The sequence below is a fragment of the Saccostrea echinata genome, unplaced genomic scaffold (assembly GCF_033153115.1).
Source record: "Saccostrea echinata isolate AGI-Se365-2 ecotype Australia unplaced genomic scaffold, CSIRO_AGI_Sech_v1 ptg000030l, whole genome shotgun sequence".
Taxonomy (NCBI): Eukaryota; Metazoa; Mollusca; class Bivalvia; order Ostreida; family Ostreidae; genus Saccostrea; species Saccostrea echinata.
This window is the reverse complement of record NW_026889779.1, coordinates 5253333-5397511: the sequence shown is the minus strand read 5'-3', so window position 1 is coordinate 5397511 and position 144179 is coordinate 5253333. Positions and strand designations below refer to the sequence as shown.

General features: G+C 32.9%; 5 protein-coding genes across 9 annotated transcripts; 3 read left to right on the top strand and 2 right to left on the bottom strand.

The window, feature by feature from the left end:
- The first annotated feature begins 16424 nt into the window (after positions 1-16424).
- LOC133196247 (bestrophin-2-like) lies at positions 16425-22245 on the top strand. Its single transcript, XM_061332159.1, has 12 exons — positions 16425-16648; positions 16882-17016; positions 18453-18619; positions 18784-18938; positions 19027-19104; positions 19202-19354; positions 19440-19520; positions 19668-19819; positions 19910-20044; positions 20128-20766; positions 21484-21747; positions 21902-22245. Exons 1-12 carry the CDS (start codon positions 16470-16472, stop codon positions 21966-21968), a joined length of 2205 nt encoding a protein of 734 aa, XP_061188143.1. The 5' UTR covers positions 16425-16469; the 3' UTR covers positions 21969-22245.
- A 6916-nt stretch (positions 22246-29161) lies between these two features.
- Positions 29162-47852, bottom strand: LOC133197147 (signal recognition particle receptor subunit alpha-like). Its single transcript, XM_061333014.1, has 14 exons — positions 47663-47852; positions 41966-42049; positions 39180-39379; positions 36727-36839; positions 36095-36248; positions 35797-35965; positions 35520-35629; positions 35297-35406; positions 34933-35019; positions 34507-34679; positions 31588-31801; positions 30804-30889; positions 30400-30576; positions 29162-29895 (listed from the first exon to the last, which is right to left on the bottom strand). The coding sequence occupies exons 1-14, from the start codon at positions 47777-47779 to the stop codon at positions 29767-29769; spliced, it is 1923 nt and encodes a 640-aa protein (XP_061188998.1). The 5' UTR covers positions 47780-47852; the 3' UTR covers positions 29162-29766.
- A 233-nt stretch (positions 47853-48085) lies between these two features.
- On the top strand, positions 48086-58236 carry LOC133197146 (upstream stimulatory factor 2-like). Of its 2 annotated transcripts, none has more exons than XM_061333013.1 (9): positions 48086-48246; positions 50100-50149; positions 51699-51794; positions 53538-53629; positions 53795-53969; positions 54256-54288; positions 54876-55013; positions 55849-55943; positions 56870-58236. In XM_061333013.1, exons 1-9 carry the CDS (start codon positions 48215-48217, stop codon positions 57086-57088), a joined length of 930 nt encoding a protein of 309 aa, XP_061188997.1. In that variant the 5' UTR covers positions 48086-48214; the 3' UTR covers positions 57089-58236. The 2 variants fall into 2 exon arrangements, with proteins under 2 accessions (XP_061188997.1, XP_061188996.1); XM_061333012.1 differs by having other exon boundaries at positions 55849-55952.
- Positions 58237-61908: 3672 nt separating this feature from the next.
- LOC133197145 (hypoxia up-regulated protein 1-like) lies at positions 61909-74763 on the bottom strand. Of its 2 annotated transcripts, XM_061333010.1 has the most exons (26): positions 74615-74763; positions 72772-72840; positions 72479-72546; positions 72319-72350; positions 71924-72002; positions 71607-71761; positions 71261-71337; positions 70908-71036; positions 70607-70711; positions 70423-70495; positions 69967-70153; positions 69512-69646; positions 69102-69184; positions 68876-69008; positions 68278-68462; positions 67954-68095; positions 67808-67859; positions 67626-67714; positions 67220-67303; positions 65988-66134; positions 65754-65851; positions 65412-65622; positions 64723-64944; positions 64230-64464; positions 63812-63949; positions 61909-63071 (listed from the first exon to the last, which is right to left on the bottom strand). In XM_061333010.1, exons 2-26 carry the CDS (start codon positions 72836-72838, stop codon positions 62980-62982), a joined length of 3018 nt encoding a protein of 1005 aa, XP_061188994.1. In that variant the 5' UTR covers positions 72839-72840; positions 74615-74763; the 3' UTR covers positions 61909-62979. The 2 variants fall into 2 exon arrangements, with proteins under 2 accessions (XP_061188994.1, XP_061188995.1); XM_061333011.1 differs by lacking the exon at positions 67220-67303.
- Positions 74764-78703: 3940 nt separating this feature from the next.
- LOC133197144 (titin homolog) lies at positions 78704-130499 on the top strand. Of its 3 annotated transcripts, XM_061333006.1 has the most exons (32): positions 78711-78928; positions 80317-80649; positions 80986-81148; positions 82534-82719; positions 82992-83179; positions 83568-83684; positions 93961-94087; positions 94814-95014; positions 97474-97578; positions 100737-100832; positions 102502-102633; positions 103739-103879; positions 105191-105301; positions 105529-105594; positions 107031-107165; positions 107840-108826; positions 109588-109712; positions 110167-110238; positions 111040-111142; positions 111977-112183; positions 112795-113093; positions 113242-113356; positions 115059-115133; positions 118036-118107; positions 120789-121024; positions 121855-122010; positions 124352-124366; positions 124596-124616; positions 126621-126829; positions 127363-127535; positions 127907-128057; positions 128962-130499. In XM_061333006.1, the coding sequence occupies exons 1-32, from the start codon at positions 78821-78823 to the stop codon at positions 129206-129208; spliced, it is 5472 nt and encodes a 1823-aa protein (XP_061188990.1). In that variant the 5' UTR covers positions 78711-78820; the 3' UTR covers positions 129209-130499. The 3 variants fall into 3 exon arrangements, with proteins under 3 accessions (XP_061188993.1, XP_061188990.1, XP_061188991.1); XM_061333007.1 differs by lacking the exons at positions 118036-118107; positions 124352-124366; positions 124596-124616 and adding an exon at positions 117664-117738; XM_061333009.1 differs by lacking the exons at positions 118036-118107; positions 124352-124366; positions 124596-124616; ... (2 more) ...; positions 127907-128057; positions 128962-130499 and adding exons at positions 117664-117738; positions 123474-123551 and having other exon boundaries at positions 78704-78928.
- The last annotated feature ends 13680 nt before the right edge of the window (positions 130500-144179 follow it).

The window sequence follows — 144179 nt, the reverse complement described above, 5'->3', positions numbered from 1 at the left end:
AAGTATCAATTTTAATCATGTTTTTACCTAAATCCATATGTGTTACAAAATCTGACGTCGTTTTAAAAGATTTACGTTATATATATAGATATATTTACGTAAAACATCGAATGCATTTTGCCTTGATGTTTCCTTTTTTTCAGCATTCTAAGCGATCTCAAAATGTTGGTATTTGACATATTGTGTGTCAAACTACCATAAATACAAAGTCAAAGTACTTGTGAAATATCCATTAAAGTTCAGTGTCAATATATATTCATGACCTTGGGGCACTGATTAGTACCTGTTAATCACTTCTAACACAAGCTATAAACAAATATGGCAAACAAAAAATTAGAAATCATTTGACTAGGTATTTTAACTCTCAATTCATAAACAACTTGATCAAAATCATTAATTTTATTTGTAAATTAGACACAGGAAGATTATTTTGATTCAGAAGTTTTAAAGAAAATGAATAAGAGGAAAAAGCATCCTCTTAACCATTAAAATATTTTGTCCAAAAAGTCAGGAGGGGGGGCTATTTTTCATTTATTAAACATCAGTGTAATTGAATGTAATTGAAAAGTGAATTACATGCCTTTTCTTGAAATTAATGAATTAAATTACAATTACATATAATTAAAAATTTGGCCGATTCCACATTACTTTCAATTACATCGAAATTTGTAAATAATTACGGTCAGATACCATTACAAATTACCATTACTCCATCCCTGATTCAAAATCTTATAGATGAGAAGATGAAAACGCTTGCTGTGTCCTTCAACTCGACATTTAGATACATCGACGACGTATTTTCAATTAATATTAGTTACTTCCATTCCTATGTTGATTCGATATATCCCAGTGAACTTGAAATAAAAGATACCACAGAGTCTGACACTTCTGTTTCATATTTGGATATTTTACTAGAAAAAAGACGTTAATGGTAACACAACAACTTTATGATAAATGTGATGACTTCAACTTTTCTATCGTCAACTTCCCTTAACTTCTTTAGCAATTTACCCTTTTCACCTGCATGTGGGGTTTATGTCTCCCAGTTGATTCGATATGCAAGAGCATGCTGTACGTACGATCAATTCTTAAATTGAGCTAATAACCAATAAGTTGATGAAACAAGAATATCAACAGTCTCCTTTAGAATCAACATTTTGCAAGTTCTATGGTCGATACAATGACCTTATCAGCAAATACAATTTATCATTAGGTCAAATGCTGACTGACGTTTTTCATACTAATTTTTAGGCTATTATTTACTCACTGAAATTTAGACAGGTTTTTTCCGTTTACCCGATCTGATAAGGATCACAGGGCGGATGTGACCGGTCGACAGGATGTTTATTCCTCCATAGCACCTGATCCCGCCTCTTTTTTGGAGGTCTGTGTTTGCTTTGCTCATGAGTTGTTTTGTTTAAATGGCCTATGAGCTTGAATACTGTTCGTTATCTCGATATTTGATTTAATGTGACATACCGGTATACAAGCAAGTAAATAGATCTACTTTCAGAGTTTCTGCGGATTACCAGACTATTTTTATCCTTGATTTACCCATTTTTTAATGTTTTAAAGTACGTCATTTCTGACATGCGATCTATCAAGGATTTTTGAGAAGTATAGATAAATACTCGTATAGCATGACTCAAAATCGCAAAGAAAACTGGGGGTCAGTGCATATCTAACGGAGAGACGGTACAATTAACTTGACCTTTTTGCATTTAAATTGTAACTTTTAGGCAAATCAGTTTAACCTTTAGCATATTTTACCTGATGTTATCATTGCAATGAAAATAATCTCATTTTATGTAGAATAGTTTGATTAATATTTACTATTGAAAAAAGAAAATGCGCGCGTAAAATATTGTGTGGCCTTTTTTTCCACCAAAAAGGTTTCATATTTGGGGTATTAAAAATCTAAATAGGCAATAAAATATTTCCTTTAGTGCTGATCGGTTGGAAGTATCGTGTGGTTTAAAATAATGAAAGCAAAAGTTGAGGCCAGTGATGTAATTTCTTTAAAAATTGGATAAAATAGGCGATTTTCAGGCAGAAAGCAGCGTAAATGTTATCTTGCCTTCTTCAATATACCGGGTATCTTCATTTCTTGTCAAAGTCTGTTGCGTGAATGTGTAAGATTTGTTCTAAAAATATTAATTGAAATCTATATTTAATATTCCTAGCATATAATAACGAAAAACATTCTCTGAGTAGAAATATGTTGGTCTAAAGTTCAATGATAACAAATTTAATAAATGTGTAGATTTGAAGAATTTTCTTCTAAATATCATTCCACCACAAGAAATAGTTCCTCATAAATCTTGTTTCTTTCTTATTTTTGAGCAGTTTTTAAATTGATTATTGTATAATTTTCATTTTTTGAATTCAAATATGTTATAAAAATTGAATTGTAATAAATATTTTGAAGTTAGAGGTTCTGACCAAACTTTTCTCAAATGCTGACGAGTGACATACCTTAAGTAACATATCTTCCTCCATCAGCTTATTTTGCTTTATTAAACTTTATTAAGTATTGAATTGTCATTCTATGGATCCTTTTCAGGGTTTTATATTCAGGTAATTTTTAAGGCCTTTGGGTCACTTATCTTCTTACTAAGGGACTTTTGTTAAAGCTAGTTTAATCTCAGAGAAGATTCTAATGCATTCACTTTGTTACTTTGTTGTATGAAAGATTTTTTTTTATTTTGCCTTTTTCTTTCAATATTTATATTGTTTTGTCCTATTTCATTATTTGCGTTCTAGTTCAAGGTAATGAAAATGGGCCTAATTCTTATTGCAACAAATAAAGTGAATTTGCATAATATAATTATAATTTTTACCTTTCAAAAAGACAGTTGCCTACATTTTTATTAATATTATTTTCAGATATCGTCCAGCATGAAAAGTCTTACTGCACATCGGAAATATTCGTTGGATATAAAAATTTTGAACAGTGTAAACAAGAATGTTTGTCGAGGGAGAACTGTAATGGCATAGTCTACTCGCGGAAGAGCGCCACCTGGTGTTACGTCTGTCCAACGAAAGAATTGAAAAATCACAAAGATGGAGATTACTGGAACTTGGAGAAATGTAAATAGTTGTCACGTGGTCAGTGTTCCACTATCGAAGAATGGATGATCTTCATAAATCAGTGATTAAACTTTAATGAATTATCTGGGAAGTTTTACAATTTTAAAACTGTACTATATACACATATGTTACAACGCACTTTGAAAAATTACGCACTTTGAAAAAAAATTTCAAAGTGCGTTAAATTTGGGACCAAGTTAACGCACTTTGAAAAAAAATATTTCTTTTCAAAGTGCGTTAATATCGACCATTTTAACGCACTTTGAAAAGAAATATGTAAAAGGCTTGGTCAATATTATTGCAAATTCAAGGTATGATAAGTAATTATTTGAACCTGGTTAAATATCTTTTCGGTGAAGACGTCACTTCAGTATCTGAGATATAGACGTTAAAAGATTTTTAGGGGATGTCTTGTTCCTAAAGGTTCTCGTAAATGTTATAAAAGGGAAATGGGTCTTTTATATATAATGGACAAATATGTGTAATGTTTACAGTTTACAGAAAGATTATCAGATAGGTGACAAATGGAATCTGACTAATGTTTAACAAAAAGATCAATAATTATTTGATTTTTATGGCAATTAACATTATAATGAACTTTCAATTTTAAAAGAACTAAAATTCAATTTACTAAGGAATTCACTATACTTTTTACTGTATTTAGAATTTTCTAATTTTTTTTCCGAATATAACCCTAAGGGGTACGAGAAAAGCGATAAAATGGGGTCCAGGTTTGTATGCTTAATGAAAATAATTTCACTGCACAATATGATGGTCTTTTTATAGTTACTGTTATTTGATATTTTTTGTTCCTTTTTTAATTTATTTTTTATTTGTGTTGGATTTTGTAAAAAAAAAAAAAATAAATAAAAAAAATAAAAAAAAAAAAAGCTACTTTGGTCAATGTATAGTCAATTGGCTATTGTTGCTTAGATGAGCGATGTGGCCCTTGAGCCTCTCAGGAAAGCTTACCTTAATTTTTTTATCTGTTTTACGTTAACTTAAATTTATTGAAAGAAAGTATATCAATGTCATACCAGTTATACATATACATATATTTGGGAAGGAAAGATAAAAAGTTGGACTGAGGGACCTTTTACGTGTCTTCTCCTCGTTCTCGATTAGAGTACCGGTAGATCAATTCACCAGTTTGTCGAAAGAAATAAAACAAAAAAATGTTGTCTATTATACTAAAGTTTAAGTCCAGAAATTTTGTTTTATACATATTTTTTTCAAAGTGCGTTAATTGTCTTCATGGTAAAAATGTTGATGTACACTCTTAACGCACTTTGAAAAAGTTTTTCAAAGTGTGTTAATTTTGTCCCAAATTTGACGGACTTTGAAAATTTTTTTCCAAGTGCGTTAATTTTGTCCCAGTTTTAACGCACTTTGAAAATTTTGTTCAAAGTGCGTTATTTTGTCAAAGTGCGTTGCCACACACATATCTTCGAAATATAACGATGTTGATAGTGTAAATAGTATCTCTTTATATATATTAACCCAAAATTATTGAAATAAAAGCTAGTTTATTATGTACCTTTCAAAAATAACACTAGTTCATAAAACAAACAAACGGACATGTTAATCTAGTCTCAAGAGCCTAAAATGTAGGACTTCAGTGAAAATTAATATACTTTTTAATAATACATGTACAATATTTTAACCTGTTTTTGATATTTTAATAGCCAATATCTGCTCCCAAAATCAAAATGTAATAAGGAAATCAAAGAGTGATTCTAAGCCAGAAAAATATATGCAGACTTCAAAACATTAAACATTTTTTCCTTGGTTGTAAAGTCATATGGTTCGATATGATGTCTGAAAATGACGTTAATTAAACGGTTTCAATTATTTCTAAAGAAAATTATGTCTTTTTCGTCGATTATTTGACTGAAAAATATCGAGCGCAGGTCTGCTCAGACTCCATCCTTTGATATAATGTATAGAATGATAATATCAAGTTAATATGTGAAAATAAATCCTGAGCAAGTTTGTGCTCTAAAAAACTAAAGTCAAATTTGAACAAAATTTGTAACATTTTCGCTTTTTTTTTTTTGTGACGTCACAGAGACAAAAATATCAATGTTTTTTCTCAATAAAAACGCATTTTGTAAATTCAGATAAGAAATATACAATTGTGCACATTTCAAAAAAAAAATCAAGGCAAGAGTAGGCCTTTACCGCATTAGTTCTTTGCAATTTTTAAAATAGATACTGAAAAAGAAAACCAGAATATGGATTTTGACTTTTGTCACTCGTAATATGAATTATTTCAAGGATTTTTTAGAAGTATATTTTAGATATCTATTCATATAACATGACTCAAAATCGCAGAGAAAAATTGTGGTCTGGGTGATGTTACTGAGCAACGGTACAACTGTAACCGAGCAGTAAGGATGATATGAAGAAATCTGATGTTGGTAGCCATTTTATTTAATGAAGTTTAAAAAGACATTGACCTATAACAAATATAAAGAATAAATTAGAGAAAAATACAAATTACACTATAGTTTCATAAACTTTGACAATAAGTTACCGTTTAATGCAGCATACAATATATTAGATAGAAAAAAAATGTTCTGTAGCAAAATGAACTTTGAACTTACAGACAAATATAAGAAATTACTCGGACAACTTTAACTGCAAAAAATACAATAACGTATAAACTTTGCAATTAAAATATAATGTCAAGCTCAAAACTTGTATAGTAAAGTAACAAATAAATAAACATGACAGTTACATACCACAAGATGCAGCTGATATACGCTGGATAGATATCTTCTTTATTAAATGTAATACTGCCCAATTTTGCTTAGTTTGAACGGTTACTTATACTCAAGGTAAATTAAAACTATTGGATAATGTCAAATGAACCAATGAAATTGAAGATAGAAATCGACTCAATCCGATGCGCAAAAGAATTATATTACAAAAAAATTTAAGATTACTTTAGAAGAAACGAAAAATAGAATGATCCCAAAACGAATAAATACATAAGAGATAAATATTAAATCTGTACTACCACACAACTAACTTGACCTTTCTGCACTTAAATTGTAACTTTTAGTCAAATCAATTTAACCTTTATAATAGTTTACCAAATGTAATCATTGCATTTAATATACTCTTATTTTATGTAAATTATTTTGATTAATATTTATTATTTCTAAAATCCTAAAAATTCCTGCGCGTAAAGTATTGTGTGACCTTTTTTCATAAAAAATATCATATTTGGTGTATTAAGAATATAGATACTAGACAATAAAGTAATTTCTTGTGTTAAGCTTTTTATGACTTTAACAGTGCTGATCGGTCGAATGTTAAATATTAATTGAAACTTATATTTAATATTCCCAGCAAATAATAACGGGAAAAAAATATCCGAGTAAAAAATATGTAGGGCTAAAGTTCCATGATATTACATCAAACAGATATGTAGATTTGAAGAATTTTCTTCTAAATATCCTTCCACCACAAGAAATAGACCCCATAAATCTCGTTTCTTTACAATTTGGTAAGGAGTTTTTAAATTAAATATTGTATAATCCAATGTGTCATAAAAATTGAATTGTAATTAAAAAAAACTGAAGTTAGGGGTTCTGACCAAACTTTTCTTAAAAGCTGACGAGTGACATACCTAAAGGGTAAATTTAAAAATAATGACCGACAAGTCAAATTTTCCAAAAAAAATTTCAACTTACCATATTTTTAGCTCACCTGAGCCGAAGGCTCAAGTGAGCTTTTCTGATCACATTTTGTCTGTAGTCCGTCTGTCCGTCTGTCCGTCTGTAAACTTTTCACATTTTCGACTTCTTCTCAAGAACCACTGGGCCAATTTCAACCAAACTTGCCACAAAGTATCCTTGGGTAAAGGGGATTCAAGTTTGTTCAAATGAAGGGCCACGCCCTCTTCCAAGGGGAGATAATTAAGAATTCGTGAAAAATTAATGGCATCATTAAAAAATCTTCTTCTCAAGAACCACTGTGCTTGAAAACATGAAACTTATGTGGAAGCATCCTCAGGTAGTGTAGATTCAAGTTTGTTCAAATCATGACCCCCGGGGCTAGGGTGGGGCCGCAATGGGCGATCAAAGTTTTACATAGGAATATATAGGAAAAATCTTTAAAAATCTTCTTCTCAAGAACAGCAAAGCCATAATTGGTCATATTTACATGGAAGCATCCTCAGGTAGTGTAGATTCAAATTTGTTCAAATCATGACCCCCGGGGGTCGGGTGGGACCACAATGGGCGATCAAAGTTTTACATAGGAATATATAGGAAAAATCTTTAAAAATCTTCTTCTCAAGAACAGCAAAGCCATAATTGGTCATATTTACATGGAAGCATCCTCAGGTAGTGTAGATTCAAATTTGTTCAAATCATGACCCCCGGGGGTCGGGTGGGACCACAATGGGCGATCAAAGTTTTACATAGGAATATATAGGAAAAATCTTTAAAAATCTTCTTCTCAAGAACAGCAAAGCCATGATTGGTCATATTTACATGGAAGCATCCTCAGATAGTGTACATTCAAATTTATTCAACTCATGACCCCCGGGGGTCGGGTGGGGCCACAATGGGCGATCAAAGTTTTACATAGGAACACATAGTAAAAATCTTCTTCTCAAGAACAGCAAAGCCATGATTGGTCATATTTTTATGGTAGCATCCTCAGATAGTGTACATTCAAATTTGTTCAAATCATGACCCCCGGGGGTTGGGTGGGGCCACAATGGGCGATCAAAGTTTTACATAGGAACACATAGTAAAAATCTTCTTCTCAAGAACAGCAAAGCCATGATTGGTCATATTTATATGGAAGCATTCTTAGATAGTGTACATTCAAGTTTGTTCAAACATGACCCCTGGGGATCGGGTGGGGCCACAATGGGTGATCAAAGTTTTACATAGGAATACATAGGTTAAATCTTTAAAAATCTTCTACTCAAGAACAGCAAAGCCATGATTGGTCATATTTAAATGGAAGCATCCTCAGATAATGTAGATTCAAATTTGTTCAATTCCTGACACCCCCCCCCCAACCACTTTTATATTTAAACTTTTCATCCTTTCAAGATTGAAGTGATTTCTGCTTTTTCCTAGCCATAGTGCTCAGGTGAGCGATGTGGCCCCTGGGCCTCTTGTTTAACTATAACATCATATATATACATTCTAGTTAAAATTTCCAAACTGACAATATTATGAGATTGAAAACATTGTAACATGGATTTTAGCAATATATTTGAGAGGAAATTTACAGTTTTAGTCTCTATCAAGATGGTTTAGTTACTATCTCTATCTTATGTCAGGCCAGAAATCATTTTTACTTACTTTGATATCCTTTCACACTGTGACAGAATATCATTTTGGTATCCTTTCACATAGTGAGAGAATATCATTTTTATTCAATAAATAAATCACAGTATTTCGCTATTGAAAATGTAATAAATAGTTATTAAATGTATGGGATGTTACAATGTTACAGACGTTAAGATCATCTCTGAGTAATCTGACATTGATGTAAGATTTGTCTGAGGAGATCCAGTAATTATAAGAAGTCGTTTTGTCGTTATGTTGTCTTTACACGTGACAATTTGACAGAGGTCAAAGAAGGGGCCATTTACGTCATCTATAATACACATTTAAGTGTAAAATTGTGTAGCTTCAAAAGGCCCCAGGCCACAAGGTAATAAAATTGCAAGAGGCGCTGAATTACATCAATATAAAATATGCAAGTGTTTAACTGTGCGAGTCTGAAATATGCTAATACATTTGTTTAATTAAAAAATTAAACTGATATATAATGATTACTGAATTGTACTTCTAATAGAATTATTTTTTTTAATTGTTGTTGCATCAATATTAAAATTTGATTGTTTTTATTTTGAAAAGCTTGAAGTTGATTTTTTTGTGATAATGACAAATGGGACAGAGTTACGGTGCATATTTTGAATATTTAACTTGCAAACACGTGATTCTTTTCCGTTTACCATTTAAGAGGTCAAATGAAATGATTATGTACTTATGTCCCGTGTTCATTCATGCTAAGGTAAATGAGGAAAATACAATTAGTGCAAAATTCGCAATATTTACCATACAGGTAAATGTTTTGTCCTTCTCAATTTTGGCACTGTGTCGTTCTCTCTGACAATGCACGTGGTTCTTGTCACTTAGTACTCACCTAATCAGTACTGAAAAACACGGTGGAGGAAAAAAGAAAAGTACATTAAGGTATGTAAGACTAATCATATTTTATAGGATATAATGCCTCTTTATGAAACGTTTTAAAAATAGATTCTGAATTGATTCTGGAAATTTCCTAACGTCCACAGTTTGAACTAGCTACTAGAAAACCAATGCTCACTTTTGCAAAATAACTCTCATTTTACACAGAGTTTATCGTTATCATGTGACTACATGTTGTTGACCTGTCCGATCTCTGCTATTACAAATTTTTCTGACTAAAGTACAGTCTTATTTTGGGGATTAAGATATGGCCTCTGTTACTATACCGTAAGTAGTGTAAACCGTATATAAATGAGCTTCTGTGAAGCATTATTCTTTTTCTCTTGGGGTACTTCGTTTTTTCCTTAAAATCATATGATACAAAAACAGCAGGATCTCTCTCTTCTTTTGCTACAAGATTGTTTACATGGTCAAGATATTCGAGAAACTGGGTCGAAGAAATGATGTCGGTTTCTGATGAGGTGTAGATGAATTGGCGACAATTAATGGCCATAACATAGATCTTTCTGTCAGTGTTTAATTACTACCTAAATATTAAATGGGTCAAGACAATAAAGCTACTGCAGGATATGTTCATTAATTACAGATCTTGTTTTGACGCCTTTCAACAATCAGGTTTCTTTTCATCTCTAAAAGTAGACGTTTGTGATTTTTGGAGAATTAAAAAATGGAATGTGCGTTGACAAATGGTAAGAAAAAAGGGGGAAATTATAATTTTTATGCTTGGTAAGATACTAGTATATGGCTTATATTAATTGCCTGAATTAAAATTTTGATTTAAATTTTATGCAGAGTTGTTGCTTAACAAGTTTATGTTGTTAGTATAACAAATTGTTAAGGTTTGCTTTTTAAGATTATTTTTAGAGAAAATTAAAAAAAAAAACTTTCTTTCGTATTTCGGTTTACGGAATTTGAAATATTTTCTCTATTGTACGTCATGCGAGATAAACTTGTGTCATATAAATCATTTGACCTGGGTCTCAAAATTTTACAATGAGTGAGGTAGGTCAGAGAGGTGCTAAGACATAAAGTTGGTGTTAATTTAATAATCGTTCTACGAAGACGGAGTAATTGATACCAGTTACTTGATGACAATTAGAACAAAAAATTGAGGTTAAAATTTATTGTTCTTCAATGGCATTCGTATTGTCACCTGTATTAATTTACAAATACCATTTATAATACAGATAAAAGGGCTATTGTGAAAAGAGAAATGTTCTGTGCCTGTGTGATAGTTATTAATAAACATGTAACAATGTTAAAATTAAATTCTAATAGGGCAAAGGGCATTTGGCGTTGAAGTACTTAAAAACCCACTACAGCACAGGTTAAGGACATTGATTTCAGAATAAATACATATGATGTGCATATCTATTTAAGAGGACACTCGGTCTACCCATCTTAAATTTGAAGTATATTGTGGATATTTTAGACCTTTTCTTAGTTGAGTTATAAATTTAAACCAGAAATATATATGACACACGATACTTCTGTTTTTTGCAACACAGAATTCTGTTTTTAAATTTTTTCAATTACGTATGTGAAATAAAAAAAATCTTTCTATATAATACATTTATAAAGCGAGTTGCTCATAAGTTTACCAAACATTCCCCAAATGTATAGGAAATCATCTCTCGGGATATTTTGCAATATAGCAAACGTTTCCACTTAAGGTCAAGATCTAGTAAATGAGTTTAGACTTTAATCGTGGTGCTAGATACATTATGACGTCGTAATAGATTTAAACTTAATTTTTCCCGTACTTTATGACTGTAATAGAATTATATAGAAAATGAAGCATTTTCATGAAATTCAATTTGAAATCATGATAAAAGTAACCCCGATACCTTTATCAAATTTAATATTATTATATAGCAGAGATCAAAAAGATATGAAATACCGTTTCCTGGGGGAATGTAGGCAGTCTGGATATATTTCCTTTCTCTGAGTTGGAAAAAACTCCGAAAGGAGATGGGCGAACATAGCGTGCAGAAAGCCTACAGCTTTAGATATATACAAATCATGTTCAATTTGTGAATTCAGTATTTAAAGTAATGTTCTCATTATTGAAATATATGAAATTTGATAAACAAAACTTTTCTGAGGAAAATTTTTTCGGCAAAATTTATTCTTTTATTAAAAAAATAATGTGGTATTTGTGGGGTTCGAACCCTAACAATAAAAATCTTGAGTATCATTTTCTTTCGAGACTAGCACGCTAATCACTAGACTACACAAGTCCTGAAGAATAGTGGCATTAAAATCATGTTTGTGATATGACCCTTGACTAAATGGACTTCAAGTATTTCTCGAAAAGATGCGAATGCCATGTCATAAAAGTATATTTTTAAGGTATAGTGGGTCTTTGCTCCATAATTTTGGAAACCAAGAAATGTATATTTTTATGCAAACTTCGAGGATTAACTTTCAAAAAAATGGAGCGAAGACCCACTCATGTCGAAAAATAGTATTATAGTATGAGAAGATGACTCTTTTTTGCCCTCTTTAGTGTGTTTACAATATTTCATAAGCAAATAATTTCAATCTTTGTGAGATTTTTGCAAATTGTAGAGATTTTACATAAAGTATATTTTAATTTTAGATGAAATATCGAGGAAATTTTTGATAGAATTCAGATTTTGTCACACTATAGGCTTTTCGCTCGTCATGTTCGCCCATCTTCTTTATCCTTGATTTCCTTCATTTTTCATCGAAAATGTCAGATAAAAAATGTTTTTTGTTAAGTTTACCAAAAAATTATGTCCCGATACACCTTATTTTATCAAGCTATATTTGTAAAGGATCATTTAAAGAACTTGTTTCTCAAATTTGAGAAATCTGTAGGCACTTTTCATTTACTAGATCTTGACCTTTTGTTAATAACAATATAAATGAACACGAAGTACAAGATTCCGCATCAACAAAATTTAAATTTAAATTTAAATTAAACTTAAATTATGAAATGATGGTTAAAAAGGTACATGTGTCTTGATGGACCAATGTCATAAAATGTATTTAAAGCTGCAAATTTTCTTCACAATTTATTGAACATTGAAATTATTGTTTTGGATTTGAGAAGAACTGGGAACAGATGTTTTTATTGTTAAAAATGCATGCTCATAAAAAATTAAGTGAAGATTATTTTATTGGACTTGAACGCGGTATTTTTAGATCATCAATATTATACCTTTATTGACTGGGTTCGAGGGCAACATGCGTTTTGTCGGAGAGCACAGTCAATAAATGTTTTGTTACACCTTTTATTTCTATTTATTTATTTATTCATTATTTTTTACATACTTGTATCTTAAGCTTGTGCTGGCTTCCATGATGAAAATTTCTTTCACCCGAACTGCCGTAAAATTCGATCAATTCTGTCACTGTCGAGCTTCAACGATGCAAAACAGATTTAGCTTATCCTGCCAACAGTGTGACGTAAGAGGTCCAATATCTCATTGACAGGCTCAATATCTCACTCTGCGGTCAAACATCGGTTTTGTATGTCTGCTCAGTAAAGCATTGGAAATGTTAGACTTTTTAAGTATAGATTTATATAGGAACCAATTTTAAAAGGTTATAGCAATTCTTATTGCTATACTTATAAAAATTGTTTCCGTTATAAATCTATATAAAAACGTCTAACATTACCACTGTTTTACTAAGCGATCAAAAAAACTTATGTTGGGCCGCAGAGTGAGATATTGAGCCTGTCAATGAGATATTGTACCGCTATGACGTTTTGTACTCTCTCTTAAGGTTGTAACAGCTATATCTTATCAATTATCTTAAACATGGAAACCTGTGTAAGACACGACAAAATAAAAAGTTAAATGTATTATATAACAAAACATTTATTGACTGTGTTCTCTGGTAAAATGCGTTTGTCCACCCTTTAAACCAAACAGTTTGCTTCTTGGGTCCGACAAAATCCGATGCATAGTATTTCACACATTGGTAAACACTTCCAACAATAAAATATATTTCCCATAGAATATACAAAAAAAACTGTTTACGGTTAGGTTTGAAGGATTACTATGCGAAAAAAATAATATGTACTAAACCTTGGTGAAGGTTCGCTATATATACTAGTAATAATATTTCCGGGGGATACTTTACTATGGGCGAAGGTTTAATATGATGAGACTGGTAGCCATTGTACGTTACTACATAGAACACATTCCTTATTTCCTTTGCGATGCCACAGTCAAATTTATGGCAATTCTTGTGTTTTTTTGTACTAGTTCGGACATCTGTTTGAATCTGATGTGCTTCATTTCACGTTTTGGAACAAACTACGTACTTATTGTGCAGGAATCCCCAAAAACCCACTTTTTTGGATATATTAACTTTTTCCACCCCTTTCCACCTTCAGGCTTCTTTGTCTGATAAAAGTCGTATACATATATTGGAATTTCTGTGATTACTTTTTCTGCGTGAGCAAACTCTATTTGATTAGTTTCTTTTCAAAAAATTTTAAGGGCTCTACCTGTTGTTTGTCCAAAATATCTTCAAATTGAGAACTTGGACGTGTCTCCAGCATTATCTTTCTATTTTGGTATTTATCTACATTTCGGCAAATTTAGCAGGTTATCCAAAAAGTTTCATTCATGAGTATCTCAAGTCACATATTTACCAATTTTAATGTATGCCATTTTTCTTGTTAAAACAGAAGAAATGACTTTCCTGTCCAATTCAGCAGTGAATTCTTCTCAGAAGGAACAAAGCAATCTTCTACCGTTTTATTACTTTCACTCATTTTCCTACTTTTCCTTTGCAGCTATCAAAACCTATGTGACACCCCAGGACATTTCCTATGATCCGGGGCTATTAAACTTAGTTGAGTTCATTTTTCATCCCAGTCCCAATTTTCTGCAAAACATTCCTTTAGTAAAAGTAAAACTGTGATTAAAAAAAAGTTTTGTGGCGCCAAAATCTTAACTTTGTATGAGATGCCATTTAGTCTAAGAGCAAGTACAGTTTCCCCGTTATGGTCCTTCATCCATTTTGATTTTTGTCTATTCTGTTCCTTTTTTTTTAATTTCCTCCTCCTTCTGAAGGACTCAGCTTTATGGATACTCCTGACTAGGTTGCCTGATCGTCTTCCAAGAATTCACACTGGTCTAGTTATAAACCCCTGACTGTTGCTTAAGATACATTTCGAATCCTGTTTGGCGGACTTTAAGACTTCTGGAACTCTTGAAGAGTCATTCAGATATGAACCTGTCTTCTAAACTGTCCAGTTTTACTGTCATTGAAAGGGTCTAGTAAAGTCAAGTACGATGTCTCTTAACGACTCTTACCTTCATGGTATTTCCGGAGTATTGTGTTTGAATCTAAATGTAAAGAAAAGAAAAAAATTCCTAAATATATTATTAAGATTCCAGATTTATATATTACATTTATTTTTAATTTTATTAACAAGAACTAATTATTATTCATTATTCTTCTTATAGAATAAGTCGATTAAATTACGGTGTAAAGGAGATGGGTGAACAAGGCGTGCAGAATGCCTACAGCCTCAAAAATATATAAATCATATTCATTTTATGAGTTTAGTATTTAGAGTAAAGTTCTTATTACTGAAATTTGCGAAATTATGATAAACAAAACTTTTATGAGGAAAAATTTCACGACAAAAATTATTCTGTTTAAAAAAAAATGTGGTATTCGAGGGGTTCGAACCCTAGCAATAAAAATCCTGAGTATTATTTTCCTTTAAGACTAGCGCGCTAACCACTATGCTACACAGCTCCTGATGAATAGTGTACATTGTATTTTTAAGGTATAGTGGGCCTTTGCTCCATGTTTTTGCTAACCAAAAAATGTATATGTTTAGGCAAACTTTGAGGATAAACTTTCAAAAAAATGGAGCGAAGACCCACTCATATCAAAAAATTGTATTATAATATGAGAAAATGGTCCTATTAGCCCTCTTGTATATGTTATTTCAATGGCAAATAATTTTAATCTTTGTGAGATTTTTGCAAAATTTGGAGATTTTGCATAAAGTATACTTTACTGTTAGATGAAATTCAAAGAAAATTTTGTTATAATTGAGATTTAATTTTTCACCTTCATCTTTGTAGCACTATATAGGCATTTCGATCGCCTTGTTCGTGCATCTTCTTTCTGATCAAACTAAGACCAGCTTAACATTAGCTTTATCCTCGTATTGTCCCAAATATTTCCTTTGTAAATAGTTTATGGAGCGTTAAGAAAGTTCCCTTAGCTACCGTAAATCGTCAGCCATATTGCGATGGCATAGAAATAAATCAAAGTACAGAATGTACTCCTGGGATTTGTACTTTTAAAACATAAGAGAAAAAACATTTATCAATTATCGAAATATCTCTAAAATTATTACGTTAACATTAGTTCAAAATGTACTGTAAGCTGTGTAACAGAAGTACTTTATTAGTACAGTACATCTATATTACCAAACAAGACTGTGTGTATTCCAGAGTTTCGGACAGGTTTTGCAGTTAGCCCCTCTAATCACCAATGAACCTCTCCATCTAGTACCCAGCATGGAATATTGATCACAGTCTTCTTTCTATGCTCAATAAAATGAAAGCTGAAGAAAGCTTTAGACTTCATTCATTAACAGTAATAATTTCTTTAACCTGTTTTCTACATATTGTCAAATAAAAACGAAAGATTATGTGGTGTTTTAATTTCTTCAGCGGTGCATAGACATGTTTATCATTATCAGGGTACATTTGTAATTAAAAGTAAATTGTTTAACACAGAAGTGGAGTAATATAACATATAAAAGACCAGTAGAGCAGTTATTTTTCGCATAATGCCCTAGAGAGTTGGAACATAAGTTCAACCCCTCAAAACATGTTGAAATGTTAAGCATTTTTCAAAATCTGGATTAACATTAAAGAGAAAAGCCAAGTCCACTGTAAAAGAGAGGAAACACGAAATCGTATGATTAGCATTTAATTTTGACACTTTTTTCATCTTTTCATCATATGCTGATATGCACAAAACTTAACTGTTGCAAGCTAAATTTCCTCTAAATATGTTCAACTTTCAGCTTTCTTCAACAACTCAGTGGAGGGAAACTGAAGAACACCAATTAAAAGTTTGTGGAAATTTCGTAGTCTGTCTATTGTTAAAGTAAAAATGACAATAACGTACCAATTCCGGGTTGCTAACACTACCCTGGGAGGCTTTGTGAAGCTCTTGGGAATGTGGAAGGGTAGTGTCTACAAGCTTGTGTATAAGGAAATGATTATCTTCTCTAGTCTATATGCAGCCATCAGCCTCACATACAGACTAGCTCTAAACGAGGAACAAAGAGTGTACGTATGTATAGAATTTCTACATACAATAAGACTCTTTATAAAAATAGCTTTCAGAGAACGATAGTATTAAATCTTTAATCAATATGTTCAGAATGTGAAATAGGTGTTTCTAAAATTTTAGAAGCTACAAAGTTCTCGAAATGGCTTGAAATGAACAGGATTTAACATTATCATTATAAAAAGAAATATATGGAATGGATAAAGAATATGATTATTTTATCCTCTTTCAGAATATTTGAGAGCATTGCTCGTCACTGTAACAACTTTACAAGTTTAATCCCAGTATCTTTTGTTCTTGGTTTCTACGTCACAATGGTGGTCGGAAGATGGTGGCAACAGTTCAGAAATGTACCGTGGCCTGACAGGTAAAACATTACTCTGTTTATATCCCTGGAACATAAAAATAGAATTCACATAACCTCAAAAATGCACCAGTACATTACTGCAAGAAAATTACTTTATATAGATGCAAATATGAATATGGCAATATAAAGCCAGTTGAAATAACAAAAGGTGAGTCTAGGATATTTTTCTTTGATTTGAAAAAGAGCCTTCAATAGAATAAAAACAGTTATATTCAAATATGACATTCGTTAAGTGAATTGCTGTTGGATATAACACAAGAAATTTATAGTTATTGTAAGGTGCGAATCTTCAAGATAAGAAAAATGCCACATACGACGAAATGCCATGAAATGCTAATTAAATAATAACAGGAAACCACAGACCCAGACAGAAATTAACATTTTATACATTCTCTCGTTCTACGTCACTGTTTTGAATTAATGCACTATCCTATATAACCTCTGTTGATTCATTACTTTTATTTATATGAATATTTTCAGCATCCATTTAGAGTATCCATGGATTCAAGATCTGAAAAGAAAAGTCTAAAATGAAATACCTGCAACACTGAATAAATTATATTTCGGAAAATAAAAAATGTGAGGTTAATTAACATTTAAAGAGTATTTCCAAATGTGGTTTTTGAAACTGTTTCATTTTTAATCCTCATTGATTCTTTCCTTCACGTCATTGTTCATCATTGCGTCCTTACAGAACACCCACTTCCTTCAGGCCATTGTTTCATTGGTTCTCTTAAAATGGTCCTGAAAACTGAACAGATCCTATTAAGTATCTTTTACGTACACACATATATAAATACCTTCCAATACTGATAAAAAAATGTCAAATACAGAGAAATCCATGTTATGCTTATTAAAAGATACCTAGAAAAACAAACCAAAGAGTACTAACATTTAAAGAAAATTCTAAAGTGCTTTCTTGAAAACGTTTTTAGTAATATCAAAGATTCTGTCGTTTCGGCACGTCACTGCACATCAATGCATTCTTCTTGCACACTTATTCTTATGATCATCAATTCATTGCTGTCTTATCTTTGGCCCTGAATTGATACCCATCTAAACTTTCAGACGTAAACAGGCAGCCGAAAGTGGGTAATAAACCCCATCTACGGCTTAATTGATACTTTCACGAGATGCCGCAACACAAAATTATGAAATCATGAGAAATTAAATTGTCAAATTATACAAACGAATTCATATATGTAGTGCTTATAAAATAATACGAAACAATTAAAGAATATTCTAAAAGAATCAGGCACTCTCTCATTTCGTATTAGTATTGCTTATTCCGTTCCTCAATCACAACCATTTTCTTATGACAAAGCATTGTAGCTTCTATTCTTTCTATGGTTCTGATTAAAGTGCAAATCTAAGCTACCTACCTTTAATTTGAATATACTTCAAATTGTCTTTTGTATTTGATTTGCTGACGGTAGAACTTTGTACCTGATGTGCTGCTATCTCCAGGGAAAGGACGACAAACCCCGGATAATCCGGAGAACTGTAGCCCGTTATATGATGTTTGGCCTCATCTTAATCTGTCGGTCTATCAGTGTAGCTGTAATGAAGAGATTCCCAACTCTAGACCACATTGTTGAGGCAGGTAATCCTTTACAAGTCAAGTTTTTTTTTTTATTCATTATCGGGAATGTCCATTACTAGTATATTTCGAATGATATAACTGACTGTCCTTTCTAAATCAAAAAGTTTTGTATTTAGGTTTTTCTGACACTTTTTTCTTTTGTTTACTTTTCATACTTTTTGCAGGTTTCATCACAAGTGAGGAAGCCATTCTGTATGAAAAAGTAGATTGTAAATATAACAAATTTTGGGTACCACTCATGTGGGCAAACGCAGTTTTATCACATGCACGGAAAGAGGATTACATCAAAACTGACTGGGGGCTCCGAATGGTGATTGAGGTAACAAATTAGTTGATGGTGATATTCCGTGCCTCTCTTGTTAAGTTCTTGAAATTTATAATAACTTGCTGTTAACTGTATATTTCAGTCAATCGCCGATTTCCGAGACCGATGTTCATTGTGTTTTGTGTACGACTGGATAACAATACCTTTAGTTTACACACAGGTATAATACCTCAGTCTATTTCAAATAATAATATACTAACAAAAACTGCAATTTTACCTTGTGCCACTTTCAGATCCTATGTTTTGAACTATCTTAGGTTGTGACTCTTGCAGTCCATTCGTTCTTTCTCACGTGCTTGATAGCGCGGCAGTTCCTGGATCCCACTAAGCGCTACCCTAACTATGAGTACGATATGTACGTACCCATATTCACACTCCTAGAATTCTTCTTCTACATGGGTTGGTTAAAGGTACCGTTGCTTTTCTTATATTGGAATTAAAATATCATTTTTGTATCTTAACTTGCTAATTTTTATTTTGTTCCTTTCCTTGAAGGTTGCCGAACAATTGATCAATCCTTTTGGTGAAGATGATGATGATTATGATATTAATTGGCTTTTAGATAGACATTGGGCGGTAAGCTAATACGACTTTGAGTGGAAAACTAATTCAATCATTCATAAGTCAATGCTTTCATCTTTTTAATAACTGAGAAATGCCCAACAAGTATTTTGTCCTTTTATCTATGTTGTTTGTGTTATAGACAAATCTTGTACATTGTAGGTAGCCGTCACTCTTGTTGACGAAATGTGTGGTGATTTCCCGCCATTAATTAAGGATGCCAATTTTGACGACGGTGTAACTGAATTACCATATACCAACGCATCACTAGCGTCCAAGAAGCCAATGTTCCTTGGTTCAACTTACAATTTAGCGTGAGTACTTTTTAAATAAACGTATAGTGTATTCTGTTGAAGACAGATTTGAATTTTTATGTAATTTATATTGCTGTTTTCTTCTTCAAGGTCTGTTCCTCTCCAAGATCAGCGCATTATCCACCCTGATGAAATGGTGGACTACAACGATAACCGCAATCGTCGGTCGTCTGTGTTCAGCCACAACTTTGCGGGATCCATGCTAAGCCTTATAAGTGGAAAACAGTAATTTCTTCTACAATGTATTAATTCAGTTCGTTTAATCGTTAGGTTCATACAAGTATATATAAGTATCTGTTTCATTTCAGTCCATCAAAGTACGGTGATCAGCTAAGCATCCCATCGCAGCGTTACTCTGTTCACCTAAATCCACACATGGATCATCTTCATTATCCTGGACAGGCAAAAAGGACCCATTCAGTGGTAGGAACCACAGAAAAACCAAAGAGAAAAATTTCATTCGAGGTATCAGAAGCTCGAAGAGGATCTGCCTGGTCGTCTGATACCCGACTGAATCAAGCAGATCCAGATTGGCAGGCGAGGTCACGTGCCAATACAACCGGCAATGAACCAGAAGACATTCCAGTTGACAAGAATCAAAGAAAAAGGAAAAGAAGTTTCCCATTAAGTTTTTTGTTCAAGTTGGCAGACTCTAGGAAGAATTCTTCAGGTTCCCTTGGTTCTTCAAAAACTGTGAGATCACGTGATGGTAATGAAGGGGATCCTGATACAACTCCAGAATATGTTCCTTTAAGAAGAGCTACAACTATTGGTCCGTTTGCAAAAAAGAACTCAATAGACAGAAGAATCAACGATAGGCGAAGGAAAAAGAGTGCTCCGTTGTCCTTAATGAAAAATCAGTATGAGCAAGATATTGCAGAAAATAACTCTACTGACTCGCTTCCTTCAAAGCTAGATAGCCCAGCTATCAGACACAAAGCTTCAAGGTACAGGAAAAGAAGGAGATGGATATAAAGCACAGTCATAAAATTAAATGTAGATCAAAAATCTTAAGTAATTATTTTAATTATACTTCAGTACAGAGACTGCTTGATGAAACTGACGTACATAACGTCTTATTAAACCGCTTTACATGTGGGTGTATATCGTGCAAGTATCAATGGCAGTGCCTTGTTTTTATGATAATTCTTTACAATACTTTAAATATATACTATTAATGCAAGACAATTATTCCTGTACTCTAAGAAATAGAAGCACTAACAAAATATCGACATACTCAACAGGACATGTGTTGTCACATATTTGTTGTTCAGAGTTCACCTCTAGCTATAAACGTAACAGGAATATTACTTAAATTACAGCTTTGCATTAATACACTTGTAGCGCTGGGACAAAGATGTCTATTGTATTCGCATTAAAAAAGGTGTTCCTGTATATTCGTTGGTTGTAACTCTGCATTTACTAACACGCTTTCACAGGTTGCGTAGGAAAATGTCCCTAGACAGCAAATTGTGAGTAGAATTAGAGGTTTATATTTTCATTTCCAGATGGAGTAATGGGTGCAAGGTGTCGGTGTGGTGGTGGTGGTCATGTTGTTGGGGTTAGGTTGCAGTTTTTAAGTTTAATTTTGTATGTTTGAAATTATTTCGGAGAAGACATATTGGAATTAATCTTGTTTAAAAGAAATCCCTGTTTTTTGGTAGATTCACCATAGAACAAGTACCAGACGATGTTCCTTTAGACGAGGAGTCAATTTCGGTTCATCAGAGAAATGCTCAGAAAATCAAAGACTCCATAAGTGGAAAAAATATTTCTCGTGCTCCGAATTTGTCTGCCATTGAAGAGGGCGGGACGATCACCAGCATCACACAGATTTTACCGGAAGATGACACAGTTCCAGCTCCGGATGTTATAGAGGAAGTACCAGAGGAGAACATGCCCTCAGAAGTTTTTGTTGAGGAAAACAGGTAAGATGGAAATATTTGAAAAAGAATACTTGAAATGTATTTTAAAATACATACGCAAAAATTTAGCTAAATATCTTTTCTTGAATATTTATTTATTAAATGTTATGCATATTTTATTATAATTTGTTGATAGGACTCAAAATCTTATTTGTAGGAAAAATGAAGAAACAAAACCACTTTTAGATAGACCTATACCAACCATTGTGATAGAGGAATGGTGATTAAAGAGCTGTAAATCTCTGTTCATTAACTAACAGTACCTATCTTTTCTTTTTGCTTTAATCATACGTTAGTAGAAGTATACAAGAGATAAAAGGGGGGCCATGCCTAAGACTGGTGTAATATCTGAGTTACAAAATCGAGATGAAATTTGTGGGCGGTATTACATCTTTTTGGATTGAAATTCATTTTTACGATTATTTCCCATTATCCAATGCTCTGATTACCAGATGAGTTATAAGCTATCTATCCATACAATGCAAGTAATACAGAATCAGGGATGGGGTTATCATAATAAGTAATCGTAATCAGCTGTAATCGATTACAGTTTGCTGTCTTATCATGAGTTATCAGTAATACTGTAATCATGGATTTCTTATGATTTCAAGTACTTGTAATTTAATTGATTACTCTGAAAAAAGGTCTTAAGCATGATTACTTTTTGATTATTTTTTGATTACAATGGTGAAAAAGAAGTGCATAAAATAATTATCTTTGATGATATTCATCAAATATTTTTTTAGTCTGCAAATTTGTGAAATTATAGACTATATGTAGATATATCTTCTACATTGTTTTTAGATTTTTTTTAAAGTCAGGTCCATTGACCTTGTGGTGAGTGAATCCCCTCCGTTACTAGCTATATTCAATGGTAATTTTCAAAATGCTTTAGCAGCTTAGCAATTCACATAGCGTGGCTAGATACATATACAATATGACTTGTATGCTACGCAACATTTTCTTTTCAAAGGGTTTTTTTCTTCCAAATCATGACTCCGGGGGTAAGGTGAGACCATAATGGGTGACCAAAGTTTTAAATAGGAATATAAAGGAAAAAATCTTGAAAAGTCTTCTTCTCAAGAACAACAAAGCTATTGTTATTGTCTTGTACACTGTAGTTTTTAGCAAAAATTGGACAATGAGATGGAGTGTTCGAGAAAGGGCTAGGAGACGGGGAGTTCAATATAACGTTGCAAACAACTTCCATGTAGTTTTATTGGAAACTTTTTTCACTGATAATTAGAAGATATAAGTATATGTAGTTCCATTTCTGTGGAATGTAAAATATTCATTTCAGAAGTTTATGTTTGGTCTGTTAAATATTAAAAGCGCAAAATAAAAACATGATTCAATTTTCTATTTCAAGCTCTTGTCTGAAAAAAACCCCAAACTTTTACCTCCAAATAAACTCCCTTTCAAAGAATCTTTTTTTTCATATTGGATTTTATCAAGTAATAAAGACAGAGTAAGCTTGTATCCTAATTCTTGATTATTAAAATATTACGAACCCTGGCTTATGTGAACCTGAAGTCTGTCGTGTGGCCTACCTGTTAAAATTGTGCACATCTCCAGTTGAAAAGAGAAATAAATAGTCCTCAACTATTTATCAGAGTCATGTATCTTTTATTAAGGTCGAGATCTAGTAAATGTCTACAGATTTCTCCAATAGGAGAAATGAATTCCTTTAATATTCCTTTAATATTGCAGAAAACCAGTGAAAAATTGTTCGTTTTGTTTCTATATCAAAGGAAATGTAGCCTGTAGGTTGCCTACAGTCTCTCAGAAAACATTTATATAATTCTTGACCTTTTCTTCAAAATAATAAAGACATAAACAGGTCACTAACACTTCGTGAGAATACACAGATTTATTTTGTTGCAAAGCTAGAGGTACTATGTGTAATGAGCTCTCATATAATGATACCCCCGCTCCAAGATGAATAAAATGGTCCATTCTTTACTATGGGAAAACCCAAAAATGTGTCCGATCAAAACGTTGAACAGGAGATGCACGATGACATTATGTAATAAAGATTCCTTAAAACGCTCTTTAATTTTTTTTTTATGGAGTGACACAGGAGTTGCAAATAAGAGATGGGTGTCCCCAAACGTAATGGACAGACGGACGGACACCCCTGTGACGCTTTTCAAGCGGGGGCATAATCAATCTATCTGAGCATTCTTTCGATATGTTGGTGATCTGCTAATGTCTATTTAAAAGTTCACAACTTTAGCTCCAATCCCTACTAAATACCTTTTTGGTGTCCACTCGTGGGAATCCTTCGCAATTTCAACCTTAAGGTGTTCGTTTCCAGTTTTCTTTTATACAGCCCGCTTGAAAAAACGATGGGGATGTCCATCCGTCTCTCCATCTGTCCTTCCTTCCGTCTATCTTTTATACTTGGGGGTAACCATCTCTTATTTGTAACTCCTATACCACTGAATAAAATTTAATGAGACGTTCAAAGAATCTTCATTACATAGTGCCATTGCATGGCCGTAGGAACCGGGGGGGGGGGGGGGGGTGTGCCCCCCAATAATTTTGCCGATATATAGATTACTATAATAAACATAGATATTATATGCTTGTGCCCTTTTTTTTTTCTTTTTTTTTTTTTTTTTTGCTTATCAGGAAATTTTTGGTAGTGCCCCCTCAACTGTCAACTGAAAAATGTATGGCTGTGCCGCCCCCCCCCCCCCAACTGAAATTGCTTCCTACGGGCCTGCATTGTGATCCTTTGTTTTACGTTTTGATTGGACACATTTTTTTGGTTTCCCATACCAAAACATACCATTCTTTCTAATGTTGGGGGTCCCCATCCCTTATCTGCAATTCCTCCTATACCACTAAATAAAATTTAATGATATTTTCACAAAATCTTTATAACATAGTGTCAAAGTGCAGCTTCTATTTACATTTTGACAAGCCATATATATTTGGGCTTTCTCTCATCAAAACATGGACACGGCCATTTTTCCTATAATATTGAAGGTACCCTTCTCATTTCCGCAACTCCTTTCATACCACTAAATAAATTTAATGAGACATTCATAGAATCTTTATTACATAGTGCAAATGTGACCTACTATTTTACTTTCTGACGAATACATTTGTGGAGTTTCCAATAGCAAATCATGAACACTGCCATTCTTTCTATAAAATTGGGGATATACCCATCTCTTATCCACAACTTCTCCTATATCACTCAATAAAAAAGTTAAGAGACTCTCACAGATTTTTTTTATTTCATGGTGTCATTTTGCACCTCCTATTTAACATTTTGATCGGACAGATATTTGGGCTTTCTCAGAGCAAAACATTGACTTTGCCATTATACTGATGTGGGAGCGGGGTGTCATTTTGTGAGCTCAGGGTTCACAGTACCCCTAGTCTTTATATTGTACGTAGGGTGATCAAAAAGTTCGCGAACTAATTGAATTAATTCCATAAAAGAAATAAAATTAGGTTTCAGTGTTCATTATTAAAGTAGGCCTAGTCCTCTTCCATTTTAATGCACATCTGCTACCGTTTTGCCCATGCGCGAATCAAGTGATCCAGTCGGTCACGTGACATGCTCAGTTAGCGTTCTGTTCACAGAAGCTGAAAGGTTTTTCCGAGTCTTATATTTCTTACCATGCAAGTTGTTTTTTTATAACAAAAACAGTCCATTTGTCAAAAATGGCCAACTCTCGGCAATAGGATTGGTGGATAAGGATATCCTTCCCCAGAATGAGCATGGTCACCATTACAACCCAAGTCCTCTGTCTTGGGAGCGTCGTTTATCCAATGTGGAAAAAGTATTTGTGACTTCTTTTTTCATATCTCCTATGTTTAAAGTCTAAATTAAATAATATTTTAGGGATTTGATACTTATGTTATTGTTCAGATATTCAACTATTTTTCTAATTGTAATTTGTCGATCTTTCAAAACAAATTGCTCAACTAAGGACACATCTTTTTACCAGCTTGCTGTATATTTATCCCATAAAGTATGGGCGCCTTCTTTAAACACGTCCGATGTTTAAAGTCTAAATTATACAATATTTTCATGCCCCCCCCCCTCCCCCGACAATTTTGCCAATATATAGAATACTATAGAAAACTTAGTTATTATATGCTTGTGCCCCCTCAGTAAAAACGGTTGATGACATACATAACACCTAACGTTATATGTGTGCCAAATTTCATTTTGATCTGAATTTGTGGTTTTGTAAATATAGAGATAGTTCGCGAACTTTTTCATTACCCCTCGTATTTGTACAATTTTGGAAGAGAAACCCTTGTTTATTATTAGGTACATACATTTACTTTGTCTGCTAACACGCATATAGGGGAAGATAAGATATTCAAAGAATTAATATATTTTCACAATATAATCAATAGAGCTCCACCCTTACAACAGATCCCCTGGCCCTGGGGCTATGTTTCACAATTTTGGAAGAGCCACCCTAGCTTTTCATAACAATTACTTAGTTTATCTGCTAAATACCCAAGAGCAGAGAATTTCAAAGAATTAATGCATTGTCACTATATAATCATTAGAGCACTGCCCCTAACCAGGGTTCGACACTAATTTTTTTACCTTGGTGGACCGCAGGTCAAAAATTATTGGTGGACCTTCTCAAATTCTGGTGGACCTTCATAAATGTTTGAATTCATTACACAAGGCTTGAAACTAACTTATGTACCCAGTCCAGTCAGACTAATATAGTATAAGTTTAACCATGCAGTCAAACTGAAACAAATCAATTAGTCAGGAGTTTTTCAACAATATTCTTTAATATATTTTCAATATTTAAAAAAAAAGAACACAATCTATATCTTCAAACAATTTGTTATTTTAATATCATTTATTTACAATGGTAAAAACCAGCATTTATTTTGCTTCCAATGGTAGATAAAATTTAAAATCCCAATAATTAAGTTGTACATATAAACAAGTGAATTTTTCATGTATCTATGGCTAGAACAATTTTTCACTACGATGCAAAACAACAAAAGTATATGTATTTATTTATTATTTTTTAAATTATTATTTATTCAAATAAACTGCAATCATTTGATTCTTTTCTGTGATTTAATGTATAGCAGAAAAAAAGAAACTGCAGATAACGTGTTCATAAAATATAAATTTTGCCTGTTTGAAGATCTAAACAATGCATAAATGCAGCTAATTATCTCCAAACCTGGCCATCAGTGTGCGTTCAGGCGTGAAGTGATTTCCAATTCAATTCAATCCTTTATTCACTCAAAACCAGATCACTGGTACAAGAGGTACGTACATATATACAAACAAAAATTACAGTCAAGGGTAAAAAAATAGACAAGGATATAAAGAAAAGAATGGGGTAAACATATAATCTGTTATATATATGGAGGATTCAAGAAGGACAGACAGTTTTGAAAATTTCCTGTAACCCAGTGTAAATTTTCACACCTTTCTGTGCATTAAATAAACAAAGGACAGATTGACTAATTTGGCAAGAATTTTACATGCTTCTTTTTTCAAAGTCCGTGTTGAATGTTCTTGCGTTTCAATGTTATTGTTATTGTAGTCATCAATATTACATGTAAGATATATTTAGATAATACAAATTTTACCATTTATTTATTGCAAAATACAAGTATGGATGAATTAATTGTTTGATTTACGGATGCTGATTTTTGAAAAAAAGGAATTTTACTGTGTATTTTTCAATACGGTGTTTAAATTTTAAGTGGACCGACGGTCCACCTAGTCCAGAACATTTGGTGGACCTTCCAATTTTTTGGTGGACTCGGGCCGCCAGTCCACCGTTAGTGTTGAACCCTGCTAACACCAAAATCCCTGACCCAGGGGCCATGAATTTCAAAATTTTGAAAGAGGTAACCTTGTTCATTTTAACCTCGCACTTTGTTTACATGCTTAATTCCAAGGAGCAAAGATTTTGAAACAATTCATACACTTTCACTATATAAGCAATACACCCCCACTAACACCAAAGCCCCTTGCCCAGGGCCATGAAATTCACAGTTTTAAAAGAGGTACCCTTGCTCATCATAACCATGCACTTAGTATATTTGCTGTATACACAGCGGTAGAGAAGATTTTCAAAGAAATAATGCAATTTCACTATACAAAACAGGGTCTTGTTCTAACACCAAAATCCTTTACCCCGGGGCCATGGATTTCACAATTTTGGAAGAGGTACCCTTGCTCATCATTACTCTGCAATTAGTTTGTCTGCTTAGTCCCAGGGGCAGAGAGGAAGATTTTTTTTAAAAAAAATATGCATTTCACTATATGATCAATAAATCCCCACCCTGACCCAGGGGCCATATTTAGCAATTTTGGAGGAGACACCCTTTCTCATCATAATCAAGCACTTAAGTTTATCTGCTCAATACCCAGAAGCAGAGATTTTCAAAGATTTCATGCATTTTCACTATATAATTCACAATTTTAGAAAAGTGACCTTTGTTTATTATTACTATGCACTTAGCTTGTTTTCTTAATATCCAAGAGCAGAGAAGAAGATTTTCAAAGAATTCATGCATTTTCACTAAATAATAAATAGAGCCCCACCCTAACACCAGAACCCCTGTCCCTGGGGCCATGAGTTTCACAATTTTGAAAGAGCCATTCTTGTTTATCATAAACATGCACTTACTTTGTTTGCTAAATATACAAAGGGAAAGATTTTTGAAGAATTTATGCATTTTACTATATAAGCAACAAAGCCACACCCTTACACCAGAACCCTTGGCCCGGGTTCATGAATTTCACAGTTTTGTAGAGGGCTCAATGCTTACTGCAATTAGGCAATCAGTTTGACTGCTTGATGTCAAAGAGTAAAGAACATTTTTATAAAGATTGCATTTATTTGGAGATTTGGCCCCACCCCTTAAGCCCCAGGGGGGACAGGGGAATGAAATTCATAATTTTGGTTTCCCTTCCCCGAGATGCTTTATGCCAAAATTGGTTGAAATTGGTTCAGCGGTTTCAGAGAAGCTGAAAATGTTCTAATGTTAAGGCACAATGAATTACAAAATGGGTCACCTGAGTGACTCAGGTAACTTAAAAATGAAGAAAATTATTGGAAATTCAGGTTAACCATTATCTTTCCATCTCAATTTGGTAGTCTTATCTGATGGATCTCATTTATTATTATAATCATAAAATATTTTACGTAATGATTCCACAGTTTAAACCACTTTACTTTGAAATTTTCTTATCCTGTGGGAAAATTATTTGGTTAATGGTATATTTTTTGTTTATATCCTAATTGAATACAAAAAATCATTCCAAAATGAAATATATTATATATAGTTTGGTTTTGTACTTTCATGAATCCATTAAAAATTACTTAAAGTAATTCTAGTCATAATTAATACATACTCAACTCTGATATTTCAAAGTTAAAAACAACTCTAATTTTGAAGTTAAATATTTAATTTTTTACAACTTTCTCTCCACAACCACATTATCCATGAACTAAACATAAATAGTTAACAGTATAAACAACAGAAGGGAGATAACTCCTACAAAGTATCCATTTCATCCATCACAGTGGGAACAAGATAATGTGTAAAGGCACGAGAAATACACAAAAAATACCAAATATACATACAATCTTTGACTAGAGAATAATATCAGTGATGATGAAATGCATTGGCAAGTGAGTCTTTTTTTAAAAGATTTTGATTTAAAAAATGAATGTCAGGGCACAAAAAGTTATGATATGTATAAATCTCACATTTATGATGATAGAATGACAGAAAAAATACATAACCAGATCAAGATACAAGGTAATTAGAAAATGCATGAAAATGATCACTACTACCTTAAATAAATTTGCAAAATCTCTTTGGCATCTACAGTTAGTATTTTTTTTCTCATATGTAATTTATGTTTGCTATTTGAAAGGAATGTTGAGAAATTTTTAAGGAAAATATTATGACTTTCACATCAAGTACATTTAGTATGCTTTTCTACACCAGTCAGACAAAAAAAATCTTCATTTTGTCAATATCAGAACATTAGGCCTTCAGGAGAGCATTTACTACAGCTTTGGCATTAAGGTTGCGCAGGTCTGTGTAAGTCTGTCCCGTGCCAACGAACACAATTGGCTGACCCGTAATGTATGTCATAGAGATGGCAGCCCCAACCTGAAATAAAAACAGGATTTTATTAAACAATTAAAATAATATTTCATGTGCATGAACTTATTTATATCTGACAAATACTTGTGTGCAACCACTTGTGTTATATGAATATTAATTTGTGCATTGTAATTGCTCATGAGGTAAAAAGTATCTTTATTAAAGGAAAGAGATGTGTAAGATGGACAGTCACTTTCAATACATGTATTGATTCTCAAGATTTTTTATTAGTGATACTAGAATAAAAGTCCTTCAAAAAAAAAATTTTATATTCAATTATAAATTTTAGATCTGTATTTCTAAATGCTAAAAAATTTTACTTAAGAAATATTTTATTACTTACATGTTCATGCATTAAATTTTCAGTTTTACTTTTTTAAATTTATAATTTTGCCTAAAAATATGGGTAACTTTAAAAAAATAAATACCGTACATGAATTTTACACTGACGAAGATAAACTGGAAAACTTCTCTAAGAGACCTACTGGTATCTCCTAAGATGATAGTTACCTTGTCATCAATGGTGTCAAACTTGGTGAGGATGATTCCATCAATCAGTCGGGGGTTTGTCATGTTAGAGTGATCTGCCAGGGCCTGATTGAACTTAGTTAGCTGATCCACAGCCTCATTTCCAACCAGGGCCTCCCCCACAAATAAAACCAGATCCGGCTGGTTCACCTTTATCAGCTGTTTACAGAGGAAAAAAAAATATTGTAGGATATTCTCTTTAACAACTGTATTTACCCAATGACTTTTCATGTAATTAAATGTCAAGATCTGAATGAATGAACACTTTAACTTGGTTTTAAAGAGAGATTTAAGAAATAAAACAGACAAAAACTTTTGTACTTCTGTACAAAGATGGGAAAATTTCAACTGTGAAAACATACAGCTTTATTCTTGTAATTACTTGCCTTGGACAAAGCCTTCATAAGGGGCTCATTATCCTGCATTCTGCCTGCAGTATCGACCAACACAACATCATGTCTGCAGTCCCTAGCTGTAAGCAAATACAGTTTATTAGATAAATAATCTAGCAAGCTTTATGTTCTGTGCCCTTTTTATACCCCCTTCCCAAGAAAAGTGGGGGGGGGGGGGGGGGTATAAAGTGATGGGGGTGTCTGTATGTAGGTCCTCCCATACATCTGTCACACTTGTGGTAGCCATCCCTTATCTGCAACTCTGCCTATACCACTGAGTAAAATTCAATGAGACTTTCATAGATCTTTATTACATGTCCCATTGTGTACCTCCTATTTTATGCTTCAATCGAACAGATATTTGGGGTCTCCCATAGCGAAACATGGACACTGCTATTCTTATATTGGGGGTACCTATCTCTGATCTCCAACTCCTCCTATACCACTGAGTAAAATTCAATGAGACTTAGACTTTCAAAGAATATTTATTACAAAGAGCCATCGTTCACCTTTGTTTCTACATTTTGATCGGACAGATATTTGGGGATTCCAATAGCACTTTGCCATTATACTCATATGAAAGCAAGGGGTATCATTTGTGAGCTCAGTGCTCACAGTGCCTCTAGTATATACAGTAGTTTTGCTGAATGCAAGTGACATCTTACTACAGTTAATGCCATTATACTCATATGAGAGCAGGGGGTATCATTTGTGAGCTCAGTGCTCACAGTACCTCTAGTATATACACTAGTTTTGCTGATTGGAAGTGACATCTTACCATAGTTAATGGCTTCCAGGGCAATGCCAGCAGCATCTTTTCCATAGCCCTTTTCATACAGATGAACCATGGTCTGTCCATTGTGAGCTTCTGGGGGATGGAGGGCATTCAGTTTCCGGGTGTGTGTTCTCAGTTGTTCCACCGCTCCAGCTCTGAAAGTGTCACAGGCTGCTATCAACACACGGAAACCATTCTCCACCAACCAGAAACAGATCTAGGAAAGAGTAACAAGAGGCCCAAGGGCCTTAACGGTCACCTGAGTATAATACAACAATTTAGAGGATCCATAGAGTATAAAATGAACTGAAAGGTGAAGCTTTGTTGCCCAAAAGCAAGAAAAATAGGGTGATCAGGATCAAGAAAATAATTATTCTAGTGTTCATTAACAGTTCATATATTAGGTTCTAATCTGTTCCCCATTTATCACTATCACCATACAGTATATTAACAAATTATCAGTGATTCTGTACTAATTCCTTGATGAAATCTCTTACATTAAACTCTCTTGGTCTTTGATGAACATTGAATAAGACAAGTTATTTTTGTCTCATTTTTATTTATCTATTACTTACCTGATCATTTTAACTATAAAAGTACTTTTTGTATTATACAATAAAAAATCTTGCATAATTCTCCTATTCTATTAACCTTTCAAGTACATTATTTACAGTGATTAATTATCACAATTTTGGTAGAGTCACCCTTGCTTATCATAACTATGTATTCAATTTGTTTCAATAATACCCAGAAGTAGAGAAGATTTTCAAAGAAATAATGCACTTTCACTATATGATCAATATAGCCCCACCCTAGCGCCAGAACCCTTGACCCTGGGGAAATGAATTTCAAAATTTTGGTAGAGTCCCCTTGCTTATCATAACTATGTATTCAATTTGTTTCAATAATACCCAGGAGCAGAGAAGAAGATTTTTCAAAGAAATAATGCACTTTCACTATATGATCTATATAGCCCTGCCCTAGCACCAGAACCCCTGATCCTGGGGCCATGAATTTTAAAATTTTGGAAAAAGCATCCTTGTGCACCATTATCATGCACTTAGTTATTTTAAATGATACCCAGGAGCAGAGAAGAAGATTTTCAAAGAATTAATGCATTTTCACAATATAATCAATAGAGCCCCGCCCTAACACCAGAACCCCTGACCCTGGGGCCATGAAATTCACAATTTTGGAAAAGGCATCAATGCTTATCATAACCATGCACTAAGTTTGTTTATATAATATCCAAGAGCAGAGAAGAAGATTTTCAAAGAATTAATGCATTTTCACTATATTATCAATAGAGCCCCGCCCTAACACCAGAACCCCTGACCCAGGGGCCATGAATTTCACAATTTTGGAAAAATCATCCTTGTGCACCATTATCATGCACTTAGTTTGTCAAAATAATACCCAGGAGCAGAGAAGATTTTCAAAGAATTAAAGCATTTTCACTATATAATCAATAGAGCCCCGCCCTAACAACAGAACCCCTGACCCAGGGGCCATGAATTTCACGATATTTCAAAAGACATCATTACTTGTCATAACCATGCACTTAGTTTGTTTAAATAATACCCAGGAGCAGAGAAGAAGATTTTCAAAGAATTAATGCATTTTCACTATTTAATTAATAGAGCCCTGCCCTACCACCAGAACCCCTGACCCAGGGGCCATGAAATTCACAATTTTGGAAAAGGCATCAATGCTTATCATAACCATGCACTTAGTTTGTTAATATAATATCCAGGAGCAGAGAAGAAGATTTTCAAAGAATTAATGCACTTTCACTATATAATCAATAGAGCCCGGCCCTAACACCAGAACCCCTGACCCAGGGGCCAAGAATTTCACAATTTTGGAAAAATCATCCTTGTGCACCATTATCATGCACTTAGTTATTTTAAATAATACCCAGGAGCAGAGAAGAAGATTTTCAAAGAATTAATGCATTTTCACTATATAATCAATAGAGCCCCGCCCTAACACCAGAACCCCTGACCCTGGGGCCATGAATTTCACAATTTTGGAAAAATCATCCTTGTGCATCATTATCATGCACTTAGTTATTTTAAATGATACCCAGGAGCAGAGAAGAAGATTTTCAAAGAATTAATGCATTTTCACAATATAATCAATAGAGCCCCGCCCTAACACCAGAACCCCTGACCCTGGGGTCATGAAATTCACAATTTTGGAAAAGGCATCAATGCTTATCATAACCATGCACTTAGTTTGTTTATATAATATCCAGGAGCAGAGAAGAAGATTTTCAAAGAATTAATGCATTTTCACCATATGATCTATATAGCCCCGCCCTAGCACCAGAACCCCTGACCCTGGGGCCATGAATTTCACAATTTAGATAGAGGGCTCAATGCTTATTACAATCGTGTCAACAGTTTGGCTGCTTGATGTCCAGGAGTAAAGAAGAAGATTTTTAAAGACTGCATCAATTTTGGTGGTTTTAGCCCCACCCCTGGGGCCCCAGTGGGGCAGGGACCATGAAATTCAAAATTTTTGTTCCCCTTCACCCAAAGATGCTATATGCCAAAATTGGTTGAAATTGGTTGAGTGGTTCTAGAGAAGAAGTTGAAAATGTTCAAAAGTTAACGCACGACAGACGACACAGGACAAAAACAGATAGCAATAGGTCACCTGAGTGACTCAGGTGACCTAAAAATAAATATTGAAGTACATGTACATGTATTTAAAGAAGATTCTGGCTTCTAAGGAAAATTTCAGCTATCTCTTAAGACAATCAAATACTGCAGCAGTAGGGTAATGTAGTTGAATTTTGAAATTTTTCATGTACAATTCAACACAGTCAATATAATGGAAAAATGTGACTCCCCATCTCTCTTTTCATAAAATTGTTTAGAAATGCTTGATTATTTAAATTGAAACCTGGAAATATACCTTGGCCAGATTTGTAGATTTTCCAACACCATTTACACCACAAAAAGTGATGACAAAGGGACGATTTTTCTGCTTGGCTTCCATAGCATCTCTCAGAATGTCTATTCTCCTCTTCGGAACCAAGAGTTGGACGCAGGCTTCCTCCAGAGTCTTCTTCACAGTGTTTGCAATGGCTGTAACAATCACATTATTTTTTTTCTAGTTTAACAAAACAAAATTACATGTACATACATTGAAATACAGTTCCAAATTGTTAAAGCAAAGGACATCCTAAATAGCTACAAATTCAACTGTTATCATAAGCCTTCTTTCCTATTTTAATTAAATTCTTAAATTAAATTGTAAACACATCTAAAAATCATGAGATGGCTTTGAGAAAGTTTCACATAAAAAGTCTCAAGTCTTGTTGAAACAATTATTACTTACTTGTGAAAGTTCCCAGAACTTTGCCCTCCAGTTTGGCACCAACAGAATCACACAGCTTCACAGCAATATCTCCAGCAACATTCTTAGCTGTAAATAAAGGATACAAAAGGACCATAGAATTTAGTAGAATCCCCTGTATTGCTGTGCCTTAGACATGTTTACTTTACATTTTCGCAAAACACAACCAAATGTCATGTATAACTGGAAGGATTAACTCCATCCCATAAAGTTTACTTTATTCTGCAAATTTTCTTGTCTTACAACATTTAATTAATTTGCTGAGAAGGAAAATAAAATCTGTACAAGTATATCAGTGTACAATTTAAAATTAAGACCATATATGACATCTATATGGAGTTCCTACCAATAAGATGATCTTTCATTTTATCCAGGGCAGGCTGAAGATCCTCCGAAGTGAGGGCTTTAGAACCAACAAGATTCTTGAACATGCTGAACATTCCTCCCCCTGATGACCTACAAATAAAAAAAAGATAAATAATAACATAAAAAAACCCATGAAATCTGGGAGATAAGGGGAAGTCATAAAAGCCAATGTATTTCAATTTTGTGCAATAACAAACACCTACCCAGAAGAACTGCTTGTCTTGGATGGAGTTTCTTCATAATCATCCTCCTCCTCTTCATAATTTGTCAGAATATCTTCCAGTCCTCCCTTCATCTTACCAACACAAGCCCTCTATATATGTAAAATTTAAAACACATGTTTGTAGATATTCATAATTTGAAAACATGACATGATTATGAATTGGAAAATTTTGACAAAATAAAAAGAAAACAGACAGATAAAAATACTTTATTGAAAATTAAAAAAAAAAGCATAATAATTGCTCCCTTAAAACATACCTCCTCCATTGATGGCATTTCATTCTGTGCATTAATGGCTGCCTCTTTTCCTCCCTCCAATTTAGATGAGAAATCCAGACTTGACATGTCTTTTGCAGTACCATTCAGATCCCACTTGGTAGCCTGTTTGCCTTTCTTCTTTGGTGGTTCTGGCTTCTTAGCTACTGGGCTACAAAAGTATAAATAATCATTTCATCCCCTCATTTTCTACATAACTCTAAAATTGATTTTAAAATATAAATACTGATAAATTAATCAACTGATCAAAATAAATATAGTCTGTTGAGTGTTTGCAGACCTGCTGGTTTTCTTCTTTCCACTCATGGAGGCAAACATCTTCTCCCTGTTTCTTCTTATAGTTTCTTCATCCAGACCATCTCCATTGACTGCAGGGTCTGGCTGGGGTTTAGTAGGAACTTCCATTGGTGGTGCTGGTTCCTTAGCTCCCACATCTACAAAATTAAAATATAATGATTAAACTAAGTAAAAATATATATACATTAAAATTGCAAAATCATTCCGCTAGTAAAACTAGAAACATGTCCATACAGAGGGTTTATTCTAATGCAACATGAAATGTACCTTGCCTCTTTGTTTAAGATTAGGGTAAATGAGGAATAGTTAGGTCAAGGTCACATGGAATGCTTACGTAGGTCAGAAAATTATGACACAGCTGAAAAGCTCTCACCAATTTGTATTAGTATATGAATAGAAGTGTGATGAAAGTATCTTGAATAGTTGAATGATGGAAGGTAGAAAGATGGAAAGACAAAAGATGGACATGACAAACACTATATGCCTGCCCTTGCCCATATTTATGGTGGAACACAAAAAAAATCATAAATATATATTAAATGGAGGACCTTATAAAGTGAATGAAAAATATTCATATTTAACACATGACCAGAATAGAAATAATTTGTGTCTTACTTTTGATGGGTTTGTTTTCCTTTCCTTTGCCTTTCTTATCTTCCTTTTTGTTTACAATCATGGAATCCACAGTCTTCTTTGATTTCTCTGATTCCCCAAATGTTCTCATTTTCCTATCAGGAAACACAAATAAAAATTCAAGAAATTTGAAATTTTTAATTGCATTTAGTTCTAGGTACTTGCAATCAAATTCTTTGCCAAACTTGTTAGTTATACATTCCTGTATTGGTTACCTAAATACATTCATGTCAAAGGTTAGTACAGTGTGTATGTTTGAACATACTTAGAATACATAAGTCCCAGTCACTGGACTCAGTGTAAGTATTATGTAAAGTTTGCAAGTCTGTATAGCAAATTTTGACTGAGATGAATACCCCGTAACTCGGTACACAGTATGAAATTGAAATACATTAAATTCTTCATCTTAAATGAAACAAAGCTTTTCAAAGCAAAAAATCAGTGTTATATTGTATAATTATAAAATTTTTCCCAAATATACATTAAAAAATTGAACATTTGCTCAAATAATTAAAAAACAAACATAAAAATGAACCATGTTTATTGTTTAAGTAAACCAGTGGTGGAACAGACCATCATAATGTTCTGTTACATGTGTATCTGAAGGAAGTACCACAGGAAACTAAGAGTAATGAAATGGGTGTGAGCATATGTATTCACTTAAAAACTGCATTATAAAGATAAACAGAAGATGACCACTTATCCAGGAAATGTCAGAAAAAAGAAAACACCTTTTAATATTTTGTGGAAGAAAATTGAGGATTTACTGTAAGTTGCCAGATTTTCTAATTTTGCATACTTTGATACTTGCAAGTATCCAGCACTTTATTTCAACTAACTGTACAGCATGGAGATTGTTTTGTGCAATGAAATTAAAGATACATCAAGTAGTAAATAATTTGCCAAAAAAAGTCTAAAATGATCAGTGTATGTACACATAGGAATGTATATATGTATTTTTAAAACCAAAAAAAAAAAAAAAAAAAAAATGACCACAAACACTAGGCATACAACCCAAATACTGGTATATAAGGTAATTATGTTCCCCAAACGAAGTTTGGAAACATATTGTTTTTACTCTGTTTCTTATTATTATTATTATTATTATTATTATTATTATTCTTTTTTTCTACTTTCTTCTCCGGTACTTTTTTGTCTGGGAGTGTTCTCATAGAACCACTCATCCGATTGACATGAAACCTTTTTAGGGTTAATAGGCATGTTGTGTAGGTGTTCGGAACGAAGGTCATTTTGCGCGCACATGCATGCACGTGCGCGCGCGTGCAATGAGTGAAATGACTGATATATTTAATGAAGCCGTAACTTTTATATTTCTTGATGAATTGCTTTGAAACTCAAAATATAAAGATATATTAGTAGTCTAGACAAGATAACCTGGTCAAATTAGCGTGAACTCACGCGCATGCACGTGCACTCTTCTCTGATTGGCTGATACAAAAATCTCAATAATTTCCTTGTTTTTTGACAAAATACTTTGAAATTTAGAATATAAGTATATATTATAAGGTGCTACAACAAGTTATATAGGAAATTTCTTGAAAACATGCGCATGCAGGTGTGCTGCAATCTGATTGGTTGAAACTTTAAATGTCTATAACTCCTTTGGTTTTCAACAAAACAGGATGAAATTTATGACATGGACAGGCAAATAGAGCTCCTACATTATGATACTATCAAATTGAATGCAAGTCCATGCATGCGTGTATGCTGAATTCTGATTGGCTAATAATTAAAGGGTTACATCTCTCTTATTTTTCAATGAGCTTCTTTAATATTTAACACAAATGTATGTATTGTGAGACACTATAAGAAAATTAATGTGAAAAATGTAAAAAAAACATGTGCAGGCATATGCGCTGAAATTTGATTGGATAATACCCATATGGCTATATCGGAGTAGTTTTCCAATGAAAAACCCTTAAAAATAAAGTGTCCATCTATATTACAAAAGTATTGTCTAATTTATTGAAGCTTGTAGGGAATGGGGCATCATAAGGGATTGGGGAGCCGTTTGGGGAACACCTGTAACGGTTCCCGTTACAATTAGCACTAGTTTATCTTGTAAGTTGTTTGAAAATTTTTCCAAAATTGTAAATATTAAAGTTTTTTATAAGCCTGAATTGGGGTAAAGTATGAATTTGAAATGCAGCTTTTTTTCAATTTCAATTTTATCAATTTAATTCAATCACTTACGATTCATAGAGTCTCTGATAACTCCAAGATGAATGACTATTTTTTCCTTAATAAATGGCCATTTTTATCAAATTCATGCCCCACATTGAAGGCATGCCAAAATTGTATGTGTTTTTATTATATTAAAATTTCATTTCTCTTGGAAAATCGCTAGTTTGAAAGGAAAATTCAGTACAGGAGCACATAGGTATGATGTACGATAAACCACAAATCAGAAATACCTTCCAGCCTGGGCTTCCCTTCGACTCTCCTCCTCACAACTCTTCAACATCTTATTGAAGGTCTCATCAAAATCATACCCATACACAAGAACATTCGCCTTGTTCTGTAGAACATTTTTGTATCGGTTTCTGAATTCAAGCTGAATGTCAGTCAGGAATTTATCAATGTATGATAGCTGTAATATTTTCTGGTAACCAACCTACAAAGTAGATAACATAGTCTAAAGAAACAGGTAAACTAATTTTACAAAGTGAAATAATGCAGTTCTGTTTGTTTTAACTCCAAAAGTAAATTTTTGGGCTATTTTCTTTGTTTACACCAAAGATATCCAGTAAGGATATATAGGTTCTTGGCATGGTGGTACATTATGACTATACAGACAGACAGACAAAGCAAAATGATGAACTCATCTGATCCGCTAAAGAGACAAGCACAATGATTTAAAAAAATTCTACAGTTGCAGATTGTTTCCATGGCAGATGAAAATGCTATGACATTTCTTTAAGGACAAACATCTAATTTGCAATTCCAGCTTTTTAAATCTGTAACTGTCACAATCTATTGTTACCTTGAAAGTACATACAAGCTTCTTAAAATTAATGTTTACTAAGGAAACATATGTTAAAATATACATAAATGAAATGATACCTTTAATTAATATAAATGCTTATGAAAACAAATTCACTTTTCTTTTATATGACCTTTAAATTTTCAAAGTTCTGGGTTAATACTGAGTAAAATTTATGAAGAATCTAGCTAAATGGATTCAACAGTTTAACTTGGTATATGCCAGAAGAGTTCGACCAAGTGACATTTCTGCCAAAAACACTTAACTATTCGGCCCAGACTGACCCATCAAAACTTGACTATTTGCCCAAAACTGACCCATCCAAACTTTTAACACTTTGGCCAAATTTCTAAGACTATCTTATCAACATGCAATGACAGCCGGCTCAATAAATAATTAATACATCAAATAACAAGAGGCCCAGGGGCCACATCGCTCACCTGAGCACTGTGGCTAGGAAAAGAGGAAAAATCAGTTTAGTATTGAAAAGCTTAAATGCACAAGTGATCTCAACCTACCCCTAAAAGGGAGTGGGGGAAGGGGGGTATGATTTGAACAAAATTAAATCTACACTAACTAAGGATGCTTACATGATTTTTTGCCTAACTGTGACTTTTTTCTCTACAAGTTTGAACTTTCATTGTGGCCCCACCCTACCCCTGGGGATCATGATTTGAACAAATTTGAATCTACACCACCTGAGGATGCTTCCATATGAATATGACCAATCATAGCTTTGCTGTTCTTGAGAAGAAGATTTTTGAAGATTTTTCCTAAATATCCCTATGTAAAACTTTGATCGTCCATTGTGGCCCCACCCTACCCCTGGGGGTCATGATTTCAACAAACTTGAATCTACACTACCTGACAATAATTCCACATGAGTTTCATCTTTCCTGGCACATTGGTTCTTGAGAAGAAGATTTTTCAGTAATGCTAGGGGTGAAACGATACACCTCCTTCACGGTTCGATACGTATTGTATAATTTTGTCTCGGTTCGGTTATTTTCGATACGATACATTTTGATAGAAGGAAACAAATTCAACGTTGTTCTATGCTTTCTTTTTCTAAATCTAGTCACATATTTTACGAATTTTATTTGCAAATTGACTAGAAGAAATTGATTAAAATTATTTGACTGTCAAAAATTTATTTTATAAGATATCAGTCATCAAAAATTTTCGTTTTCTATACTTATTTATACTGAGTAACGTGTTTTACCTTATGCCAAACCCGACTGAATAACGATCCCAACCGAAAAATGAACCGAACCGAAAATTAGAGATTTCGCACCGTGTATCAAACCGAGAAAAAATACCGTGGTGAATCGATACCGCGGTGAACCGTTTCACTCCTAAATAATGCCATTAAGTTTTTGCTATTTCTTAATTATCTCCCCTTGGAGGAGGGCGTGGCCCTTCATTTGAACAAACTTGAATCCCCTTCACCCAAGGATACTTTCTGCCAAGTTTGATTGAAATTGGCCCAGTAGTTCTGGAGAAGAAGATGAAAATGTGAGAAGTTTACTCAGGTGAGCTAAAAAAAAAGGTGAAAATAAGTTATTTTTGTAAAAGTAAAAGAAACAATTAAATCCTAAAAAGGAACGATAAAAAGTTCAACCTCTCTTTCATCTTTACATTTTTGCTGAGGTATAGAGACCCTGCAATCTAATTAAAATATGATCCTTTGATCTGCTCATGTTTATCAGTATCACTATACAGCAAAGGTTTATGGAGTATATCTAAGAAGTCTGTCTTTAACTAGAGAATCATTGTGAATTTGTGATGTACCAAATTTTGACAATAAAATAAAAAGATTATAAACATGTTAAAAACAAGAGGATTTGTATACTTCAAAGTCACTGGTGGGATGAACAAGTCAACAACTCTGGTTTGTTTATAATGAGGAGGATACTTTTTTATAAATTATAAAAATATCAGCAAAACTTTTTTCTCATAAAATTCAAACAAATATATAAATGTCCTAAAACAGGAAATTGCAAAATAATAATATTCAACTTGAACTACGGACATTTGTTTTTCTCCTAGACTTGCCAAAATTATCCTTTCAAGTCCTAGACTGGGGCATGTGAAAAAGAAATTGAACCTTTGCCAAAATAAAACACAAGAACCCTCAAGTTGACCTAGATGCAAGAATTTATTTTGTTTAAAACTTATGTTTTTATATATATGGTTTTGAGAAATAAAATTCCTTACCACAAAGACCAGCTCAAATTCATTGTCAAGTTTGTACTTGAGAGTAAGTGCATCATGTGTAAAGGAGTTGTTCCCTGATCTCTCCTGGAATAAAGAAAAAAAAAATAGGTTTCAGTATAACAAGGATACAGTTGTAAAATGTACAATGACATCTACATGTATTAAGTTAAACTCTTGTATCTCAAATATCAATATCCCAGATACCATATCTCAAATGAATTAGAAGTCAGAACCATTTTTGACCTCATATATTATCTCAAATCCTTGAATATCTCAAAGTTTTTTCTCAGTTTTACAAAGTCTGAGATAACAAGATTTAACTATATTTACATTTCATAGTGAATTTATTAATAAGATGTTATATACTTACTATAATCTGTAGATTGTAATTAATTGATTTTTTACAACATGTTTCGAAAATTATTTGCAAAATCCAATTTGTTATGACATTTCCTAAGTAAAGTAACATGTAAATTCTTTTATAATCAAAAAACATCTTCAAAAAGTACTAACAAGTCAGTTGAACTAAAGTTCAAATTTCATGTTTAACATAACTTTTTCCTGTCAAACTTGACTTTATGACATTATACGTGTATTTTGTTTACTTTCTAATATCTAATCATGCTACTCAGACACATACCAATAACTGAGAACTGCAACTGTTTAAAATCTCATATTATATCCTATAGATCTTTAAAATTATCAAAAATCATGAAATAAATCCTTTGAAATTCTACCTACAATTTCACTAGATTAACATATTTTTATAATTTTATCTATTTAATGCAAGAACAATTAAAGGAAGAGTTTCAAAAGGAAACAGGTGGCCTATGGTCAGCCATTCCTCTGAGACTTTTGATTATTGACCTGTCTAGTTTACCTATTTTGCTTTCTCAATTAATGTTTATTTTCAAAACTTCCAAATTCTACACCCATTCATAATACAATTAGGCCAAACAAAAAAATATGTGTGGTTCCGGTTACTCTTCCAAAAAAATTAGGGAAGGTAGGTAGGGATTTTTTTTTTTTTAACAAAATGATTTTCTTAATTTTTCTAAATAATACCTATCACTGCTTTGCAAATGACATTTAGATGTGATATGATAATATACTAGTCAATATTGGTAAGGGACACCTACATGCTAGCTTGCTTTGGACTTAATACTATTAAACACTTGCACTATGTTTGGCAAGGAGGCCATCATTGCTGAAACTAAATCTTAAACCGGATCCATTGATGGAAATCGGGGAAAATTCCGGAAAAAATATGAAAATTGCCCAAAAAAAAGTTTAGGGTCGGGGGTATAAAATAGAGAAGGTCAGGTAACCGGAACCACACATATTTTTTTATTTGGCCTTAACATAAACTTATAAAACCCAAGATCAAAATAGAAAACAGTCCAATAAAGAGTACTTTTAAGAGTAATGCTGGGTTAATTTAGCATACATCTTAGCTAGTAGCAATCTAAACAATCTGGCAGAGTTTCTTATGCCTGTAATTTTATACAGTGATTCATTTTGAAAATGGTTATCATGGGTCCAAAGGACCCCTCTTAATGACAACAATGAGTCCTATGCCAAAATCAGTGCGCCCAAATCCAAGGGTACCACATATCAGACATTATTAATAGAGGAAATTCTGGTGAAATAAAAAATGGTATTGCACGAAAGTGCAAATGTTCTACTGTAACTGTGAGTGGATTATAATATCAATTGGAAGTAAGAATATATGAATTTGTGGAATGAAAATAATATATTGTCAACTGTGCAGTGTGCACCTTGGTAAATACGATCTCACACATTGTATAAGTCATAAAATACACAGAAGCAGACCAGCTGTTCTAAAGATTGAAGTAAAGAGATTTAAAAAAAAAAAAAAAAAGGAAAATAGTCAGGAAGAAGAATAATCAAATACTTGTTAGCTTATTAGCTTCTAGGGAAAAAAACTAAAATGATAAATGTTACAACTAAAATACAAATGTATATGCTTCAGAAATGTTAGTTTACATAATCGAACTATGCTACCTAAACAGTGAAGTGTGACCTGTTGTTGGCAACCTTATACCTGTCAAAATCACTCATGCATATTGCTTAGCACGTGAATATGATGCAATCAACCAAGTTTTGAATCAGATTGTACCAAAATAATTTAAAAGGATACATGTCTTTCTATAAATTCATTGCGTCCATTGGGATGCACATTTATTTAAAATTGTGTCCTTAGCAAAATTGATGCGTAATTTACGCAGGACACAGACCAAAATGAATCACTGTTTATATATCTCAGATCCAACAGGTTTTATTTTTCCTTTCAGTCTGGCAACTCTACATGGACATGTAAATTAATGAAAATGTATAAAGTCCAGCATGTATGCAATGACATTATACTTTTGTCAATCTAAAATCTTTTCGTCTGGAGAAAAAAAGTACCATGATTGCCATACAGGGTTTGACACTAAGGCACGTCCGACCGACCCAGTCTAGTAAATGAGTGGTCCGGTCGTGTAAAATGTATGTGAACTAGACCGATTTGTCGTGTTGATAAAATAAATGTTAAACCACATTTCAGTCTTCCAAATAAATATTCAAAAAACTTTTAAAGAAATTTTGTCCGATTGAAAACACTGTAAAGAAAAAAATCCCTGTACGACACAATTGCTATTTTTAGCCATAGGTACCTGAAGTGTGCATCGACCCCCCCACCCCACCCCCACCCACCCCCCCATATTAATTTTAAAAAAAATAGTAAGAGTTTATAATTTCTCAAAAGTATTATATTTCCTTTTCAATCAAACACATATTTCGTTTCATGCAAGCAGATTGTACTTTTTCTCACGTGTAGAGATTGGCCATGAAAATACAGTTATCAGTGGTTACGGCTGTAAATGTAATAGACAAGTCAGGGTAGATACTAGCATTGTTCAGTATCAATATGGTATAAAAAGTTACGGAAATATATTCTGTATTTAATTTATTAAAGTTCATTGCTACAATAGTCCCATGTTGTGATGAACCAGACTTTATTGGCTAGTCTGTCAAAATCTTGCCATGCGCGACTGAGAGATGACTTCAAAATTACACTATTAAAATTGGCGATTATAAAAATTAAATTTGCATGTTTGGTCAGGGCTAGCGATTTTACGGTCAGGGCTAATAAAAATTATGGGAAGTAGCCCGACTGGTCAAGTACTCATAAAAGTTAATGTCAAACCCTGCCATACCAACCAATATACGTAAAATGCAATATGATGCAGGGTTTGACACTAAGGCACGACCGACCGAGTCTAGTAAATAAGTGGTCCGGTCGTGTAAAATGTTCGTGAACTAGACCGACTGGTCATGTGTATGAAATAAATGATAACCCTCATTTCAGTCTTTCAAATAAATATTCTAAAAAGTTTTTTTTTTTTAAATTCTTATTTGTAGTAAACATCACCCATCGCTCTGTAAAAGAAACTTCCCCTCATGACACAATCGCTATTTTTAGCCCTGCTGTAATAGACAAGTTGCGATGGGAACTAGCTTCGATCAGTATTTAAAAATTAGTATGAAGTTATTGAATAATATATTCTTTAATTCACAATGTATTTATATTTAGGGTAATTATTTTTACACTAAGTTCATTGATTGTTCCTTAATTAAGGCTTATAATATTTGTGTCACGCTTAACCCGACTTAATGGCTATAACGACCTATGGAAAAATCTGTCAGGTGCGAGAGACGGTATCTTTACTGAAGTATGGTTTCTAATTTTTTTTTCCATTATAATTAGCAGTTTATAAAAAGTGAATTTTCAAGTTTGGTCAGGGCTAGTGATTTTATGGTCAGGGCTAGTAAAAATTATTGGAAGTAGCCCGACTGGTCTAGTACTCACAAAAGTTAATGTCAAACCCTGTGATGAAGATTGAAATATTTCAACAGGTCTGGTACAATCACTAGATTGAGCTACATAGCTTGAATTACCTACATAGCTTTTTTTACCTACCTGAAATGGCTTTATTTATAGCTATTATCATATGTTTTTTTTAAATAAGCATTTTATTTCAGGATATGCTGAAAATTGCTTTAATAATAATTTTCAACTTGAAACAGATCTGAAAACAATTCATGAAAAAACGCTCTTGAAGACATTTCTCTTTCAGCGCATTTGCATGCTTGTCTTGGATTGTTTTTTAAAAACTCCCTTGTACAGGGACCAACCTAGACCCAAAATTTAGGGAGACTTCACTTCTCCCTCAGAGAAATTTAGGGAGAAGTTTAAAATTCTAGAGAGACTTCTTGGCATGTGTGGCGCACATTGATCATTATTAAAATTTAAAAAATTAAAAAAATGTCAATGTTTATACTTTAAATACATTTCAATAATTTCTTTGTATTATTAAAACATCCTAGTAAGAATACTTAAAAAAAGAGACAAAAGATTCTTTAAGAAAAAATAATTGCTTGATATTTTCCCAATTACAAGATATATAAATATCTAGCAGAAAAAAAAAATAAATCAGTTACAATCTAAAAGTTTCTAATTGATAAAGTTCAAAGGTATATCTTATAATACGCACAATTACCTGTTTAATGATTCACACATTTCGCCCCCTAGGTTGGTCCTTGCTAGTATGAAATTATATTAGTAGTCATATACTTGCGATTTTTTGTCTATTTTGAATAAAATTCAAAATTTTGAAAAAGTTGCATTGAGATAGCTCAATAATGCTATTTCAAGCTGCGGTAGGTAATTCAAGCTTTGTTGCTAAAACTAGTGATTGTAACCAGGTCCGGCACAATCTCTTGATTTAGCTATATAGCTTGATTTAGCTATATAGCTTTATTAAGCTATTCAGAATAGCTTGATTTAGCCATTTTATCACACCTTTTTCTTGAATGTGTTATTTTCTCAGCATGCACAAAAAGTCGCACCTTGGTGCAGTGATAATATTCAACCTTGAACTCTTCTGAAAATAATGTATGTAAAAATCAGTCATCAAATTGCGTCTCCTTAAAAGACTTTGTACTCAAAGTTCTTAAAGTTTTGGGGCTATATAAAGCAATTGATACAGTTACTTCTTCAATGAAATTATAAAGGAGGCCAATTATGGTCAACAAGATAATTGATTGGTAATAATTCAGTACAATGAGAAGCAATCATACTTATCCACGCCTCAACGCACACAGGGTAGTGTACAGTTACTCAAACAATGGAAATTCATCTTTTGCTTAAAAGTATTCATATGCTGCAATGTTAGAACTATCTTTGATTTTGCTTGTTGTCTTGATACCCCATAGTAAATATATGAATAGTCAAATACATTCGACTTTTTGTCTATTTCTTACAAAAAACATTTTTCTGAAAAACTGTATATAAATAGCTTTATCAAGCTATTTTGAATAGCTTAATAGAGCTATATAGCTATTTCAAGCTATATAGCTAAATCAAGAGATTGTGCTGGACCTGGTAACAGAATGTTCTGGTCTTAACTATACTATATACTTACTGATTAATCTATTCTACCAAAGATTTCATAATATTCAAAAATAAAAACACTTGAAAATCACTTGATTATTCAAATATATGACAACCATTTACTTATTTATCATAACAGGACATTGACTAAGCCATGTGTTCTATAATTATAAACCAACATGCCAAATTGCCATATGTCAGATTTTGTTTAGATTGTATGAAAAAAGTTTTAAAATTACCTGTAGGATCACACTTTTGATCAAGGCATTGATTGATGGTGTAAAAAGTTGAGATGTTCCTTGAAAATACCACAATACAATACCCCCTTTACTGAAAATCGAGAAAAAGTCTAACATCTTTGGAGTTATAGATCTAATGCGTGTAACTAAGTTAACGGAAGTTGCACAAGCAGTGTACCGGTGATACGACGGCGTTGATTGGCTATTAAGAACATACCGGTTTACTTCCATAAATAAATATATTCATCCACAAATAAATTAGTGCATTAAAATGATACTTCAAAATTGTAATTTTCCCATAATGGTGCAATAATTTCCAATGTCTTAAAAGATATAGAATTTGAAAAATTGTTTTATACATGTTCTATGGGTTTTTAACCCACTTATAGCTTTTGAAGAAATCTTGTTGATATATCCCTACACAGAGCTCTGTGCAAGATCGCCATCTTTGTCACATGTTCAATTTTCCATCTCATGTGACCTGTTGTTTGGCCCCGTGATCAAGCTTGTTTTATTTCCAGGCAAATTCAAACCTTTGCCAAATCGTCCCACATGGATATGCTAGATCAGGCCTTAGAGGCCAGGTTTGTATAGGAATATATTTTTTTGTATTAAAATCGAAAAATAGGGAAGTTAAGGCGAGGTGACATTCTCTGAAAAAGGCGTCAGATAGTTCCGTATTGGTATTGTGCGCATAGTATGACATTGCGGGAAAAGTTAAATGTTGACAGCAAACACGTGTGTCCACAGTTTTGAAATCATTGCTATTTCTCAACATTTATGAGCAGTTTGTTTATTCGGCATATTAGTGCAATGTGAAATGTCTCTGTTGAAAGTTTCTTCTCTGACAACGAGAGAATGCAAATATTTTCTCAAAAAGGGTTCAAGGTTATAATTCGTAAAAGTACTGTTTAAGGAAATTGTTAAAAGTTTGGCAATGTCACAAACCCTATGATGTTTTATTTTTAAACTTAGACCAATCATTTTAAGCAAATGAAAATTCTCTTTTAGAACTGTCAGCTTATATTTGCTATATACATAATATACAGACGTTTGATTTTAAGAGAAGTTATTATTAAAATTGTTAACAAGATAATTAATAATTACATTTTGATGAAATTAAATTATAAATTATCCAGTAATTAAGTCTAAAAATTTGTATACTGTAAATTCAACTTATTTCATTAACCATTGTTAATTAACATACTTTTCATTGTCTTAAAATTGAGTATTGATTTAAGTTATGATTATCAAAAGTCTACTAAAAAAGAAAAGTGGAGGGGGAAACATATTGAATTATTTGAATGACTCAATAACTTTGTAGATGGTATGAACATAAATGCAAATTTTAATTAAAAAAATTGAATTTTTAAAAAATTTAATGTGATTTTAATAAACTGTCATGTGACTATTCAAGGACTCCAAGAAATAAATCACTTAAGACAAGGAGTCACATAATTCAGTCCAAGAGTAGCTTCTAGACTTAACTTGTTCATTGTGCTTATGAGAATCAAAACACAATATATGTTAAAAATGAAAATCATGCATGCACTAGGTTTACATTATTTACAAAACAAAATAATGCAGTTCATTGAAAACTTAAGATGCACTTGTTCTTGTATACTAATCTCTCATGAAATACTTTAATAAATTAGGAATAATACAAGCACAAACTTCCTTTCTTTTGATAGCAAATGAAAAGAAATATTAGTCAAGAAAATATTTGATTAAAACTTTATGTTAAATGGCAACAATTCATGAATATCTTTGGGGCCTGTGAAAAGTCTTCAGAGCTTTGGCATGTCATGGTTCTAAAAATCATCCTGCAGTTATTGCCTTTCTTTTTGGGATTTTATTTTTATAATTTTTTTTTTCCAAACGCTTCTCTAAGGACAGTGTGACACCATATTTTCTCAACTCCTATCCTCAAACACCATGAAAGAGTAAATAAATCTTTGATATATCTGTAACCACTTGATGAGGGGTTGTTTCAAAGTCACTTAGAGCAGTCTAATGACATTTTGGGACTTGAAAATTGTGGTTGCTTGTCATTTAGCATGCTTAAGGCAGGGACAGAGAGTCTTATAATACAGAGAGTTGCCATAGCAGATTAGACTGTATTATTAAAAATATAAATACAAATAAGCTTATAATGTACTCATGGGGTAATAAGTCATCAGGTACTCAGTATGATTTTAGTCAGACAACAATACTTCTAAGTTTATCAATTTCATCATTTTTAATTTAATAGGGAAGTGTAATTCAAGGGGAAGGGAGGAAGAAAGTACTCATTGAAAAACAAAAGAAATAAATGTATAAATAGATTTTTGTTAGATAGATACATCTGATAATTTATGAATAGTCAGAATAAGGTTCAGAGTTAATTATATAGAAATGAACATTTTTAATTTTTTGTATTATAATAATTTCCTTTCAGTCATGAAGACACTAAAGACTCCACTGGTTCTGATGATGTCCAATTAACAGGTGAGTGTTTATTGAAAATGAAAGGCACAAAACTACTATTAAATCACATGTAAATAAAAATTGAACTAGTAATAAAAGGTAGAACAAGTATTTAATGGACAAGTCCCTCTTCCAAAAAATATTTTGGGAATAAAATCAACACCACTTTTTATGCCCCTGTAATCACGATTCAAGGGCATATACATGTAGTTTTTTGGTCTTTCTGTATCTGTTTGTCCACAAAAACTTTAAAACTTGCCAATAACTTTTGAATGGTTAGTGCTAGGGTTTTTATATTTTACATTTGTATTCCTTATGACAAGACCTTTTAACTTCTGAATGGTTTGTGCTACAGCTTTCATATTTTACATATGTATGACAAGACCTTTCAATATCAACATTTTTTACCTCAAGACCTTGACCTTTGAGTTTGATCTACTTTTGTAAACTTTAATCTTGCATATAATATCTGATTGGTTGGTGCTATGACTTTCATATTTCACATGTATATTTCTTGTGACAAGACCTTTCTTTAGGTACCATCATTTTTGACCTCATGACCTTAGAGTTTGACTCACTTTTGAAAAACTTCAACCTCAGCTATTAGCTGCCAAATGGGAACATACACAAACACATCTTGTTAATTTTGATATTTTTTTTTTGACTGATATAGAGTTTGGAAATATCTTCTGACAGAGAATCTGATAGTTTTAAATGGAAGGGAAGAAAATGTCATCTTTTCATTACACACAAAAATAAGTAATATTTTTAGACGTTTTTACATTTTTTTGTGACAAAAAGATAACACTGTGAGTCTGTGACTCAATTACATGCTTACAGCCATATTAATATTCTTCATAAGCAGTGAATTATTTTTTCTCTTAGTATTTACAATTGAAACATTTCGTTCCCTACCAGTAAAGTTTCCAGTGCTGGCATGAAAATAATTGAATTCTATCAGGGTTTTTTTAAGGGGTCGTAGGGGACCTGTAATAGGCCCCATTCCCAATGGTAAAAAGTGTGTGTTTTTCCCAATTTCATTGAAGAAAATTCCCAAAAGACAATTCGAAACATGACATTAATGTTATTCTAAATATAATAGAAAAAAATTAAACTTAAATTAAATAAAACTTCAGAACAGCAAACAATTAAGTGAAGCTGATTTTCAGTAAAGATTTATTGAATGTAAATTAGTCAATAAATGCTTTGCAAATCAAAAAATGGCTCCTATTTGAATTTATCTCGAAAAATGTGAATTATGATATTTTTCCCAATTTTAACTAAATGACGCTATTTTTTCCCAAATGGAAAGGCCCAGGCCCTTGATTTTAAGACCTAAAAAAAACCCTGTCTATGCTTATTACTATATGATAATTTTTTTTTTAAATGAATAGCATAAATGGGAATGTGAATACATGTACTGAATTCTAACATGAAAAAATATTAAAGTTTTATTGCATTAAGGATCTCTGTAGTTTTTGAAAAAAAAAATATGAAAAAATGAGACATCATGATGCCAGAAAAAGAAAAACATTTGCCAATTGCATGATTATGTATGGGTTATTTTTAGGAGATGGAGATGAGGGGATTGGAACAGTGCAGAATGTAGGACAATCTCAAATTACCCTTGATCCCAATCTTCAGTACCAGTTCAGAACTGATACTGGTGAGTTTACCAACAAACCAGTGTGTTTTATAGTGGTTCACAATGTAGAATTATCAAATTTAGTCCAGAAGCACATTATAACTCAAGTGAGCTAATTTTTAAAATACTGGTAAAACTTTTTGTTAAAATATGAGCTGAAACAAGATGTAGTTTATTTGCCATTGCTTTAATTTTTAAAACTAGATTAAAGATTTTTTAGGAACAGTTCACTTGCACAGTACAGATACAATGTACTAGTAGCTTTCATGAAGCAAACTAGTTGTTTTGGTATGATGTATCTGATGGGTATCTCAATGATTAAACTAGAATTAATATTTATATTGTTTCTGTAAGGTTTGAAGAAAACATTCCTCAAAAATCTGCTTTTGTATCTCTTTGTAACCTACCAAAGATGTTTATTATTATCTTGTGATTTCTATACTGTTTCCAAAATGTCTTTAAAGATATTAAAAATTGTGATTTGGCAATTCAAGCAATATCTTAAATGATTATAAAGGAAATAAAATGCTTGGTTACCTTGCACCAATGCCTGGTAAAGTACCTCTCTTTTTTTGTGAGGAAACTTGTAAAAGTAGCAATACTGCAATCATAAGTTCTTGGGAAAAGTTATATATTTATATTATTGAGGAAAGTCTTGTCTGACCTTAAGGAAAACATACATGTAGATGTTGTACCGTGCACCTTGAGCCTGATAATTTGATTTTTTTTAATTTATGACACTTGAGAGAGCTTAATATTTTTTTAAATTTATTTTTATGTACTGTGCAAAAGAAATATTTCAGTTTTTAATAACAAGTTAAAGAAAAATTTTGTATTTATATTAGGGATGTCAAGGAGTACCCGGTTAACCGGATACTCGATCGAACGTCCGAGCATCAAATACTAAAAATGGTACTCGGTTACTCGGATGTATATTTTTCTTATTTCAATGTATATGTTTTTCTTATTTCAAAGTATATATTTTAATCCAAAAATAACTTAAATATGCATACGGTAAATAACGTGTCGTCATCTACACCTGTAAACACCCGTTATCGCCTGTGGCTGTGTATATACAGTAATTAGTGACCAATCACCTGGTACACAGCTGTTCTCACCTATTGTTGTCCTTTTTTTTTGAATGGCTTCAACGATTGTTTTCATTGTACATCGTTTATGTATGGTCTATCATCTTTGAATCATTTTTAAATTATTTAGTTTATATACGGCAGCGAAATTGGACATGCATAGAAATGCCACTACCCTCTTCAAAAATGAAGAAATATTTAGAAATAATGAAAGATTTAAAAAAAAATGTTGAAAGTCAGTTTGCGTAGTAGATTTAGTGTATATCGTGGAAACAACCAACATATGAAAAAAAAAATATTAGGCTAGCAACCCCAACAGCGTCCTTCCTTCTCTTTCCCTAGTTTAATCATCACAAACCTGCGTAACAGATTGTCCTCCTTTTGCGTTGATCAAATAGATCCTAAAAAGAACTGTAAACTGATTGTAATTTTTGATGTATTTATTGTGTCTTTTGTCTTCATTTGATAAATACATTTAGTACCACAAAATTATTTTCGTTGGAATCTATGTTTATATACATTTTTACCGAGTACCCGGGTACTCGATCGGAAAAACGTCAGAGTAACTGATTATCAAAAATTGAGTGATCTGACATCCCTAATTATATATATGGCAAACTTTTAGTTTGAACTGAAATATATTCACTGATGCTAAATACTTAGTATACATTGACAGGTCAGGTAACTTATAGAGTGGTCCAGGTAACAGGAGATGGTACTGAATCTGCTCAGGTGGTTGCCACCAATGCTTTTCAACCAGGTGCACAGGTAATTCTTGGTGCTACAAGAGATAATAGAGTTTAACACAAAACTCATCTTAGAGAAGAGAATCTGACATGCTTCTTTTATCTTAGCAGTTTACATGAATAGCATTTAGAGATGAATAAGTAATTGTATAACATACAGATGCAAAAAATTTGATCTTTTCCACAGGCAGTTATACAGAGCCCATTCAGCAATGGCGGCAGCCCCACTCCAGACACTCAAGCCACCGAAACAAGGTTCACATATTTTCCAACGACAGTTGTCACAAATGCAGACCAGGTCACCTCACAAGGAGATGTTGCCGGCACAAATGCAGCTTTGGGTCAAGTTTCAGCCACAGCAGGTGAGATTTATACATGGGGTAATCCTGTAGCTTCATCAAAATAGTACACAAATCCCTATATAAAATTCTAGTACAATGTACTGGCTTTTTCAGCTTTTATTTCTTGGGAAGGATTTACTTTTCAACTCCTTTGATGTGTACCACTTTCTAGATTGCTAACCCCCAATCATAAAATCAGCATTTATGAGGATAATATCAGTATTCTGGATGATTTGCTGAATGTATCCTACTTATATACATGTATATACATTTATATGCATGTTGATATCTTCATTTCAAATTGCAGGTGCTTGGACAGGTGATACAGGAGTCCAACAAGGTACATAAATATTTCATCCTTCATATTTAGCAAAAAGGCTTGTTGAACTGCCCTCAAACTGAATTTGTAGGTGAAATATCTTGTATATCATTAGCTTTCAGGTCAAAATCTAGGTCCTGCAGCATGGCAAAAATGATAAATGCCCATTATAGAGCTTAAGAATGTCCTTTGTAAATTTTCATCAGCCTTGTATGATTATGAATAAGGCAAAGTTTTATGGCATAGGAGCTTCATCCAGAAAGTTAAGAGGTCTTAAATAGCTTCTAATATCAGAATAAGAGTTTTATTTACATGTAGATATGCTATCATATTGGATATGTATTGAATCTTATCATGCCCTATTATTTTATGATCATAAAGAAAGAATAATAATGGGTGTGTATGAAGGCTAAGAATAATTGAAAAGATAATAACTGTCACAGATGATTGCCATTTCAATCTTTCTTACAATTTTAATTTTTCAGTAGATATTGCAGAAAAAATTAAGCTTGCATTATATGATAATTTTTCTTTATAAAGTAAAAAAAAAAATCGTGAACAAGTGCTGGAGTTAAATTTTGAATTAAGTGACTAAACTCTTGTGATAGGTCAGTTCTATGTGATGATGTCCCCACAAGAAGTCCTACAGGGTCAGAGAAATATTGCCCCACGTACAGGGTTTAGCCCGAAAGTGGAGGGAGTTAGAACTGGTAGAGATGACAGACGCAGAGCTACCCACAATGAAGGTAATGGAAATTCTAAATATATCTGTGTATGAATTATTTTATTTGTATATCACCCCTACCTCTCCAGTATCATGCCTAGGGCTCAACTTTTACTAAAATATCCACTTGTCCATCAGACAAGATGCCAATAAATGTGACTTGTCCAACTACATTTTTTTACTTGTCCGATTTTGAACAGATATAAAGAAATTTGTAGAACTTTATTTTCCAAAATGAAGACGTTTATGAATTATATTGACCTGTAAAGATTGTTTAATCAGGAAACTAAAAATATTTCTGAACTAAAATATAATAGTACTTATCTGTAACCTAGTCTCTACCATCCTTGATTTCTGGGGGAAAAAACAGTGTTAAGTGAATTCTATGGATATTTTTTCAAATATTCACATAATGGCAAGAAAGTAATTTGTCCAGTTGAACAATTGTGTCTGGAGATTGACTTTTCCAATCACAAAGTTGACTGGACAAGACAGTCAGAAAAATATTTATATTTAGTTATGATGTCCATGAAAGTTCTCAAGTATTGCTCTTTTTTTTTTTTTTAGGAAAATCGTTCAAAAAAATTCTTCAAGTTTTGCTTGAAAGATAAAGTTTTAAAAGCTTACAAATTTTTAATTAATGCAACAAAATGTGTGCTCTTTAGTACATATGTAATGTGATTCTTTAAACACGTAATTTATGCACTTTGTATTCATTGCAAAGGCTAACATTGTCAGAAACCTATTGACTCGAGATCAAAAGGACAAAATTATTACTGAAAGTATTAAACACATTGTTTGTTATTTTTATCTAATTTAAAGTAATTTGGAATTGAGTTTGACTTTTTTTTTAACAGTGGAAAGAAGAAGGAGAGACAAGATTAATAATTGGATTGTACAGTTATCCAAAGTCATCCCTGATTGTTCACAGGAACACACTAAACAAGGACAGGTATCAGGGGTACATTTCTTTCAAAACATTTTCAAAAGCTAAAGGAAAAAGATCAATCAGGGATTTTTTGTTGACAGAAATACTACTTCCCTTATTTTCAATCTACATGACTGTATTTTGTGGTCATCATAAAACGACCTTGATGGCATGTTCTTGAATGAGGATCATGACATATCAAATATTAAGAACTTAATTCCAGGTTATATAAAGGATTGAACAAATATCTGTCATTGATTACAAAATAATTGCCTTGAAAAGATATGTAATATGATTTCAGCATCTTGTTTGCAAAGTGACTTTACCTTTGAGATGACCTGAGTCAAGGTCTTTACAAACTTTTAAGTTTAGGACTTGAAGAGACAACATGCTCAAGGTTTTGAATTTTTTCAAATCAAGGGGTTGAAATTTATAACCCAGATATGATTTCAACATCTCATTGGCCAGTGGCCTTGACATTTGAAGTATGACTTTTGGTAGGACATAGGCAACAAAAGTTCATTCCAGCCAAAAGTTTTAACGTGGAAATGATTTCCACATCTCATGGCTCAGTTATGTTGACTTTAAATTCTAAAATATCTTTTATCAAAATCATCAATCACACACTTACAATCATATGCAGCAATTAAGTCTGGACAAGAGTTCTGAAGTTGTGACCTAAAAGTAATTTCAGCCTTATATCACCCATTCAGGTTGCTTCAGTTTGAGTACATTCCAATCTACAATCCTTAGTTTATTAGTGACAAATGGACAGACTGATAGACAATCATTGGAAAAAGAATCTGTGTAATATAGCTATTACCAGTAATTCAAGGAATTTTAAATTGCATATGTAGAGTGAAACAAACACAGAAGAAAATTCTTGCCAAAATTGTCCTTTAATATTGTTTCATATTCTTAGCTAAGATCCTGCTGTTCTTTCTTTTCAGAGTAAAGGAGGAATTTTATCAAAAGCATGTGATTATATAACTGAGCTGAAAACAGCAAATTTGAGAATGAGTGATTCTCTGAAGGAAACAGAAAGATTGTCAGTGGACTTAGAACTTTTAAGACAACAATGTGAGGAACTGAAAAACGAGAATTCAATTCTGCGAGCTCAGCTTCAGTCTCATGGGCTCATTCCTGACATTCCAGGCACCAACTCCTAACTAGTGCTTCACTCTCATTTAATATGGAATAGGATCTACTGTGTCTTTATTGTTTTCACAGTTCACATAATAACTCAGTCATGTTGTGATTGACATACACACCATTCAATCATTATTCTGGCATTCACACTTGCATGCATACTGTTTGTTTAAAGGCAACGTTATTCACATTTGAATTGTTTTAATCAATCTGTTATCATGAAATGAACCTTTTTTTTTACTGATTTCTATGAAATCTTGCAATTGAAATTGTGTAGCTTTTTTCATTCTTTATAGTGACATCTTCAGAAATTTTCAGATTCCCTGTTGTTTCAATTTTAAAATTATTTTACAATTATAGCACTTACAAAAATTTTATTTTCAAAGATCTCTCCCTGCATAATTTGTCCATTATCCTATCTGTTTGTACATTAATTTGGCATATATTTAGCTCTCATTGATAACGTAATGAGAGCTTCTTAAAAAAAAAATATTCAAGACAATATCCCAATGAAATATTTTTAATTCATTACTGTAATATATTTTCCAAAAAAATGCTGAAGAACTCTCTGATTACATATACTTGCACATTGCCACATGTTATCATGATTCACAATGTAAGATTCGGTGAGAAATATGCATTTTATCAATATTTTCTCAAGTGCTAGCCATTAAATGACAAGATAGACCTTAGGAGATGGTTTCTGTAAACTTTTTCAAATGAGTTTTGAGAATGTGCATGTAAAAGTATTTTGAAAGCATTTTATTGTATATCAAAAAATTGATTTTTTTTAATTGGTGTTGTTTTTTATTATCTGGATAGTAACATGTATAATGTGAAGATAAAAGGCAAAAAGTTTTGAAAGAAGGACCTTGACAATCAGTGGACTAGGCCTGTTTCACATGTACATATAAGTTGCCTGTCAAGTAAAAGTTGAGTTGTCTTAGTTATGACATCACTTTTAGATCCTTATTAACATATTGGAACACTGTTTAGTAAACAATGTGTACCATTCCAATGCAAAATATATCCTTTTTAGTTATGTAAAAAACTTGCAAATTTCAAATACAAATGCAATATTGTGTGTACAAGGTATAATCTTTTAGGTATATACATGTATAAAAGATGTTGCACATGTTAAGTACAAATGCAATATTATGTGTTTAAATTTTTTTTTCTTAATATTTGAACTACTTCTAAAACTGACACTTCTGTTGAAGTATGTCAGTTGCAAACAATCTTTTCTCAAGTCTAACCCAGGACTAGTTATCATTCATTGAGTGAAAAGGGATCCAGTTTTGTTAAAATCAAGCTTTAGACCATTTTTATGGGCTTGAACTAAACTGATACAACTTTTTTCTGCAGAACCATTGATCCATTAACAACAAAACTTGTGTGGAGGCATCGTTATGTAGTTGGCATTGGATTTCTTGCTATCAAAATACCTGTGGTCACAATGTGGTCCAAAGTCTAAATAGATTTATATTGGAAGATAGTCATAACAGAAAGGAATTCATACAGTAAAGAGGAAAATATTCTTATTATATGTTTTAAACATGTAGGTTGTAAATGACTAACTGCTAAATTTAGATTTTATATGTACATGTATGTTTTAGTTCAAATTGTAATCTTTTGCAAGGGAAGGTCACAACGGAGATCTCAGGTTTATGCTTGAAATTTTGCAGGAAAAATATAATTTAAAAAAATCATAGACTTATTATATATTGAACATGCAGTGATGGAATTCATCATCTATCCGCAAGGTAGAGCAATGTGATTTGTGTGAGCAGTCATACTAGATATGAATCTTGTATTGTTGGAGAACATTGTGTTAGATCTAAACAAAATTTTATATTGACAAGATTTTTGCATCAACATATTGTGAAAAATGAAAATTGATACTTAGATATGTACAAAAGTATACATTGAATAGGTGCTTTAAATTCTAAGATTCAGTAGACACTTCAGATCGAGAGACAAAGTTGATCAAAATCCAGGGACAAGGAAAAGGATGTCTTCAGCCCATACTACAGTGTATATACCAGTATTGTGAATTTGATTCTTTACTACAATATCTTGGATTCCTGGATATATCAAAGGTTATTTGTTTGTCCTGCTGAGTTTGAGGTGTAGAGATTTGACTTCGGTAATAAACAGTTCAGAAATATTTAATATAAATAATACATGAATATCATGCATAAATAAACTTGGGCTATGTCTAAAGTATTCTGTGGGTTTTTTATGAGGATGACTGCACTTAATCCCAGGTCTGTCCAGTTCTGTTACTTTCACATCTTGCCTAACTTCACTTATGTTTATTTCTTATAGAATCTTGACTATTTCCAACAGAATTTGAAAGAATGAAATGTAGATTGTGATACAATAGGGTATTTTTTTGCAGTTGCTTCTTGGCAAATATTGAAAATTTTGACTATTTCCAACAGACTTTGAAAGATGTATGTATACATACTTACCTTCCCTTGATTGAAGATTAAGCTGATATATATGCAAGAGAGATGGAGCTAATATTGTAAGAATGGGCGTAAAATTCAACTAGCATAACAATGTTGTATTTATAGAAAAAAACTTGATTGCTCTCTCTTTCTCTCTTCTGTGTGGCACCAGTATTTACAAAAGTTTTGAAATGAAATTAACAAAATGTGCAGGTATATATGTAATCGTAAATCAGTGTCTGACAATTTTCAGTGTTCCAACACGTAGAAGTTCCGTTGGTAAAGCACATGATGTACAAAATATGCTACTTGACTTTTCACCTGAGGGAATTAAGAGAGTGAATGTAAGAAGAAAAAGCTATTTTAAACTATGTGTGTATGTTTGTCTGTTAATCTCCTTTTTACACAAATTTATCTATACAAATATACTATTACCATTAAATTGGGAACAACACACAAATGTGTGCAGAATAGGTATTTTGTCAATGAAAAAATTATCGTCCTTATAATCTTACAGAGATGCAAGAAAATGTGATGGCCCTCATCTACATTGTTGAATACTCACAGGTGATCTCGTCTTTACTCATCCCCCCACAGTTGATGAGTAAAAGACGAGATCATACGTGGGTGTCCGACAATGCTCTTCTATTGAAATGGATTTACATTTCATCAATAGCAACTTTTAATTATTGAATAAAGCTTTTCTGGAGCTGCAGTTTAGATTGACCATTCTTGCAAATAAAAAGGTTGTTTTGTTGCAAATATTTTGTGTCATTAAGTGCAGTATATGTCATCCTTTAAGTGCAAAGTCTATTTAAGTTCATGCCATTTGCATTAAAATGATGTATTCTGAGAGGCCTTTGGGATTTGCAAAGATCATGGCATAGTTGTACAATATAACAAAGGTGATCGTTTTAGGATTTAAATTGAACTGTATAATGATTTAAAATTATCAACATTTACAAATTGAAAATCAAGTTTGTATATTTATGTAGTGGAATGATCAGATATGAACAGAGGCATGAGCAATTGTAATTCACACACTACATGTATATGTTTTTGTGTTTAATATATAATATGAAAAGTTACATCTTTTAAAAATTAAAAAAAAAAACATTTTAAAATAGGGAGTTCTCTAAATTGTGGATTTTGGCTTGGACATATGGTAGATGCAGACTGTTACAAGAGCTCAATTTCATGGCATTCCATTATGGTTCATATGTATATATAATTTCTGATGTAGCTACCATTAGTAAATTGGTGTCCAAATTCACTGCAGGATGTGAATTGTGAGGAGGTTTTTGTGAGTTGATGTTCCACAACAGACATGAGGGACATCAAAAAATTGTGGCAATAATCAGTGAGGTTTATATGTACTGTATACAAGTGATAACAAATAGTCCACAACAAAGACCAAATTTGTAAGCTTTTCCAATATGTTTGCTTTATGTCACCTGAGTGACTCAGGTGACCTAAAAAGTAGGTCACCATGACCTACTTTTGAGTCAACATGATATGAGGTCCTTTGATGCATCAACTGACAAGATTTGATGATCCCAGTCCTTATAGTAAGCAAAATATCAACATTTTAATAAAATGTAATTTTTGGTCAACTTTGAAGTGACCTTGAGACCACGCCCTTTGACCAAGGGCAATTTCCCATGCAAATTTTAATCTACAACATATCCTCATCCTTTTGTGTAAGTTTGGTGATAATCTGCCCAGTGGTTCTTGAGAAGATTTTTTAGCAACCAGTTCTTTTGGTTTTATTTACCTAATTATCTCCCCTTGTTTAAGGGTCACAACCCTAGTTTTAGTATAAATGGGAGCCCTTGGGCCAAGGATACCCTGTGACAAATTTGACAATAATTGGCCGAGGTGTTCTTGAGTTATGGCCCATATTCTAAAAAGTTTATGCACACTGCACAAATGGCCATAGCATTAGCTCTTTTGAGCCTTTGGCTCAGAAGAGCTAAATTTTATTCAGTGGTATAGGAAGAGTTGTGGATAAGAGATGGGACATCCCAATATTATAGAAAGAATGGCAGTGTCCATCTTTTGCTATGGGAAACTCCAAATATGTGTCCTACCAAAACATAAAATAGGAGATGCACAAGTGATGGCTACCCCAAAGTGTAACAGATGGACAGTCACCCCATCACTATATGACCCCCCCCCCCTTTTCAAGTGGGGGGTGGGTGGGGGTGGTAGTTGAAATCAAGTCATGGAGATCAAGGTAAAAAGATTGAATTGAATGGGTGTAGTTTGAAGATATACTGTTCATATATCTGAAGTTTTATGCAACTTAGGCAACTGCAAAATAAAGGAAGTGAGGTCAAGATTATAGGAAAGGTAAAGGTAAGAAATTAATGACGCATTTTATAGTGTAAATAAATTTTATTTCTTTTTGTTTTTTCACCAACAATAATGAAGTCATATTCTACGAAAAACTTTGCACCATCTACCATCTCATATACTGCATTTCACATATCGAACATGCATACACAATTGTCCAATCATCAATCCAAACAATGCCATGTAACCATTTGCATTAATTGCCAAAAACAAATGAAAAGGGAATGTAAAGGTGCTACATAAAAATGTAGTAATGATCCTAAAGCACCAACTGCCAAAAAATTCAGATTCCAATTCAATGGATAATTTTCTTACATATTTCATATTTTTCTTCACAATATAACACTATCTACATCATGCCAGCACCTGTAGCATGATATCACATGAAAACATTTACAACGATACAGCATTCATAAACTATCATGAAATGTTCATAAATAATTCATCACATTTGGCATCTTTCACACAACAAATACACCATCGTGTCTATTCACCATCCATTCATACTACAAAAGTATTATGACTTAAAGTCGAGATGCAAATAGAATAGGATTTAACTAAGGTAGGTCAATTTATGCTGAGGACAAAACTGAACACTTACAGGTACTGTATTGTGGTTCTATTTTCATGTAAATGATTTCTATGGAAATGAATATTCAAACAACAAGCACAGCAAGAACAAAATTTACCCAACAGCTATTAACTATAGTCTTACAAGACACATTAGGAAATACTGAATGATATGCTAAAAAATACTTTTAAACATTATTCTTCTTTCTATTAACAGTACTTAGTCTTTCATAAAACAAAGTTTAATGTAAATGATATCAATATATCATCTTTCTTAAGGTCTTAAAAAATATCTTGATTTTTTTTCGGTTCACCAAGTCCATGTGAAATTAAATTTCAAGTAACAGATTTACGGCAAAAAATGGAAATTAATCCTTTGCCTATAACCCCAATTCAAATGCAAAAAATCCAACTTTCTTTGCATGTCAAGCCCATAATTGCTAAATATTTTATCTTTAAATCCAACCAATCAAACACAGTGTAACATGTAATGAGTAAGTTGTTCAATGTATTATTCCTAATATCCAATGGGGTTATAAATCGCTAGAATCATGTGTCACTGTGTCATCTGTATCTTTTGTTTTATCTGTTGTATCTTGTGATTTCTCTTGTTTATCACTCTCATCTGAAATGAAATTTGACAATATGACAAATGAAACAAAATAAAACAGAGTAAATACATATCATAATATATAAGAGAATCAAAGTCTTTAAGGATCATTGGTGTGTAATAAAATGGATATGTTCAGGTTTTCTTCATGATCTTAAGTCACAGAACACTTTAAGGAATGAAGAGTTACATGTACATGCATTATGATATTATCACTTTAAAAAAGTGGATTTAAAATCCACTCTTTTTTAAGTGTTCAGTGACTCATAGGAATATTTACATGAAGATAATATGCCATTATACCCAATGACTTTGCACTCTCAATTTCTTATTCCTTTAATAAGAAAATCAATGTATATGTAGTATGACCTTGGACAATAGTGCCAAGTGGATTTTAATTTTCCCTAATACTGTAAATCACTTATAATTCAAAAGAAAGTAAAACACTTTGCTTGCAAAAATCTCTCACATATATATTATTATAAAGACTATTGTAGAAGCACAAATTTTTCGTGGGGATAAAATTTCGTAGATTTGTTATCTAAAAAGGTTTCATGGGCATTACATTTCGTTGTTTCCAAAGTAACCCTATTCAATTTATAGTCATGTAAAAATTTTGTGGGATTTGATTTCATTGCTAATTGATAACAATGAAATATATGAAATTTTGGTGATCTACAGTACCTACTTTATTAACAACTAAGAACTGCACACCTCTATGGATACAATTGCATAAAAACTTTCCACTGTCTTACCTAATTGTAAAATTTCTTCTTCTCCCTCAGTTTTCTCCTCCCCTCGTTTTGACTTGGGTCTCCTTTTCGGAGCCTTAGTTTCTGTCTCTGGTACATCCAATTGTGGTCCCTCATCCTTGTCAGATTTTGCACTCTTATCTGTTGACAGAAGTTATAATAATTGTAATTATATGCAAATTGACTACTATATACATGTACAGGACTTTTTTCACCACTTGTTATTTTTGCTCTATTAAATTTGCAAATGATTTCAACCCCTTTTAACTTTGCCCAGATACAATTGTGTCAAAAGAAAGATAACTCAGTCTCTGCTTAATTTGCCCCATTTTGCCCAATGGGGGCAAAAATAAAAATGAGATGAAAATTTCTGAATATATGGTACTAAAACTGATTCAGAGTTATAAAGAAAATCTCTCACCATCTCCTGTTGAAGATTCTGTCTTGGTATCATTAGTTTTTGTATCATTTGTGGACGTTGTGTTTTTGCTAGTTTTGGGTTTGGCTTTGGGGCGGTATATCTTGGCCTTGTTGATTAGGTACTTGACCTCCCTATCTAGAGCTTGGTATTTTATGGCAATATCCTCCACCAACATCTTGGGTTTTTCTGTCAGTGGGGTGAGATTCTGTTCCTTTGTCATTGATTCTAACCATTGCTTTAAAGAAATGAAAATTCTTTTACATTACCCTCTCATAACAATGACTATTCAATCACTTTATATTTATTGTACATGTACTACTTTTAACAGTCATATCAGAAAGTCTGGTTACCAGGGTAAATCTGTCACATTATACAATTGATGCTTTTAATTTTTATGTCATGCCTTGCACCAGATTTTAACAGTCATTAAGAATTGTTTCTTTAGTTGTCAACTATTCAACATTCAAGAATATCTTTTTCTAGCATGACTTACATATGACTCATTGATTAATTTCTCCAGTGTGTTTGCCTCCACCTCTGTAAACATAGGATCCTCTCCCAATGTCAGATTCTTTACACTGACCAAAAAATATTCAGAATGATTCAGCATTGAGTTCAGAGCTTCTAATGCCTTAGGACGTTCAATAAGCTCCTTGACTCTGTGCTTCAAGTCTTTAACTGCTTTCTTCAACTCCTTAAGCTTATTCTGGAACACCTGTTAACAATTTCAATAATACAAGTTTCAATGCTACCCACAAAAAAGGCAGGCAAGAAGCTTGCCTTTGCAAATTTGAGTATACTTAAATACATATATTTAAGAATTTTTTCTTTCACATTGGCATTTTACACTGTGATACATCACAAGTGGTGTGCAAAAAAAAAAAAAAAAATTGTATTACATTTAAATGTATGTATACATGTGTTAATCATCTAAATGATTAAAGAAAAATTTGTTTGAACACCTTTTGTGATTTATAGTGATGAAATGTGTAATAAATGATAATTCATTGCTTGCCATGATATAATTTTATTTATGATGTACATGTGTAACAAAAATATGGCCTACTCAGTATATCTGCTGTTTATTACACATTCATGCATTTCATAAAATTAATGACTGTAGAATGTAAATTATGTTCACATGTAAAAAAGATTTCAACTTTCTTAATTTTTTTTACTTACCTCTTTCTTTGCATCTTCCTCCTGTTCGTACATCCACTCTCCTGCATCAGACAACATTTTGGACAATTCCTCTCTCTCTGTTTCTGTAGAACATTTCTGGTGGTCCTCATCATGTATCTTGTCACCCATGTCATAAACAAAAGCTTCCAAGTCATTCTTAGCCTTCTCCAACAATTTCTTCTCTTTGTCTTTGGCTGTCAAATCAGTGAGCCTGAAAGATTACAGAAGTTTTCAATTAACAGTTTCAACTGCTTTCTCAGAGAAAACTTTAAAAAAAAAATGGAATTTCCTGCATGTTAATTTAAATGGTATTCATAAATTTAAATAATTATTAATACTTACCTTTTTTTAGAGGCCTTAAATTTGTCAGCAGGAATAGGAGGGATGTCAAAAGAAACATTCTCTGCAACAATGTCTTCTTTAATAACCAATACTTTAGGCTATATATTAAAGAGATATAGATTAAATATAATACACAATAATAATAAAAATTTTCATACACACACATATGTTCTTTTCATATCTACAAGTGTCTTTAACTTTTCAATTTTATTTTTAACCACAGTGAACACTGACCTTGACCTCCTCTGTTTTGTTTTCTGTTTTTGTTGTATTGTCAGCTTTCTCTGTGTCTTTTTTATCTGTTTTGTTATCATCAACCTTTTTCTCCTCGGCAGGTTTTTCTGTTGTTTCATCTTTCTTTTTTTCCTCATCTGCTGGAATCTGCAGCAAAAATTCAAAATATCATCAACTAGCAAAAATTTACTCATTTATAGGAATTAAATTATTTGTAGAATACTACACATGTTAATGTATATTTCAAAAAAGATACATTTTTCAAAAATATCTTGTTCTTTAGATGTATTAATTATATTGACCTCCTTATAATCAACAAATTTCTGACCATTTCTGAAAATGGTTTAATTTTATTTCTTTGTTATAAGACAATGCATGATACAAAATTTGATAATTTCAAACTAAACACTTATACATGTACCACTAAAACAAACATTAAAAATATAGCTATCAGTTAAACCCCTCAACCAAATAATACATGATGACGAGAAACAAATGGAGATGCACATAATCTGGAAAACTGTAATATTCTCAAAATGTACAATGTACATTATAAAGTGTTATGTAATGACAGACATTAATGTATTACGAGATAAAATGCACTGCAGTGACAGAGTTACAGAAGATCTGTGGAAGATGATCAGGGGAACACAATAAAGCTACATATAATAGAAATTATGGTTCTCAGGCCCCCGCGCATCCATTTTGAGGTAGCATTGCAACTTTTATCATATTTTCAATAAATTTTCAATATTTTCAATAAAATAAAGAGTTGATAAAGTGGAGACCAATCTTGGGGACAAAATTCTTCCCTCATTTTCTTGTTTTGCAATTGATTTTTTTCCCCAGTATCCATTTCTTATTAATGTTGACATCGACAGCCAATTGACATGGATACTTCAAGAAAAATGATAAATAAGCATATATTTGGAAATTTTGTGATTTTATATCAAATATATCTACAGAATGACTCCAGTCATAATATATAGAAAGAATATATAGAAAATTCTGGAATGAAAGAAATGCCTCGTGTCTAATTTATAATAAGGTAAACAAAAAAAGCCTCCTGTCCTCATCTGTTTTTAAGAAAATTGGCCTGAGAACAATAATATCAATTTTACTTAGCTTAAGCATTGAGACATACCAGTACATGTGAAGATTTGAAAACAGAGAGATTAGTAAACATAAATGAAAAAAAGGACAAAGACAGAGACTATGATTTTTTCAGGAACCTTTTTGTCCCCACTGTCTGCTTTTGGTTGTTGGTCATCAGGTTCTTTTTTCCCTTCACCAGACTTATCGCTGGATTTGTCTCCCTTTAGGAAAATTAAGCATGCAGTTCAACAAAAAATATGAAGAAAAACCAAATTTTAAAAATTAAAAAACAAAACAAAAAAAAAATAAACTTAACCAAAAAGGAAACAACATTTAAGAAAGGATGTACCAAGGTTTTGTTTTATGCATATCATATGTACATGTTCAAAAATAAATGAGCTTTCAAAAAAACATAACATTGCAACAATTTGTTAGTATACTGTATGCACTGGGGATTGTGATAATGATATCTCAAAACTTTTCTACAAAGCAGTATACTCATAGAATATAAACTGTACCTGTCATTAATCATTTGGACATTACCTCTTGAGCAGTTTCATCTGTAGCTGGTTTTTTCTCCTCTTCTTTCTTGTCTTTCCCACCAAACAGCCCACTTATAGTATCACCAAGCTCTGTATAGAACATTCAAGACATGTCAAAAAATAAAACATCAAAATTTCAACTTAGAGTACTAATATTTCATAAAGAAAATTATCTCTACTCACTTGACCAAGTGGATTCTTCTGCCTCGCCTTCCTTCTCAAACACAAATTCTACCTGTTTTATAAAACACAGGTTAACATTAAAAATGTACTCCATTTTTCCCATACAATGACGTATAATATCTCCATGTCTTTCACAATTGCCTTACCTTATCTAGATGTAGGATTCCATCCTCGTCCATCCTGAAGTGAGCCTTCACCCCTTTACTCTCGGCTTTTTCAGCGTGTTTCTTTAATGCTTCCTCCACTCCCTTCAAGTGATAGGTGTGGATCAGATGGTCAGGGAAGGACCTAAACAGCAAAGAAAATGATAATTACCAGTTTGTACTTATCTGCAGTTGATGAGAGTTTTACATCGGAATAATATGGAACAACACTTACATCTCTCATATGAAGAAGACATTAACCTCTGCACTCTAGTTTCAAAGCAAAGAACTTATTCACATTTATTTTCTAGATTTTTCTTGACTTACTTTAAATCCTCAGCACTCAGAAAACTTAAGTCTCCATATGTGACATTGAAAGAGAAATCTTTCACATGCTTGTTGAAGGTCATCACTTTTTTCTGAGGGTATGGATTCATTCTACCAAACAATGTCCTTTTGACAACTTTAGGCTTGTCCTCCGTAGTCTCAGCTGTTTGTTTCTCAAATTCTACCTACAGCAGAAAAAACATGAAAATTTTGAGAATATTTTTAAACAAATTTAAAATTAGCAGAAAGAAATAGGAACTCCAAACTAAAAAAAATTCTTCCTAGAAAACTTGCTATCCAGTTTTGTTTGTTTATATAAGCAACTTCTGTATAGTTTCTTCAAGAACTATTATACATGATGAACAAATCTATGTACAGATGAAGGTACATGCAAGATCCCGCAGAATCCACTTGAGAAAACAATTAAAAATTCTAAACTACATTTGAAATTGAGGGTCTCCAGTTTGAACTGTTTTAATTTGATTCTGATAGCAAGCAGCTCTCTGTCTGTATTAATTTGTATCGAAAACATTTCAGAGTGCTCAAAGTTTAGCATTTACATGTATACCTTTGCAAAGAAAATGTTATTCATACTTACAACTATGGGATAGTGACAGGCATCCTTGATTAAGAACTTTTTAACTTTGAATCCTTTTCCAAGTTCAGCAGCATGATACACAGCTCCTAATGCTGCAGCTTCATCTGTGTTAATGCTTTTACCCAAGACATCTCTGTAAAATAGGGGTTCATATTGTTGCCAGACTCAAAACAGTTTAACAAACTACAGGTGACACTTATTCTGGGACTACCTAGTGTATACATACCTTTTAATGTATTTCAGTAACATGTCCTGCATTTTAGGGACTCTAGTTCCACCACCCATCAAAATTACATCTGTAATTTCTGGCTGTAGGGGAAAAAAGAGAAAAGAAATATAAATTAGTTGAGGAAACTCAACCAATTAGAAATCATGCAAATCTAAATTTATTATATTTAAGGTTCATCATCCCTGTTCACTCATATGAAATTTTGTTTTAATGCTTCCAATTTTCCAAAAGAAATCTAATTTGTAATTTAAATATAGAAAAAAAATTTCAGCATACTTTGGAGGAAAAAAAATGACAGAAATTGTCTTTAAAGTTGAGAATTCTATTAAGGAATAATAGTCATTTATCCTAGTGAGAGTTACCTCCCTCATCAGAAGGTCAATGAACCTTAAATACTTTTGCCATACCAGTGTGACATGTGATGTTTTTAGTGCATCTTCAATAGGTTTGAGGACACGTTCAAACAAATCCTTGTTCATTTCTTCAAACTCATCTCGAGTGACCTTGGCCTTGAAATCAATGTCCTCCAATAGGCCCTCCACCTGAGGGAAAAATGAGAATAGCATTAGTATAAATAAGCATCCATGCAGCAACAATGTAACTATTATATTCTGCAACTTTGCTTGAAATTTATGGTCATTGTGAATATTATTCAAAACTTTTTTCTCTTTCTAAATATTTTGTACATAGAGGTAAAACTCTGTAGTATTCTTCTCTCCCAGCAGTTATAGAGATTGTGTTTTTCCTTGCGTTAAAAAAATTAACTTGCACAACCAATGCCCTGCCACACTGGGAACAAATGAACTGCACTTTAAACATATACATGTACAGTGTACTTGCAAAATAAAAAGTCCAGCCTTACTTGTGCCATGTGTTCTGTGTTTGCACTTAGGACTTTCTTCAATCTATTAGCCTCTTTAAACAGTTTGCCCATGGCTCTATCATTTGTAAAGACATCAGTTTTGGTTTTCTTCTGGGCATTAAATAATTTGGCAAGGTGCTCTCTCAGTCGTAGAGTCATCTCCAGACCTCCCAACGATTTGTCAAAACTAACATAAATGAAATTTTTAAAATTCATTTGATTGACCCCAACAAATATTACACATCTCTAGCCAAATACACTTGGCGTATCACTTTCCCAACCATCTCTCCAGTCAGTAAAGGAATGAAAATTGAACAGACTTCTAATTACATTTAATATAGTAATGATAATATAATATCTAAAGTCTTTTTATCTTAACAAGATATTTCCTGCTGAGACTATTAGAGTGCTGTATATTTATCATAGAGAAGTACTCTTACTGGGACTCAGCCTTACCCTACTCCCTTAACAGACAACTGAGGGTATGTCTCCACTCGGTCTCCCTCTTTCACTTTCACCATCTGATATCCTGTACAAAACCAACAATTAAAATTAAAACTACATACTTAAGATCTGTCAAACTCCATTTGATATTCACTCTTTAGATAATTTCAATAAAAGTTGGCAGTTTGCCACTAACCTATAATTGTGGCAGAGGTACTTGTGGCTCCAGCATCATAAAACATGTAGTACTGTGTAGTGCTATTGAACATTTTTCTTCTAAACACACCATAGTTCAAGGCAACTATCAAAAGATTGATAATGATGTATTTTACAGATGGATGCATAGCTTTATTCATATTTCAATGAACTCACACAATTCCAAAAAAAAATTTCAGTCATAAAGAGACAAGTATAGAAAACAACTGAAGATGTGAGCCCATCAAGACTTTTTTTGGCCCCATGATTGTTACTTTGCACGTACATATGTTTTAGATTACCTGCCACATTATCACTGATCAGCTGTAGGACGTTGATTCCCACCATTTCCGCAGCTTCTCTTACAGCCCGTCTCTCAGCTTGTGTGAAGTAGGAGGGAACGGTGATCACAGCATCAGAAATAGGAGTATCTGAAAACAAACAAGCATCATGGGTAAAATAGGTTCATTATATATAAACACTGGTGTATGGTCAAGCTTTCAGACACTACTGTCTCTCATGACCTTTGCTTAGTCTTAGTTAAGAAAAAAATTTACATACAACATATAATCTGTTACTATGAATATAAATCAGTTTTCACCCTTTAATATCAACAAAATTCACTTTACAATTCAGTAGGGGGAGAGGGGATTACCTGCAAATGCCTCGGCTGAACTCTTGGCTTTTTCCAGCACCATAGCCAACAACTCTTCTGGACTGTATGTGGTCTCACTATAAAAAAAAAATTACTGAATGTTTGAAAAGTTGACAAGGACCTAATGAAAATCTGTACATTGCAAGATGAACCTCCTGTCCTTTCAATAAGCACCTATTTTGGTTAATACATGTATATAAAAGTGCAATAAACATGCATTTCCAATATTGTGAAACAAAAAAGCATTTGAGAGTAGATATACTACATTTTATATATTAATTAAAAAAGGATGAGCTCATCAATTTCTTTGAAATGATTTAAATGTTCAAATGCCTTTGGTACTTACTCATCCACTTTAAATAATGGTGTCCCTCGAACTTCATCCTTGATTATGTTATAATAAGGAAATCTTTTTCTGTACATCTCTACATGTGGGTCTTCAAACCGTTTACCAATTATTTGTGTCAAATACCAATATGCCATCTTTGGAAATTTCACAGCCTGGAAAAAGTTTCATTCATTTAAATGTATGTGCATAATTTATAGATAATCTCTTACAGAAATGTTCTAAAAGCCATGTGGACGCTGTATTAATGCAAATACATGAAATATTCAATTTTTGAAAACTAAAATGGTAAACAGTTCATATAAACATTAACAAACCGTATTTTCTGCTGCTGAACCAAACAATCTTTCCCCATTTCTTAAAGCTACAATAGTTGATGTCTTTCTTGCAGATTCGCTATAAAAAGACAAAATGTCATAATGAAATTTGGGAAGCATACAAAAACTGATTCTTTATGATGAAATATACAGCACCAATTAAAATCATAAATAACAAGATGAATTCATTCTTGATGGAAAATGATGGTTAATAACTAAAGTGTGCCATAAAAAGTTCATTACCTAATAATGTTAATATACTAACATAGAGATTTGGCAACATTCTTTACAGATCCACCAATAAACCCTTTACTGTTATGCAGATTGATTCCACCTAACAGCAGACATAAATGTTTTTGGTATTTTCTTTCATCAAGAGACTAAAAGATACTCACTCATTTAAGACAATTTCCATAGGAACACCAGGCTGAAACATATTCAAGAAATAATTAGTAATCTTAATTAGTACATGGACATTATATCAAAGTACTCTCTCTAGATCTCTAGATCAGTTTCTCTGATTTCAATAAAGCTTGATTTTATTCATCACCTTACCTTCACAATTCCTATTTTCATGAATTCACTTCCAAGATCAATGGACATCACAGCAAGACTGGCACCATCTAAAATAACAGTGGAAAGTCTACCAATGTCATTTATCTGTATATCACTATTCTTATACAAATATTATGCAAAAAATATATATATTTGGAGTGTAATATGTTAAACTAACTGGGGATTCACATATTCTCAAAATTTCATTCATAAATATCAGTTGATAAATTGGCATCATCTTAAACCTGATATCCCTATTTCTACTATTTATAATGTATTATTTTCATACTTACAAGCTGTAGGTAGCACCAGGCTTATTATTGCTAGCAAAGCTAGCCATCCTCCTTGAAGGCAGTGCATAACTGTAACACAGATAAACTAAACTTTATTTATCATCAAAGAACAAGGGGGCTTTTGATTGGCATTCCACAGGAATCTGGGCGCACTTGAAAAAGTGAAAATTTCATTGATCTGTCACATGAAATTTTAGCATTCTTTTGATGTATTGGGTTCCTGTGAAATGGGAAAGGGAAATATTTTCCCGATATTGTATTTTGATTTGCTAAAAAAGAACTTGAAAATTGGCTAGATGAGTCATTTGGGACAAAATGTTACATTTTTAAACACGTTTTTATAAAAATTTGCTATCTCTGGGTCATCTCTCCATGATACTGAAACGTTATTTGTGTGCATTTTAATTCAAAGAAACTAACAAACATTTGTAAAAAAAAAAAAAAAAATGGAGAGAAGACCCAGAGACGATAAAAAATGAACTTTTTCCAAAAAATTCCAGTGTGTAACTGCGGTGCTTCATTGTCGCTTTAAAAACCATAAAATGTGTGTAGCGGTGACAGCTCAGTAGTATGCGTCACCCGTCCAGTGCAATGAAAAAGAAATATTTTTGGTTCGATCCTCACATGGAGCGTTAATATTTTTTAGTATACAAACAATCAATTCTTTTGTCAGTTTAATTTTATGTACTGATTTTTTTTCAAATAGATAAATTCTGGTTCTGTTACACCGAAAGCGAAAGTAATTCTTCCAACTTACTGATACTTTAATATACATGTATACATGTAATTACATTTAACTCTACCCTATAGGTGTTTATTATTTATATGAAGCGTTACTAAGTTTTACATGTAGTAATTATTAAGATAAGCGGACTGATATATTAATTTGACAAAGTATTTCAAACTAAATGTAACATTTTCTCATGTGTGTAACTTTGTAAAGTATGTCCAGCTGTGGCCAGCCGACCAAATCGTAGACATTTAAACTATAAATGTTTCGTACGCCTTATTCCTGCAGATCACACGCCAAACACGCCCATCTTCTTATTGGGATTCATGGTATCTGTAAGATTAATTTTGGATTTTTGTTGAGATAAAACATGCAACTTTTTTCCATCATATAAAATACTTTATCGGCATAAAAATCAGGAAGTATTACTGAGTGTATATTAGTAAAAACCTACATTCCCCTCTAGGGCTAAACTGATAACAACAATTACATAACATGCTGGTATTAATCCAACTATATACATGATAAACAAGAATCTGTGCAAGATGTGTCGGATTTGATATCCTAGACTTTTAATTATAATTACACTGATCGCAACATATATGGCAAAGTTTTATAGTCTCTTTAAAATATCACAGTATTTTATTGAGAACATGTTTGCATTTTCCCATGATTGTAAGCCTTAGAGAAGTTTCTAGAATTAAGAACATGCCAGAATATTGTTGATATCCCCCTTTTTAAACAGATTTTTTTTTTCAATCTTAAAACCAAAGCTGTTATAATATAAATACAGGTAAAATTGCAGAGATATGCAAAGTCATGTTACATTATTGATAAATTCAAAAATAATCTTTTTCTTGCAAGGTACATATGTGAGAATGTATGTTTCATCCTTAACTAAAATTTACTTTAATTTTCAGAGATAACTGACATTTTTAAAATCAAAATGTCATATAATTTACTAATACTCAAGATAAATATGCAACTGACAAGTGAATCAGCTGGTTTAGTGGGTTGTAAACAACACGTGTATTTCACTGAATGTGTCACTTCTGAAAAGATCTGGACACCAGAGCGGTTGGAAGCAGATGTTGGCGTAATTAAGTCACTTACCGACAGAGAAATGTCTCCCTGCTATGTTCTTTTGTTATTTCTGTTCAAGTTAAGCTGTTTAGTTGATGCAATGTTCAAGTTATTTTGCCGTACCGGCAAATGTGGCAACACTTGATTGGAAGCTGTCGTATTCCGGTTCTGCGCAGCTGTTGCTACACGTAAACTTCCGGATCGATGCATGAAATCGAACGCGGACAGCAGAAAAATATCCGAACATAAGTGTACAATACTTCGAGATATTTATATCCGCACTTTCTAAAGAAAGTTCGCGTATATTGTTCTTTTTTTATTATGCCCCCGTATCGGGGTATATAGTTTTTGCCCCGTCTGTCCGTCTGTTTGTCCGCAAAAACTTTAACATTGCTCATAACTTTTGATTGGTTGGAGCTATGGCTTTCATATTTCACATGTGTATTCCTTGTGACAAGACCTTTCTTTGGGTACCATCATTTTTGACCTTTTGACCTTGAAGCTTGACCCAGTTTTACAATTTTTCTCCCAACTTTAACCTTGGCCATAGCTTTTGAACGGTTGGTGCTAGGGCTTTCATACTTCACATGAGTAATTCTTGTGACAAGACCTTCCTTTGGATACCAACAACTTTAACCCTTTGACTTGGAGTTTGACCTATTTTTGAAAAACTTTAACATTGGCTATAACTTTTGAACGCTTGATGCTAGGGCTTTCATACTTCACTTGTGTAAGCCTTGTGACAAGACCTTCTTTTGGATACCAACAACTTTGACACCTTGACCTTGGAGTTTGACCTATTTTTGAAAAAAACTTTAACATTGGCCATAACTTTTGAACGCTTGATGCTAGGGCGCTTTCATACTTAACATTTGTAATCCTTGTGACAAGACCTTTATATGGATACTAACAATTTTGACCCTTTGACTTTAACCCACGAGCTTAACTTACTTTTGAAAAACTTTAACATTGGCCATATCTTTTGAATGGTTGGTGCTAGGGCTTTCATTCTCCACATATGTAATCCTTGTGACAAGACTTTCCTTTGGATACCAACAACTTTGACCCTTTGACCTTGACCTTGGAGTTTGACCTTCTTTTGGAAAACTTTAACCTTGGCCATAACTTTTGAACAGTCGGTGCTAGGGCTTTTATTCTTCACATGTGTAATCCTTGTGGCAAGCCCTTCCTTTAGATACAAATAATTATTGCCCATTGACCTTGACCTTGGAGTTTGACCTTCTTTTGGAAAACTTTAACCTTGACCATTTCCTTTGGACCGTTGGTTCTAGGGCTTTCATACTTCACATATGCAATCCTTGTGACAATACCGACAATTTGACCCATTGACCGGGACTTTGGAGTTTGACCTACTTTTGAAAAACTTAAACCTTGGCCATACTGCCTAATGCTCAAATACACCAATACATATAGGTATTAAAGTAAACACTGCTTAACACTCAAACTCACCAATACACAAAGGATTCAGATACTGCCTAATCTAAATAAAGACATCAGGCTGTCTAACCCACAAACAGACAATATAGTGAACGTAAACTGAACCCCCAAACACACTAATTAATACACAATACTGCCCAATACCCAAATACAACAATACACCCGTACATGCACAAAGGTGGTAGACAAGTAAGTTGCCAAAACGCTCAAACTCACCAATACACAAAGGTATCAGACACTGTCTACCACTAAAACACACCAATACATAAAGATATAAGATAGTCTAACACTCAAATACATCAATACACAAAGGTATATCAGACACTGTCTTACACTCAAATACACCAGTACACAAGGTATCAGACACTGTCTAACACTCAAACACATCAATACACAAAGGTATCAGACACCGTCTTACACTACAACACACAAAGGTATTAGACACTGTCTAACACTTAAACTCACCAACACACAAAGATATTAGTCACTCAAACATACTAATATACAAAGGTATGAGTTACTTTCTAACACTCTGTGCGATGCTCAAAAGCATGCATCGGACAGGTCGATGGGGGCATTTATGAGGTTAAGGGGGGATACAAATTTACCCTTTAAAGCTGTCCATTCATGCCAGGCCCGTAGGAAGCAATTTCAGTTTGGGGGGGGGGGGGTGCACAGCCATACATTTTCAGTTGAGGGGGTACTATCAACTACCAAAATTTCCTTGACAAGGAAAAAAAAAAAAAAAAAAAAAAGGTCATCAGACGTTTTTATTGAGGGGGCACAAGCATATAGCAGCTATGTTTTCTATAGTGATCTATATATCGGCAACCGTGCCCCCCGGTTCCTACGGCCATGCATGCATACATTAATCTAAAATAAATATATTTTTAGGAAAGTCAAAAGAGATTTATTTGATGATTTAATTTGACCCAAGCATTGCAAACCAGTGCTGATTTAAGCAAACAAACAGTCCTAATAGAATTAATGGTACAGTCTACACGCTAGAACTACAAATCCAAACGAATATGTACATACACGATGGTTGTCCCGGGAAAACGCAAAAATTTTAATATTTTTTGTTTTGTAAAATTGACGTGCATCATTATCAACATTTTTATACTACAAAGAAATTTTAACAAAATATCAATATAAATAACATTTTCCCCTTAGCCAGTGGCGGATTTAAGGTGGGGGGGGCGCCCCCGGCGCCCCCCCCCCCTAAAATTGTCAAAGTTAGCGTAAATCATAGTTTCGTCGAGAAAATGTAAAAATTTCTACTTGGTAGACCTCATTTTTACCCTAAAAAATCTCTAGAATCAAGGAGCTTACGGGGGCTTCGCCCCCTGGACCCCCACCAGGGCTTCGCCCTGGACCCACTGGGGGCCTCAGGGCGGCCCCCAGACCCCCTGCCTACTTTTGGCGCTACTCTAACTTCAAATCCTGGATCCGCGCCTGTTAGCTAAAGGAATCTAACATAATAGCTTTCGACGCAACATCGACGACGTCAAAACATTTGTGAATTTAGTCAATTTTGTGAATATCACTTATCTTTAATAGAAACTATAAAAATTGACACCGAAATTCCACCATACATTTGATTTTCAGTTGATAATAACCCATCAAGGACATACTAGAGGAATGAAAAGTCTTCGCGAAATTAATTCCCTGCAGGCGCGGATCCAGGATTTTTTCCGGGAGGTCCACATGTAAGAAAAAAGCAAAATAAATAAATAAATAGAGACAATCTTCCAATCTCGATAATGAACAAACTTTTATTATTCAGTGAAAATAATAATAATAATAAAAAAAAAACAAGATATGTTTGTGAAACACTGATGACCCCGTATGGCAACTTACAGCAAAGGTTAAACTTTCTCAAATGCAAATCAAATATGTTGGTACCAAAAGTAAGATCTTTTCTCGAGGAATATACATGTGAAATATGAAAACCCTTGCAGCAACCATTGAATAGATATGGAATAGGTTAAAGTTTTTCAAAAGAAAGTCAAACATCAAGGTCAAGGAAAAATGGTCAAAATTAATGGTGCCAACGGAACTGAGGAAAGGCCTTCCTCATTGGCATATCTTTTCTTTATTATTGTAATAATTTCATACTTGTCTGTTATGGGCTCTAAATTAGAAAATAAATGTTCTGTTCTGTTCTGTTCTGTTCATTGACAAGGAATACACATGTTAAATACGAAAGCCTAGCACCAACCGTTTAAAAGTTATGGCCAAGGTTAAAGTTTTTCAAAAGTAGGTCAAACTTCTAGGTCAAGGGCCAAAGTTGTTGATCTTGTCACTTATTACATAAATATGTCTCTGCGTGATGAATTAAATAAAAGTTTGCATTTTTCTGGGACAACCCTCATATATAAACATATGTTGAGCATCCCCGATAAAAGGTAAATATTACTAATCAATAAGTTGTAAAAGAAACAAAAAATTGTAGGGCGTTCATCATTAATTTTGTTAACCCCAACCCTTAGGCCTTTACAAAATGCGCGCCAACTTCGCCGGATATGACGTCAGAGGCGCACAGCAACGATAAACAACATGGAAGTCGGATTAGCAGAAAATCTGTGAAACTAATACGACAAAAAACGTTTTTCAATCATAAAAAACATGTAGAAGTGTAATTAACTAAATTTGACAAGGATTTATATTACTTGAGTCTATTGTGTGCATGAGAATGTAACTTTTTATTACTCAATTAGCCGACTTAGGTGTTATTTTAAGTCAACGGGCACCTGTTTGTTTGCTAAAAAGATTTCTATGATGGTTGGAGGGGGCAGCGCTCTCAATCTTTCGCTACTTAGCCGAGGTGTGGGCGAAATAACTAAAAATGGACACGAAAAAATCGACGTTGTATTTGAACCTCAGGTAATTACACTTTTTATGGTGAAAAATCATGAATTATTATACAGGAGTTAACATTCGCTTTATTATCTTTTGAAAATTGGGGCATAATTAGCCTAAATGGATATAAATTTATTGTATAACAATTATATTTCTGTGACTTTGTGTCTGCCAAGGGAAAGATCTAACTTAATAGGCTTCATAATTCAGATTTGAAAAATGTACGTCATTTTTCCCCATATTATGTCAAGGGTTTAAACAATTTTAACCAAATGTCAGGCGCTTTATTCTCAAAGAGGACAGTGAACAAAAGATTTTAATTCACTTTTTCTAGATTTTTTATTTTTTAGTCGCTAAACATTGATACATGTGTATATGTAACAACTTAATGATTTAACTGTTAAGTAAATCTGACTGCATGAATATGATTTAAAAAGAATAGGTTAGTGTGATTAGTTCCACTTGGTTTGTGTGGAAATATAAGGTCATGAATTAGAAATGGGGAAATTAAACCCTAGAGAGAGAACTCGATTTAAATGTATTGTTGTGCTAAGCTTCAATAAAGAACTAATGAAAAATGTATACCAGCTCATTAATGGTGGTTAAGCACGACATGAAGCCTTTTTTCCACATGATACAGATCTGGTTTAAACAAAAGGTGATTGATAGCAGAGAAAAGCTTTGAGTAGACTGTTGTTATCAAATCTATTTTATTCAGAACTTCCCGATATGACAGATATATTATTTGATAATATTTTAGTGAATATGAAATTACCATGTTTACAAAGGAAAATAACTTGTATGCAAGTTTTTTTGTCTGATATACTGTGAAATACACATGCCTAATCCCATCGATTTATTTGATGGTAAGAAGTCCATCTATATGCATTATCATGCTCATAAAACAAATAATTCACAAAAGATTTTTCTTTTAAACATGTTAAATTAATTGTTTTATAATTTTTTTTATTTTTTCCCCTTTTTTAATTACAAAATTTGGTCTTTTAATTATTACAAAATTTGGTCTATGAATTGATGATGGCTGATAGTCTTATCTTATTCCAAGAAACTTCTCTAGGATAACCTTTTTTTTTATTTTTGAATATCTAAAAAATCTCTATAGAAAATTTTGTAATATAATGTATGATAAACTAAGTGACGTATATAGTCTAATGGGCTGGATGTAATGTACTGGTAAATCAGATTCTATTGTATTTACATTGTATTTTTACACATCATCATAATAGAAACATTTATAATATTTATTACTTATACTAAACGCAACATTATTTTATGTAGTCACTGACACTAGCATATGCTGTTGTGTTTCTGCATATGAATAACATAAGAATGGAAAAATATGTATATAACCTTTGATACTAATTAATGTATTTATTTTTGTTAAATTGTAGGACTACTACAATTTTGTAAATGACTCCAGTAGGGTCTACCTACCACCAATACAGCCATCTTACGCATACGATGAACCAACATACTCATTTTCGCGGGCATCTAAAAAATCGGTCCAAGAGATTAGCATGCCTAAGACATTCACCACCAGAAAAGGGGCTCTGCTTCTGTTTTCTGAGGACATGGCACACCGTACTAGACAAACACATCACCATGTGCGCAAAAGTCACATGAGCATGGATGACAGAGAATCACATCTGTCAAAAAGTGCTGATGAAATTGATCTGAGAACTGTTGATGATCTGGCAAAATCTATTCTTTCCTTTGGTGCTCAGGTAATCTGATAAAAAAATTAATTACTAAAAGTAGCTAACTTTACATATTGATAAGTAATTTTAAAGATAAATTTAATTAGATTAATGGAATAAACTACAGATGCAAAGATTTCACTTTGGTTTGCAGATAAATATTTTTGCAAAGATGCTATATTATTGTTGGTGGATCATGCTCTCATTTTACCGATTTGAGATATCAGGGGTAAAATACTTAAAGAATAAGTTGTTAGGACTTCCATATCACTTTGACATATCCATGGTATTCGAGATATCAGTGTTCGAGATATCGAAGTTCAACTGTATTAAAGTTGAAAGTTATGTTGTTGCTTTATACAGGATTCAGACAGAGAAGATGGTATGTACCTCAAGTTTGTTCATGGAAGAAGAAAGAGGGACTATTTTGATAGACAAATCCGGCCAGGATTTTCAGCAAAACGATATTTGTCCTCCTGGACCAAGTGCTGGGATGACACTGTCTTAGAAAAGGTTATCAGCAAAGGTACGGCTATTTCCACTTACATCTTTTAATTAGGAACTGTGGCTCTTTCACAAAACATATTATGACTAAGATGAAAATTTGACATCCCTATAATTTGTTGTTTTATAAGTAAATATATGTTACTTTTTAAAATATTTTTTACAATATAATCTCATGTAATAGATATATAAGATTTATAAGATTATAAAATCATAAAATATCTAAGATTGTGCCCTACTACAGCTTAGATACTTCTTGAGGAATGGAAATTTTTTTGTCTTAGTTGTAAGATTTTTTTTTTTGGAAAAAAAGCCACTGGAAGGGACATAGTTATTTAATTGGCGGCAATTTTACATTTAATTTAATGGACAAATATATATATTTATTAGGGATGTCAATTTTACTCGGACAACTTATTCGAATAGTCGGAGGCTTTAGTCGAACGATAGTCGAGTACTCGTTGAAATTTAAATTAATTTTTCATGTCATTTTTCGTGTTTGTCTTTAACAAACTGCTAGCCTGTACAATATTTAATCTACGCTATCACCATTATACAATGAATAACGAATTATTGAATCGTTAACATTTATGTAGTAATAAATATATGTACCCAATGTATTTGATTTCATATATAATATTAACTGCACATTTTATCTATATACAGAACATTAAATGCTCGCATTTATCCTTTCTTTTCATGCTGTTAGTACATGTACCCGTTATTGATTTCTTACCTGAAGCCATTTGAATGTGTTTTGTCAATGACCCGTGATTGTTAAACAATTAAATCGTAACTCTTATAAAATCAAAGAGAGCTAGCGATAAATTTTAACTATGAGATTTTTTGCAAACAACACAATTTTAAAATGATTGATTTTAATATCAGAAAGACACACCTTTAAATTACGCTCATAACTGTCCCCCAGTTTGCATGTATTTACAAATATGTAACAGCTGTTTAATTATTCTTCATTAATTGATACACATGTAGTTTCATTATATGAAATCTTACGGAATTGCAGGTTGAAACTTTACAATTTGGATCTGACATCTTTTAAAGTATGGCAATGCATGCGACATTTTTTAAAGTATGCCAATGCATGTTTGCCGAACAAAAAAAATCTTTGAACAATTAATGAAGACCGGTTAAACCTTTCCCTGAGTTTTACTCAAGAGAACACTGAACACTGATACGTTAATAAATGAACTTTTTTTTTACCTTGAATTTGATATTACAATTAAGTAGCAAATTTTTAACGAATAACTGACTAAAAAAATTTTAGTCGATAGTCGGTATGATCAAACGATAGTCGAGTACTCGAATATTCGTTGACATCCCTAATATTTATATATGGCTCAGAATATGTGTCAGCATTTGGTATGCAATATGTTTATTTCATTCTAGGATATTTGACAGAGAAATCTCTTTTTTACTACAATCCTCTGATGCCTCATCTTCAGCGTCGACTGAACGATGACATGTCACATTACCCCACTCCCTATAAACTGATGAGGAGTATGCTGATGTCTCCGGGAAGCTTGTCTGGATACACATTCTACAGGATCCGACCGGAATCAGCAGAAACATGTGGTGAGTACTAGAAATTTTACAATTGTTCAAGTCTAAAACCTGATGTGGAATTGTACTTTTTTTTTTTAGGAAAAAATTATCTATGATTGAATAAAAGTAAAGAACTTGTTGTTAGTTAGATGTATAAATAAAGTAGAAAAAAAACTTGTGAAAACAAAAATATATATTCAGATATCCTCTCTTATTTACTTACTTTAATACTACCTGAACAAATTAAATCTTTAGTGACCTTTATAGCTTTTTGTTTATTTTTTCAATTCCACCCATAACAGTAACCCAGGATGTTGATATTTATCATGGATTGCCACCAAGTCAAGGAGCCTCCATTAAAGTCATCAGTACAAAAGATGGTGTTCAAAGGGAGGTAACTTATGGCAGCCTGGACAAAAAAGCACAGGAAGAAGTCCTGACAGATTTACTGGTGAAGAGTGCTGTTCATTATGCCATGAAAAAACAACAGGTTTGTGTCTACTCAGACTACTGTGTATTTTAGGATGTTCGGTTGAATGTGATTTCAAAAGAAATGCACTATAAGTAAGTACCAACTTCAGGGATGGCAGCTACTAATCAGTTAATCAATAGCTGGTTGGAATGATGGTCTTCAGTGACAAAATTTGCAATGAGTTACTCAATTTTTTTCCTTTGTACATTTACATTACTTATTGAACTAATCTGTCTGTTCTTTGGTAATGTATTGAAAAATTAATAAAACATGGGAATGCCTAGGAGTTAATAAGTGCAGCCAAGACACAAAGTCATACAAGTGAGATAAATAATGAGTTGTTCATAAAAATTGTATTTTCTTTTATTCTGAAATACATAGCTGGGGTATTTTTGTAATTTTACAGGAATATTTTGAGGACAATATGATCAGAGCCATAGAAACCAACAAAATCCGAGAGGTATCCGAGGGGCGTGGTACCCCAGCCTCCATGCCACAGTTTGACATGCAAGATGCTGTTGAGGTGAGTAAAAGCCAGTAGTGATGCTATCTTATTAGTCTGTTTTCAAAAGTGGAACATGTAGAGTAGTAGCTTAGTGAGTTTGTTACCATACAGTTTGACATACTCTTCATGGATCAGGTTCCTGTCATTGAAATGAGCAAGTGTTTGCTTTGTCCAAGTTCATTCAGGTGCACATGTTCCATGATATTGACCATTACTTTTCTTAAACAAACTATTGCTATTCATTCTTGTATGGCATTGCACATCATGTTATGTATGTAAGCTTTTGAAAATTTTCAGATTCTTTTCTGAAATTTAAGACTTGACCAATTTCAAAAGACAGTTTGCCCCATCTATGAATGAAGGAGAACAAAAGTCTAGAGTTCCATTGTAGAGCTAAATTTATAAATTTACAGATTTTTTTAATTTTACCTTCTTTTGACTCATCAGAAGTCTAGAACAATTATTGTAATACTGAGCAATGAACTTTCTTCATGGAACCCTGTCTGCTTCAGAGTGGAGGCAAGTTAGAAAAAGTTCAAAAAAAAAAAAAAAAAAGAATTTCAAATACATGTATTTGCACCTGGACACTAGGGCTGGGATGATATATGTGTGAGGATGATAGGAATATCGATATGTATGAAGAAATATCGCAAAAAAATTCAGACTAATGTTTTTTCTTTTGTTTACTTAGCATTTTGGGTTTAATATATAAAATAAATATGCTAAATATACATAGAAATGAAACATGCCAGGTTTAAAGTAATCTCCAGAAAAAGATAGATACTGGGAATATTGATATAGTAAGCCCATGTCATTGCCATATTAGGGATCTTCATATCTTTGTTTACTGCTACAACATGATTAAGTAAACATCATTAATTTAAAACCAACATATTGCATAAAAAATACTATATCAATGGCTTATTTTTAACAATAACCTTGAATATGTTCATATCATTCCCACAGCCTGGAATCTGACATTTAAATCGTTTAATATTTTTCAAATATTCCTAAGTTGCATTGCCGATTGTTATCAATAAATGGAGATGTTTATCTTGTTAATTATCAGTTGTCTATGATCTGATCAAGACAAAACCATTGGCCTTGAAAATATGTTTTAGAGAGAAGTTGGACTGTTTGACCTGTGAATTGTTTTGACGCAGTTCAGTATTAATTTGCTTTGTTTTGATGTACACATGCACATTGACATGCAATTAAAGTACTTTATTGCCCCCTAGATATGAGATAGTGAGCATGGAGAGGGTGCCTTATATTGACCTAAGGGCTTGTCTCTCTGACTGTCTTTTCATAACTTTATAACCTGGGTCACAACTGAGCTACGCAATAAGACTTCATTTTTGACAAGTCGAAGGTCAATGTCAATGCTTCTGTCAGATCAAGGTCAAAAAGGACATATATCATCAGGTGCACTCTGTTTTTAAACAAACACACCAAAAATCTGCAATTAAACTTTCCCTTAATTTTACTTAAATGATTTTGCTGAAAATTTTGCTATTTCTTGTTTTAAAGATTTGAATTATCTTTTCCAGTTCCTGGGTGTAAAAGAACCCTGCTCATCCTACAGAGGTTTCAATATTTGTAGGATTTAAGCAGGATTAAAAGCTTTTTGTAAATCAGTTTATCCCTTGGTTTATCTCTTATATCACAATTTTACAACTGTTTAATAATATTTTCATTTTCTGATTACATGCTATTCAAATAATTATAACACCTAAATGTTTTCAATCACACTTTATATCAACTCAGTTTTCTTACTGAATTTGGTTGTTCCTTTATTCCAGTGATTAAATGGAAAAATCAGATATGGATTTTCTAACCGGACTCTCTCAAAATTTCCAATATTAACTTGTTAGATGTTGGTATTGTCAATATTTTACCTAACCCTGTGAATAAGCCTTTTTTTCTATAGAAGAGGCAGAGGATTAAGTCTAATGTGACTTTGCTGTATGTGAGAGATTACAGTTTTTAAACAGGTGTAAATTAAGTGATCAAACTTTTTTGAAGTTTTAAGTAAGGTAATACAACATACAAAGAATGCAGACCATAAAGTCTAGTCAAATTTAAGACTTTGATCTACAACTGAATTTGCACCAGAATGTTAGGTTGAAAGACTGGGAATCAATGGTGTTCTTTCTTTTAACTCAAAAGAAAATGTTTAAAGTATTTTATTCCTTATTATAATTTTTGTCACTTCTCTTCTAGGATTGGTTTATATCATGATTCAATTCATATTAGGAACTGGATGATTTTTTCTTCAGCAAAATGATAATGAGTGTTCTGTGGTAGATGAATTTAATTTCTTTTCAATCTTACAGTGAGCTAGCTTTCTAATCAATATTTTGTGTCTGGAAGATTTTCAGCTTACAGAAATCAAGTCTTAGCATAAATTTTAAAAAAAATTAGGTCCACTGCAACAATGTTGGCCAAAAACAACCAAGAAGCCTTAATAATTACATAATAACTTATGTGAGACAAATTATGTGTATCAGATCTGTATGTGTATTTTAAAAGAAAAAAAAACCCACTCAAATTGTATATTGTGATTTTTCTCAATCACTTGAGTAACTGAAAAAAATTACCATATTAGGGTTCATGGTTTCTTGATAGAACAAAGGCATTTTCCAAACAGATTTGATATTTTAGTAAAAATCCAATATACCATTTGTGACTTTGAATATTCTTTGACACTGTATACTTTGACTTTGATAATGCATTCTTTAATGGAATACTAGCAGCTGTTTTTGTAAAATATTTAATGATAGAATTTTTTTTAAACCTATCTTTAATCACCATGACAGATTTCGTATATTTTTTTCTCTGTCATATGATTATACGAATCAAGTTTTAAGAAGAATGATCTGAAAATGTTTTAATATTATTTTCTATGATGGAAGGAACATCCGAGATAGTTTCCGTAGTCTCTGTAGTGCTTTGGGATATATGGACCGTGTATATTGTCCTGAATATCTCAGTGGTTAGAACGCCTGGCTAGTAATGTAGGGATCCAAGGTTTGATCCAACATTCACATTTGTCCACTTGTCCAGTACCAGTGACACTTTTTCACGGACAAGTGAATTTTGCTGGTTACTTGTCAGATTGGACAAGTGATTTTTTTCTGTGAAAAAAGTTGAAATGAGAAACTAAAAAGCTATTGTCAACTGTAAAAAACGAACAGACTCAGTTAATGTATTGTAGACATTATTTTAGACACTTTTTTAATTTACAATATTTATCAAGTTGTCATATACTGTATAGCAGGATTTTTTAGTGGGGTGGTAACTTTGGCTCATTTTAGTGGTTTGATAGTAGCCCACTAAAATTTCAATTGCTATATTTGCACCAGTACGTAAAAGTACTGAACACAACGTTTATCTTTTCTGAACTTGTGTGTAAATATGGAAGACACGTCTTGAAGTTCTATTTACATATCTAAGGTACCTGAAGCTCTCTTCTGGTCAAGCGGTACCAGATAATATTACAACTTCATGTAACACCGTTTCCTGCAAAAAACAGTTCTGCCAAAATTATTGGCATACCTTTGAGGATGCAAAATACCAAATTTTATATTCTATAAAGAAACTCACTATACAGTAGTTATAAAATTTTGGACAAGAAAAATTTTATTTGGACTACTTAATTTCATAGTCACTTGTCCAAATGGACAGGTAAGAAAAATGTTTATGTATAGCCCTGATCCATCCATAAATTTTCTCTTTTTCTGTTATATTTGGTGCTGTTGGCTGCCCCTAGACTTCTAGGTGAAAGTCCTTCCAGGGCAAAAGAATCTTTGGGAGCAAAGACATTAAAGGAGGAAGGACTGTGGCAGTGAGGCAGGTTGGATCACTGGTAGTTAGATAACTCAGATCTATGGTATAGCACCTGTCTGGAGTTCACGGGGGCCTGAGTTTGAATCCTAGTCTGGTCCATTTCATTTACTCTTTCTTGTTATATTTGATGCTGTGCCATATTCTGTATACAGGGTTATTTTTGCCCCATGTTTTTTCACCCTTGCACACTTGCAAACAGTTTTGCTCCAGTCATTCTCATTTCTCATTTTAAATTCACCCAGTCATGGCTTTGTTTAAGAAATTATACTGTTTTCTTTGAATTCGCGCTGTCTTAAATTCACTCAATTATGTCTAGGGTGAAAGGGACAAAAATAAAACGGGGGCAAAAATTTCCCTGTATACAGTATATGTTCTGAAAGTGACAGGTAAAAGACCTGTCAGGGAAGAATTTGTTGTGATATCTTCAGGGATGAAGACAAGTGGTGGTCAGGAAGGTTTGATTGCTGGTGTCTAGGTAGGTCAGTTGGTAGAGCACCTGACTAGTAATGCAGGAGTCCTGGGTTTGATTCCCAGTTCAGCCATAATTTTCTTCTTTCCTGTTACATAAAGTGCCATTGTCCACTCCTGAACTTGCAGCTGAAAGTCCTGCCAGGGACTAAAGAATTTAGGTTCTGTGTCTTTGAGGGCAAAGACAATAAAATTGGATGAATGGTGGGTTGGTCTATATGGATATTGGCCTGGATAGCTCAGTGGCTAGAGCACCTGACTAGTAATGCAGGGGTCACAGATTTGATTCCTTGTCCGGCCTTAAATTTTCTCCTTTCCTGGTACAGTCTCTAAGGATTCCAGATCTCTTGTCTTTTGCAAAACTTATTCCCTACATATATGGAAAGCAAGAATCAACTAGAAACTATAGGATTTTTTAAATTTCAGTAAAATCTAGTGTTGCAAGTCTTATGTACATATACATGTGACAGGGATAGTTTTTGCCTTTAATACTACCTGATGCCTCCTCAGACCATGAATATTCTGTCTCTATAAAACCTTTCACTTATTATAACATTCCTAAATATTTTACAGTTCCATATCTCAACATAAAGCTTGTCTGTCTGCAAATCAACATGAAAACAAGATTCAACTGTAAAGATATGGCTTTAGTAAATTGATTTTTGATCCATTGTTGAAGCCTTATCTCCATTGTTAGTGTCACTTTGTCACCAAAACTGCAATGAGAGGCTTTCTTATTCAAAAAGTTTGTCATGCGTTACCAATTTCTAAAATGTTGACCACTTATTCTCAACTTAAAGGCAATTTTGTATTCAGAAGGGAAGTGGTTATCTCTAGATAAAGATAGAATTAAGTGGTTTTGGTTAAGTGTTTCACTGCTGATACCACTAACAATTGAGCAATTTAGGGATTGCAATATGGTTGACTTATCAAGAAAAAAATGAATGTAACTTTTTAGAGCATTCATTTCCATTACTCGCATATTTAAGATGGTTTTCTTAGTGAATTTGAATTCAAATTATGAAAATTGATCCCTGAAGAATTAAAAATTTGCTACACAACATTCGTACTGGCATTTTTTTTTCTTGGTTTGAGAATACAGATTATTTTAAAAAAGAAAATTAATACAACGAACTACAGTAAATGCTTTTATGAGTCATATTTAAACCATAGTGCTTTTTAAACTATTTATGTTATAAAGCATAATTTTTGGAAAAAAACTCAATAGTTTAAACAAGCATTCTAACCCATTGGCCTCTTCTGAAACAACACCATTTATAGATATTATTCAACAAAAGAAAAAATATGACGGAGTTCTTAGGGTAGGGAAGATCACATAGACCTAACTGGTATCTACGAAACAAAAGTTCAGATAGAATTTCTAAGTCATTGATTAGGCCTTCCAGCAGAGCAAATGTGCCCAATCTGTGGACAGGCACTGATCACTTCTATGATAAATGAGAGGATTTTATGAAATCAATGACAAATATTGGGAAAAAAACAGACTCTAACTAAAATAACTGTCCAAGTGGAAGAAATTATCCGAAATAAATCAAAAATGACTCCTGAAGTCAGAAATATATGTATTCTATTATTGTCACTTGTGGAATTGATTAAATTTTAATGCGTGCATAATACAATGTGCTGAATTCTGTGTGCCATCCTGTTTCCTCATATCAGATTTACCACAGGAATATATGGACTACTTTTGTAAGGACCTGTATTAGAATTTGATAAATTGTCTTAAATATCAGCAGATTATAGAGTCAGCTGATTAAATGTGTATTGTTAATTTGTGAGCTTATGAAGGGTTCTGACAATCCACACAAGTCACACTGTTATCTTTGTCATGGAGTTTCAAATTACGACTTACATTTAAATTGATTAAATAAAATTGACCTCTCCTGTGACACATAGCAATACACATCTTTGGAGGGGAGTATCGTAATAGTGGAATATTTTCTCATAATATTTCAGGATTTAAAAAATTTTTTGAGGGTGGAAGTAATGACACTTGCAGTTGTTTGAATTGTTCTTATTTTTCATTGGATTTTATTAAGTAATAGTGAAGTATGGATTTTGGAAATGATGGATATGTTTCATTTCACAATTATCTACCATAGTGAAGGAACAATGGTTACCATCAAAGATTATCAGAATAACAAACAAAGCAGGAATGGTCATGATTGACAGTGTAATTAAATGGCAATTATAAGGCAATTTGAAAAATTTCAGTCTTGAACGTAATATATGTTAATGGATATGTAACTTTAAAGACGTGAGTAAAATATGGCCAAGGAACTTTTAGGTGCACAAGAAAAAGTCCTGATAACTTATAAAAATACAATGGGTCTCTTTTGTTGTAAAAATCAAACAATTCTTCTCTAATGTATCAAATTTACATTGCAATTGAAAGTTAGGTTATTTAAATTTATATTTACTAATCATTAACTACTGGGCCTTGCATCTCCAAAGTCTAGCGTCTAAGCTTTGTCTAAATTATAAATATTAAGTCAGGTGGGATTTACTAAAATCAAATATATGTAGTCAAGTAAGCACTTTAAAGGAAAATAAATAATTGTGAAAATAATATTGTGAAAAGACCTTCAGTGTCAGATCTGGTCTTTGATCACGTTAAACTGTTTCCAGCAAAATGCGTTCCTTTCATCGGAAACTGACATTATTAGGATTTTAGCTGTTGCACACTTTGTTTCATGTTTCTGATATAATCTTGGTATAATAAATTTAGAAAAATTAAAAAAAATACAAATTAAAATGGGAATTTTCATATATTTAAAAATGTAAGGATCAGATGTAGGTTGTGAATGAAGTGAAAGTGTTGAGGACATATAGCAACATAGAATTAGTGCTGGATAAAAGCTGGATATATATGATGGAGATGAATGACAGCTAACATGGGATAATCAAATGGGAGATAATTCCTGTCCTTAAACACTGACCATGGAATTATTATGGAATTAAAAATGTCATATACTTTCTTGATCTGTTTTAATGCCCCTGCATGTGCTTTAAAAAGAGAGTAAATATCAGAAAGATATTTTAAAATGGCAGGTGTGGAATGTCTCTTTCCACCAATAAAACTTAAAAAAAGCAGCATGCGTTCAAAAAGAAAGAAAAAAGATGGAAACTCAAACTTGATGAACATGTTCATGAGACCCACGTTAAGTGATGTGCCCCAGAAGATTATCAAGTGTGCACTGCCAACTGTGTCTGTACCTAAACGTCTGTCCACACGCCCCCACCACACACGCTTACGACGGCTCGGAGTGGGGGCACCTGTCCGACCCAAGTATCACCGTCTAGGTTCAGGTCTACTTGCTCCTGTTTGCTTGGACAGCCAGATCTTAACTGACATGCTGGTAGGGTTTTTATATTTATGGTAACATCTAATGATACTCCATTCTTCTTTTAGTGCATTTCATGCAGTGATTGGCAATAGTTTACAAACATTCTTTTCCATAATCTTTGTTTATGTTATTGCTAATACATGTAGGTGTCATCAGACATATATACAACTGTCCCATTTTGATTTCCAAATTGAAGAAACATTTGCATTTTATTGTATGTGTCTTTTTTCTAGAATTCTCTTTTCATGGCATCAACTGAAGGTCAAAATTAAGCCATACTAGCAATCATAAGTGGAATTGGCTTTATGCAACCAAAGGTGTTAGCTTGTTGATGCACCTGCAAAAGAAAATAGAACATATCAATTTCTTTTGAAAATGGTCACATTGAATAACTTGAAAATAAAATTGCATCGAAAATGTCTACGATTAATTCTATTACAAAATACAGATACTGTGTTTATTCTAACAAAGAAAAAGTGGGGACATTACTGTTAGTTGCTGGAGATTAATCTCTAAATAGTGATGCATCAAAATACATGAATCATCGGTTTTGGCAGGAAAATCAATTAAAATAGAAAATAAACAAAGCAGTAAAATAATCATGAAACTACTTAAATGGGCAAACAAGAAGGTTAGAAACGTTGACTTTGAAAGTTCAGTGTTTAGCCTTACAATTTAACAACCAGTAAATTTTATCGTAAATATTGAAGAGTCAAGCTCCATTACTGGGTTTCATAGTATATTTATACACATACCATGTCTGATCGTACATGTAACTAGTAGCTAAGGTGCAATCACTGAAAATGTTATGTAAGCTAAAAATATTACCAAGCAATGCTTAGATATTGATGAGTAGAATAGTAATAAAATAAATCCTTCCTAGCTCTTCAACTGACTGAAAAGAGATTAATTAATTATTTAACAATATGAACAGGCTTCCATGTTTGTTTACCTTTGACGGAATCTGGTTAATTTGGACTGATCAATTTGGACCATGAGATAAAGCCCCACACCCATGTGATTTTTTTGTTTTCGATGTTTAATTTTATATTTAATTTAAAAGAACTTTTAAAAAATTGCTTTCATGTTTGATGCCATTGAAGCTTTTCAGACTTTTTTGTTTTTGTTTTCAAGGGGAGTGTCAGTAGTTCAATAGTTGTGAACAGTTTTGTAAGTTGTACTATTCAAATTAATAGTATCCCTGAAAATCTTGATAGTACATGTATGTTTTTTGTGTATGTTAAAAACTCTTGAAAAACCTGTATAGTTATTATTATACAATCTGTATAGTTAGAATACTTTTGTCAGGTTAGCTTCCATGCCTTTTCCTGGGATTTCTTAATTAATGCATAGTTACCAAGATTGCATAAAGAATTTTACAACATAAAAACCAGTATCTAATGGGAAATCGATGCAGTAGACTGCATCCTATAACCATTAAAATATCAATTCATTGTCATTGATGTGCACTTAAACTTAAGATTTCACTTGCCATGATTTTTTATGTCCTTATCCAATAATCAATACAGATATGATGCAATAAAATTGGAATTGCAATTGAATGCAGCAACAATATTGAGATATTTTATGTACAAAGTAACAAAAGCAGTTCCTGCATCGTTGATTTGTGTTCACATATTGTTAGCAGGGTGTTTTCAATGATTCAGTCAAATTATACTCAGAATAAAGTGATTACAACGTTTACTTCCAATTTCATAAAACTGTGACAGCTAGGAAATTGCCATATATGAGTTATAACTGGGTATTACCATGAATATGGGAGTGCAATATTGGACATTTATGACACCATCTAAAATAAATATCCAGTGATGTATGTATTGGAAAACACAAAGTATATTTCTGAACAAAAATTATGACACTATCATTTTTTTTTTAACTTTTTTTTTTTTAAATTTAATTACTTAAAAGTAGCTGGGAAGTCCACAAGGGTTATATCTTTTAATTGCCCAAGTACCACATGGGTGAATTTTTCTTTTGTGAAATTTTCTGATTCTAATTTGTGAAAAAGCTTGAGAATAGAGATGTTTAATATCAGTGGGTTAAGATCAGATTAAATGTGGCCATTATCTGAGAATGGGGTAATGTAACAATTCATGCAGATCCCACGGGCAAACCTTTGATGCCAAAGAAATAAAAGGGAAAGTAAATAAGTCGAATTAAATCTTTAATAACCATTACACCTGTTCAGTCAAAAGTTGAAATAATTTAATTTCTGGAGGACATTCATACACGAATGAGCTTAGATACGACACAAGAAGTTTTCCGTGGAATATAATTTTCAAATTGATATTTTTTAACCAAAGTGTTAATTTAACTAAAGAAAGTCTTTAAAATGGTGAAAATTGTGAGAAGACAGTATTCCCATCATAGGAGTTATCCACTAAATATTATTTTAATGAGAAGCCATCAATGGAGACTAGATTTTTTACAGCCCATAGGATTTAGTAAAAAGCTGAGATATTTCTTAGCTACACGTCACCCTGCCAAACTGAGGGTACATTGAGAGATGCATATAGAAATGTAATCTTGAAGATGCTGTAATGATGAAACAGATTGAAGATCTCATTGCTAACATTTTCTTTTTTCAGTCATTGTTGGATACCCAAAGAGCCAAGGGTGCTGTCATTGAGGCTGACCTTCCCGAGGACAGGTCATCAGTAAGGTCAGGGTCACTGAAGCCAAAACAACCATACAAGAAGCATGGAAAAGAAAGAGGTAACCACCACTGATTGTCTCACCCCATAGCTGGGAGGGTAAAACATTTTTATGGCAACCAAGGGTTATGTACTCATATGTGTTTCATGTTTTCATGACGTTGCAAATTCTAAGTGCATTATCTTAAGGTAAAATAAGGTTTACTTACAAAAATACCGCTGAAGATGATACCTTGAAACTTTTAGTACTTTGTAGCATGACCCCTGGCTTTTAGGACAGCTTGGTATAGTTCCGTAGAGACTCTGTATATAGCCAGGAGTCAACGAATTCCAGATCCGCAAGACGGCATTTATTCTTGCTTGGACTTAATCTGGTGTAGCTCTCGTCCAAGTTTGATTTTTATCATTCTCCAGACATTTTCTATAACATTATAATCTGGAGATTGCGATGGTAGGTCTAAACACGGAATATTATTTTCATTTTTCCAATTTTTAGCCCGTTCAGACATGTGAAATATTTGCAGTAATGCAACTATGCCATAATTTTTCAATAAAAGCGGGAATAAAAACATGAAACACTTATTGCACTGCACTGTATATTGAAATAAATTGCCAATACTGTATATCAAAATCAGTATGGCCCTCCTTTGAGATTTGCTTTTAAATTAACCATGTTTACTGTGTAGTGAGCAAATAAATTGTGCAGTATTTCCACAGATTTTTCTTATAAGTTTCATTACATAGTAAAAAGCAAATTTTATATCAGTGATGATTATTCTGTTTTTAGTTCGGTCAACATCCTCCTCCCCAGCCTTTGAGGATAAGGAGTATATTGGTGGGGTTCCTGTAGTTTCCTTCAGAGATGGATCAGGGTCCCCAAGTTCTGTCCCCCAACTCCCCCACATTTCAGGAGCAGTTCCTCTGACCCCCATAGGAGAGACCAGCAGGGAACAGACCACAGTAGTACCACTGCCACCAATAGGAAAAGGTGACTTATCCCCCCTTTGGTATTCATGGTTTATCCTTTTATTCTCTTGGCATGCATGTATTCCTTTATGTTCCAATATCTATCACAGAATATATCTTTATTGCTTAAAGCACAGAGGAATGTACATATAGTTGCTTTCTGCTGTATATAATGTATTTTTTATTCATGAATTATTTTTATGATTAATTTATAAAGTCTTTATATATAATATTCAGAGAATTGATTGTGAGAAGACATGCATGCCTTGATCTCTGACCTTGGTGAAGGGAGATAACTTGGTGGAGGTTAAAATGCCTGTTTTAATATAATTACATTGATTTTCTGTTATTGCCCCTGTCTCTTTAATGTTCCCTAAACAAACTGAATTGTCCTCAATGGTCCCTAAACAAACTGAATTGTCCTCAATGGTCCCTGAACAAACTGAATTGTCCTCATTGGTCCCTAAACAATATGAATTGTCCTTAATGGTCCCTAAACAAACTGAATTGTCCTCAATGGTCCCTAAACAAACAGAATTGTCCTCAGTGGTCCCTATACAAACTGAATGTCCACAGTGGTCCCTAAACAAACTGAATTGTTCATTGTGGTCCCAATACGAACTGAATTGTCCACAGTGGTCCCTAAACAAATTGAATTGTCCACAGTGGTCCCTAAACAAATTGAATTGTCCACATTGGACCCTAAACAAACTGAATTATCCTCAATGGCCCCCTAAACAAACTGAATTGTCTTCAATGGTCCCTAAACAAACTGAATTATCCTCAATGGTCCCTAAACAAACTGAATTGTCCTCAATGTTCCCTAAATAAACTGAATTATTCTCGGTGGTTCCTAAACAAACTGAATTGTCCTCGATGTTCCCTAAACAATCTGAATTGTGCACAGTGGTCCCTAAACAAATTGAATTGTCCACAGTGGTCCCTAAACAAACTGAATTGTCCTCAATGGTCCCTAAACTATCTGAATTGTCCTTAAAATTAAAAGATTCTAACTAAGGTTTATGTTAACATAGAAGAATTTAGAATTAATTGACAGACAAGGAATTGAAGATGTTTACCCAGAAATAGTTAATTGTTTTGAAACTTTCTGTCTGCCGATAAATTTATTATTATTTTTTTTTGTATGTGTATTGAAAATTCCATTTGATTATAAAAGTGCCAGCTATAGAAGCTAGGTACATATTGTATACTAATAGGAACTTTAAATATTGATAAAAGATCTTTATTAGATTTGTCCTTGTCTGCAAATCCATTCCAAAAGTTGACCTTAAAATAAAAGAATTTACAGAACAAGAATTGTATCAATTAATATCATTTATGGTGTATTGACGTAAAGTTAAAGACGTATTTTATGGAACATTTATTTTACTTGTAACAGAGAAATTAGGTCAACGTTTAGAAGGAAAAGAAGAACTGCATAGAAAATTTATTTCTAACTAAGATTAACATTTACAATACACGGAAAAAAAACCCATGCATTCTTTATTTTATCTATGAATTAAGGCTAAATAAATTTGAAATACCCCTGTGGTCTGTGGAATCAAAACAGCTATTATTACATACATGTTTGTACATGTAATTTATGACATACAGTAAATGATTCAAGTTTGTTATGGTATTAAGTCCTGCAAAACAAAAACAAAAAACAGAAAGAAAAAAATAATCTTTTTTGGTTAATTTTTTTTAGATAAAACAAAGAGCAAGATACACATTCCATTAGGAAGTATGTCTGTCCTGTATCTTTCATAAATCCCTGACCCAAATTGTCTAACATGTCTTTGAGATGTAATAGCTTTGTTTATGTCCTATCTGTAAACTTCTATTGTTAATAAATAAACACAGAACAAATATATCTGATCCCCACTGTTTGTTATCCATTTGTTTATTATCCCCAATCCTATAATTAAATCTGGGTGTGTTTTTAATTAAACCTATGTGTTATGATTTGAAGAATTTGATCACAGGTCAAGAATCTGATATGTCAACAGGTTTGGTCTTTACGAATGGAATCTAACAACCTGCACAAGGTGATACAAGTTTATTTAGCTCTTTAAATTGATAAATATAATAGTCCTTGGACCTGGTGTAGATTTTAATTGTGTAATTAAATTTGAAAATTAGAATGAAAATTGTGCTCAAAAATAAAGAAATATAAGAGGTATTGTAAAATTATAGTTAATGCAAGTATTTGAAGTTACCCGGTACTTTGTTCTTTGGCCTTAGAAAGTTTACCAAAAGAAAAATCATTGAAAATCTACCATTTTGGAATTACCCGTAATGCAATGATAAATAAAGTTATCATTTAGATAAAAGTTTCTCTGTGGATTAATTCATGAATGGTTCATTCTGATAATTAGTTTGTGAGTAGTTCATACTTGTATCACCAGAGCTGCGTTTTGTGTACCATAGAGTATTGCAGTTTGTACTAATATGGCTGACAATAGATTCTGTGTATACTAGGCATACCATCCCTGAACATTCAACCTCCAACCCCACAAAATACAACTCTAGACACTTATGATGCAACAGGGAAAACAAAAGAGAATCTCAAGTCTGTTAGTGAAGGTAAAGCTGACTCGTATTATATTTTGTGTGCTGGGGACCAGTCAAGCATCTGTGTATATCCACCATTTTGTATACAATTTTATTCTAGTTTTTTGATGTATTTAAACTAAAAACCAAAAATCTGAATGTAATCAGTTTCATTATATTTTGCACGTGGTATGATTGGTATTGAGATGATATGAGTGAACTTTCAACACTTATTTTTTGAAATAAATCTGTAAACTGATTAAGGGACTTCTACCATAATTTTAAAAATTTGACATACAAATATATAAATGCTTTTGTCATTACTTTAATGTGAACAGCCACAATTTGTATTGAGAAATCATTAATTGGCAATTTCAACAAAGGATTTTTTTAAACGTTATAACCACTTTGATTTTTTCTTAATCAAAGATAGCTGCCGAACTGTAGCTCTCTGCGAGCGACAAAAAAGCGGCGGCGTAAATCAAAGGTTTTTACAACACTTAATAGATCTGTTGCTCTCTGCTTTGTCTGTCCGAATTTTCTCAAGCAGAGAGCAACAGCTCTGCAGCTAAATCAAAGAATGCTATCAGGCATACACATTTACATTTTTAGCTCACCTCAACGAAGTTGGGGGAGCTTATGTAATACCATCGGTGTCGGCGTCCCAGGTTAAGGTTTTTGGAGCAGTTTTCTTTTCAAGTACTTCTATGGCCTATATTAGTCAGAGATGCATGGAGGATGCTTCTAGTGTGTTTCATTGTACCAGTCAAGGTTTCAGATGCTGCAATTTCAGCTAAAGAATGACCAGGTTAATGTTTTTGGAGCAGGTTAAAGTTTTTGGAGCAGGTTAAAGTTTTTGGAGCAGGTCTCATTTCCAAGTAACTATAAGCCCTATATTGACCAAACTTGCATGGATGATACATCTAAGGATGCACACTACTGAACTTGCTTCGGATGCTGGATCTGACCTACATTTTCCGGATGAGTGACTAGGTTAAGGTTTTTGGAGTAGATCTCATTTCCAAGTAACTATAAGCCCTATATTGACCAAACTTGCATGGATGATACATTTAAGGATGCACACTACTGGACTTGCTTCGGATGGTGGATCTGACCTATATTTTCTGGATGAGTGACCAGGTTAAAGTTTTTGGAGCAGATCCCATTTCCAAGTAACTAAAAGCCCTATATTGACCAAACTTGCATGGATGATACATTTAAGGATGCACACTACTGAACTTGCTTCAGATGCTGAACCTGACATATATTTTCTGGATGAGTGACCAGGTTAAAGTTTTTGGAGCAGATGTCATTTCCAAGTAACTATAAACCCTATATTGACCAAACTTGCATGGATGATACATCTAAGGATTCACACTACTGGACTTGCTTCAGATGCTGGATCTGACCTATATTTTCCGGATGAGTGACCAGATTAAAGTTTTTGGAGCAGATCTCATTTCCAAGTAACTATAAGGCCTATCTGAACCAAACTTGCTTCGGATGCTGGATTCGACTTACATTTTCTGAATGAGTGTCTAGTTTTAAGTTTTCAGATAAGTCCATTCCCAAGTAACTGCAAGCCCTATCAGACCAAAATTGCATAAATGTTGCATCTAGGGATGCACACTCCTAGATTATAAGTTTAGTGTGGGACTTTGCCTTACTTAAAGACAACATTCGTTGAGGTGAGCTTTGTAATCTCTGATTACCTATGTTTATCTATTTTAGATACTTTTTTAAATGATGAAGATACCTGTGTTTTTGTAAATAAATTGCAAAGTCACTTTTACAGCTTCATAAATAATAATAGTTTATTTATTTTTGATTAATTTTGATATTTTCCCTGTGTAACATTCATGCACAATGTTTTTTTTTATTTTTTGGATAAAGGAGAATGTCCAAAAAACAAAAAAACAAAACAAAAAAAAAAATCAATTTTTAAACTGAAATGACAATGTTGTATATAATATTCAAGAATAAATTTGAATTTCAAGCTGTAATATTAAGAAATTTACAATTCCTCTTTTTTAATATTTTCTAATTAGCATTGCAAAAATGATGACCTTTGAGATATTATTAAGAGTGGAATAGATTATGGAGACTTCAGAATCCCAGTTTTTTGTTTTGCCTTTTTGATTGGAGTTGTGCAAATCATGTTAGATATAATGTGCATCACTATGATATCATTGATAAGGGTACCACCATTATAATTTTTAAGTATGCATATTGTGGCATTCAACTTTCTGAACTTAAAATTAAAGAACACAATAATTTATCAGTGCTGTAATTTTCAAAGTATCTTTTAATTTTTATCTCTGACCAAAAGAGAAAGGGATTCTTGACAAAAAAATCAAAAGTTTTATTTTTATGATAGAAGTCCTTGGAAAATTGATAAATTTGGTATTATAGCTCTATTGGTTATTGAGAATTGGAGGATTATATGATATATTCCCTATAAATATTTTACTGGCTTAATCTTTGTTTGAAAAGTGCACATTTGTATTCAGCACAAACTTTTGCTTGTTTTCACAATTACCCGGTATATATATGTTATTCACAATTTGAATATTTTAGTGTTTGTTTATTAATTCTGCTTTCCTTTCTTATTTATTGGTAGCATATTCTTTTCAGCTCACTTGAGCAAGATTCAGTGAGTTTTTCTGATCAAAGTTTGTCCAAAATCTGGCAGTGCATGGTTTTAATTTGAAAACTGTATACATTTGTGTCTTCAACTTCTTACTTTTTAGTTGTTGGATGGGATACTTTAAATCAGACTAGTTCAAAACTTCCTGCATGTTTCATAAATAAGATCTTCAATGAAATTGAATCCTTGACAAAATTTTATTCAAGAATCTCACACAGGAAATTAATTTTCATTGATTATTAGCAATATGAAAATGAAATAATATTATCAAAACAATCACTTTTGGTATAAAATTGTGAAATTTTAACCCCATGAAAATCTGCAATTCAACAGTACATGTTTCATACTGTATTTATTTTTCAGTGCAAGTGTAAAGCCTTGCATTATCTTTATCCTCCAATCTTTTTACTTCCATATCTGTGATAACAATATTAATTTTAAAATTAGATAATAGTATAAAACTGTTAAAAGTAGGAAATAAATAAAATGGCATAACTGTTTATAATCAAAGGAGTTGGTATTTGATTGATTTTGAATGTTTTAGTTGACACAGAAGAGGAATGGGGTACTCACGTTTCCCAGGCAGCAGATCACACCTCTGTTAGGGGGGATGTGGATGCTGAGTCTAAGAAAGACAAGGGTAAGAAGGCTGTCTGTAGACATCATTGTCTCTGCTTTGTCTTCTTTGCCTTCATCAGTTTGTTCATACATCAAATGTCAATGCCATATGGGTTTTTTTAAATGTGTGTAATGTATTCACTTTTCTTATTCATGGTATTACAGCGTTTATTCATATGTTCATCTGTATGTCTGTGGTATTGTCTTATTATGATATGTTATATGTATATCTGTGGTTTTGTGTTATTATTAGGGATGTCAACGTATAGTCGACTATTCGACCATCAGTCGAATGGACCGACGATCGAATAATGAAACGACATTCGAATAAATAAATTTCAATAAAGAGTGATAAAGAGATGGAATTCTCATCCTAAAATTGAGAAACCGTCCGTCTTTCCTCAGACACAGTCAATAAGATAATTTTCCTCATTAAAAACTGCTGGTTTTATATGTAGAAAGTACAGTAATTAGAAATGCTTCACTTCCGCGAGTATTATTTGTCAATTAATGTGTTGTTTTTGTAAAAAAAAATTATCTCGTTATACTGCGCTTTCCTTGTAAAATTATTAATTGGACTTGATCTCATACCATGTACCCATTATAGCCGTGACATGTTTTGACACTAAGATAATTATTATAAAATTAATATTCTTTTATATATTTCAAAGACATTTTGATAGTTGGTACAAAAAGTATATTCAAATACATTATCAAAGATTCATCGTGTGTGTCCCCCCATCATTTTAATAAGCTTGAAAAAATATATCGTACTGTCATTTTTATGCTTCCTAAAAAAAACCGACTTTACAGATCGATAGATCGATTTATGAACATGATTGACGGGGAAATCATACATTTTAGGTCCATGTAAACATCTGTGTGTAACATTTGAGGTAACTTTTTAATAAATTTAAGAAAAGGGGACTTCGGGTTAAATATGTCATGTACCAGTGAAGTTTGAAATAAAATTTTAGTTTCCGAAAAAAGTTTCGAATATATTCGACTATCGTTCAAATAATGCAATCGAATATTCGACTACAGAAAATAAATATTTTGACATCCCTAGTTATTATGATATATTATAGCATTGTGGTGTTTATTTTTAGATTCATCTGTATGTCTGTGGCGTTGTGGTGTTTATTTTTATATTCATCTGTATGTCTGTGGCGTTGTGATGTTTATTTTTATATTCATCTGTATGTCTGTGGTGTTGTGGTGTTTATATAATTTTTATATTCATCTGTATGTCTGTGGTGTCACAGCTCTGGACGTGGTTAGCCAACATGGCATAACTATAGCATCTTTGTTGCTTATGCAAATTATATATATACATGTACATGCTCCCTTGTTGGTTATCATCCCCATACAAACCAAAATAGACACTTTTTCCATCAATAACAGCTTATGCATGTCCTTAACTTGTGTTCATCAAACCATCTGACTTGAGTTAATCTCTAACAATATTTTTCTGAAATGCTTTTCTGTGACCATAACTGTTTATTAATTAGGTAAAGTAAAACACACTTATAACGAAGTGCCAGAGATGGACAATTTTACGTTGTTTTAAATGTAATTGTTATTTCCATTAGGTTCACAATATAATTTAAAGCCACGGGGATTGAAAATCACTTTGCTGTAAGCGTCAACTCATTATAAGTGTGTTTTACTATGTTCTTTTTGTTTTGTAGGTGAAGTATCATCACATGCCAAGGGTTCAACCGACAGTGTTGGTACTGGTGTCCAATCATTGAAGGAGAGCAAACTCAACCGAACACACTGGAAAGGCAGTCAGACTAGTGTCAAGAGCTCCAAAAAAGGATGTAAGTCATTGATTAGTCACAGGAAAACTCTGATTTATTTCAGGTTGTTTACAATGCATTGCATGATTGTGTTTACATGTGTGTTCATTTTATAATGAGTAATACAAATGGCATTTCAGCACAAACACAGGATAAACTACAAAGTGATGAATTATCAAGTGCAAATACTAGATCTCTGGAAATTGCTTGTAAAACAATAGAGAGGTTAAGCATGCTTCAGAATTACAATCAAACACCCTCAGGTACTCAGTCGCATGAGAGTTCTACTCGAACACTGCCTTCACAAAGAAGTAGCATTCAGAGCAACTTGTGGGAAACAGAATGTAAAAGTTTGATTAGAGATCATGTGTAGATTTAATTAGAGGGTAGAACATAAAATATTGATTATTTCTTTCATTTTTATTTCTTTTATATTAGTCTCCACATCATGAATTAATTAAGTTTTTGTTTGTTTCTTTTTCCTTTCTTCATTATTTTTTTGTGTTGTGGTATAAGATTTATTGATTAAGACAGAATTTTATTAAAATGGTAGCATCACATAGCAGGGATAATGAAAGTGAGAGTTCTATACATCAAGGTATTGTTACTGTAAGGTATTGGGAAAAAGAAATAGGCATTAATTTTTACAGCCACTCGATTGAAACAAAGGGTCACAGAAAATAATACAATTAATAAGCTACACACTTCTAGAATTAATGGTGGCAGATTAAAATATATCAAGTATACAGCATAAAAATTACAATTTAATTGCTTAATTGAGTGTGGAAAATTTTATTCATCAATTAGTTTATATGTGATTTGCAGTGATGATTTGTGTTAGTGGTGTAAAATCAAGTAACTTTGTATTATAATATTTACGATACATAAGAAGTTAATTTATGTGAAAGGGAGGTTATACTTATGCCTTGCATGTGAAATTAAGGCTTTTTTGAGTTACTTTCAGAAGTTTTTCCAGAATTTAAAAGATTGCCAGCTAATATCAGCTTAAATGTTCTACATATGATAATTTAAATAAATATTTTTGAATTTTTTATGTTCAAAATTTTGCTTTGCATTGTTCTATTGATTTTGTTTTAAAGCTTTTTCACTTTTGTTTGTGCTTTAGCTGGTAGTATAGATGATGGATCTGTGAAAGGCAGTGTTATCCTAGGTCCAGAAGGGGAGATAATTAATGTTGGAGGAACAATTAAACCACACCTTAGGGATATTGATATGGTTCATGATGCCAACAAAGTCTTTGGAAAAGGTATTCTCAGTGAAATGTATTTAATTAGGATATCTCGTTAACTTTAGATTTTCTTTCTTATCAGGTATTCACAACAAATGGTTTTGTACTGTATTAAAAGTCTAAAGTTATCAAAAATCATTTGAATTTAGGGAAGATAATGGTACATACAGTAAAATTTGGTTTTAGCAAAGTCCTGGGGACCTGGGATTTTTCTTCACTATATCAGTAACTTGTTATATATCCATATATAGAAGTGTAACTAATGAGTTTGTAATATTCATGTTTTCCTTTAAGTATGGCTACATAATATGTTCAGAGAAGTATAAAATGCAAAAGTTACTTAGGAATTTTTCTAATGAATTGAAATTCAACTTTAAATATCATATATGTGATATGTACAGGCTGTACGCAAAATGTACAGTTTTTTGAGCCCATTCATCGTGTACCGGCGGGACACCAAAATTCACAGAATATGAAAATTTGTACAGTATTTTGAATTTCTCGCTAAATGCCGCCATTTTCCTCTCATTCTCGCTCGCGAGACACTGAAAAACGTCACCTGTGTTTGACACTTGACCTTCTGATAATTATGTAGTGTACACAAGCCATCGCGTGCGAAGGTGTGAACTGCCAATTGGGATAATTATCTTGCTATAAATCCATATCAAATATCCCTTTAGGTAGCTTTATTTTTTAAGGGGCACTTAATTACTGTTAATGTTTCGTATACGTAACTTGATTGAAAAAAATAAAGCCAACTTCAAAAGTTGATATACATGACTTTAGTCTTAATATATGTGAATCTGACCCAGATCTTCGTAGGTATAAAATATACGATGTTTATTACAATGATTACGATGGAATTTCAGAAGAATTTAAGCGATATTTTATACAATTTTTTTGTACCGTTTTTTGATAAGCAGTGTACAGTTTTTTCACCCAAATTCCAGTTTTTTTATGGCTCCTGTACAGTTTTGTGGTCTTTGACTTATCACATGTATGAAATATGTACATAAAAATAATGTCAGTTTAGTATTTTGAACGTTCAGGTCTTTAAAAATTTGTAAGAAAAGATGTAAATTTTGTTATTTTTAATCTCTACAGGACACAAAATCAGTTCATTATATCAGTTAATTCGTTAAATCAGAGTTGAATTTGTTATAACCATAAAATTTTACAAGGAATTCATAAGAATTTTTCTAGGGATCCAAAAAAACTTTCCTGTATACGTAAATTTGTAATATCCTTGTTCATACTTAACGAGTCTTACTGTGTATGTCTATTTGAATAGTCTTGAATGTCAAAAATATCTGACCTTGATTACTTCAGATTTGATGAGTGATGACTCGGATGTAGATGACCAACCAGATGAATGGAAGAAACACAGAACCCTTCCACCTGGTGCACGTGATCAGATGAAAAATTTCGCCAACAAACGAGGTACTTCAACTGTTTTACATGCATTACATTTCAATATTGTCCAAAAATTCAATATTGAATTTAATTTCTTAAACCGATTACCGTAAAGTATTAAACAAATTTCCTTGATGACGCTGAAGTTAAAATCAATAAATGTCTAGAATGTTTCAAGTATCTAAGCAGTTGCTGTTTAAGTGTATTGTATTTTCATTCTGATTGTGATTGATGTATCCTCGTACTATAAATAGCGACACCTTCAAATCTCTCTGTGACGGAGTCCGTCCCTCGTCAACCTCACCATGGTGACTTTGCCAGTGAGTGGTAGTGTAGACACGTAGCATGGCCAGTGTCTGGCTGTTTTTACATAGTGTCTCTACAAAAATATAATCCTCTCTTTGTGTATAATCTTCTTTGCTGCATGAAAGATTTGAATACTGCATGAATGTTTCTTATTTTCTGCTCTGAGATTTGATGATTGATTTTGCTTCATTTCTTAGAATTAATGCCAGATAGACAAGCTTAATCTGTGGTTGGATATTTTATAGTCAAAATAAGATTCTTGTGCAGAGATTGATTTGGTAAGAAATATAGGTTTATAGAGAAAAACATGCTGTGGTCTGAAAAAAATGAGAAGATATGCCCAACTTTTAGAGCTATCAAATTAATTTTAACAGCTCTTAGGAAGCTGTGTCCTACTGAAGTGACAATTGTTATGAATGATATTTTAACATTAGTCTAAAAAATTATGAATGATATTTTAACAATACTTTAATTTTTAAACTTTAACATTATAGAAATTTGAAGAAATCAATAGTGAACAAATTTACTAGATTTTCTAATGAGGTGTACATGTAGTTTGAATAGTAATATCATTTTCAGTTTAAAACATTTAAGCTGTCTTGTAGTCTGTTTTGGGAAGATTGTAAGTGTGACTTGAAGGTCTTTTCTATGGAAACTGCAAGCCCTTATTACATCAGTCTTAAAATAAAAGTACTAGTAGTTAGTTACTGTCTTTTTATATTGCCATCTCATCTTACCTACCTCTGATATAGAAAGTTTCCTTGTACATGTATGTATTAAGTTAGACCCTTTTCCTGCACCAAGGCTATACACATTTACCTGAATATGGACAAATCTCCTTTGTATAAGGAATCAAAGACAGGAATAGGTTGTAAATGGGTGTGACCTATAGTGGGGTTCTATAAGATCAGCTGGAATTACATGAAATAGGAGGGGGTAGGGGTAAAATGATGCCAAGGTGGAAAAAGCAAACTTGAAGAGATATTTGTAGATTATGTTGTTAAGTGCATATCTGCAGCATGATGAAGCAGTAAAGTTTAATTTGCTTTTTTAGTACCATTGTTTATGAAGATAGGACATCATACATTCTAGCTTTGTAGCATGAAATAAGGTTTTTTTTTTCTCATAACTTGTTTTCTTTCTGTACATATATACTGATTGCTTTGTATAGACTAGTATTTACATCCTTTTTTTCATATTCTGTTATTTTCAGTAGAGTTTTTTTTCTTGCATGTATTTAATTGTGTGTCATTGATATTACAAAATAAGGATATGATTTTAAAGTACCAGTAATATGTATCTCAACTCGAAAATTTGTTGTTTTTTTTTTGTTTATCATCATAGTACATGTAGTTTAATTAAGTTGCTCATTTATTCTAAGTACCTATAATTTTTATTTGGAATAATTTCTTTATTGTTTGCTTGATTGTTGATTTTTGTGGCTCTGTAGAAATAGACTACACCAGTGGGGACATAGACGCCACCCTCTCCATCAGCTCCTGGAGCTATGCCCCCCGCGACCAGGACCCCGAATTAAATGACCTCAGAAAAACCAGTAGCTTACAGAGTCTTCCCAACATAGAAGGTAGAGGGTGTAACCCTGGGGTGGCTAGCCACTCAGTAGAATGGCTAACCCTAGGGTGACCTGCCAAACAATAGAATGGCACAATTTTCTCTCCAGTTCTGGCACATCTTTACTCTGAATGTCTTCTCTGATATTCTTCAGTAACCAAATCTCTAGGACTTCTCTGAATCACTCTTTGCTCATTCTTTGAGTAAAATCTACTTTGCATATTTGTGTAACTTGATAATTTCTCTACTTTTCTTGTATAAAGTTAATTCATTTTTACTTTTCTCAATCACTCGTTCCTCAGCCTTTGAGTAAAATCTATTTTGCACCTATTCTTTGTGTATTCTAACCATATTTTTACTTCTCTTGTATTTCTTTTATATATAAACATGTAAATTTATTTATGACATTGAACTGACAATCATTTTGTCAGTTGTCATTTTGAAGATAAGAGTGGGAAAATTGCTGGAAGATAAACACGTGAATCTGTGTATTGGTTCATTGTATTATTAACTTTATATCACTTCTATACTCTATCATTTAGTTATATATTGTACTCTATATTGCATTAATTCTAGGTAATGGTTTATATATATACTTTTTATAGTTTCTTATAGAAGAAATCATATCCAAAATAGTTGCATACTCCTTAAATTGACACAATCCTCAATTCATATACTTTATTTCAGCTCAGTTTTTAAAAGATTTAACCATTTTAAGTCGAGCAACTGAGAAAACAGAACCAATAGAAAGACAAAATACCCAGGATGTAGACACCACAGATGATTCTAACAATGTTAACCCCAGTTCTGGGGCCCCCTTGACAGATGGCATCAGCTCCCTTCAGACCCCTTTTACTCAGTCTGTGACTCCAGGCGGTAGGATCACCAGCATCTTAGACACACCTATGGGTCCTCAAGAGGACACAGTTATTGAGGAGTCAGAAAGAGAATCCCCTGAGCAGATATCTGAGAAAGATGAGGAAGAAAATGGAATGGAAGGGACAGTCAAATCTAGGATGAGTGAAGCATCACGGAAGTCGCCCAGCAGGAAGGGCTCTGTTATGTCTAAGACCTCCCTTATTGACCCCGAGCTGACTAAGTCTGTGAGTGGTAGTCTGCCAAAGTCCAGGGCTCCCAGTGTGGATCTGTATACAAGAACAATCATTAATAGCAGAAGTCGCAGAAGGTACAGTTTGGATCTTGGATCTAAAGCTGGTCGGGGTCTGTTGATTGAGGCTGATAAGAAGCTTACTAGAGCATCCAGTGTGGATCTGTCAAAGGATTTAGAGTTGTCATTAGAGGATCTTAAGAACAAGATAGCTTTGAAGAGTAAGGAGGATGACCAGAGTGAGGAGGGTGGTAAATCTAGGGCTCCAAGTGTCAGTGAAGAGAGACGAGGGTCTGTGAAGTCACGCCTTGCCTCCAGGGAGTCCATCCTCAGAAGTATGTCCAAACAGTCACTCAATCAGGAGGAGATTTTGTTTGAGGGTCCAGCAGAAAGTGAAATTTTGGAGGTGTCCTCAGAAAGAAAGTCTACAATAACAGGTGATGAAGAGTCTGTGTTAGCTGTGGAGGGCCAGGGAATCCCTGGTCCTTCTTCTCCCTCTGTTGACCAACCCATTTCCAAACCTGAATCTCCCAAACATTCAGAAGACACTGCTACTGTCCGCTCAGGTATAAAAGATCTTGCAGGCATTCCTTAACATTTTATTACAACTTAATCCACAACTGAGATCACAAGTTAGAATTGTAGAGTATCAAGATTTTTTAACATTCAGTCAGTTTTTGATCCCCCACACAAATGTTTAGGATCCTCACAAGATGCTCACATAAATTACAATTTTCTGTGTTTTAGTTTCCTCCCAACAACTTCCCTTCACTTCAATATTAACCATATTTCATTGTTTTCTCATTTCTCACTTTTTCACTCAATCTAATATAATGGGTTTTTTTAATTTTCAGGTTAGAATGATAAAAGTGTAATTGTAGTTAAGATATCATGTTTGATGATTTCTTATTATTCACAAGATGTAAATTTTGTAGAATGATTTCACATATGTATAATTTTTAATTGATTAGGTGAAGATCACTGCATGTGTTTGCTGTTCTAGATTGCAATGTTCACATTGAAACTAAGTGTTATTTTGTCTCATTTCTTTAATAAATTTTTGTGTTGACTCGTATGAATACATGTCTATATATGTAAAAAAAAAAAAAAAAAAATCACAAATGGTTGATATGTATACATGTATGTTTTTTTTTTTTCAATTTTTAAATGATATGAATGAAATAAAGTTTATTTTCCTGCTAATCAATACATTTCATCATATGATTTTTTTTTCATTATCTGAAGCATAATTATAAACTAAATTTTTTAAAATAATGACAAAAAACACTTGTTTTGGTAAAACTCATGTAATCCCCAATTTTGACAGATTCTGCAAGATCCAAAGTTTCAGAAAAAGAGATCGTGGATGCCTTGGCGGATCATGCCCAGCAGATCGCTTCGAGCGTGCTCAGTCGTAGTACATCTGGAAAGGACCTGGAGGATGATGTCAGGGTAAGGGGAGAGAACTCAATTCTAAGATTCTATGGAGGGCAATGATGCACAGTGTTCATGTTGTGAACTTTTCTTTGAGCTTTGAAGAGTTAAAGTGTTACTATTAATGTAAAATTTATCATTTTATTACTTATAAACTTTAAAAAAGTTCAATGAGGTAATTCAACAAATAAATGTAATATTGGGGAAAAAAAATCACACTTAAGTCATCATTATATTGAGTTAAAGCAAAGAAACTGCAGGATTTTTTGAGATTGAGATTTTTTTTTTGGCATTTACAAAAAAGCTTTAAATTCTGATATATGCTTTTTATTGTAAGCTCTATTAACAGTTTTGTTCTTTATCTCATCTCTGGTTTTAAACTTGCTTCCAATCTGGTTCAAATGCCTCTGACACTGCCAATATTTTCCTCTGAATATGCATGATATGCAAACTAACTTCTGACCTCTTCTAGCGGGCGGCTAAGCTCTGGATGGACACCCACCCCCCACGAGATATTTCTAGAAGTCACTCGGTTCAGGACAAGGTATTTACACACTGGTTCACCAGGAATTTTATAGGTGTAGAAACTATAAGTTTGTCTGGTTTAAAAATATTATTTCCAGAATTTTGTCTTTGTTTATATCATCTAAAGTGACACAGTACCTTCATTGTCGGATACCCTAAGGTGATCTCTTCTTTTACTCATCTCCCAGTGATGAGTAAAAGTGGGTATCCAAAGATGCAGTACAGTATAAAATACTGTGTATCTCAGTAATTAGGCAGTCTGGAAGAAATTCTGTGGCACATGGCACTTTAAAATGAAGTACTTTGTTTATTTTAATTTTTTTTTCCTTTTCAATTTTTAAAGTTTTTACAGTCAAATTTTCATATTTCCATGCATATTTCTTTAATACACCATTCATATTTTGGCAAATAAAAATTGTCACATTGTAATGTTTTTTAATATGTATTTGAAATGTTCTATACATACTTATGTATATGTTTGTGTATCTTTATATATTTATATGTACATGTAACAATTAAGATAATGCTTCAATCTGTGTTTAATTAAAAGAAATGTAAAATTAATTAAATTACCAAACTAACTGATTTTAAAAAATGCATTTATATACTAATGTAAAATAATGTGTTGATCTGAAACTAAATTCATTACATGCTTATAACCTTGAAAAAAAAAACAAACTTATTTGTATATAGGCCTGAATTTTGTACCCTAAAGAAAGTTAACAGTGCAATTAATTACACAACAGATATGTAATAAATAATGGGAAATATGGACACCAAGATTCTGATGAATGTAATGCATAATGTTTGTTGTTTGTAGTCAATTGTACAAGAGATAATGGCAGGACAGGAAAAGAGAAAGAGTGCAGGACCCACTGCAGGAGAATACAAAGAACTCATCAAGGCCAACCTCAAGACAGCAAGTAAGTATCAAATCAGGGAAATCTATCTCAGAGACGAGATAGAACACAAACTGTAGTACAAAGAACTCATCAAGGCCAACCTCAAGACAGCAAGTAAGTATCAAATCAGGGAAATCTATCTCAGAGACGAGATAGAACACACACTGTAGTACAAAGAACTCATCAAGGCCAACCTCAAGACAGCAAGTAAGTATCAAATCAGGGAAATCTATCTCAGAGACGAGATAGAACACACACTGTAGTACAAAGAACTCATCAAGGCCAACCTCAAGACAGCAAGTAAGTATCAAATCAAGGAAATCTATCTCAGAGACGAGATAGAACACAAACTGTAGTACAAAGAACTCATCAAGGCCAACCTCAAGACAGCAAGTAAGTATCAAATCAGGGAAATCTATCTCAGAGACGAGATAGAACACAAACTGTAGTACAAAGAACTCATCAAGGCCAACCTCAAGACAGCAAGTAAGTATCAAATCAGGGAAATCTATCTCAGAGACGAGATAGAACACACACTGTAGTAAATCTACTATGTGTTATGTGTACGGTGTCTGATACATGAAACTGAAGGAGTGGGAGTCAAAAATGATGGGCTGAAGAGTATTGCTTCTGGAGAATATATATATATATATATATATATATATATATATATATATATATATATATATGTATGTATAACTACCAAGGCACTACATAAATCTGTATGATTTGTTCAGGAACACACGTCTGGATTAACAAGACTGTGCTGCTAAATATTGTACGAACCTTCAATCTCACATTGAACAGATCACTAGTTCATTTATGCACAGTAATTTTCTTGGTTTGTTCCTGTAGTGTCTAGTGCTAGTGGTGAAAACGTCCCAGCTGACACAGAGGTCAGTCCAGAACTGATAGACACACTGGCCAAGGAGGACGTCGCTGCTGAGGATTTAGAGATAGTTCAGGACGACGACGGAAAAAGTCTCATCCGCACCAAAAGTCAGGTCTCCATGGCAATGGGTGGAGTTAAGGAAGGTCATATCTATGTACCAGTGGCTAAAAGTAAGCTAGTGCTCTGTGTCTAGGTATCTGCTGCAGATGTCATGGAAATTTTGAATAAATAAGTACGATTAGGGGTGTTTTTATGATAATATCCAAAAAACAAAAATTCAGCATCAATACTTTCAATTTACTTAAGTTTGACAAGTAAAATTTGAATTTGTGGGTATACCTTTTAAATTTTTTATATAAATATCTTCACACTGCTATCCATCACCATATAGCAATAACTATTGATAGCAAAGATTTAAGACTTTCCTTCAATGTACAGTACTTTCAAAACCTTGATATTTATTGCACACTATAGTTACCGTATAACTTTAGCTAACATTTGGATATCATAACCATTCTATAAGAAAATAAACTGCTAGTACTTATAATTACTGTGGTATATGGTACATTTGGACTTCTTTTAGTTAACAAGCTATCATTTCAACTGTTTCAAGTTAATGTTGTAATACTAAAATTATCAACTGTGTGCTAGTGAAGTTAGCTAGGCCTAATTGTCTTCAGTGTAATTGTAGTGTATATATAGTGAGCTTTTAACTTGGTGAAGGTATCTGCTTTGGTGTTGCGGTTGCTTGGTAACACTGCTTAACCCTGTTGCTTTGCAGACGGGCAGAAGGCTCCTGCTACTAGCATACCTGTGGATCGGCAATCTAATGCTGATATAGGGGAACTTGCTGTCATTCACTATTCTGGGGACAAAGACTTGGTAAAGGCAGAGTCTGAGAAAAGCCCCTCAGAGAAGGGCAGTAAAACCAAGTCCCAGCCCCCCTCAACTCTTGGGGAATCTATTGTAGAGGAGGAGCAGTTTCCAGATGATACCTCTGACCGCAAGTCCCACGTGTCATTCAAGGATGAAGAGGAGATTGAAGATGAGTTTCAGAAAGCCGTTAAGGAGGCAGAACAGGTTTGTGAAGTTGGGATCATCTCACACAGACTGCAGTGAGGGGGAAAAAAACAACCCTTTGCAATTATTTATGGGGGATAATTTTTTACTTAAAGTGTTGTAAACAATTATCTTTTGAGTGGATGAATGAATTTTTTTATACATCCAGAAATCTGACAAGCAGAGCATGAAAAGTGGAAAGACGGAGTCAGATGGTAAAAAGAGTAAGGTGTCGATGGAAAAGTCCACATCCCCAGTCAAGAAGAAGGAGGAATTTGTTGTGGGTAAGTAATGGATAAACAAAATGTTATTATGTGGCCACTGCTTTATTTCAGGATAAAATTAACAAGGAAAAGATAATGGTTATAGGTTTATAGGATGTGAAATGTATAGTACTGATAAGCATACCAGGTAATTCTGTTGATAAATTTTATTAAAAATTTAATTCATAAAGTTGTTAATTATCATATTTTTTCATTCTTATTAAGGTAAAAAATTTATGAATTTTACTTTATACATGTACAGTGGACCCTCAGATATCCGGACGCCAGATATGCGGACGCTTCAGTTTCCGGACAATTTTTCATGGGAACAGAATTTTTTAATGTTATTTTGTCTCGTTTAACAGGAATTCCGCGTTCCGTATCTGGACTGTCCTTTTTCACCACAAAATGAATTTTTACATTATATTTTGGTTCATTTATCTGGACAGTAATTTTTTTAATTGGTCTGTCAACTCTACTCAAATTTCTAGATCTGGGTGTTAATTGTTGTAAAAACACTGGCTTGGCCGTTTGTTTTAAAAAAAATGATTACCTGTGACCTGTTATCACTGGCTTGCGGCAAGGTTATTTATAGGCTGATGGGTACGCACGAGACTCTCGCATCTCTATCATGTATTTGATATGTATTAATTAAGGGAAATGCTTTTTATTTATGTCCATTTTTTTTTTTTTGTAGTTGGCAAATAGTTTTCTTTTTCTGTTAGAATACAGTCGTAACATGGTTTTATGTATTGCTATTTATAGACATGACATCGTGGGTATTTTTTATGCACAGTATTTTGTGTGCAACACGGATTGTGATTTGATGACATTTATAAAATCACTTTCATTATTAAAAATCGTTAATACGATCTCGCTTGGAATGATTATGAATATCAAATAAGAATAGAGATATCGAAAGATTTTTTTCTCCACCAGCTCTACAGACTCTTGGCTGGGAGAAGTTGATTTATAAGACACTGGGAAGTAGAAATAATTGAGGTTTTCATATAAATAATGTTTCATCCAATGACAATTTACTTTTTTATTTTATTTAAACAGGTATTGAGTAGTACTAACGTATATTAAACTATTTAAACAATAAAACTTAATGATATATAGCAGCATTTTATTGCCAATGGTATGAAAGGCCATATAACTAAAATCAAGGCAATTCAGGTATCCGGACGCTTCACATATCCGGACAAATTGATTGGGAACCAAAGCGTCTGGATAAATGAGGCTCCACTGTATGTGCAGACATAAACTTTAAGACATCAAGCTTCAATCTATTAACTTAAAACACAGGTTTTGCAGCTTCTTTCCAAATGGATAAATCATAATTACCGGTATCTTGAAATATTCATCGTTTGAAAAATTTCCATCAAATGATATTTATTAAGATAAATACATAACAGGTGATACTACATGTACCGGTACATGTACTTAAAGGAATTCGTGTTTTGTTCTCTTTATTGGAATTATTAGTCAATAAGTTTTAACAGTTTCAGCAAACTATGATTTTTATTCAAATAAATACCAAGAAATATTGATATTGCTATTTCAATATTGCATCAAATAGTCTGTGACCTATATTTGCAGTCTTTTTGAATATGCCGAGATCAGTACATGTACATATAGTATTTTGTCACAAAATAGCATTTTTTAGTCTCAAAAATTATTTTTACATGCATTTATTCACAATTTGGATGTTACTTCTCAGGCAAGGTAGATACAAAGGATGATATTAAGGCACTGTATGGTCAGCCTGAAGCCCCGCCCAAGGAGCCTTCAATGGGTGAGAGAAGAGTGGGACTAACCCTTCACTAATGTAATGTCTCGCTGCCACTTAACCCACTTAATTCATCCTGTTTAGGTCTAAGCTTAACCTGCTTCAATGGTCATACTGTATTGTAAATTGTCATGTGCATGTGGACTAAATACGATTGTTTTTATTGCAGGAATTTTAACCACTTTCCCCTTTACCGTGGAAGATTGTCTTTTAGTTTTATTTCCATTTCTAATCATCTCTTGTTCTAAATCATGCTTGTCTGGTGAAGGATTCATAACCTCATGTATTTTTAATAACAGTATTTTACAAATTATTATAATTTTGATATTTCTTGTTGAATTGTTCAACTTTTCAGACGTAGATTTCATCATTCCTTTTATATTGTTGGAAACCAAAGGTTGGTTTCGCTTCTCTTACTTAAGAGAGAAGAAAGCAAAACTGGTCGTGGGTTTCTAATGATGCATTCCTCTATCCCATTCTAAAATAATAACTTATTACAAAAATGATTTACTTACAGAAAGATTAAGCTTGTTACCAGTTATGTTGTATATAATACATTCATTGATATGGAAAACTGCAGGTGTTTTCTTACTGTTGTAAACTTTTTATTACCTCTACTTGTTATAGGGGTTAAAAAAGCCAGTCCTGTCAAAGAGTCGCCTCCCTTACCTTCCCCTCCCAAAAGTGCCGGTGAGACTGTGTGATGTGTACTGATATCACAATCAGACAAAATTTGTCTGCATTTGTGGTTTAATGAATTATGTCCTTTTTTAAACCAAAAAAAATAAATAAATAATAATAATAACATATTTAAAAGTTGCACACAAGAAATTTTGATTGACAATATTCATAAAATTACATTCACCTCACTGTGTGCAGAAAATATTGTAAATGATCACTTCTTGAACACTATAGTATTTAATCACAAATTCCAATAATTACTTTTTGCAGTCACAGTAAAATTGCTTAATATTTCAGGACATATAAGTATATATAGATATTTTTCGTATGACATATTTTCCCTCTGAGTTATTTCCCTTGGCTGCCATCTTGGTGGCCAAACTGGTGAATTTTCCTTTTTAGCAACCGATTTTAAATTTAAAATCTATGGTAGAAATATGGGACAAAAATCTTTGAAATACTAAAATTATGAATTAAAGGAAGCTTTTGCAAATATATATTCATAAGAAATACTGTGATATCTTCACCTCAATGTCCAGTATGACAAGTTTAAATTGGTTGAACAATGAAGGAATCTGGGCTTGTTGACCTCCAATATGGTGACCAGTGGGAAATAACTCTTGCTAAAATTGCGTCTATCAAAAACTATTGATTGACATGATTGAGTCATAAAATTACATTCGCATGACTGTTGAAAAAAAATATATGTAAACTGTCATTTTTGAACATTCTAATATTGAATGACTGTAACTAAAATAATTACTATTTACACAAACACAGTAAAATTGCCCAACATTTCAGAACATATAAATATATGTATGGTATAATTTCTTATAATTTCTTAGAATTCATGGTGATAACATCAAAGGAAAGGCAAGAAATTGACCCAAATCAAGACTACAAGGGGGATAACTCCTCCATTTCAAAACCATCTTTACCAGTGCTAGAAAGTTTAAGTGAGAACAAATTATTTTAATGATTGGTTATAAGGTACACAGCACTGACATGTTTGATTCTCCTTGATGGCAGATGATGCATATTGTGGTGAAAGTTTTCTCCCTGAGCATTCCTTGGGGAATACAGGTGTTTACTTTTTGAGTCTTGCAATGCATATATGTTTCTTAGTGACACATGGGGGTAATATTTTACTTGTAGAACTGTATTAGGGATTGTACACATCTCAGAGTGACAGATTTTGAGGAACACATGTGCTGTTTGTTTGTTTTGCAGTCAAAAATAGTCACTGGAATTAGGCATTGACATTTTAAGAATAAAAGAAAAAAGAGTGTTCTGATCATTTTCTTGATGTTTGTAACAAAAGCTCACTGAGAATGATGGGATCTTTCTGATACTTGAAGGAAAAAAATCAGTAGAGGAAGAACCTAAAAAACTTGTGGTTGAGCAAAAAAGCATCAAATCTGCAAGTACGGCCAAGAGCAGTACTACTGGTACTAAAACTGTGACGTCTGCTAAATCAGAGGAAATGGGTGAGAAATCAACACAGAGCAGATCACATGACAACACAATTTGAGTGTGTGAGCTAAAATGGTAGCACACTGGGAAAGTCACTGATACAGCAAAACACAATAGCTTTTGAAACAGTTAGGATTTGTCACATGCATCTAGTTTAAAATTTTAGAATCTATGAGAATTTTTAAAAAAAATTGAAGAAATTTTACACCTACACTTTTGTATCACTTTTGCAGTTTTGACAGATTTTTTTTTCCCCATTCAAACACTCTTTGCAGCTTGTTCACTTACTTAATATATTTGCTTTCAGATTTGGTGCCTAAAACGATGGAGATAATTCTTTTTTTAAAAAATGCTTACTTTAAGTTTGAAAATTTCCTTTCAGCTCAAATCCAGCAAGATTTCCAGAATGAGATTAAAAATCTAATGGGCAAAGGGCCAACACAAAAAGATGTGAAGGGTAAATTGTTCCCTGAGTAATTGAACCACCCCACGGTATTGGATGTAACACCCCACCAAGTGACTCTCTAACACACTGATTTAACAAACTCATTTCTCTGCTAATACTTTGTTTCTCTTTGTATTTTTTGCAGGTGTCACTCAGCAACATTTTCCAATTAAATTCTTCAGACCTATGTGACGTAAAACAAAAGGCTATTTTTTTGTGTGTGTTAATTTTTGCTAAGACGCCTGTTTTGTTGAGAGGCTAGAAAATTATAGATCAGTGTGGTAATTGGCCAGATCTTTTATGTTACAGGAAGAGTTGAATACAAAGATGAATTAAAACATCTGTATAATAATCAGGCTAGAAAGCCTGAAAAACCCAAGGGTGAGACTAAGTTCAGACTGTCCATATTTATTTTGCAGTTAGAGAATTTTTAACATTCAGATACTATTGCTTTATTTTCTATTATATATATTATATATACATGTGTTTATTACTACCTGTATTTAGGGATGGCAATCATTGTGAAGAGGGTGGGGGATAATTGCAAATTGGGTAACAGAGCCTATTTATAAATTGTATAACCCTTTTATGAGGTCAATTCTTAAATATATCAACTTTAAAGGAAAGTATATCAACCGAGCACGAAGTTCGAGGTTGATATATTTTTCTGGTCACGCAAAATTCTCAGACCATAGAAATCAGTCACAATGTTACATAGACCAAAAATCTGATAAGCTCTTGTGAATTAAATTGAACTTGTCAAATGAAAACAAAAGTTTATCAGTTTGTAGAATTTTAAAGACTTTGTAAAATAAAAGAACACTAAAAAAATATAAATGAATCAACCTGTTGCAAATTTTTCAGCTTTGCCAATTAGTTGGTTATAAACCAGCAGGAAATTGCCATTCCTATCATGATTTTTTTTCTCTCAGCCTCTTTTATATATACTTTACTGCAGACATAAATTTGATTTATTACACTTTATTGAGTTGATCTATAAGTATATAGCCTTCTTACTATGTATGTTTATACACAACAGAATATTCCTTCAGCACTGTGTTTGATCTTTTTTCCCACCCTTTGTTGCAATTAATACTATGTATTTGATAACATACTCTTTAGTCCATGTTTTTTAGCTCTACTGGTCAGAGACCAGAAGAGCTTATGCGATAGTAAGGTGTCCGTCGTCCGTCCGTCTGTCTGTCTGTCTGTCTGTCTGTCTGTCCGTCTGTCTGTAAACAATTTTTCAAAACGCTACTCCTCCTACAGTTTTGGTCCGATTTCAATATAACTTGGCACACAAGTAGACTACACTAAGATACATAATTTAGTGCATCGGTTTTTGATTTCGATGGACGGTGTTGCCATGGTTACTAAAAATAGAAATTTCTGTGAAATTCCTTTAAAATGCTACTCCTCCTACAGTTTTGGTCCGATTTCAATATAACTTGGCACACAAGTAGACTACACTAAGATACATAATTTAGTGCATCGGTTTTTGATTTCGATGGACGGTGTTGCCATGGTTACTAAAAATAGAAATTTCTGTGAAATTCCTTTAAAACGCTACTCCTCCTACAGTGTTGGTCCGATTTCAATATAACTTGGCACACAAGTAGACTACACTAAGATACATAATTTAGTGCATCGGTTTTTGATTTCGATGGACGGTGTTGCCATGGTTACTAAAAATAGAAATTTCTGTGAAATTCCTTTAAAACGCTACTCCTCCTACAGTTTTGGTCCGATTTCAATATAACTTGGCAAACAAGTAGACTACACTAAGATACATAATTTAGTGCATCGGTTTTTGATTTCGATGGACGGTGTTGCCATGGTTACTAAAAATAGAAATTTCTGTGAAATTCCTTTAAAACGCTACTCCTCCTACAGTTTTGGTCCGATTTCAATATAACTTGGCACACAAGTAGACTACACTAAGATACATAATTTAGTGCATCGGTTTTTGATTTCGATGGACGGTGTTGCCATGGTTACTAAAAATAGAAATTTCTGTGAAATTCCTTTAAAACGCTACTCCTCCTACAGTTTTGGTCCGATTTCAATATAACTTGGCACACAAGTACACTACACTAAGATGCATAATTTATTGCATCGGTTTTTGAATACAATGGACTGTGTTGCCATGGTTACTAAAAATAGAAATTTCTGTGAAATTCCTTTAAAACACTACTCCTGCTACAGTTTTAGTCTGCTTCTAATATAATTAGGCATACAAGAATACTATACTAAGATACATAATTTAGTGCATTGGTTTTTGAATTCGATGAACAGTGTTGCCATGGTTACTTAAAATAGAAATTTCTGTGAAATTCCTTTAAAACGTTACTCCTCCTACAATTTTGGTCTGATTTCAATCTAATTTGGCACACAGTTAGAATACACTACGATACATAATATGTATTTCTGTTTTTTTTATTTGGGTGAATGGTGTTGTCATTGTTACCGGTACTAAAAATAGAAATTTCCGTGAAATACTTTCAAAACGCTACTACTCCTAGTTTTCATTTGATTTCAATATAACTTGTCACAAAAGTAGACTACATTAAGATACATAATTCTATTTATTGTTGCATGTTGCAATGTTTCAAATCCAAGTGCTACTTTTCTTTTGTTATACAAACAGACCAGTAGAGCTACAGTCTCATCAGAGACTTCTGGTTTTAATTCACTGTGACCTATTTTTTCTTCCTTTTATCAAATGATATTTTATAACTTAATGACCTCCAGTGCATTCTCTTATTTTCAACTCTTTCTTGTCTGTTCTGCTTATGTGTTTCCATTTTGTTTTTCAGATTGTTTGTTTTTTATATTTTATTGTATAAATATAAACATTTTGTACATCTTTCTCTTCAAATTATCTAAGTGAATTGTCTTTCTGAAATATACTACAAATGATTTTTTTTACCTGAAAATTGTAAATTAAGTTTTTCATTAAACAATTTTTTTTCATTAAAGGTGTAATTCTTTTAACATTTCATTCAAGAAGCCTGAAAAAGCCACAAGTAGTTAATAACTGACAATTTATCAACTTTTTTAAGGAGGCAAAACCAAAAAGAAGGTTCCATCCCCAACAAAAAAGCCCACAGTCACCAAGGAGGCTAAACCAAAGGCCAAAGGTAAGGCCAAGGCCAAGAAGAAGGAGGAGTCCCCTGAACCGAAACCAGCAGAGCCTGAACCGGTGCAACCAGAACCTGAACCTAAACCTCCCACACCAAAACCTCCCACACCACCCCCACCAAAAGAGGAGCCACCCTCCGATCCTGAGACTGATAGAGTAAGAGTCAGATACAGTGTAACTGGTTTTAACTAATTACTGATATAATGACTACCAAGCTAAATAAGGAAAATATTATGTCTCGGTATTCATTTCCTCAAGAACTACAAAACAGAATTCTATTAATAAAGAAATTTTTGCCATCTTCAAGAAGTTCAAATTGTCCCTATTTTTTTTTTTTTATTTTGTATAATAATAATAAAAAAAGACTTGATAATGCACCAGAAATCTAAAGTAAAATATTTTTCAAAAAATATCTATTACAATGGTGGGTATATTGTTTTGCAGAGAAAATCTATTGCTTCCAGCATAAATGTTAACCTTAAGAAAGTGAAATCAAAGGTATAAAGAGTGAGACATCACAGGTCACCTGTCGTCTAATGATCTGGTTCTTTTTCAGTGACATCTTTCTTTCACTGTAATCATTTTGCAGTGCCTTTTTTACAGTGATGATATGAAGAAATTCATATTAATGTGCCACTTTCTATTCATACAATTTCATGGTCACATTCAGTTCACTGGGAAGACCACAAAAATATCAAAGATTTCTAAAGACTAATATACATGTACATAATTCATTTTGAATTAATTTTGAATATCATAAACTTCACCATTCATTAAAGTGAGATTTTGATATTTTTCACAACTAATACTGTAGATATACACTATGCTTGTTTCCAAGGACAATTTTTTTTCTAAAACAAAGCGATACAAATCAGGCAAAATGGAAAGTACATTGGTTTATTTGATAACAAGCAAAACTTCTTCCACCAGTTTCCTGTAAAATAACTAAAAGAGAAAACAAACTGATGGTTTCGTTTACCTTACAGGAGTCTGTGTCAGACTTGAAGAGCGAGGAAAGCTTTGAGTTCCACATTGTCAGGGATTCCCCCTCACCAAGTCCACCCCCTCCTAAGGCCCCCTCAATCCCATCTGTGGAGGAGGAGCCAGAAACAGAGGAAGAGGAACCCATAGAGGATGAGGATGTAAGTTAATTATCTCCCCTTTATATGTACACAGTCACCTTAAATGTTGTCAGTTTTTGGAAATCTAAAACTGGTGATGGGTAGGATTTGGTTTATTGGTAATGGATTAAATCTTTCCATGATTTTTTTTTTTTTTTTTTTTTTTTGGACATGCTTAGAAAGAATCTGGGGGGATAAGACGAGCCATGTGCCCATGCCCATTTTTCGGCTATGCAAGAACATTTATTGGAAAAAATCTCTCAATTGTTCGAATTTACTTAAGCATTTTAATGTTTACCGTAGTTTTCAAAATGATATTTATATTCTAAACAAGCTAAACAGTTGACTTTCATTTACTGTCACAAATGTCTAACATGGGTAAGGACTTCTATTTATAATAAATCTGCATATTGAGTGTTTACACTTATTGTGGAGATATTATAAAAATGTTAACATCGTATATAATGATAATGGTGATCTAGAAGCGCTTTTATTTAAAATAAATAAAAACGGGAATAAAAGTATTCAAATATCTATTATAATTTTTATCCGGCATTTTAAATAATTTACTGTAAATAAGTTCATTACTACATGTATATATTTTATTTCCAGTGAAAAAATATGTTATTCCTATAGACATTTTTTTATAAAGTAAAACAAAATTAAAAACCAAAAAAAAAAAAAAAATCAAAAAATCAGTGCATGACTCGAAAACTTTCCTCAATAAACGTCCTTTTAAAGAGCTCCTTGCTAACCACTAGACCACGGAGTCACACTTATATGCCTTTTTAAATAGCATACAGTTCTCTATATTTAGCAAGCATTTTTGGACTTAGATTTTTTTAAGACTACGGTGAAAATTTAAGTAAGTTAACTTAATTTTTTATGTAGAGTGGGTCTTCATACCAAATTTTTGCAAGTATAAAAAGCAATATCTTTCCATTGCCTTTCCTTAATCGTTCTCAAAAAAATGGTACGATGACCCACTCTATTTAAAAAATGTAGTTATATCATCCAATTTATGTCAGTTTCTGTGAAATTGAGCGTGATGCCGTTTTCTTGTGTTAATCAGAATCATTTTCGCTGTTACAGTATTCAGGTTTTGTCAAATTTGTATGCAAATGGTAATAAGCATTACATTAATTCAACAAAAAGTGAAGTTTTTGTAAAATGAATTTTTTGATTTTTTATCGATCGTTATGTAGGCATATGGCTCGGCTTATCCCCCCAGTTTCTTTGAATATTTTTAAGATGATTTTTTTTTTTTTTTGGACATTCTTAGAAATTTGAATATTTTTAAGATCTTGATAATTCTACAATATTTAGTAGATAAAGTTGTCTGCTAAGCAATATGAATTAGGCATCAATGTCATATTAAATGACAATCAGCAAGTGAAATTGTTTGAATCTGATTTTACAGGTAGAGATAAATTTAGTAAATGATCTTTTCATACATACCATTTCATTTTTATTTGAATTTGAAGGCATCTAAACAGGTAATGACTGCTTGATAACTCTGTCACAAAAGTGTCAATATCTGCACCCTTCATGACTTCTTAACAAGTCCTAAAGCAATTCCCAACCAAAAACAATACTCATTAACAGGAAAACAATCATAATTAATTAATTAATAATAATGATTACATGTAATGTTCTCATAAAGGTTTTCTGAAACTGAGTTAACACAGCTATTTTTTTTTTCAAGAAATCTATTTATCTTGCAGCCAGCCTCTATATATTTTGGTTTTTCCTGCAATAATTAAACTCTCTAGCAGTACATGTATTACCAATAATAAACTTCTTAACAATGTGAACATAAAAGTGTCACTAGTTAAAATAGATTAGGACACTCAGTATTCAACAGATTTTTAAATTTTACCATTACAAGTGTACTATGTATCAAATTATGATGAGTATCACCATGTTATGTTAGATAAAATATTAGAGAGTTTCAATAAATTGATTCCCTTCTATTCTGAAACAATTTACTGAATCAGTTTACAGTTAAATCAGGTTTTAAGATTACCAAATATAGATTATTAACAATGAAGACAAGTAATCAAAACCAGATACAATTCTTTGCCTAGTTGTTGCTTTATTTTGCACATTCTCCTTGCCAACAACTTCTCATCTGAATTTCTACACTTTGAAAATATACAGTTTTATAATATACCAGATATGAATTTATCTATATATAAATAATACTCTCTCTTTTCAATTATCTGAAGATGTATGATTGATTGATTGTTCATTCATATGTTTGGATTTTTTGAATGATGTTTTGTGTATTTATATCCATTTGTTTGGTTGATATCCATTACATGTTTAATATTCTCTTTTTCCTCTAATTCCCACGTTAAAGAAAGGGGTGAAAAAGGTAAAATTAACTATTGTAATTGCACGTAATTTTAACATTGGTGGTAGTCAAAGAGCAGATCAGTTCACATAATTTTTCAAAATCAAAATATACCAGTGTTAAATAATTTCTGTAAATGATGAATTATCAATTCTTTTTATTATTGTTGATAAAATTCGAGATTTTTTTACTAATGTAACTAGAGTGAAATATTGCAGTAGATATGTAATTGAACTTTTTGTGCTTAAAGCAAATTGTCAAGAAGACTAAGGTATATTGTTTTATCTCTACATAGAAATTGCTTTTTTATCTTTTAATTATTATTAATTTTATTCTATATTTTAAAAAATATAAGAAGTTTTAATTAGCATGATACATGCATCTCAGTTATATCCCCTTGCTGCCCTACTACCACCAAACATCACCATGGTGTGACTTCTGTGTCAACTAGGGTTATTTAATTGCATGCCATGTGACCAGTTCAAAGCATGTCATGTGATCAGTCTAAAAGTGTATCATGTGACCTGTTTAAGTTCAAATTTAAAGCATGTCAGTGGACTGCTGTTACTTTCAAAACTAACTAATACATATAGCATGTCATTTGACGTAGTGTATGTCAATTGGATGGAAATTATGCAATGTTACTTTAAATATGTTGTGACCTTAATGCATGTCAGGCTATTTGCAATGCATGTCATGTCATGTGATGTCAATTTTAAGTATGTCATATGATCTATATTAATATCATAATGCCAAGACTGACAAAGTGCATGAAAGATATCTATATATCTAAAATTATTACAAATTAAGTATCTTATCAAATTACATCAGAGAACATATGTGGCAAAGGAAAAAATGCTTTATGACGGCGATAATTTTTTCTTACTGCAGAAAAGTACATAAATCTCATGTCACTTTAAGTTTTTGTATTGCACATCTTATCTAAAAAGAACATTAATCACACTAGGTGACCAATTTTTAAATATTTCCAATTTGGTTGTTATGCACAGAAATTGTAAACTCTCTTTGTACAAATGCCTGCACATATTTCAGTTGCTACAACCTAGCATTCTGCAATTCTTCTGACTTGTAAATGTTATGAAAGAAAATTGGTATTTGAATTTGAATGTTACTTTATGTTCAAGAACTTGAGGTGTCTTTATCTATTTTTGCTTGTGCTTTAAAAATCAGTGTTTTGAAGGAAAAAAAAGTTTTTTTGTTTTGTGATATAAATCTCACATTCAATATTTATTTTTCAATGGTAATTTTTAATATCAGGGTGGACCTAAGGTAATATGTTGTGGTCTTCGTGATGAAAATTGATTTTCTAACTAAAACTATTTCACAGTCACATTGCAAATACATCTACATAAAAAGGTAAATATGTTTTCAAAAGAAAAAAAAATGAACTAGATGAGTTAAATGCATTTTAAGGTTTTAATAATTCAATCTAGCTTTTATCTGAGATCTTTGTTTAAGATTGGAAATACATGTGGACCGAGGAGCACTCAGAAATTGTAAACCTCTTTGAATGCTATGCAGTCCATTATCTTACATCAAACCAGACATACAAATAAATTTCTCAAAGGACTGAAAATTCAATAACTTTTTAAAAAAAAAAAACAACTTTTTTTAAAAATATATTTATTTCATTGTTGGGGGGGGGGGGGGGGGGGGCATTCATTTTGTGGATAAATAATATCCTTCAAAAGAAAGGAATCCATGATGAAAATTTACTTACTAGCAATTAAGAAACCATGAAATTAAGTCCCCCATGAAATCACTTTTGGGAATAAAACCATGAAATGCTTACAGCCTAACAAAAATAAAGATTTCCATAAGTTATTTTTCTTTTTGTATCATTATTTCATAAGCAGAGCTCCTGACAGCCCCCTCCCAAACACACAGACACACACACAGACACACACACAAACACACACACTTAAAGAAGAAACCTGTTCATAGGTGAGGTTATAAACAAAACACAGTGTGCTTGAAGTCGTCACTTTGATACATGACTTAACAACATTCAGACAATGTGCCAGTAAATCACTAATTGAAATTGATGATGACGTCTGAATTATTCCAATATAATTTAGTTATTCAAAACTAAAAATAAATAAAAGCAGCTACAAAGACACATTCTAACATTTATCTGCTCTATATTTTTTTCAATTGTTTTTTTTTAAACTTTACCTGTATCAGAATGTTCCCTTGATTATGTATGACTTTGAATACTTTTTCTAACATTGCATTTCCTTTACATTCACTTAAGGATGAGGCAGCCAGATTGCGCATGATTTCCAACCGAGAGGCCAGGGCTGCCAAACGAGCTGCACAGGCCGAAAAACGACGACAGGAAGTAGAAAAACGACGACGAGAGAGAGAGGATCAGCTGAGGAGAGAAAAGGAAGAATTCGAGAGACAACAGCAACTTAAAGCTGAGCTGGAAGAGGAACGCAAGAGACAGGAGGAGCAACGAAGGTCAGTCATTGATTATTTAAAGTTATACTGCAGTGATATATTTTGATGTTAATAATTAACTAGAGGTATTGTGAGCACCAAGCTCACAAAATGTTACCCCCCCCCCCCCTTTCAAATGATTATAATGGCAAAGTCCTTGTTTTGCTATGGGAAACCTGAAATAAGTGTCAGATCAAAAAGTAAAATAGAAGGTGCACAATGGCACTATATAATAAAGAATGTGTGAAAGTCTCATTAGATTTTATTCAGTGGTATAGGAGGAGTTGCTTATAAGAGATGGGTACCCCTCAATATTATAGAAAGAATGGCAGTGTCCGTGTTTTGCTTTGGGAAACCCGAAATATGTATCCAATCAAAAAGTAAAATAGGAGGTCACAATGTCACTATGTAACAACGATTCTGTGAAAGTCTCAACTGTTTTTTCAAGTGGGGGGTATAAAAGATATGAACCATTACTCATATAAAATACTCATAGGTGTGTTGTGGGAATTGAAATTTCAAAGTTATCTCTCTTTGATTGTAATGTTTTCCAGACTTAAACGTGAGCAGGCAGATGCAGAGAGAGATGATGAAGAGAGGAAAGAAGAAGAGAGATTGAGGAGGCAGAAAATTGAGGAAGAGAAGGAGAGAAGAAGAAAGGAAGAATACCAGAGGAAACTGGAAGAAATGAAGAGAAGACAGGCGGAAGAAGAAAAGAGACGTCATGGTTAGTAGATTGGGGTTTATCATGCTAATGGACAGAATTGGGATAAATCAAGCAAATTAGATACTTTGAATGACCTCTTACTTGAATTAGGGCAAAAAAATTTATCGGGGTGCCACAAATTATGAGATTAAAGGTAGAACTACATTGTATCTTGATTATTTGAAGATATTTTAGAGATGAGAGAGGTCTTCGACAAAGATATTTGTCAGAGAGAGAACTCTAAGTCAGTCATTTAAACATTCAAGGAAATTAATCTTCTAGATAAAATTCTGCTGTTTTGAATTAATGGACAAAATCAGCACCCTCTCTCAATGGTGAAATTCCAATTTCTACATTCATTATCATGAATGAATATTTTATTATTTTTACAGAGGAGATGTTGAGGAAGCAGGAAGAAGAAGAAGAGCAGAGGAGGATTGAGGCTGAGAAGATGGCTGCCATGGAAGAGGAAGAGAGGAGGCAGTATGAGCTTCAGAAGAAACTGGAGGAAGAGGAGAGGCTGAGAAAAGAAGAGGAGGAGAGGTGAGATATGTTACAATAATGTGTTAGGAGGAAGGAATATTTTTAACCAACTACAGTCAAACCTTGTTATCTCAAACTTGATGGGACCGAGAAAAAACTTCGAGATATCCAAGGGTTCGAGATATCAAGGGTAAAATACTAAAGAAATATGTGGTTAGGACTTCCCAATCACTTCGACATATCCATGGTATTCAAGATATCCATGTTTGAGATACCAAAGATCAACTGTTTTATTCATGACTTACCGGTATTCGTAATTTGTCAGTTTGAAGTCTATCCATGACTGAAGAAAAAATTCTGCAAATACACAATTCCAAAAAAAGATTTGTGGTAACAAATATTTGTCACGACCATATATAGTGAATTCACATTGTACACGTTTCTCATGTTTGGTTACACGATATGTTCAGGGAAGTTTTTAATACAAAACTTACCTAGGGTTACTAAAGTTTTCTGATTAACATAAATGCTTGTGGAAAATAATGAAAGTTTAATATTTCTATATTGAGATCTTTTAAAATTTGTAATAAAAGATATTAATTTTGTTCTTTTTTAACCTGTATCAATACAAAATGAGTTCATTATACCCATGAATACATTACATCAGAGTTCATTATAACTGTAAAATTTTACAGGGAACTGTTAAGAATTTTGCCATGTTTCCCAAAATACTTCACTATATCCATAAAATAACAATGTCCGAGTTTTTACTAAACGAGTTTTACTGTAATCAGTAGAATTTGCACCTCTGGCCACATACATCATATAGCTAAAACAGACAATCCAATCATCAAATTTTTCCAATTAGATAAAGATTACAGCATTTAATATACCTGGTACATGTATATTTTTTCAAATCTGATTCTTATATTTCTTATGCCCTAACCTCTTGACATCTTTTCAGAATTCGTCGTGAAGAGGAAGCTAAGAAAGCTATGGAGGAGGCTCGTCGCTTGGCTGAAGAAATGGCTAGGAAACAAGCAGAAATGGAGGCCAGACTCAAATTCAACCGTACACTTCAGGTTGAGGCTCGTGGCTTAGAACATTCTCAGGACATCACACGAGCATTTGTTTTCTCATACTTTGAACTGCTCCAGTGGCTTGGTCTAGACATACCAGAATTTGAATTGTTGAAATTGAATCAGTATTGAAATGAAAGGCACATGTTGTTTTTTATGGATCTAATTTTACAAAGTAACAGTATTGCTGAAGGAGCTTTCTATGAAGTTAATTTTTCATTAAGATGACTAGTCCTATAACTGTTTCAGCTTAAGGGAGTTCTTAGTCTTTCACTTTATATGTATCTTTTTCTGACCTATTTTTGAAAAAATATTTTCTTGACTTTGCCCTTCAAATTGTATTTTTATATTTATTTACATGAAATATGTAATGCTATGTTGCACCTGCTAATTTATTTTAAGAGTTCCAATTTCATTCCTGTAAATCATATTTATTAGAGTAAGTAAAATATACATGAAATTTATGAGAGAAAAAATTGAACATCCACAAAGCAGGAACTGTATTTCCAAATAAGGAGAAATGTCCAAAGAAACTTTACACCCACACAAAAAAATTACAATAATAGGCACTGGATATTTATCCACTTCAAAAAATAAAAGATGTGCTTCATAAAGAACATCCACATTACAAAGCATGTTCACGTATCAGGACCTGTATTACCACAATAAGATAAACTATTTTTAGATGTTACTAAGTATGAGGTATTTGGTGCAAAATCCTCCAACAGAATATGTAGTTACAGAATATGTACTTGTAATCCCAAAATCATTTGTTATCATAGATAGTAACAGAACAAGTTTATTTTTGATAGACTAGTCAGTGAGTACCAACTGCTAGTATTAGAACAAATTAGTTTTTGTATTTTCTTTCCAAAGTACTTAATTTTTATAGCAGTATTGACTATATAAAGGTATTTACAGTATACATGTACCATTAAAAAAATTTGGCAGTATTTTCTGATCAGAATATATTTTCTCTCTTATGCTCTATTTTACTATTAATTTATAGAAATTACGTACACTTTATTCTGTATTGAACAACGAGATATGAGTTCATAAATTATTATTTTCCAGTAGAATGGAAAAGGGGATACATTTACGCTATATTTAAAGTATCATTTTTACATCATCCTTATTTTAGCATCTAGTTTATTAATCACATCAATAAAATCATTCTAATTCCATTTTCAGGATTTTTAAATGTTATGTAATTTTTTGGAACAATTTTGTTTGATATGACCACCTTTTAATATTGTTGACCACCACCTGAATTTGCTGACCACCTATTTGCTGGTCACTACTGTTTGCAGCACCACCGATGTCCTGCCAGTTGATGTATCTGTGATGTATTGAAATTTTAATGTACTGTGATATCATGTTTATTTATACTCATATTTTCAGTGAAATAAAATAATTTACACAACTTATTATTAATTAATATGTAATCAAGTGAAAAGATATTAAAGTTGTTATCTGCAGTTTTGTAGACCTATGATTTTTGCTCTTTAAAGTAAAAAAAACTTAACAAAAAATTAGGTAAATAAATGTGTGGTTTTTCTCAGTTTTACATGTCGAAAGATTCACCTACATTTCTAAAACTTTTGACATTTGTTGGCAAACATTTTAAAGAACAACATGCAATTAACATATTATTTTTAAAAATGGGTCAATTTATAATTTTGTTTGCATTCTGGCATACTAGATCCCTCTTAGTTTCTTGTACATAATGAAGGAAATAGTGCATTTTATATCTACCAAAATTTAAATGACTGCCTTTGAACTTTTGTAATTAACTGCCGTATAGTACTTTAACATTGACGAACTGTCAAGAGGAAAACCATTGCATTGAAACTAAATTGGGGTCTGATTTCCTTTTTTTCCAATGCTTCACTAAATATCTTGAATATTTTAGCCTGGTTGTAGTTCTTTTGATGTGGATCGACATGAAATGGTGAATCATTGATAGGGTTGAGGAGGGGGAAGCTATACCTAAAGCAACGCGATAATTACTAATTATCCCAGGGAAACACGAGAAAGCAGAGATTTCAAACATTCGATCAATGCAGGTTAAATTGCATTTACCCTTTTTGAGAGAAGATGTCAATTATCAGTTGTTTTTTTCAGTATCAGGAACTCTGTTGATACTCTTGGCAATAACGTAAGATTATTTGGGGGAGGGGGGGGGGCTCCCAAAGTACACGTGACCTCGAATAGAAGTTTTTCTATATACCAGAACGTTGTGCCAGTTTGCATCAAAGTACAAGTATTATAAAAATAAATGTTATTATCAATTGTAACTTGTTCAGGGAAATTATAAAGTTCATCTTCTAATCTGTCTGAGCTTTTGTGCGTGCAGATTGTTAATTTGCTTGGTAGATTTAAAGGCAGAGTTAATAATCCATTAATTTTCTGATAGAGAATGCATGCTTCAAATCCTCAAGTTCCCACCATCTAGCGATAAAGTTTTTACGTCATAGTATTCAAAACTTACACGTGCTACATACGATAGTCGCGAAATATACAATATATAGTTCAATTAACTTTGAGAAAATCTCGACATTCTATTTTTTCGCATTTGGACGGAAGTAAACGATAGGTATAGGTAAATGAACATTTTTTAAGTCGTAAAACACCAGCTCTAGGCATCTGGAACATAACAACTGGCATCAAAAGGATGCTTGGATTTATTGCTGAAGAGGAAATCTAGACAATGCTGTTCTTAAAGCAATAATAGCTACGGAGAAGAACCATAAAACTATGCACGTTGAGGCGATCTTAAGTGTAATCTGTCTATTATAGTTCACTTGTTTAAATGAAACATCCCATCACGTTACTGTCTTTCAAACAATATTCTGTCATTCATCATGCCTTTGTTAGACTTCGTACCAGCCAATGTGAGAAAGTTTACCATACTTAAACAATCTACATCAAAATGCAAATATTGATTGTTGTTCAACGTCTCATCGAGAATATTACTTTTATTTTTAAAGATATATACATGTATGTATAAATTTGGCCACTTATGGATAATTCAGCTCTTTAATCAACACCGTAATGTCAAAGGGGGGGGGGGGTTGACAAAATGAATGCTTTCTCAACCTGGCTCACCAAAAAATCTATGAGTAGTGTCCAGGCGAGCCCCCTTTCAATGGATGTGTTCTAAACAAGGACTTTAACTAAAAATAAATGTATGTTAATTGGTTGTTTTTTTTTTTGTTTGTTTGTTTTTTTGAATTGGCAAAATAGCTGTCACACAAGACTTTCTGATCTGGGTGACTAGCGAGCTGTGTGCCAGGTGAACGTGCCTTAAATGTAATGTTGGAATCAACGCTTCTAATGGATTAGATGTGTCAGCTTAATACGACAGAGTATCTCATTATCCGGTCCCTCTACAAAATCAGGCTCAGGGTGGCAGCGTCAGGATCAATACACGACCATCTTATCTCCTCCAATAAATGCCATGACTCACTGCAACACACAATGTGCTCTGCAAACTAAATAAATATATTCTGTTCAATAAGAAAAATAAATCGATAGTAATTGAAAGAACACATGGAATATTGTATTTGATTAACTTTAAGGTGTAGAGAACAGGTATGGGATGGGTCAATCGAACGAAATTTCGTACAATATTTGTGGTATGTTGATTATGAAATCATGTTGCGCAGTCAAAATATAAGTACCATAAACTCATGAGCACTTAAGTATATTTACTTATTACCGTGCACCTCCCATATATTCAATTAACAACGCTCATAGGCTCTGCTTCACCGAGACGATCTACTCCAAGGCAGGCGGGGGAGGACAACTCAGTATATCGGAATATACCTGGGGCTGTGACGCCAGGTGATTCTGGGATAAGCAACAGGGACATGGTATTTACTTTGAGAGTTTGTAAACACAGGTGGCAAGTTATACCCTGTCCTTGTAAAATGCGTCAACTTAACCAGTTTTAAATACAAGTACAAATAATCCTGACGTGTTTCCTTTTTTCTCGTAATCCCTGTTATCTTTGTGGATTAAAATCGCTACTGATTTTGTCATTAATGCCCTGGGCACACCAAGGCATAATCATGAAGTCAATATCAATTGTAGAAAAGAAAAAAAAAATCGTCAATATTTAGGAAAAAGAAAGAATTCCAACCTTTTGATGAAAACAAAATTGTCTAAATTCAACCACATTTATTAATTTTAAATTCACTTCTCCTAAAAGTAATGTCATATTGTAATTTTTGAATTTACTGGGTGGTAGTAAGTAATTTTGTAATTTTTGTATTTACTAACACCCAGTAAATTCATTTACAATATGACTGTAACGTGTATATACCGGTATCACAATTATTCCAGTCAATTTTACAAATTCATTTTGACCGAAAATTGACCGCCAATCCCTCTATTCGATACAATTTTTATCAAAAAGGCCAAAATTTACCGGGTACCATCAGCCCGTTTTGCTTTAGCTGGCACTGAAACCATCACCTGGAGTGAACCGTAGTTCACCAAGCAACCTGATCCAACCAGGATCATTACCCATAACCTTGCGGCTTTTCACGGGAATCTGATAGCTCTGTTCCGGCCATGTACGCAAAATAGATTCTTTCTTGCTTCGCTGAAAAAGAATGATGCCAAAAATAACATTTTGCAGACAGGATATGTTTTTTTTTTATTTCGTGGAGGGAAACTGATCTGTATTATCTACACAATGACGCAGAATTTAATGAGTTCCTTTTCATGCATTATGAAAAAATATTACATTGATAACATCGGCCATTGGTAAAAATGCAAGTCAAAGAACACTAGTCTGAAAATATACACATCATGGATACTTTTTTTAATTTCAATTCCCCAGCATGACTGACATTTCAAAGACACTGACAACAGTTCGTATGTTTGTTTGCCGTAATTTATTTTCAAACAATAACAAAATACATCTGCTGACCACAGAATTGAGTAAGTACTGATTAATTTATTGTATTGCAAATATTGATAATACACTCCAACAAAGTCTTTTTAAGTAAAACTGAATGCTCGAAAAATAATAAAAATTTTACAAGATGAAATTGTCAAAAGTGGTACAAAAGTACGTATGCACCATAGTCGTAAACCACTAGTCCAAAATGTACGATCCTCTCCCATGAGCAGACTCCGGACCGTGGCTTGAGACGATGTTCATGCGTCTGAACTAAAACAACCGATACGATCCATAGAAATTTCGTCTTGAACTGATATTTCATTACCTAGATAGACAGTGGAGCACATTGGTGTTATTATATGTTAGAATCACAAGCACTTGTTTCTGTATTTTTTTTTAACTCCATCGTATAATATTAAACCAGAACCCCTGTTATGGGAACCACAAGTTTTAAAAAGTTTGTAAGAAGCACCCTTGCTCATCATAACTATGCACTTTGTGTATCTGCTCAACATTAAGGAGCAGACAGGATTATTTATTAGAATTAATGCAGTTTCACTATATTATCAATAGAGCCCTACCCTAACACGAGAACATCTGACCCAGAAGCCAAGAAACTCACAATTCTGGAAGAAGCACTCTTGCTCATCATAACTACACATGTAGTTTCTTTGCTTTATAACCAGGAGCAGAAAAGAATATTTTTAAAGAAATAATGCTTTTTCACTATATGATCAATAGAGCCCCCTTGGGGCCATGAATTTCACAATTTTGGAAGAGGTATCATTGCTTATCATGATGATGCACTTAGTTTGTTTAAATAATACCTAGGAGTAGATAAGATGAATTTCAAAGAATGAATGAATATTCACTATATAATCAATAGAGTCCCGTCCTAACACCAAAACCCCTGACCCAGGGGCCATGAATTTCATAATTTTGGAAGAGGCACCCATGCTCATCATAACTTCATGTATGTATTTAGCTAGTCTGTATAATACCCAGGAGCGGAGGAGAAGATTTTCAAAGAATTAATGCATTTTCACTATATAATCAATAGAGCCTCGCCCTATCACCAAATCTCCTGACCAAGGGGCTATGAATTTCATAATTTTGGAAGAGGCATCCTTGCTCATTATAACAATGTATTTAGCTAGTCTGTTTAATACCCAGGAGCAGAGAAGAAGATTTTCAAAGAATTAATGCATTTTCACTATATAATCAATAGAGCCCAGCCCTTACACCAAAACTCCTGGCCCAGGGGCCATGAAATTAACAATTTTGGAAGAGACACCCTTGCTCATCATAACTATGTACTTTGTTAGTTTGTTTAATATCCAGGAGCAAAGAAGAAGATTTTCAAAGAATAATGATTTTTCACTATATAATAAATATAACCCCCCTTTCACCAGAACCTCCAACCCTGGGACCACGAATTTCACAATGCTTATTACAATCATGTCAACAGTTTGTCTGCTTGATGTCCAGGAGTAAAGAAGAAGATTTTTAAAGATAGCACTAATTATGATAGTTTTAGCCCCATCCCTCATGTCCCTGGGGGGAGGGGGCAGGGACCATGAAATTCACAACAAATTTTTTACCAGTAAAAAAACCTCTTAATTAACAACAACCTAACTTTTAATGTGTCCATCATTATCCCAACCTCCCCTTGTTGTTGAGACACACAGGACCTCTCACTATTGGCGCTAGACCTTTCATTATCCAGACACAAACGGACATGTATAATTATGAGCTTTTACTTTCTGTATAAGCCATCATTGACCTTTATGTGTAATAAATCATATTTGTCATAAGGAACGGAAGAATTAAATCAAGGGTCAGATGCGACTCTTAAACCTCCCCGCCACAAGATTTGGGCGGGAAATCATTTGTGGCGGTTCGATCTTCGCCTGTATGGTGTTTCTCGTTAGTAAAGATACAGAATCCTAGCTTATGTCTCTGAACGTTCTGTGGCCTCATTCAATCTTTTGAAGTTTATCGTGAGGATAAATAAACGTTGACTGGATCAAATATGTTTGTCAGCTTAAATCCATCTTGTCTTTAAAAAGTTATGATCAGGGGTTTTTTTCTGTTTGCTCCGTAAAATAACCACTTTCTTGCAAATAAAGGATCCATCCCTTCAAAACCAAATTACTAAATGTAACCGATATACCAATTTATCCAAAGTAAATTAAAATACTCCGTGTTCCGTCACTAAGAACTAAAATGTTAAGTAGTAACATAAACAAATTATTGAAATTCATGTTCAAGGGGTGGGTTTAAATCAAAGTAAATGTATTTTGCGCCATTGCAAATATAAAGTATTCAAATGCAACACAAAGAAGGAACTCATCACGCTTGCGTAACTGATATTGTACCTGTATATAGACGAAGACAAGATCAAAATTCAAAGCAGGGATTTAAATCTTTTCAAATCGATCTGTATTTTTAAAGGTGATTTAGTGCATACCCACAGAGAATACACAAAGACGAAGACAAAAATTACCACAGATTGCGTTAACCGACCCCGCAGTATCATGGCTATGCATTGAAGACATTTAGTATAGAGGGTTACTCGATTACACCTAGAATTAATGCCTGTTAAATCGACTTGAGCGATAAAATCTTTGATGTGAATCAGCCCATTCTTTGATGCCTTCTTTGTTGTGACATCGTCTTTGGAATCCGTTTTCTTGATGTCTATCAGCCATTTCACATCTTCAGTCTAAGTACACAAAAAATAATCACCAGTATATTATTTCACTTCTTTATATTACTACGCACAGGACAGAACGGCAAATTTGGGCATCAAGGCAAGCCACTACTACAAATTAAGGGAGTAGGGCATCCATAGTTTAAAGACAAGTGATTCGATTTCAAATATCATTAGTTTCAGACAATGGGATTTTGAAGACCCCTGTATTATTTTACGCTTGCGAATTGAAAACCAGTGGGAGTCCCTGAAGGTGATTCTGGATAAAGCAGTTTGAATCCCTCTTGCTGACGCATTAACAAAGGCTTCGTATCCTATCTGACATTTTCTATTTTGTACAATTGAGCACCATGTGCCTGAATAAAAATTAGACCTTTGTGCATAGTTGCATACAGAAATCTTCAAAGATCTTTAATAAATGAAAACTCGTTTTAACTGAGTAGATTGGCATATTTAACAGTTAAATTTGACATAACTTGCAACTGAATTAAAATATAAAAATGAAATAATAATTATATCAAATTCTTTAAATTATATTTGAAAGAGAGGATTAATTTTATTCTGAGCATCAGATACTTAGTGTATAAAAAATATTTTTTTCAATTTATAATCGAGTGTAGTTTTGAGATTAATCAATATTTTGGTAATAAAACTATGACACAGCAATCTTTTACTCTTTCTCTCTCTCTCTCTCTCTGGTCATTCACTCCTTGTTGCCTGTAGGATATTTTTATGGAAACCCTTCATAACAATTGTGTATCACAAATTAATGACTTTGTTTTTGTTGTTTTTTTTTTCTTTCTTTCGCCAAATCTTTATGTTATACAGTGCCCATCCTACGCATAATGATACTTTGTCCCCATAAAGAACAGTTAGTAATACCCATCACATTAGTTGCAGTTGTGGGCGCATCTCAAGGCAAAATGAGTTTTTTTTTATTCAAGAAAAAAAATACAAAAATATGCTGAGTTATCCATGTCTTTTGTTTGTTTGTGCAAAACATCTGTTTGAGACCCTTGAAAACCTCTTGAATTCATTAGCACTAATGCTGGTGCATCGCAAAAGTTTTCAGCTCTCAGACAGAAAAACTCAACCTATTTCCAGACAATGTCGTAGATGAAAGGCACTACATTTTCAGAACAGTCAAACCATTTGGTTTTCTCTTTTTCCATTACAGAACTTTCTCTTAAAACAAATATATCATAGGATTTGCCTAAACAATTAAATTGTACAGTGGATATAACTAATTACAGATGTCTCACGACAGACCAGACTGATCCCAATTTACGTAACAGTTGTATTTTAAATTAAACTATTAAAAGGATGATAAACACATCCATGTGAGATTAACTTGTGAATGATGTTAATTATACACTGCTCATTGTCTTTCCCTTAAAGATTTTTGTAGCATTTACATAATGTTTTGCACTAAATACACCTGCAATCATTACATTACGTCATCCATTAAACTGCAAACACCAGAGACGGTGCAGCGACACCTGAATCTGACAACAGCTGACCCCCCAACCCAACAGGTAACAATCTCTCTCAAGACAAAATTCCATTTTCAATTAGAAACGGTGTAAAAATAACAGTGTCTGTGTGTAAATGTCAAACTCTTCAGTGATCAATGGCAGAATTATGATAGGAGAATGGTTGACATTGAAGGAAGGTAACCTAGGTGTTAATTATGTATCCAAATCAACGAGACTTGTCATAGACAATTAACCTCGTGCTCACTTTTTGTTTTCTTATTTGGGGGGTCGAAATTGATGTTAAAAAACTAATTTACTACTTTCTGATGATAACAAAAGTCAGTTTGTGGATTCATTGAGTAAGTATTATAGATAAATAAAATAGGCCAAGTAAACTGTGAAACAGTAGGGGACATTGGGAGGTACATAAAACCCCAAGCTGTGCAAAAACGAGGAGGCATTCCAAAGGACAGGATGAGCCAAAGTAATCTCTGATAATCCTTGTTAATCAAACTTATGGACAAAGCAAACTGTGATAATCTGTTTGTCAAACACAGCATGGGGTGATAATTTTTGGTCCTAATTATTTACTTATTGAGAGAAACCCAGAAGAAATACAAATAAGCTATATGAAATATTTATATGGAAAAAACAACAACCAAATTAACTAAATTTTTCTATTTGAACTTCTTTTGGGGGTGGAAGGGGAGGGGGATATCAATTTCTCTTTGTTCTTAACTAGACTCCCATTAAAATATGGAATTACATGTAGTAGTTTCTGAATTCTTGAATAACTTTCGGCTTCTGTTTTCCTCAGTCCAGTTTTTGTTTCCTGTATCATGTTTGTGTTCAGTAAAACAAACAATTTTTGAGTCAGTACACCAAAGTTTACTTCAAACTCTTCATCTTTATCACTTTGTACTCGATTTGCTATTTTGTGAAAGCCTAATTGTTTTTCAGTGCCTTTATAAATACCCCTTTCAGCCTCTCTATTATGGAACTGAGATTTGGAAGCTGGGAATTGAAACTTCAACTGAAAAGCCAATTTTTATTTTGATTACACCATACTTTTATAAAGATAGGGAATTCAGTATCTCTCCTACTTCAATGGAGCCAACAACATCAGATTGAACATCAAAGCCTTTGAAACTAATGAAAAATGCTACATCAAAGGAAGTATGGGATATCAAAATATATCTTAATTTCCTTGTTTTGACAAGATGCTTTGGAAACACATTTGTTTGTATATAGGAGCAGACAGCCCAAATGTACCAAAAAATTGCCAATACTTTAAAGCTGCCAGGTTCATGAAAAATCATGAAAACACATGCTTCTACAATTCTGTTGCATTAAACCCTGGCTCCGAGCTACATGTCACATTATTTTGACTAACCCTTTGTATCTTTGCCAGAGAAATCTTAAAGTCCAACAATCCAAAGAGAGAGTTGATGCACAGAATCAAATCAGCCACCAAAAGTTTATCTACAACAAAATTTACTATATACATTCAAACCTTGTTATCTCGAACTCAATGGGACCAGCAAAAAACTTCGAGATATCCAAAGATTTGAGATATCCAGGGTAAAATACTTAAAGAATAAGGAGTTGGGACTTCAAAATCACTTCGACATATCTATGGTATTCAAGATATCCATGTTTGAGATAGGGAAGTTCAACTCACTGTAACAAAATTTACTTAGTCAAGTTCTATATTAAACCTTGAGATTTTTAAAAGAGTTGCTTTTTTCTTACACACTGCTTCTGCAGCCCATAGTAACTTACTTATTTGTAAACCTTCAAATCATTCTGTGAGAGTAACAGAAATTGAACTAAATAAAATCCTCTCAGCACTATGTATACTGTACAAATGACAGGTGAGCAAAAAAGCCCACAGGGGCCTGAATCATTTCAATTGAGTAATTGGATTGATAACACTAATTATTTTATATGCTGGCAACTGATTAAACTGTAATACAATTGTATATCCTCAACAATGGGTTCACATTTTTATCTCATAATTATTAACATTATCTGCTTGTGATATGCCAAGGAGCTTTTAAAAAAACCCACATGGACCATTACCTCCCTATAACGAGATCTCTAAGATTTATAATGAAAATAATCCTATGTCTGCATGCGCATGCACTTCCAGGTAGGGAAAGGTGCACAACATTGCAGAGACAAAAACAGTTGTTGTGCACACATGCCACAAAATTCTTTAGGGTCACCACTTACAGAGCTTTGATGTCCAAGAAAATCGGTCATTAATCAGACCTAATAAAGCCTTTTTGATAGGTTCAGTTCCTAAATGCTTGAGTTACCTTAAAAATGTTATGGGCATGGGTTGTGTATTTTTCGAAATTCAGAAAAAAGATAAATTTATGGCCAGTATTTTAATGTATGTCAAATGTTATTCCTCAAAACTGTTGACTCTATGAATATAATTAAGTTTAATAAATGCAGGACAGTTTAATATTTGTTTTCAGTTTTTTTTATTAAAATTCCTATTACATTTTACACAAGGTACATCAAAGGGTTCTGAATTGTGCTGGTGAATAAATGCATATTTATGTATCATGCTCTGACATATCAACACATTATAAAACTCGTGGATGAGAAGATAGAAGCAACTTTTCCAAGACTGTTTCCTTAATGTGATATCGTCTTGCCTTTTATGCTAAAGAAACGCCCTGTTTTTATTGCCACTCTTTTTTTTCTTTTGGTAAAAAATGTTGTTCATTTCAACATTGAAAATACTTGATGATGGGTGACCAATGTAGGAAGTAATTCTTTTAAAACCTTTCCAGAATTATGTTGTAATAATCTTAAGATCAAGTACCCATTAAATATCAATAATTTCATTCATAAAAAAGTGGGTTGGGAAATCTTGGCAAGGAAAAATGTTTTTGACTAATGAACTGTCATTAATAATTCCTGACACTGCTTAAATTGATTACAGTGTATTTTGATCCCAAAGCTCTCGATGTTAACAGATTTTTTTTAATCAATCAATTAATAAATTTGAAGATATCCTTCCTGCAAAAAGCAGCTTCCCAGAATTCATCCAGTTTCTAATCAGCTAATAAGAGATAATAAGAGATAATTTTGTATGTATGTGTGTGTGTGTTTTTCAGGGGGGGAGGGTGATCTGGAAGAAAATGCCATCAACATAAATTTTCATAATACCAGTGTAATTTTGTTTAACCCTATGTTGCATAACTGATTCATCCCCAGCAGCCGTGAGTCATGGGGAATGAAGATGCAATCATCTGCAGCAAATCCATTTTCACATCATTTCTGTAATTTGGTTATAAAGGCTGATATTCTGTTAGATTTTACTGCTGTGTAGTTAAGCCTGTCTACTATGTTGGAATATAATTGATTAAAGTATAAACTTCAATCAATAAAGCAAATAATTTGTACTGGGAGATATGACAAAAAATGTATTGATACACATGAATAGATTTCTGAAAAAATAAATGCTTACAAGAAAATAGTAGGTATTTTAACTGTGCATCTAAAAGTGCAATGAGAAAAGGATCTGATGTACATTTTAAAGCTAAAGGCTATGATCATTGTAATCCTCTAAAAGATAGAAGCCAGTTGCATGTAAGCAGTTTATTTCTATCATTTTTGTTAGACATGTATTGCCTAGATTTTTTTTTCTCTGAAATATTTCATTATAAAGTATGATGAAAGGGTCTTAAACCAAAGCCTCAATTCCAAAATAATCTAGAACAAAAATTGTGTAAGCATGCTTTGTCAATTTATGCAGCATTAGTTCCCAGTGGGGATCAGACATCTAGAGGATATCCAGAGTAAACTCACGTCGGAATTGTTTTGTTTCCAGTGGGTTTATTTAAAGATGTTTTCCTGCAATTCACTGCTGGAGTTCCTCTACCACAAAATAATGATGCAAAATTCTGGATAAAAAAAAAATATAAACCTCAAAATAATCATCTACTTCTACTTCTTACAATTTTCTGGCAGAGGGTCTGAAAATTGAGCATAGAAGATAAGAAAGAACTTTGATTAGAATAATGTTTTTCAAGACTAATGCAGATATCTTGAAAACACCACATCAAATACTAGATATAGGTGTAACATGCTTCAGGCTCTATGGGTTAAATATTTAACCCTTGTGCAAATGGAAGCTGTTCTAATACTTTGCTTCAATATCTTAATTATTTAGACAAGAAATAAGGCTCACAAAATCTGCCTGCATATTACAAATGTGTATGGGATGGAAGGAATAGTTAATGTATTTAATAATGGTAACCATGCTTGGCTTCTCTTATACTTACCAAGGAACTCCCAACCCCCTCCCCCTAATGCTTTTCCAAGTGACTTCTACCATCTACCATGTTTACATAGATTAGTTGGAGTGCAATGACCAGTTATATTACTAATGTGGACAAAGATGGTAAAAATGTTAATGCTCCACTTTAAGTGTTGTTTTGTGATATCTCTCATGACTCTCCACCAGGTGTAGTGATGACTACCACAAACGTCACCTTCAGACATAACTAACCATTTACCTTACTATGAAGAGATGCACAAATAATGTCACCATATTAAACACTATGGAAACCAGATTAAAAAAAGACACAATTTAAAAAAAAGAGTAGAAAGAAACAATGCAAAAGAAAAATGGTCAAAATTTGCAAAATGAAATTTTATCAGCATAATTAAGTTTTGTTTCATCAGGTGTATTGAATGTCATGTTTTTGCAAATGAGATTTAGGCAAGTATATTTTCATAAAGCATTACATGCACTTTTAAGTGGCATTTGTTTTCTTTAAAAAATAAGACAACATAACCTGGTTTATGAGGTGTTTTACCATTTTAACATGGTATATCTTAGCCCTTGGGATGTTTATATTCTAATTGATGCTTGATGAGAGGGAAACCAATGTCCCATGTACTTTTCACAGCATTAACTTATACCATGATTGTCATTTACATATATAGCTGCTATATAGAGCTGGTTATTTTTGTATTCATCATAACCATACCAAGGGCACCTGCTTAATTAAAACTTCAAACAAACTTTAGACTTTATTAAAGTCTGTGTTGCTCTGATTAAATATTTAAATTGCGCTGTTTCACTGTCTCTTGTAGAAAGGTGATAAGATCTTTGCATTTTTCAGATAAAACAACATCCCATAAGCTTCACTTTGAAAATATACAAGAACTTCAAATAAAGATGAAAGTGTTCTAGATTATTACTGCTCTGGGGATCAAATTTTCATTAAACAGTTCATATTTAACACACTGAAAATTACCAGTGTTTTTTCTTGACATTTACTGAGGACAAAATAAAAGACTGGCTTAGTTATAATACATGTATTAGCAATTACAAAGGTTTTATTTTAAATACAGTATTTTTTTTAGTAGGGTAGGTGCATAAAATACCTTAATTGAGTTTTTATTCCTCCTCATATAATTCATCCCAAGGTAGAAATACAAGCTTTGAGCCTATATAAAAACATTAAAATACATTTGATATTCTGAATGCTGAAAAATTGTATATTTTTTATACATATTATTGGCAACAGCATTCCTCCCAATAGTAGGACATACCTTAGTCACTTTTTACATGCCATATTTACTCACTATGTCTTGAAAAACTCTGCAAATTACTTCATGGAACATTTATGAAAAAGAGGCATTTGTAAAATGTCACTGGTCCTTTGTGCAAAAATAAGACAGTTGACTTTTAGTGCTACCTAAGCGTTATCAACTAAATCCATTGTTGGAAGCATGAGCAGGCTAATTAAAGTTAATTCTATTGAGACAATGTCAATCTTATTAAGAAAACTAAAAATTGACTAATAGTAAAAATGGGCAAAATATGTTAATGATCTGCCTTTGTATGAATGCATGTCTCTTTTTTCTTTGATATGTGTAATCTTGGCATATAATACAATTCATGCAAATGTTCTTACCTTATTAATATAAGTTCAATGGAGGAATTTTTCAAAGAAGTAAAACCAATGTTCC

Excerpts from the sequence above, each read along its gene's own strand:
- LOC133197146 (XM_061333012.1), top strand. The coding sequence starts at position 48,215 with ATGGATATGCTAGATCAGGCCTTAGAGGCCAG. Across the intron at positions 50,150-51,698 it reads TGATGATGTCCAATTAACAG|GAGATGGAGATGAGGGGATT; the intron begins GTGAGTGTTTAT and ends GGTTATTTTTAG. Across the intron at positions 55,014-55,848 it reads CAGAGCTACCCACAATGAAG|TGGAAAGAAGAAGGAGAGAC; the intron begins GTAATGGAAATT and ends TTTTTTTAACAG.
- LOC133197147 (XM_061333014.1), bottom strand. The coding sequence starts at position 47,779 with ATGTTAGACTTTTTCTCGATTTTCAGTAAAGGGGGTATTGTATTGTGG. Across the intron at positions 36,840-39,179 it reads AGGGAAGCCCAGGCTGGAAG|GAAAATGAGAACATTTGGGG; the intron begins GTATTTCTGATT and ends GTTTCCTGATAG. Across the intron at positions 30,890-31,587 it reads CCTGGAAGCCATTAACTATG|CTAGGGACTGCAGACATGAT; the intron begins GTAAGATGTCAC and ends ATTTGCTTACAG.
- LOC133197145 (XM_061333010.1), bottom strand. The coding sequence starts at position 72,838 with ATGCACTGCCTTCAAGGAGGATGGCTAGCTTTGCTAGCAATAATAAGC. Across the intron at positions 70,154-70,422 it reads TTGTCTGTTAAGGGAGTAGG|TTTTGACAAATCGTTGGGAG; the intron begins GTAAGGCTGAGT and ends CATTTATGTTAG. Across the intron at positions 67,860-67,953 it reads GAATCCTACATCTAGATAAG|GTAGAATTTGTGTTTGAGAA; the intron begins GTAAGGCAATTG and ends TTTATAAAACAG.
- LOC133197144 (XM_061333006.1), top strand. The coding sequence starts at position 78,821 with ATGATGGTTGGAGGGGGCAGCGCTCTCAATCTTTCGCTACTTAGCCGA. Across the intron at positions 80,650-80,985 it reads TTCTTTCCTTTGGTGCTCAG|GATTCAGACAGAGAAGATGG; the intron begins GTAATCTGATAA and ends TGCTTTATACAG. Across the intron at positions 100,833-102,501 it reads TGAGTCTAAGAAAGACAAGG|GTGAAGTATCATCACATGCC; the intron begins GTAAGAAGGCTG and ends TTTGTTTTGTAG.
- LOC133196247 (XM_061332159.1), top strand. The coding sequence starts at position 16,470 with ATGACAATAACGTACCAATTCCGGGTTGCTAACACTACCCTGGGAGGC. Across the intron at positions 19,355-19,439 it reads TCTACATGGGTTGGTTAAAG|GTTGCCGAACAATTGATCAA; the intron begins GTACCGTTGCTT and ends CTTTCCTTGAAG. Across the intron at positions 20,045-20,127 it reads AGCCTTATAAGTGGAAAACA|TCCATCAAAGTACGGTGATC; the intron begins GTAATTTCTTCT and ends GTTTCATTTCAG.